The 144,179-nt window shown below is 41.3% G+C and overlaps 1 protein-coding gene across 7 annotated transcripts; it reads left to right on the forward strand.

The window, feature by feature from the left end:
- The first annotated feature begins 19,686 nt into the window (after positions 1-19,686).
- CDC42EP3 (CDC42 effector protein 3) lies at positions 19,687-115,131 on the forward strand. 7 transcript variants are annotated; one of them, XM_063713467.1, is made up of 9 exons: positions 19,705-19,835; positions 20,068-20,493; positions 40,564-40,671; positions 43,686-44,090; positions 76,308-76,368; positions 86,822-86,883; positions 87,394-92,388; positions 92,797-93,045; positions 113,144-115,131. In XM_063713467.1, exon 9 carries the CDS (start codon positions 113,379-113,381, stop codon positions 114,141-114,143), a length of 765 nt encoding a protein of 254 aa, XP_063569537.1. In that variant the 5' UTR covers positions 19,705-19,835; positions 20,068-20,493; positions 40,564-40,671; positions 43,686-44,090; positions 76,308-76,368; positions 86,822-86,883; positions 87,394-92,388; positions 92,797-93,045; positions 113,144-113,378; the 3' UTR covers positions 114,144-115,131. The 7 variants fall into 7 exon arrangements, with proteins under 7 accessions (XP_063569538.1, XP_063569539.1, XP_063569537.1 ...); XM_063713468.1 differs by lacking the exon at positions 20,068-20,493 and having other exon boundaries at positions 19,687-19,835; XM_063713469.1 differs by lacking the exon at positions 20,068-20,493 and having other exon boundaries at positions 19,687-19,748.
- The last annotated feature ends 29,048 nt before the right edge of the window (positions 115,132-144,179 follow it).

The following is a 144,179-nucleotide window of genomic DNA, read 5'->3' on the forward strand; positions in this document are numbered from 1 at the left end:
TCACCCAATACCTTTCATACTCTATTATGTTGTTCTGTTTTACTTTTTTTAATAGCACTATCAAAATTTATTCTTTACTTTTTACTATCCCCCATCCACCCTAGGTTGTAAGCTCCACGAAGGCAGAGATGTTGTCTTAGACACTGCCAAGTTCCCAGCATCTAGAAGCACTCCAGGTATGGAGGGGGTATTCACTAATTAGTCAAATGAATGAATGAATGAATGAATTACTAACAGTACTGTCTGTTTTAAGTTAGGTTTATTCCGATTTTGGTTGCTTGTAGTATGGCTTTTTTTTTTTTGACGGAGTCTTGCTCTGTCGCCAGGCTGGAGTGCAGTGGCACAATCTGGGCTCACTGTAACCTCTGCCTCCTGGGTTCAAGCAATTCACCTGCCTCAGCCTCTCGAAGTAGCTGGGACTACAGGCACATGCCAACACGCCCGGCTCATTTTTTGTATTTTTAGTAGAGATGGCATTTCACCATGTTGGTCAGGATGGTCTCGAAATCCAGACCTTGTGATCCACCTGCCTTGGCCTCCCAAAGTGCTGGGATTACAGGCATGAGTCACTGCACCTGGCTGTAGTATAGCTTTTTTTTTCTGTAATATTTTTTATTTACACTTACCTCCTATAATTTCTTTGAGATTATAGAGAACTCTCCCCAAACTCTTTGTTTTCTTAGATGATTTCTTTTTATCTTTGTCCTACATTCCTTTCTTCTTTATTTTCTCTCTCATTTCAAAGCATGTCTGTGGGATGCTTCTTTCAGATTGTCATTCATCTTGTATACTTGCTGAAAAATCGTCCGTGGAGGACGGGGAGTAGTGAGGGATGTTAGTAAACTTGAACACAGTATATTGCCTCCTATAGCCTCTCACCAAATCTATTCTTTTCCTTATTCTGGAACTGTATATCACACCTCAATTTTTGTCATTGGAAAGGTTGGTAATTTGGAAAATGAAATTTTCCTCCACTTTCTCTGCCTTGGTCATTCCCACAGCAAGGAGGATGAATACTGGATAAAAATCGGGTACCACTCTGGTTCCTCTGCTTTTCTGCCTGCCATGTTCTATGGTATCAAGTTGAGTCTAAAGGAAGAGTCCTCTTCTGCCATGACCCCGGTGCCCCTGGATCTTACCTCCCTTGAAGAATCACTGGATGGCATTTCAGGGTAATCTCACTTTCTTTTGGGGAAATGTCCCTCTTGCCCAAGGTCTGAGGATGTGTTGTTAGTTTTTAGTGTTCTTCCTCATTTTGATCCAGATTTCACAGCATTTGGCAGGTTTGCTACATAGTTTGTGGTTTAAGATTGCAGTCATATCCTTATTTCATTGGCAAGTAAAATATTTTTCTGTTTTTAGTACTTTTTGAGATTTTTGAAGAAGGGGAGGGTAAGAATTAATGCCTATACACCATGATCCTTAACCAGAAGTCATTTTGTGCTCTTTCAACTGCATTCTGCAAATTTGTATTCCACAATGTAGGAGAGATCGTAAGTGCCATTTACCCACCAGGTTTCAGAATTAGGTCTGAATTCTTATAAAGCTTATTTAAATTTTTGTTTCATAGCTTTACATCTATCACTTTTCTTCTCTGTTTTCTTTGACCTACCTCCAGTCTCTAGAATTTTGTGTTTGTTTTGTTTCGTTTTGCCTTTCAGTGTACCCGCAATATTTTGTTTCCCTCTTTGTGGCAAGAACTTTCTTAGTTCTTTGTCTCTTTAGCCTCTCTAAGTTAAGCTCCAAAATTGTCTGGCCTCAAACAAGTAGTGGGTTGATAAGAACCACCACCACCACAGTCACCACACTTATCCTCGCCTCTGTTAATCAAATATTTACTGTATGCCAGTAATGCCACTAAAGCTTGTCCATCTCCTGTCTCTATCTCCTTACCATGTTTTATTTTTCTGGAGAATAGTATTTACTACTACCAAATATAATATTATGCATTTATTTTTAGTTTAGCTCTTCTAGTAGGATGTAGCTTCACAAGGACAGGGATTTTGTCCATCTTATTCACTACTATATCCATGGTGCCCAGTACGGAGTTGTGTCATCCTTCCAATAACCCAAAAAAGCCAATATAATTGCCTGCAATTTAAATGCAAAGATGTGAAAAATACCTTTTCACTAAAACTGGCTCCAGAATTATGTTGAGGGCTGCCACTATATTTGTTCAAGAAAATACTTTGAAAGATATTTTGGGGGTGGTTGAGATTTTGTGATGTCAAAAGAGATGGGGGCAGGACAAAAGAGAAAAAATTGTTGTTTTGTTATCGGAAGGAAAAGGTGAGAGAAATAAAAGAAGAGGAGAGGGAGCCAGAAAGTTAGAGGTTAGCCCTGAGAAAGAGTCATAGAATTCCTAGCACTGCTGTATGGGAGCTGTCAGCCGTGTACCTCCTGTACAGGTTGGCTGTTTTCCCCTCAGGTCTCTCTTCAGCCCCAAATCTTCAGCTCATCTGCTATGCACACAAGTCCTAGGAGGGGGTTTCTGTGGTTCTTATAAAAGGGTCTGTGTTTTCCATTGCAGTCAAAGCCTCAAGAGACAAAACTCTATATATGGGATCGGGAACTGGGAAATCTTTGAGAGGCAGGGGTTTTGGACTTTTTTTTTTTTTTTTTTTTTTTTTTTTGAGACGGAGTCTCACCCTGTCACCAGGCTAGAGTGCAGTGGTGCGATCTCAGCTCACTGCAACCTTCACCTGCCTCCCGGGTTCAAACAATTGTCCCGCCTCAGCCTCCCGAGCAGCTGGGATTACAGGTGCACACCACCACACCCAGCTAATTTTTGTATTTTTAGTAGAAACAGGGCTTCACCACATTCACCAGGCTGGTCTCAAACCCCTGACTTCAAGTGATCTGCCCCCTTGGGCCTCTCAAAGTGCTGGGGTTACAGGCACGAGTCACCTCACCCAGCCAGACTTTTATTGGCTACAGGATTGTAGTGAGGGTGATGGTTGGGGAGATGCATTAGTGCAATATTTCCTCTAATTTGAGAGCGGAAGAGACCACAGTTGACGTCTGAGTTTTATGTAGGTAAGGAAAATGAGAGTCAGAGAAATTACACTACTTTCTTAAGGGAACTTAACATATAGAATGACTTCTTGCTATTTAATGAACACACCCAGTTCCTTTCCGCTCAGGAGATTTCCTCTTACTACGCCTGCAATCCAGAATATTTTCCCCCAGATCTCTGCATTGCCAGCTCCTTCTTACCTTTAAAATCATCTCCCCAGCGATACTTCCATTTCCTATAAAAACAGTCACCATGATACCTACCCCTGACACACACTCAATCTCTATCTCCTCACCACATTTTATTTTTCTGGAGAATAGTAATTACTACTATCAAATATAATATTATGCATTTATTTTTAGTCTAGCTCTTCTAGTAGGTTGTAGCTTCACAAGGACAGGGATTTTGTCTGTCTTATTCACTACTGTATCCATGGTACCCAGTACAGACTTTACAACATTTAGATGGTACTCAGTAAAGATTTGATAACTATCCTCAATAAAAATGTATCACCCTTTTATGGTACAGGATACAGTCTCTTGACTTTGTAATTTCAACGTTCAAATACAACCCAGTCCACTCATTTCTAAGCTAGTGATGTAAACCACCTATTTTCTTCAGAACTGAGACAATTATGCATTATACCTGTTCTCACCAACAGCTGTGTCTGCTTATTGGCTTACTTTGAAGACAAGTTCAAGGAGCTCTTGTTAAGAACGACTGCTACTTCAGTCAGATACTGGTTATCTCAGAAATGGTCTTTTCTCCTGTAGAGAGCTCAGAGCCACTAAGCAGGCCTTCTAAAGGTTCCTTCATCAGGGCTAAGAAAGCAGTGATCTGAGAACACAGCAGTGTAGGGAAGTGCTTGGAGGGTCTCTGCATCCAGCTGGGTCAAATCCCAGCCCCGTGACCTAGGCAGTCACAGGATCTTCCTCGAAGGTCAGTTGTGAAGAAAAACTTGTCAAGACCATGTGCAAACAGCATAGGAAGGGCAGAGGATCCAAGTAGAACACCTGGTGAGCTGACCAGCTGAGAAGGGACTCCTGACCGGAGTTTTAATGAAAAACCAAAGCATGCATTGAGGGAACAGATGGCAGTCTTGATGGACAAGGAAAGGAATTCAGAGTGGACACTGAAAGCCATGGTGGACTACAGAAAGCATTCATTCCACAGGCGGGTAACCTAGGCTGATCCAGGTCCCTGTCCACACTTGTTAGGTGGGTAAACTCAAGCCAGCTTCATCTTATCTGAGCCCATGTTCTCATCTGTTCATTGTGATGCTGGTAATCAAAACCTATAGATTCAAGGAAAGGCTAAACAATTACAAATAATGTTTGTGAAATGATTCTAAATTATAAAGAACTTTCCTAATGCATATTGCTGATGTCTGGGCCAGTAACCTGGTGGTGCAATAAAGAGCTCCAGGCCGGATTAGAAAGACCAGGGCTTGAATGCCTGCCCCGCCACCTATTAACTTTATGGCCTTGGGCTGATTATTCCCTCTGAGACTTGCTCTTTCACCTGTAAAAGGGAAATGGCTACTTGTGAGATTTGCTTATATCTAAAGAGACTAGTCAAGCACCTAGCACATCATCTCCACCACCACCACCATTGTCATCATGGCCAAGGTTAGTTTAAGCACTCACTGTCTGCTGCATTGTTCTAAGAGATTCAGGTGCATGTAGGTAGATATTGTTATTCTGAGGCCTAGGGAGGTTAAGTAATTTACCCGAAGTCACAGATAGGAGTGGTAGAGCTTGGATTAGGACCCAAACAGTTAAGCACAGCACATGGGGGTAGTTTTTGATAATAGTGTAAATCTGCTACCAACGTAAGCCAATTTTTAGAAAGTCCCTTTGTGAAATAACAGACTGTCAGAAGAATTCATGGTTTCTAAAGAATTTTATCATGGAAAAGAGAAATCCCTTAGAATGGTCCCTAGATCCTTATCACCTGCTATTTTTTAAAAAAGAGTTGATTCTGCTAGAGACTATGTAATTGATTCCACTTCCAGGAAGAAAGGATGTTGAATTAACAATGGAAACTGAAATCCCTACCTCTGAGCTCTTCTCCCCTATTTGTAAAATCCCTGAAAACAATCCTGGTCAGCTTTGGGGTTGTCTGCATCAGTGAAGGAATTCCTCTAAGCCCACCAAGGAGGCAATGGGATGGAGTGAAAACATGATTACACAATGGAGTAACCTCATTTGCATCCTTGAGAGGGTAAGTAGTTGCAGCCCACAGCAGAGGTTGCTGGTTCACCCAGTGGTGATCTGCTGTTGCATTTCTCCCATCCACATGTGAGGCCATAAATCCACAGGACAGGAAAAATTTAGCCCCATGGCTTAAGCTTTAAGCAACTTTCTCTGAGAAATCATATGCCTATTTCTACATTTTTAATCCTTGCTCTCTGGGTCACAGGTCAGTGCCATCAGTGGGTACAAGCTACCAGTCTGACCTTACAAAAGACTTCTCCATTCTTTGGCTAAAGTAGAAAGGCATCTAAAGGGAAAGAAGCACTCCACTTCATGCCAGGATTTTCCCCTTAGATATTTCTCACTTGTGTAAAATACCAGCAGTAACGTTAGATACACAGATCTAGCTACAGACCCTTTATGTATGAGCTCCATCCACATCATTTCTGGGGAGCTGCAATAGCAATGCTTGAGTCTTTGCCAACTTTGAGACCATGAGGTATTCCTTAAACTTTAATTTTATTATCTTATCAAGATCATCTCTCGGTCTGTGAAATGGGTCTTTAAATTAGCAAGATTTTGAAACACCATGTGCCCAGAGAATTCCTAGGAAGAATATGGTCATAAAAACAAAATTACACTATTTACCAAAAAAAGGCAACAACAACAGGAACAAAATCATAAATTAAGGCAATAAACTACATCTATTGGGAATGACTGGGGCAAGACAGAGGGTCCTTTCTACATGCCTAACTGAAATGTTCCATTAAGTTTTAAGCAATCCTGTTTACAGCAGATATAAATTAAAGTAACAGTGAGGCCATAAAATAGAGCAGCTGTTCTCCATCTCCACTGATGATAGAACAAGAGAAAAAGGCTGATCAGATGTAAGGAAGACTTCTTGGCAGAGACCCCTATAATGCTAATGGGGACAGTGAGAAAAGATGCAAGTGTTGAGAAGTCATCTCCTTTGAAACACATTTAAAGGGCACAGATTAAGTGAATTTTACATGCACTTTGAAGTCCTTCACACTTGACCAAGGTTCTATAACAGCCCTCGATTTCTCTGTACATTTAGCTATTCTACTCCAAATAAATGGAACTCCTTACCAAAAATGCCACAAGAATACAATTGCACATCTAAGACAATTGTGGAAACTAATTAGCAACTGGTAATCCAAAGTGAAAATGAGCAATGATTTCTGTGCTGAAGTAGCTGGGTTTAAGGCCAAAAATTGAGTGATTTAAGGGATTTCTGACCCCACAGCCTACAAGCCCGCGTGATTAACAGCTGAGTTAACCAGACACACATAATGCCTGGCTCGCGCTCGCCTCTTCTTGCTGGATTTACCTTCCCTAAAATGCTGCATTTTTAGGGTAATCCAGAGTATATGCCATGCCCACCAACTCTGCACTATCCCTAATAGCCCCTACCCCACAGGGATTTGGAGGCAGCAAATGGAAGTGCAGGTAATGGGGAAAAGAATGTAATATTTGAAATTATGACAGAAATTCAAAGATGTTCTATAAGCCATATTGAATCCTGCTTGTCTAATAAAGTTTGATTCATCAGAATGACCATTGATCATTTTTGGTCAATTCAGATGTACTGTATCTGACAACATTCCAAACTTAATAATTTCTTAAAATTACAAAAACATCTTCAGTTTACAAAGTTATCTGAGGGACTTTATTTTTCTTTTTTATTTGGTTAGTTTATTGCTAAATGCTTTTAATGCAGTGGTTTTTAGGGTGTGTGTATGTTTCTAGCAAATATAAAAAGAATTATATACCATGACCAAGTGGAATTTATCCCAGGAACTCAAGAGTGGTTCAACATATAAAAATCAACCTCTCTTATACACTAAGTCAGTAAAATGAGGCAAAAACCACATGACTATTTCAATAGATGTGGAAAGGGCATTTGACAAAATCCAGCACCCTTTCATTATAAAAACACTAAAAAAATTAGGAATAGGATGGAAATTCCTCAACCTGATGAAGAGAATTTGCAAAAAGAAACACAGCTAAATCATATGTAATGGTAAGAGATTAAAAGCTTTTCCTCTAAGATCAGGAACAAGACAGGCATGTCCACTCTTGCCACTTATATTTGACATTGTATGGGAAGTTCTGGTCAGGGCAATTAGGCAAGAAAAGAAAGAAAAGGCATGCAACGTAGGCAAAAGTTGATATTGCAGTTTTGAGTGTGAAAATTGTAGGGCAGGCAAGCAGGCAAAATACAGACAGAATTTCTGCATAACTGTCTTGAGGCAAAATTCCTTCTTCTCAGGGAAACCTCCATTTTTGCTCTGAAGGCCTTCACTGATTGGATGAGGATGACTCATATTATGCAGGGTTATCTCTTTTTCTCAAAGTCATCAACTGTAGATGTTAATCACATCTACAAAATACCTTCACAAATGACTGGGTTCCATGGCCTAGCCAAGTGACACGTAATATTTAACCATCATAACAAGGATACCAAGACAATTCAACGTGGAAAGAATAGTCTTCTCAACAAATGGGCTGGGACAACTAGTAATCCAGGTGCAAAAATGTTAAGTTGGGCACCTATCTCACCGCATATACAAAACTTAACTCAAAGTGAATCATAGACCTAAAAGTGGGAGCTAAAACTATAAAATTCTTAGGAGAAAATATAGGAGTAAGTTGTGACCTTGGATTAGGGAATAGTTGATCAGAAACACCTGTACTTTTTAAAAAATAAAAACAGGCATGAGCCACCGTGCCCAGCCTGTTTTATGAGTTTGCCTATTGTTGATATTTCATATAGATGGAATCATACAATATGTGGCCTATTGTATCTGGCTTCTTTCACATGGCATAATGTTTTCAATGTTCATCTATGTTGTAGCATGTATCAGTACTTCATTCTCTTATGGCTAATTTTCCATTGTAGGGATATATCACTTCTGTTTATCCATTTATCAATTGATGGATATTTGAGTTGCTTCCATCTTTTGGCAATTGCAATATAGATATTAGGAATATTCATGTATAAGGTTTTGTGTGAACACGTCTTCAATTCTCTTGGGTGTATATCTACAAGTGGAATTGCTGGATCATATGGCAATTCTGTGTTTAACTTACTAAGGAACGTCCAATCTGTTTTCCACAGTGGCTGCACCATTTTATATCTCCCCAGCAATGTATGAGAGTTCCAGTTTCTCCACATCCTCACCAACACTTGTTTTATTTTCTTTTATTATAGCCATCCTAATGTGTGTGAAGTAGTATCTCACTGTGGCTTTGATTTGCATTTCCCTGATGGCTAGTGATATTGAACATCTTTTCATGTGCTGAAACACTCAATGTTAGATTGTTTAAATACATACATACAAACACCCCCCGACACACACACATCACTAATGAGCATGTTACTGACAGCCATTTAACACAGAACCAGCAAATTTAGAATATTTGCTTTTTGTGTGTGCAAAAGAAAAATGCATACAACTCATCTTTAAATCTGATAACTTGAGAACATGTTATAAATGCAAGATCTCTAGCCCCTCCCCAGATCTACTAAATAAGACTCTGCATTTTTCAACAAGATCCCCAGGGGACTCATATGTACAATGAAGCTTGAGAAGCCCAAGTGTATAGGAATTTAAAAGCCAACTTAAAATTTGGGGGCTAATGACAGTACCTACTTCATAGAGTTGTTTTGAGGATCAAATGAACCCATGCATATGAAATTCTTAGAATTCTTAGAATGGCACCTAGCAGAGTAAGGACCATATAAGTGTTCACTATCAGCATTGATTTGTATTGACTATTGTATTGATTTTGGTTGATTATAGTTTTCTAAGTGCATTATTATATCTCTTCCTTCTCATAAGAGTTCAGTGAGATAGAAGAGAAATATATATTATTTTCCCAATTTTATGGTATAGGAAACTGAGACTCAGAGAGGGTAAATGATGTGCTTACCATCAAATATTACCTTTAATTACCTGTTTTTGCCCCAATTTCCATTACTTTTAACGCCAAAAACCACAATTACTTTTGCACCAACCCAATAGCTAATAAATGGCAAGATTCAAGCCCAGGAATTTCAATACACTGTCTATGCTTCACTTTCAAGAATATATTACAAAGAGTTATTCTGTTGCTGGAGAGAAGTCTTAAGCTTAGATTAGCATCTCTCAAAGGTGGAGAGTAAAACCTCAGAGTTTGGTGTTGGTGTTTCAGTGTGCCTATACCATTAAAGGTGGGTCTGAAGATCTATTTCCACTTTTACTTTTTAAATATTGGCAATATAACTTTTAAGGTACTCTTTTACTGGAATGCGTCAGAGTGTCTACACAGAGGTTGAGAATCCCTGGAGGGTGCAGGCTGGTGAGCATCGGGGAAGGATGGCTACGGCTTCACCTTCACCCGCACTCAGCTCAGCTCACCATCCACTTCCAGGGTGGTTCTGACCATCATACACAGTTTACAGTTGTGTTTATTCTTAGTGTCAGACAATTTAAGTAGACCTTAGTAAATTATTTGCTAAAACCAGGAAGTATACGGAACACTCACGTTAAAAACAAGCCGATAATGAGCATAAAAAAGACAAGCACCCTGCAAGTTTCCCTCACAATATGCCAGTTACCAGATTTGATGATGTTCATCTCTTCAAATTCTCATTAAAAAGTCTGCAGGATTTCAAAAACCAGTGTTGAAGAGAGAAACTCTACACATAATCTGGGGGAATGATATTAATAGTGTTAAGGGCTGAATTGTGTCCCCTAAAAAGTAATATGCTGAAGTCCTAACCCCTAGTACCTCACGATGTGACTGCATTTGAAGATAGGGTTTTTAAAGAGGTAATTAAACTAAAGTGAAGTTATTAGGTGGGTCCTAATCCAACAGGACTGGGGTCCTTATAAGAAGAAATGCAAGCTGGGCACAGTGACTCACACCTATAGTCCCAGCACTTTGGGAGGCCAAGGCAGGAGGATCATTTAAGCCCAGGAGTTCAAGACTAGCCAGGGCAACATGACAAAACTCGTCTCTACCAAAAAAAAAAAAAAAATAGCCAGGCATGGTGATGCATGCCTGCAGTCGCAACTACTTGAGAGGCTGAGGTGGGAGGATCACTTGAGCCTGGGAGGTAGAGGCTGCAGTGAGCCGTGATTGCGTCACTGCACTCCAGCCTGGGCAACAGAGTGAGACTGTGTCTCAAAAAAAAAAAAAAAAAAAAAAAAAAAGAGGAAATTTAGGCACAACAAGTACAGAGGGAAGGAAGGGAGGACCATGTGAGGACACAGGGAGCAGGCAGCTATCTACAAGCCAAGGAGAGAGGCCTCGGGAGAAACCAAGCCTGTCGCCACCTTGATCGAGTCCTTCTGGCCTTCAAACTGTGAGAAAATTAAATTCTGTTGTTCAAGCCTCCGGTCTGTTGTACTTCATTAAGGCAGCTCTAGGAAACTCATAATATCTAAAATTAGGCAGTGTTCGCTATATTCCAAGTACTTTAACACATGTTTACAATGCATTTTCTCATTGAAACATCACACAACTCTCCGATGGATGTTACTACTATCCCGATAGTACCGCTGAGAAAGTTAAGGCACAAATAAGGCACACAGTTCGTTCTATGTTACACAGATAGTAAATGACTATCAAAAACTGGATATGATATCCAGGTTTTCTTTTTTTTCTTTATTTTATTTTATTTTATTTTTGAGACAGAGTCTCGCTCTGTTGCCCAGGCTGGAGTGCAGTGGCGCAATCTCGGCTCACTGCAACCTCCGCCTCCCAGGTTCATGCCATTCTCCTACCTCAGCCTCTTGAGTAGCTAGGACTACAGGTGCCCACCACCATGCCCAGCTAATTTTTTGTATTTTTAATAGAGATGGGGTTTCACCGTGTTAGCCAGGATGGTCTTGATCTCCTGACCTTGTGATCCGCCCGTCTTGGCCTCCCGAAGTGCTGGGATTGCAGGCCTCAGCCACCATGCCCGGCCTGAATCCAGGTTTTCTAATTCCACAGACCATGCTGTTACCCAGGAATAAGTTTATTTACAACACCCATGTGTCATTTCCAAATAAGTAGTTCTTTGGAATTTCTATTCCAATCTGAAAAAGTCTTTCTGATCTTTCCATTTAGAAATAGAAATATTAACGGAATCTAGTTTTTGTAAGAATTATATGAAAAATAATATTTCATGGTCAGAAAGTATTTTATAAGAATATTAAGAAAAAAAGGATATTTCGAGGTCAGGAAAGTATTTTGATGCCATAAAGTTAAATTTCAAACTATGTTTTAATATGCATTCATGACTCAAATTATGTTTTCTGACATAAGCATCAATTGAAAAGTGAGAAAGTAAAAATAAATGAGCTTAAAAGTATATGTTATATATGATTTCTAAACAGTAGCTTAAAATAAACATTGTAATAGAAATTTCCATATTATACTTCTATCACGTGAAAAATTTCATATATTGCATCATATCATATCCAAATAAAATTCATTTGCCATTCATTTCACAAATATTTACTGAGCTCTAACTACGTCCCAGGCAGTAGGCTAGGCACTAGCAATAAAAAATAACAAAAAAGATGCGGGTCCTGTCTTAGTGGAGTCTGTTGTCTGGAACCAAATAAATACAGGTAAGCAAGCCAATTCAATCATTGCAAGTTGTAAAAGTGTTAAGAAGGGAGTGGGTCAGGATTCAGAGCAGCAGCAGGGTAATTTCCTCTAGACACGGTGGTCAGAAAAATTTTCATGATACTTAAGCTAAGACCTGAAGGATGAAACAGAGCTGAACTGAAGGCAAGAACATTTTGAGTGAGAATGAGTGGTTTTAAGCCACTGGAAGAAGAGGGAAGGATGGTGAGGAAGTTGGAGAGGTGGCCAGGAGCCAGGTCATGCAGTGAAGGGGTGGCCTGCCCCTCCACACCTGTGGGTATTCTCATCAGGTGGGACGAGCGACTGAGAAAAAAAATAAGACACAGAGACAAAGTATAGAGAAAGAACAGTGGGCCCAGGAGACCAGCGCTCAGCATACAGAGGACCTGCACTGGACCCAGTCCCTGAGTTCCCTCAGTTATTATTATTTTCACTATCTCAGCAACAGGAATGCAGCAGGAGAACAGGGTGATAGTGGGGAGAAGGTCAGCAAGAAAACATGTGAGCAAAGGAATCTGTGTCACAAATAAGTTCAAGGGAAGGTACTATGCCTGGATGTGCATGTAGGCCAGATTTATGTTTCTCTCCGCCCAAACATCTCAGTGGAGTAAAGAATAACAAAGCAGCATTGCTGCCAACATGTCTCGCCTCCCGCCATAGAATTGAACAAATGTACAATTTGTTCAATTGTACAACTCTCCTATCTCAGAATTGAACAAATGTACAATCGGGTTTTATATCGAGACATTCAGTTCCCAGGGGCAGGCAGGAGACAGTGGCCTTCCTCTATCTCAACTGCAAGAGACTTTCCTCTTTTACTAATCCACCTCAACACAGACCCTTCACGGGTGTCGGGCTGGGGAACGGTCAGGTCTCTCATCCCACGAGGCCATATATCAGACTATCACATGGGGAGAAACCTCGGACAATATCCGGCTTTCCTGGGCAGAGGTCCCTGTGGCTTTCTGCAGTGCATTGTGCCCCTGGTTAATCGAGAATGGAGAATGGCAATGACTTTTACAAAGCATACTGCCTGCAAACATACTGTTAACAAGGCACATCCTGCACAGCCCTAGATCCCTTAAACCTTGATTCCATACAACACATGTTTCTGTGAGCACAAGGCTGGGGCTAAAGTTACAGATTAACAGCATCTCAAGGCAAAACAATTGTTCAGGGTACAGATCAAAATGGAGTTTCTTATGTCTTCCTTTTCTACATAGACACAGTAACAGTCTGATCTCTCTTTCTTTTCCCTACAATGCAGGGCCTCAGGGCTATCATGAGGAACTCAATGCAGTGGAAAGCCAGAAGGGTGTTAAGTGGGGAGTGAGGAGTGATGCCATCAGGCCTGTTTTGGGAAAGCACTTCTGCTGCTGTGTAGAGGTAATTGCAGGAAGCCAAGCCCTTGTGGAAAGACTCAGTAAGAGACTCTTGCAACATTCCAGGTGTCAAAGAGTTCACTACAGAAGCAGCAGCAGTCATGAAAAGGAGATGAATTTTACATCTATTTTGCTGGTAGAATTGATAGAATTTGGTAATAGATGGAATATACAAGAGTAGAGGGGATGGTAAGAGAAAGGGGAAAATCAAGGATGACTCCTAAAGCTTTGGGGAAAATGATGGTTGCATTTCCTGAGGTGGAGAAGTGTGTATATATGTGTGGGGTGGGTGAGTGAGGGGACGGGTGGATGCAGAAGGAGGCAGTCTAGGTCTGCTGCTGGAGACCCATCAAGTCTCAGGCTCCTTCCATTTTTCTGCTCCCCATCTCAGTGCATGGCTGTCATCCTCATTGTCACAAAATGGCTGCTAAATTCTAGCCTCACAGTCACGTTTAAAACAGGAAGATAAAAAAGGGAGCAAGATGGTTTCAACCCTCACCTGAAAAAAGAAAACTTTACTGGAAATCCGCACAGACTTCTGCTTATACCTCCTTAGCTAAAACTGTACTCCAAAGCTAGTCCTTCTTGCATGGAATGCTGAAAAGTATAGCATGGAAACTGATACAATTAAGTCAATTACACCCACCCCTAACAAAATCAGGGTTCTCTCATCAAGATGATACAAGAAGGGATATTGGGTAGACAGCCCACAATGTCTGATAGACCGCCCTGTGATTGAGTTAGCCTGCGAATATCAGTAGGCTGAAGGACAAGATGATTTTAAGTTTACTTGGATCTCAATTCTTCATGAGTGAGCAACATGCACAATGAGCACTGGCAAATCTGGGGCTGTCCTCTTTCTGCTTAAAAACAACCTCCAATTTGACAAAAGAAAAGACCAGTCTTCCATCATTGACCTCCCCACTATCTCCCAACTGTATCCCCAGAACTTTTCTCGTCTCATAGGGATTGTGTCATGTGGAAGCATTGCCATTGGTCTTGGTGTTCTGCCACTAGTATGTTCACACCAATGTCCTGAGAGCATGGCATGGCCAAACTGAATGTCTGCTCTTTTTTGCTGCATATTACCTTTTGATCCTGGGAAGGTGAGTGCTACCTTAGCTCAGTGCAGCCTCCTCACCTTAGTCTCCAGGGCATTCTGGATGACTCTGGTTTATCAGCCAGTTCTCAGCACTTCTCTTTGGGATGCTACAGCCTTTAGTCTCTGTACATTATACCTGAACCTTCTCTTCCATGGCAGAAAGCAGGGGTCTGTCTAAACACTGTAGTCCATTATCCCTGTGCAAAGATAGACTGTACTCTGCTGGAATTTAATCTGGAAACGTTTAATACATTTGCAGCACAAGTGCCAGCTACTTTAAGAGGAGAGATAATCACTTTTCTTCTCTTAAAGAGAAACTTCTAACTGAATATAAATCAACTTCCTCAATATGCTCATCATATCCGATAATGAAAACAGTCCTCCTTGAGAGAAATCTGTGGTCTCCTGGGAAGAGCTTTGGCCAACAACAAAGAAAAGGGGAAAGAAAGAAGAGGAAAAAAAAGGGCGTGGGGAGAGGCTCTAACTGTATTGAATAAGAAGCCACTCTTTATCTGGAAGAAATTCAGCAAATGAGTGCCTTGTCAAGCTACTCTAGTGGAAACAAGGACAATTAAGACAGCGCAAACCATCCCCAAATGCTTGCATTTGGGACTTGCTGAACATCTCAAGCTATTTTCCAAATGCTTGGGGTTTGGCACAGTCCAGGCTCATGGTGGGAAACTTTCCTGAAGGTCTGTCTAAGTGCTCCTATTTTTATTCCATCTCCTTGCAGTTAATATCCGGTTAATTTGCTCCAAATTCTGCATTTGATATATGTTAGATATCTTCAGACCCTGGCTGTGCCCATTCTCCTTCATGTGGTTGCCAGAAATTTCAGAGTATTATCATCATGCCTGGTTTCCAGAGTAGACAGTCATTCCTTCCTCTTTGTCCACCATGCTTGGGGATTAGAAGGACTGTGATGAGAATGCAGAGGGGACCATGATGTGTGTGGTACTGCAGAAAGAGTTGGGAATGCCGGCTTTGAGAAGCAAAGCCTCAGGAAGAAGCGATAACTGTCTTCACAGTTTTGAAAGAATAGCGGATGGAGAGGGATTAAACCTATTCTGTATGGCTCCAGAGGGGTGGAGCTAGGACCAGAGGCCTACATGGGCTCTATACAAAAAAGACTTTCTCATTTCAGAGCAGCCAGAAAGAGAGACCTGCCTCTTCTTCACCAAAGGGATAGGTCTTTGTTGGAGGTTTTTAATGATGTACCATTAATTTTTGGAGACTGAAAAATGATTTAATAAAGCTATTCAAGTAGAGACTGAATAGTTGAATTCAAAGACCTTGAAGTGCCTTTCTTTAAGTGTCGGGCACTGCATACCAACACTTAGCACAGTGTCTGGCATATAAGAGGTGCTGAATAGTTATTTGTTGAATGTGCAAGTAGTTGATGGGATGAAAAGCTCACAGTGTTATTGGGAGTATCAAGCATTGATACACCCTTGAAAAATTGGGTCAATAGGAAGGAAGCCCTGGATGTACTAAATGTAGCCATCTTTTCTCTGAGCAGGGCCATTGTTTCCTGCCTTTTTAAAGTTTAAAGAAGACAACCTTCCTGACTCTACTTCCTTCTTCAGCATTTCACTGAGGCCCAGGTTGAAACTGCTCTTCTGTTGCCACCCACTATGGTCTCTAAACTTGCAGCTGAGGATGTAGGAAACAGTGACCTCTAAGTTGAATTAGGCTTAAATGACCCTCATATTCCTTGTTGGCCTTCAATGAAATATAAATAAAATCATCATGTTACAGAGCCCACTTGAGGGGGGGTCCTGGGTTATGAATTAACACTCAGGCCAACTCTGTCCTTTTATTCAATAACTATTTTTGAAGGTTGGCTAATCTCCAGCTGTGTGCACCTTGGGAAAAGGTGCCCCTGCACTGATAGGCTGGTGAGGCCGCCTATCAGGGGAAGGAAAAACTGCACATGTCTTCAGGCAAGGTGAGCAGAACATAGGGACCTCATCATTTCAGCAGTGAGCAACTATGTATTTGGCTTTTGGAGGCAATGAGAGGTATTCAAGAGCCAAGTCTGTGAAGTACAGGGAGAACCTGCATCAATTAAGCATCTCTGCTTATCAGTATTATTTCCCATGAAATCTCATTTAATAGTCATAAGAATACAATAGAATAGGAAGGTACAGCCCTATTTTACAAGTGAGGAAACAGGATTGGCACAGCAAAGTGAGTTGCCTGAGTTCGTTCTGCAAATACCAGCAGAGCCGGGGGCAAGCCAGGGTGTCGGCCCCCAGGGCTTGTGTTCTTGCCCTGACATCATGAACAAGAGATATCAACATACTTTCTTTTTCAAGGTTATTTGTCATTATTGTTTGTCTGGCAAATAACCTAACCCAGCCTTTGACCTGAAGCCTTTTTTTTTTTTTTTTTTTGAGATGGAGTCTCTGTCATCCAGGCTGGAGTGCAGTGGTGTGATCTTGGCTCACTGCAACTTCTGCCTCCCAGGTTCAAGCGATTCTCCTGCCTCAACCTCCCAAGTAGCTGGGATTACAGGCATGTGCCACCACACCTGGCTAATTTTTGTATTTTTAGTAGAGACAGGGTTTCATCATGTTGGCCAGGCTGGTCTTGAACTCCTGACCTCAAGTAATCTGCCCACCTGGGCCTCCCAAAGTGTTGAGATTACAGGAATGAGCCACTACACCACCTGAAATATCTTTTGCTGCCTAAGATTGTCATATACAGATTTTAAAAACTAAAGGAGGGAGACTGAGCCAGTCATTTCCCAGTATATCCCAGTAGGAACAGGAAAGGAAACCTCTTCAGGGGAGGAAGCATTACAGGTCTGAGTTTGTAAACAGCCACCTATTTGTGGAAGTCTGAGCCCATTTCCACCCCCTTCCAAAGGTGAGTTCCCACTGCATCCTCAAATTTCTGAGACTTTATTAACTTTGTATGTCTATAGACCAAGTACCAAATCACTGCAAATTATACTCCACTAATTAAGAATAATTATTCTTGGTTGAAAGATGAGCCCTATCCCAGACCCACCACTTAACAGCCACATGATCTCGGGCAGCCTACTTTGCTTTGGATGGTCAGTTTCCTCAAGTGTCAAATAGAAGTGGGAGTCCAGGTCCCAGTGACCTTAAAGAACTGTCATGGGACCAAGTAAAAAAACAAAGCATATGAAGACATTTTGCAACTACAAAAGGCTAATTATAAGAATGAAGTTAGTCATCATTGTTTGTTAATATTTTTCTATAGGAATTAAAACACCTTTGGTTTGAAGTTAGAAAAAAAAAGCCATAAGCTGAATAGATTGACTGTCTTTACATAAGTTCATTTAAAAACAGACAATTTTTTATAGTATGCTATGTGAAAATGGAAATTTCATACTGGGTCTCAAGACTTCTACTTGAGCTTGAAGGCAGTTTCCTAAAATAAGAACTGACTCCTTCATCAATTGGCTCCAACTAAAGTATGCATCTCAAAAGAATCAGCCTCGAGTTCCAGAAACTAGAAAAAGAAAAAAAAGTCTATAGCAGCTTCCAGTTTTCCTTGGGTCATTAGTAGGTGCGCTAGAGAATTTCAATATTTTTTTCTATGAGCACAGCTTCGGAATTACACAAAGTTTAACCCAATTACAGCTGCCACAACCCGGAAGGTAGGGAGGAGAGGGAAGAGGAAAATGAAAGCCAATGGTGAGGCCAGCCTCATATTTTCCTTTTTTTCCAATAAATAGTAAAGTATATGAGTGTTTCAATAAGAACCTGCAGAGCTTGGGGGAAATCTTAAAGGTTGGCAAGGTGGGGTATCTGAAAGGTGAGAGAGGTGGCCTGTGAACTTTATGGGGGGGCCTTAGGGGCGCTCCAAAACACTGATGGGAAGATGGTTTTCTATCTCATGATCATGCAACACAGATATGAGCTGAGAAGTTAATTTCATAGTCTTTTTTCTCTCTTTTTTTTAAATTTAATTGTGTTTTTCTTTCCTCATCCCTGTGATCACTGGGAGATAAGCCTTTTTTTAATTGACACATAATAATTACACATATTTATAGGGCATATGTAATATTTCAGTACATGCATATAATGTGTAATGATCAAATCAGGGTAATTTTCATATCTATCAGCTCAAACACTTATCATTTCATTGTATTGGGAACACTCCAAATCCTCTCTTCCAGCTATTTTGAAATACAAAACAAATTATTAATTATAGTCACCCTGCTATACTATGGGATACTAGAAGTTATTCCTCCTATCTAACTATATTTTTGTATTTGTTAATCAACCTCTCCCTGTCCCTCTTCCCCACTACCCTTCCCAGCCTCCTGTATTTTACTTTCTACTTCTATGAGATCAACTTCTTTAGCTCTCACATATGAATGAAACATGATATTTGTCTTTCTGTGCCTGGCTTATTTCACTAGAAAAAATACTCATCATGGCCGGGCGTGGTGGCTCATGCCTGTAATCCCAGCATCTTGGGAGGCTGAGGCGGGTAGATCACGAGGTCAGGAGTTCAAGACCAGCCTGATCAACATGGTGAAACCCTGTCTCTACTAAAAATACAAAAAAATTAGCCAGGCATGGTGGTGGGCACCTGTAATCCCAGCTACTCAGGAGGCTGAGGCAGGAGAATCACTTGAACTCAGAGACAGAGGTTGCAGTGAGCTGAGATCGCACCACTGCACTCCAGCCTGGGCGACAGAGGGAGACTCCATCTCAAAAAAAATAAAAAATAAAAATAAGATAAATAAAATAAAATAAAAAGAAAAGAAAAAATACTCACCATTAGTAATCATCAAGAAAATGCAAATTGTCAACTCTTGTTTGACAACAATTACCTGAAAGCATTTTGAGAATAACGTCAGCAAACTCAAGACCTTCTACCTGTTGATAAAGCAAACAGTAAATACAGTAAATATAAACTGCCTAATGTTTATACTAAATAACTTGTTTTAAAAATATGCAAGCCAGCATGCAAACATTAAATTAATAATAAATGTTGGTCATTCATTCCTTCTTAAAACACATGAATTTGCGCTACTGTCATAAAACTATCATTTATATTTAATTCATATTTGTTTAACATAAAGGATACATTTCGAGCACTCAGAAATGCTTAGATAGCATCTTTTACTTCAGAATCGCAAAGCATTTTTGGCCACAGTATTTTGTTTTCACAATTATAAATGAATATAGTGACATGCTTTAGGATCACTTAAGTTTGCTCTTTTGGGGACTCACGATGTTAACCACTTCAAACTTTCTTAATGAAATATCATTGACTGAATGAGTAACCAGGTTAGTGACCCTGTTATGAATATCCTTTTTGTCCACTGAGCTGTGACATCATAGGGGCCCAAGGAGAAGTTCCGATTTGGGGATTCCTTTCCTGCTTCTGAGAACTGACGGCAGAAAAGATTCCTAGAGGTAAGGTGGGGAGTGGAAGCAGAAGGGACAGAGATCAAGAATGGAAATCTCATCTCTACCTCCCACCAGCAGTGTCCAGAGAGATGAGTAAGAAAATTAACAGCTTCACAGCCCTCTAAAGACGCAGCAAAGGCCAGACCCCCAGACCCTGGACTTCCACCCTACCCCATACAGCCAGGGAGTTTGGGGGAGCCATAGAAGGAGGATTTATCTTCTGGGAGTTCAGGGGGAAGTTCTTCAGCTGCTCACCTTATGATCTGAAGACCCTCCCCTGTGGCCCCCTCACCTCACAGTCCCTCTAACTTTCTGCCCCCTGGAGTCTCCCAGCCTGATGGTCCTCCTCAGACTTCTCCTCTCATACCTTGAGCTTGACACTGCTCGGCCCTGCTAAACCTGCATGAAGAACCACAAAGAACTGTGCTCACTAGAGTTCCTGATAACGTGACTGTCACCACAGAAGGAAGAAGGGTCAGAAAGATTCGATTGGCTCAACCATAGCCTCTTCTGAGTCCCTCGTTGTACTTTAAATGGCACAAGACACATTGGGGATAAAAGGGCACTGAAGAGTAAGAGACAATGTCCACTATTCATGTTCATTACCAATGACGATAACGAGAAGCACAAATTTGAACTCTTTCTGGGATTTTTTAACTGCCTTCAGATACCCAGCCATCATCACCACTGTCACCGCCACTACCATCATCACTGTCTTCATTATCATCATTATGATCATCACAGTTCACATGTACTGAGTATTTATTATACAGTGGGCAATATTTTAAGCTCTTATATATTTAAATCTTCATAGTAACCCTATGAGGGAGGTACTGTCAACCCCATTTTACAGATGCGGATAGGAAAACACAGTAAGTTCAGGTCATTTGCCCAGCTAGCCAACAGGAGAGCGAGGATCTTAAATCCCAGCTAGTCTGATTCTAGACCTGGAATCAGGGTTCATAGATTCCACTGCTATATTATATTGTCACAAAATACAAATAGATTTTGAACGTTTGATATTATTTTTGCATTTAAAAAAACTTTTCCTTATTCACTATAATATCCAAAAGGGCTGACACTTTGTTTTTCATTATTATTATTGTTGTCATTACTTTAGAAATTTTAGATATAATGTAATTCACCTTTGGAGCAGATTTTCTATATTTGGGTGGAAAGGACCAAAAAGGGCACATTAATTTCACAAATATAAAACACGTGCTTTTATTCTTCTGGGAGAAAATTGAAGCTATTTTAAACCCGGATGTAGATGCTGCAGACCTTTTATTAAGTTCTGTTTTGTAATATAAATGGAATGTATTTTTAAGATGACTATATCCTTGCAGAATTAGAGCCATTTTTTTGCCCCTTAATATGGATGGGAGCTGTGTGGTTTGGATAGCACATGAGGTGCGATTTAAGACTGCATAAGCCAGCATTTGGAGGGCAGAGCTCACCATCTGGGTAGTGGCAGGAGTTTCCCAGGAAGAGATGGACGTTTGCACTGTGGGTCATTCTGTGATAGGAAGAAAGCTGGAGACCAGGCCAGTAGGGTGGAGAGAGGCCTGGAGAGGTTCAGTGGGGGCTGGGCTGGGCTTCTAGGGACAAGTCAGAGAGCTGGGGTAGGGGAGTGGGAGTTCAGAGGTCAGGAATTGGTCTGCAAGCCCTAAATGAAACCTCTGGTGGTATTAACTATGTTACTGTATTAGTCCATTCTCACACTGCTGTAAAGACATACCCGAGACTGGATAATTTAGAAAGAAAAGAGGTTTAATCCACGCACAGTTCTGCAGGCTATACTGGCTTCTGCTTCTGGGGAGGCTTCAGGAAACTTAGAATCATGGCAGAAGGCGAAGGGGAAGCAGGGACGTCTACATGATGGGAGTGGGGTGGTGGTGGGAAGGTGCCACACACTTAAACAACCAGATCTCATGAGAACCTATCACAGGACGGCACTAGGGGGATGGTGACAAACCATTAGAAACCACCCCCATGATCCAATCACCTCCCACCAGGCCCCTCCTCCAATACTGGGAATCACAACATGACATGAGATTTGGGTAGGGACGCAGAGCCAAAACATATCAGTTACTCTGTTGTTCTTGGACTATCCTTGTTTTTTCAGTTAAACTCCAGGGCCTTGTCTTAACTGTGCTTTGGACCCTTGAAAAACAGGCCAGTCCTCATAATGGGATCCACCAGTGCTCTGGGAACACCTGTGGCTGGGGGCAATAACTAACAAGGACATGCCAGCTCCAGGCATCCCAGAACTTACAACAGTCAGGTGCCCAGTAAAAGAAGGCATGCCTCATTTGAGAAAGGCTTGGACTTTGGTAGTCTGAATATTAAAGATTTAATTGACCAGCCTGGCCAACATAGCAAAAACCCATCTCTACTAAAAATACAAAAAGCATTGGCCAGGCGTGGTGGTGCACACCTGTAATCCCAGCTACTCGGGAGGCTGAGGCAGGAGAATCACTTGAAGCCAGGAGGCAGAGGTCACAGTGAGCTGAGAGCATGCTGCTGCACTCCAGCCTGGGTGACAGAGCAAGACTCTGTCACAAAAGAAAAAATAAAAGATTTAATTACAGGTTAAAGAAGTCTGGGGATAAATTTCAATTGTGTTGAAGTAATTTATGCTGTCAAACAATAGCAGAAATCTAGGTCAATATGTAGTGGAATATGTGGTGCTTCATTTTGCTAATCAAGGATTTCTCAAAATTAAGAAGCAAATAGACCTTTTATAAAAAGGAAAAATTCTTACAGATTCTCAATGCTATATTTTATTATAATATTACTGAAATGTATACAACTATAAATCTAGATATAAAGTCCTTTATTTCTTATACAACCATAGAACCAAAACAATTCAAAGTTAATACAGACTTACAAAAGCACACTATTTAATTAATAATAGCAATTTAATGGGACCGATGATGTTATTTTGATAAGCAAAATGACCAAAATGAGGTTTAGGGGTAGAAGTAGGAGGCTTGGCTCCAGTTCTACATTTAATTCTGTTCCTGAATTTTGACCTCAGAAAGCTACTGTAGTTAGTATTTATTAGAACAATTATACTACAAGAAATTGCAAAATTCAAAAGTTTTGTTTTCTAGTTCAGGATAAGCAGACCTCAAATTCAGTTTTAAAAAGTTCTGTCAGTAAACAGGCCTCAAATGCGAATTTTGTTGATTTGCCATTTGTTGACCTTATAAGGCTGCCTTATATATTCAAAGATGAAGCTACATTAGAGGAATTTTTGAAACCTGCACTTTATGGGAATCTAATGCAACTAACTGTGGTGTGAATCAGAAACAGAATATTTTCCATTGTGTATTTCCTCCTCACTGCAAGCTGGTCTGAACAACAAGGCGGTCTGGGTAATGTATCTGTTCACCACATACATGAACACACCACTCACAGCTCAGCGCTAGTTCAGCATGCCTCTATCATCACGGGCATTGACTAGCTCAATTCTCCCACTCCTTTTTCTACTGCAAAATCTACATTCAAGCAGTATGCTGTCTTTATCCTCTATTTGATACAAGCATAAACAGAAAACAGAATTATAAATGCGAGCACTGAATTATGTAGTGGTATTTCATGATGATGTGGTCATCCAGATAGTGAGTAGAGATCTAACTTTTTTAAAGATTATCATCAAAATGATAACCCCCAAATAAATTCCTGAGTGGAAAACAGCAATCCTCAAGGATATATCCTGGAGCTCTAGGTGGAGAACCAAGGAGGTGCTCAGGCTTCCCAGATGTGGATGTGAGAACAGGGTAATGATACCAGCTGTGGGACAGGCCTGCCCTGGCTTTGCCACCATCTGCTCTGGGTGAAGTCTACCTGCCCTTAGATTCTTTGAAAAGAATTCTGGGTGTCCCAGATGTCTCACCTGAACTCTGAGAACAAGTTCTCACAGTAGTGTCTTTTTTTTTCCTCCTGGCACTTCTCCCTGCACGCTGTCTCTCCTGCCACCATGTAAGACGTGATCTGCTTCCCCTTTGCCTTCTGCCATGATTGTAAGTTTCCTGAGGCCTTCCAAGCCATGCAGCACTGAGTCAATTAAACCTCTTTTGATTATAAATTATTCAGTCTCAGGTATTCTTTATAGCAGGGTGAAAATGGACTAATACACCTGGAAACTCTTTCAATGCAATTGCTAGAATAATTGCAAGGCTTACCTTGTTTCTCATTCCTCAGGGATCTCTGTCCTTCATTATTCGATGTTCCCTGTCTTGAAAAATAGTTTCATGTAATTTATCAGATTTTTCTTAGGTTGTTTCAGGAAGGTAATTTCAGTCCCTATTACTCCATCTTGGCCAGAACTGGAAGTGTCACAGTACTGGCCTTTTTTTCCCTCCTTTTGCTGTGGCAATGCCTCTGGTCATTGCTGAGGAAGAAAAGCATCAGTTCTGTCCCTTGGTGCCCATTAATGCCATCACCTCAGCTGTTCCTACTTAGCAAGGTCATCATTGATGTTGTCTGCTGTCATTGCAACGTCAGTGCGAAGCCCTGATGACATGCTGGTGGCTGAGCTGAGGTGATGGGACCTGCAAGTTCCTCTGCAGTGGCTGCCATCGGTGATGCTGATGCCTCAGCTTCTTTGTATCTTATGGGAGTTCATGGAGAAACAGCTTTCTCAGTTGCTGTAGGGCATAAGCTGGAGACTAGGCCAGATTTAAGCTGTATTTCCAGCTTTCCCAGTAGCTCTAAGGCCCAGGCTGGAGACTAGGCTGGATTCAAGCTTTATTTCAAATTACTGCTCCTTCTTATAGGCCCAGACTCTTCTTAAACAAGGTGGTAGACCACAGCTGTCTTTACTTTTCGACCTTTTTAATCTCAGGTGGTCCTTTCACTCTTCCATGTAAGCAGAACTCTGAGACGCTGCCTCTTGCAATCCACCAAATGCACCCAAACAGGCCTGAATCCACAGGTGACCTCACTGAGGCTCGTATTAGCGAAGTAACTATTTTTAACTGTATTTTCTTATTTTCTGTATTTGTGATGCTCTGACATTTGGGGTTCAACTGACCACGGAGAGACTGACCTCCCAGAGTTAACTAATTCCTAGAGATGGTAAACATTTGCCTTGGAGCAAGCCGACCAATCCTGAGTCTATACTCAAACCTGCCCCTTTACCTGGCTCTTACATTCCAAGAGGGCAATATTCCTCTGCCTTAAGTATCCCAGGGCCAGGGACGACACAACAAGGAGCCACTCAGATAGGCCAGAGCTTGCAGAGATTATTCAAATCCCCTAAGCCTGCTCAGCTGCGTACCTTGCTTCATTCATTCTTTCCATTCTTTAAAGTCTTGCTTTAAAGATTTGTTAGTCAGGGCCAGAGAAATGTAGTCTAGAGATAATTATACTCCCCACTGTGGAGGTAAGATTTCTGAATAATCTACCCAGGCCCTGCGAATTGTGAAGATTTCCAGTCTGGCTGGTTTTCTTTCCATAAAAACCACAAGCAAGGCTTTGCCTATGTTTTCTCCTGGCTCCTTCTGCCTCCTGATCAACCCTGGTGCTTCCCCATGTGGACCACTGTGACATGGCATGCCCTTCTTGGGAGCTGTAAGTTACAAACTATCTTTTTAATGGCCACTGTCTCCTGATATTTTGGTCTCACTATACCTGAATAATATCAAAATTCCAGGTACAGTTTAAAACAACTGGGAACCTGCTATGGTTGCAGAGAAGGATGGTGAGCTCCTAAGAACAGGGGCCTGGTTTCTGTTGTCTTTAAACCCAAAGACCCAAAATAGCATTTGGAGTTGTTGTAAGCCTAAATCGTGCTACCAGGGTCAACAAGATGGGCCCTAACATACTTGTACAATTACAACTGCTGAACAAGACAATCCAAAATAAAAAACCATGCTGGGTCCACAAATCTAACATGGAAATGAAGATTCCCCATTATTAGGGTAGAGGGACAGGGCTGCAAGATGTGTGGCTATCTCTGCAATCATCCACAAGAACAAAAATCACTTTCCTCCCTGACTAAAAGGAAAAACAAAGTTTAGAATCCATAGGAAAGAAATAATTGGGTTTTGGTATATAATCTGATGAATCACGTATCATATTAAGTTCTACCTTACTAGCAATGTTGTCACTGATGAGTTTCCAGTGGTTTTAAACATGTTCTCAAATTATTCAACACTCTTCACATCAAGAAGTGGTGTCTGTTTCTCCTTCTCTTGTATTTTCCTGCTTCTTTGTATGACTAGTATACTTTGATTGGATGCCAGACATTGTGAGTTTATCTTGTTTGGTGCTGGATATTTTTGTATTCCCCATAAATATTCTTGGGCTTTGTTCTGGGACACAGTTGACTTGTTTAAAAACAGTTTGATCCTTTCAAGTCTTGCTTTAAAGATCTGTTAGACAGGGCCAGAAAAATGTAGTCTAGAGATAATTATTTCCCACTGTGGAGGGAAGACCCTTCTGAATAATCTACTCAGTATCCTGTGAATTGTGAAGATTTCCAGTCTGGCTGGTAGAAACAGGCATTGCCATCAGCCTGGTGTGAGTGTGAGTACGTTCCTTCTAATCGTCTCAGATAGTTTTTTCCCCAGCTGGCTTTGAGTAGTCTCTCCACACACAGGTGCTGGTCAGTACTCTGTTGAGTTGAAAGGGCCCCTCTAGAGATCTCCATGGTTCTTCCCCTGTGCAGCTCTCTCCTCTCCAAGACCCTGCCCTATCAGCTCAAGTCTCCTCAGACTACCAACTCTATCTCCTCAATTCAGGTAGTCTGTTGGGCTCTTCCTGGGCTACCCCTCCCTGTGATGTTGCTTGGTGATAGAGTTTGACTGTGTCCCCAACCCAAATCTCATCTCGAATTGTAATTTGAATTGTAATCCCCACATTTTGAGGGAGGGACCTGGTGGGAGGTGATTGGATCATGAGGGTGGTTTCCCCCATGCTGTTCTCGTGATAGTGAGTGGGTTCTCAGGAGATCTGGTTGTTTGATAAGTATCTGGTACTTCTCCCTGCATGCTCTCTCTCCTGCTGCCATGTAAGTCGTGCCCTGCTTCCCCTTTGCCTTTTGCCATGATTGTAAGTTTCCTGAGGCCTTCCCAACCATGCAGAACTGAGTCAATTAAACCTCTTTGATTATAAATTATCCAGTCTCAAGTATTCTTTATAGTAGTGTGAAAATTGACTAATACACCTGGAAACTCTTTCAAGGCAACTGCTAGAATAATTGTAAGGCTCACCTTGTTTGTTTCTCAGCCCTCAGGGATCTCTGTCCTTCATTATGTGATGTTCCTTGTCTTGAAAAATATAATTTCATGTAATTTATCAGATTTTTCTTAGGTTGTTTCAGGCAGGTAATTTCAGTCCCTATTACTCCATCTAGGCCAGAATTGGAATTTCTCAAACTGTTTTTTTGAAACAAGCCCTTACTCTGTCACCTAGGTTGAAGTGCAGTGGCACAGCCAGAGCTCACTGCAACCTTAAACTCCTGGGCTCCAGTGATCCTGCTACCTCAGCCTCCTGAGTAGCAGGGACTACAGGTGTTCTTCATCACACCTGCCTAATTTTTCTTTTCTTTTTGTAGAGATAGGGTCTCACTATGTTTCCCAGGTTGTTCTCAAACTCCTGGGCTCAAGTGATCCTCCCACCTAGGCCTCCCAAAATACTGGGATTACAAGTGAGAGCCACTGCACCTGGCCCCAAACTGTTTAAAAAAGTAGGAGTTGCTGTATAGGAGTGGCTATTCCTCTACATCCTTACCAATTCTTGTTTTTTTCCAGACTTCCTAATTTTTTTTAAAAGGATTAACTAGTTCACACAAGGGATTTAATGTGCCTTTCCTCCCAGATTCAAATTAAAATTAATCCAGATTTAGATTAAAATTAAAAGAGAGAGGACAATATTTAAGCTAAAGGAATGAATCTTCAATCATGACATTTCAGGCAGGAGGGTACCAGATGGGAGGAATACACCAGGACCAGGGGAATTTAGTCCAATATCCTTTGCCATTGGAGTATTTCTATTTGTTTACTTTAAGTAAAGCAAAGTCCTTAACTCATTAAAACTAATGGGACTGTGAATGGAAGCAAAGTTTAATGCCTAGTATAAATCATAGAATCCTTCAAGCATTTAATTTCATGAATAGAAAGTACTCTAGAGAGTCTTGACTAAAATTTCCTACTCAAAGTCCAGAGAAAGACACAAAGATTAAGTGTCTGCACACACACAGGATATTCTGGGTCAGAGAAGCAGCATCAGCTGCCACTTGGGTCATGTTATGAAGCCCCCTTCCTCTCCAGGGACTGTGTTGCCACACTTAAAAGCATTTTAATTGTCTCTGAAAATGGCCATATTCTCCAGAGAAAAGTGAAACCTGCATTCAGCTCTCTGGAAGGAATCTAATTATCTTGAAATTATTGAATTCTCTAGGTGACGTCTTCGGATAAACAGGATCTTTATTTTTACTTTTTTTTTTTAGGAAAGATGGTTTGGTATTACTCGTAATAGACTGTTCTGTGCTCGCCTCTCACTTTGGTTCAATGAGAGAAGCAGTGGAATTCTTCAATGCCTCCTCTACACCTGGCCTTTCTCAAACTGTATAAACACCCAACACTGCATATAAGTATTTTTTTTTTTTTTAAGCAAAGCTTTGGCAGTGAGCATATTCATTAAACTGTAAAAATGTCTCTATAATCTTCTTTTTATTTAGCTCTTAGTATTTCTACATCCATAGTCTTCATTCTGAAATAACGTTTGTTTTGTGGTTGCTGGTAGATGTGATGAAATGATCTAAAATCTGCATTCCACAATGCTTTACAACATACCAAAATAGCATTCTTGTTCACGCTAGGATACCCCAGTGCTGGCGCTCACTCCAGCTAGCTAGAAAAGAGCTAGCAGTTAGTTCCTGAGTGAGAAAATAGAGTCTTTATGGCTTCAAATTTGCTCCTTCTAAGGAAGAAACAAAGCTGCTTCATGCTCCCCTTTTTCTTGGTCTAACTCAAAGGGTGCACTTCATGAGAAGTGGGAGACAAGAGTAGCCACACCCTTGTTTCTGGAAATCAAATGGTCTTACTCCCTCGCAAATATGAATTCCAAGAGTTCACCGACAAAAATTAAGTAATGTTTTCCATCAGAGGTCTTTATTTTGGAGGCTGTAAGACCCAAACTGCCAACACATCTTCCATGTAATAAGCTGTATTTTGAAGTTTTTCAGATTTTTTTTAAAGGATGGTAATTTATACTTTTTATGTACATCTCAAGAAACATTTGCAGCAAAAAAGGTAGTTCAAATTTGGTTGACAGTATTAGAGTTTTTGTCTCCCACTAATTACTGATTAAACATCAGGAATGAAACCGAGGGTCCAGGGATATATTTAAAACAACTGTTAGGTCTCATTCAGTATCAAACTTGACTCTGAGAAAACTTCCCAAATCCCAAAACAGGAAAGATCTTAAAAATGACTTCTCTAATCATGGCATATCCTTTCTTCATGAGAATTCAGCACATTTCAAACTTGGTTGCAGAGTCTTGTATTAGAAAGAAACTACTCAGAATCTAATAGCCACATTCTTGTTAAATGAATTTGGAAGCTACCATATCACTCACTGCTTTCCTCCCAGCATCTGGAAGAAAACTTGGGATCATCTCCAATGTACGCTTCCCTTCCCCCCAGTCAATTAACCAGCTTTAGAAACACCTCCTGCCCATGCCTATGGTGAGATGCTTTCTTCAGGCCCTAGCATCAGGCCCCAGTGGGTCTCCCTGTTTCCTGTCTGCCTTTGTTCCCAACTCCACAGTGCTGACAGGTTGACCTTTCAGAAACAAACACACAGCACTGGACCACTTCTATGCTTACAGTGCAGTCCCCATTTCCTTCTAGTTTGGCTTTCAGGTGGCCTTCTGTGGGGAGCCTGAGGGGCTTAGAAGATTGAATCCCAAGCTCCCTCTTTCATCTTCTAAGAATCTGCTCTGCATCCATCTCTTTTACACTTGAGGGCTTGAATTTTTCATTGAAAAGGAAGCATGTTGATCAAAACCAAACAATCAAACCTACAAACCACTGGCTTCAAGATAAAACCCTAATTCCTTATAATGGCATAGAAGGCCCTCCTCCATGGAAAGCCACATCTGCCATTTCTCCTGGCAACTTCTGCTCCAAGCTCTGAATCCCTTGATAAGCCTCTGATACACCAAGATTTCGGTACTCCTTAATGATACTACCTTTCTGATCCTCTCACCCTAAACAACTCCTACCCAATCTCGAGGACACAGCTCAATTGTTACTTCCTCACTGAACCTTCCTCAACTTCCATCTTCATGCTCCCCAGTACTAAAATCTTGCTTTTTTTTTTTTTTATTACAATCTTCTACAATCTTATGTGTCTTTTTTTCTGGGACCATATTCATCTTTGTATCACTGGCATCGAACACAGCTTTCTTGGCACGTAGCAAGCATTCTCATGCTAATTAACACTCTCATGTTGCATGCCATTAAATCTTTTCTCCATCACTTTTATTATTGTTTCTGTATGAGACCTTCCAAATGTAACCTTTAAAAACAGAAAATCAAACAAACAGAGAAACCCACTTAAAATACATGTACTAGAAAAATAAAAGAACCTTTGGAAAGCAGGAAGAATGTAGGAATGACTGAAGGAAACTAAGAACCATAGCTTATTCACTGAATCTAAACTAACAGTTTTGAATTTTGCGAAGGTCTGCTACTCGTGCACATGTGGAAACTTTCAGGGGCTTGAAAGCACCAGAGTGAACTGGATTTGCAGGCTAAGACTAAAACTTCTTCCCTTTATTTTATGTACAAGTAACCCTCACTAATTCAGACTAAGGGGTGGGACAACTGTTCAAATTAATGAAATTCTATATTATGGAATGCTGTAAATGTAATTGCTTTTTTGACACTTTAGACTTAGTTTACGTAAACACAGCGTCATTCAAACTGTGCACATTCATATGCAAGTTACCTTGTTGATCACTTAAGAGTTCAGTCTCAGGCCATTTGCTTGTATCATTAATTCCACTACAAACATAATTTTTCAAAGTTCAACTTCATGATATTTGTTCAGATGATCACAATTCTGATCTAGGGTCTTATGAATTAATAACATTTAAATTGTCATATTTCAGCAAATATGCATTAATCATAGTATTCCTGAGACTAGAATGAAAAACTGGGCTAGAAAGAGGCTGCTCTGTACTCTCTTCATGTTTCGAAATTATTTTCATGGTGAATTTAGCCAGTTTTCCATGGCTCATGAAACTCCAAGCTGGCTTGAGTTTCCTGCTTCCTTCTTTGGCAGGACTGTATCAAACCTGTTCAAGAGATGTGTTCTTACTTTAGAGGGAAAGGAAATATCAGATCCAAGCCATTCTACGTGCACCAGATGCCAAGCACCAAACAAAAGCAGCTCAGCTTTTCAAAGATTTGCTATCTTAACTGTAGCCACTTGAGTCAGACTTCGTCCCCATAATGGCCAAGTAAAATAAGGCAGAATTAGGGCTAAATTGATCTCCACATCTACTGTTCATAAATCTGCATGAAAAAGTTCTGAATCAAAGAAAATAAATGGAAAGTATGTAATGCTGGTTCACATCCAGCAGAGCTGTGTGTTTTGGAGAGGACACATGTGGCTTATTTTTGCAGTGAAAACTGTCTCTTCTCAGTGGAGGTTGAGTTTGGGGCTGCTTATGGTGATGGAGCCAAGACAATCCTGAAATTCTAGAAGACAGCCCCTCAGTAGATCACTCACTTGGAAGGCTTCTCTCTAAATGAAGAGGAAGAGGGAAAAAGTCTCATACAGATGCCTTGAAAGACATCAGAGTGGCTTTCAGGAAGGGAAACATGGATGATCCACTGCCTCTTCTATCACTAGATGCTCATCTCAGACACAAAGATACAGAACTGTAAAGGAGACAGGTCTTTTAGGTCTCACAGGTTGGCAGAATTTCAGGCCCTATGTAGAGGAAACATGGCTGCTAAGGTCTGTTAAGTGGGAGGGAGTTGTATGGAGGAAAGGGTTGACTTTCTAGCAACTACAATTAGTTAGATACAGTAAACGCCTTTTGGCTATAGCTGACAATAGTCCCCCTTACCTGAGAACTATCTCCAGACAACAGTAGGACCTCCCATTGCACAACTCCACTGGGTATCATGCACACACAACAAAATATGAGTAGTGCCCCTGGAGGTGTGCAATGAAGAATTCTTGCTCAATAGCCTACTCTGGAACAGAGGACCCTACCACCCCCGCTGCAGTTGGTTGAACCAGGGATAAACCCTTGAGCATACTGAGCCAATCAGGGCCATCAGATCATCTCTTTTAGGATTTGGAATTTGGATTGAAAACCTTCCAATTAATGCAGGCTGTTTCCTTATATGAAGATAAGGCAAACTTCAGTCATCTGGAGCAGGGTGTGTGTATGTGTTGGGTGGTGGTTGGAAAAGGGGGATCTTCTACTTGCAGTTGCATATTCTGTAGAGGGGAAATAATATAAGCAATAATCAGAGAGAAGTAGCAGTAAAAGATAGAGAGAAGGCCCCACAAAGGCTCCTGACAACTTTTCTCCTCCTAGCTGCAGACCTCTCCTGAGGTCCAGCTGCATTTCTGTTCTTGGGTTTCATAAAATGCCTCTGTCCTTAAAACCACTGTTGCTCAAACTCACTTAAGTTGGCTGTGGTTACTAGCAATCTAAGAGTCCTAAAAAGATACTGAACAAAATAGTCATGGCAAATTTGGCCCCTGTTTCTAGGAGAGTCTGTCCTTCTTTTTAATTGATGCTAGGCCCAGGTAGGTCTATATGCAAAAAATATCTATAAAGGCAGGCCATATATATTATTGATTTATTTTTAAGGACTCCTAAGAGCAGTCAGATTAACAGCATAATCCAGTCCTGTAGTTAATATTTCTCTTTATGGTAAAGTTATTCAAATTCAACCTGTGCACTCCTTGCTGCAATTTCAGCCTCCTTCATAATGGTTCTCATCTAGGTCAATCTGGAGAATAAATGACAACCAGCCACTCTGGATAATAACTTTAAGTGCTAGACATAGAAAAAGGCAGAAATTCTCACTTGGTTCAACCTTCTAATTTGATGAATGAGTAGGCTGAAGACCACAGAGACTTATGTGATTTACCTGAGGTCACATGTCTAACTGTGGCAAAGCAGGGAATAGAACCCAGATTACAAACTGCCTCAAAGCCAACTGTTATCCAAGAGAAATGCCAAAGGCAAAGCCAGTCATTTTTCTGGTCATTAATTTTAATTTCCCAGTTATTTGATCTGGATAGCTTCTAACGCTGAGACACTTTTACAGGTAAAAATCTTGGCAAATAATTAAATGGTTTCTCTGTTTAATTATTGACTCAGTGGTATGTAGTAAAATCATTGGGCTTTTAAGGTGATCTTGACAATGTTGTATATGTCAGAATAAAAGGAACCTTCTGAATTTTGAGTTTATAAATCTCATTAAAGGAGTATGTAGTCAAGGTGTAAGTCAAATTTTAGAAAAGTATATGTCACATGAAGTTAAAATTGTTCCAAACAAAAACAGAAAAAAAAAAGAAGGAAAAAGCATATATACTTAACTATGTGTTAACAGTGTGCTTGTGAGTCAAGACCAAGTCAATTTTCAGCATGAGTTATAGGTGGAAATGGTTCTTATTATTACCATTTAATATGATGTAGGTTTCAGGTACAGTACAGAAACACATATGTGAGGTGATTTAATCCTGCTAAGTCTATAATGTTTCTCTAACATTGCATTAGTCAAAGAAAATGACAAATCCTGGGCAGCTAAATGCATTATTCTTCATTTAAATAAATTGGTTGGGTCATTAGAACCCAGTGAAAATCCCCTTCCTTTCAAATCAATAGGGGTTATTATATTTAAAGCCCCTTTTACCAAAAGAAAATAAAAGAAGAGAAAAATATTAAATAATATTTAGAATACTGGGTTCAGTGGGAAATAGAACAGAGACGGGGCTGGTGGTGATGGTGGTGATGGTGGTGCTGGTGGTGCTGGTGGTGGTGGTGGTAGTGGTGGTGGTGTGTGTATTAGGCTGGGCCCTCAGCAGATAGTGCCTTGCCATAAGAGCCAGGTCTTTGGCTCAATTATGGCTCTACTCTGGTAGGAAAAATGATATCTTCTAGCATGAAAAAAAAAACCCAAAAATATTCTGGGTAACATCCAGCATAGTGGAAAAGGAAGAGCGGGGAAGCAAAGGAGGGAAGGCAACAGACTCAAATGAAAAACCTCGCCATTCCAGCCCTGCCAAGAATTTGCTGTATGACCTCTATCTAGCTGCTCACTTCTCCTCTCTGGTGCCATCTGTGAAGGTTGCACTAGAAGACCTAAAGTCCCTATCAATTCTAAAATTCTATGATTCTGGAATATGTATCCTGAAAACAAAAAATATATGGCTTAAGAAAATCCATAATACAAAGGTGTTACCCCAAAATAGAGTTCGGATACTGTGAACACCATAGTACAGTCTCAGGTATACCATATTCGACGATTATATGTATTATACACACTGGATTTTAGTCTTTGACCAGATCCTTGTCAACTTGATCCTGACTATCTTTCTTTATATGTGTGTATATATATATATTATACTTTAAATTCTAGGGTACATGTGCACAACGTGCAGGTTTGTTACATATGTATACATGTGCCATGTTGGTGTGCTGCACCCATTAACTCGTCATTTACATTAGGTATATTTCCTAATGCTATCCCTCCCCCTCCCCCATCCCACAACAGGCCCCGATGTGTGATGTTCCCCTTCCTGTGTCCAAGTGTTCTCATTGTTCTATTCCCACCTACGAGTGAGAACATGCGGTGTTTGTTTTTTTGTCCTTGCGATAGTTTGCTGAGAATGATGGTTTCCAGCTTCATCCATGTCCCTACAAAGGACATGAACTCATCCTTTTGTATGGCGCATAGTATTCCATGGTGTATGTGTGCCACATTTTCTTAATCCAGTCTATCATTGTTGGACATTTGGGTTGGTTCCAAGTCTTTGCTATTGTGAGTAGTGCCGCAACAAACATACGTGTGTATGTGTCTTTATAGCAACATGATTTATATTCTTTTGGGTATATACCCAGTAATGGGATGGCTGAGTCAAATGGTATTCCTAGTTCTAGATCCCTGAGGAATCACCACACTGTCTTCCACAATGGTTGAGCTAGTTCACAGTCCCACCAACAGTGTAAAACTGTTCCTATTTCTCCACATCCTCTCCAGCACCTGTTGTTTCCTGACTTTTTAATGATTGCCATTCTAACTGGTGTGAGATGATATCTCATTGTGGTTTTGATTTGCATTTCTCTGATTGCCAGTGATGATGAGCATTTTATCATGTGTCTGTTGGCTGCATAAATGTCTTCTTTTGAGAAATGTCTGTTCATATCCTTTGCCCACTTTTTGATAGGGTTGTTTGTTTTTTTCTTGTAAATTTGTTTGAGTTCTTTGTAGATTCTGGATATTAGCCCTTTGTCAGATGACTAGATTGAAAAAATTTTCTCCCATTCTGTAGGTTGCCTGTTCACTCTGATGGTAGTTTCTTTTGCTGTGCAGAAGCTCTTTAGTTTAATTAGATCCCATTTGTCAATTTTGGCTTTTGTTGCCATTGCTTTTGGTGTTTTAGACATGAAGTCCTTGCCCATGCCTAGGTCCTGAATGGTAATGCCTAGGTTTTCTTCTAGGGTTTTTATGGTTTTAGGTCTAACGTTTAAGTCTTTAATCCATCTTGAATTAATTTTTGTATAAGGTGTAAGGAAGGGATCCAGTTTCAGCTTTCTACATATGGCTAGCCAGTTTTCCCAGCACCGTTTGTTAAATAAGGAATCCTTTCCCCATTTCTTGTTTTTGTCAGGTTTGTCAAAGATCAGATAGCTGTAGATGTGTGGTATTATTTCTGAGGGCTCTGTTCTGTCCCATTGGTCTATATCTCTGTTTTGGTACCAGTACCACACTGTTTTGGTTACTATAGCCTTGTAGTATAGTTTGAAGTCAGGTAGCATGATGCCTCCAGCTTTGTTCTTTTGGCTTAGGATTGACTTGGCAATGAGGGCCATTTTTTGATTCCATATGAACTTTAAAGTAGTTCTTTCCAATTCTGTGAAGAAAGTCATTGGTAGCTTGATGGTGATGGCATTGAATATATAAATTACCTTGGGCAGTATGGCCATTTTCACGATATTGATTCTTCTTATCCGTGAGCATGGAATGTTCTTCCATTTGATTGTGTCCTCTTTTATTTCATTGAGCAGTGGTTTGTAGTTCTCCTTGAAGAGGTCCTTCACGTCCCTTGTAAGTTGGATTCCTAGGTATTTTATTCCTTTGAAGCAATTGTGAATGAGAGTTCAGTCATGATTTGGCTCTCTGTTTGTCTGTTATTGGTGTATAAGAATGCTTGTGATTTTTGCACATTGATTTTGTATCCTGAGACTTTGCTGAAGTTGCCTATCAGCTTAAGGAGATTTTGGACTGAGATGATGGGGTTTTCTAAATATACAATCATCTCATCTGCAAACAGGGACAATTTGGCTTCCTCTTTTCCTAATTGAATACCCTTTATTTCTTTCTCTTGCCTGATTGCCCTGGCCAGAACTTCCAACACTATGTTGAATAGGGGTGGTGAGAGAGGGCATCCCTGTCTTGTGCCAGTTTTCAAAGGGAATGCGTCCAGGTTTTGTCCATTCAGTATGTTATTGGCTGTGGGTTTGTCATAAATAGCTCTTATTATTTTGAGATTCATCCCGTCAATACCTAATTTATTGAGAGTTTGTAGCATAAAGGGCTGTTGAATTTTGTCAAAGGCCTTTTCTGCATCTATAGAGATCTTCATGTGGTTTTTACCTTTGGTTCTGTTTATATGCTGGATTACATTTATTGATCTGCGTATGTTGAACCAGCCTTGCATCCCAGGGATGAAGCCCACTTGATCATGGTGGATAAGCTTTTTGATGTGCTGCTGGATTCTGTTTGCCAGTATTTTATTGAGGATTTTTGCATCGATGTTCATCAGTGATATTGGCCTAAAATTCTCTTTTTTTTTGTTGTGTCTCTGCCAGGCTTTGGTATCAGGATGATGCTGGCCTCATAAAATGAGTTAGGGAGGATTCCCTCTTTTCTATTGATTGGAATAGTTTCAGAAGGAATGATACCAGCTCCTCCTTGTACCTCTGGTATAATTCAGCTGTGAATCCGTCCGGTCCTGGACTTCTTTTGGTTGTTAAGCTATTAATTATTGCCTCAATTTCAGAGCCTGTTATTGGTCTATTCAGAGATTCAACTTCTTCCTGGTTTAGTCTTGGGAGGGTGTATGTGTTGAGGAATTTATCCATTTCTTCTAGATTTTCAAGTTTATTTACGTAGAGGTGTTTATAGTATTCTCTGATGGTAGTTTGTATTTCTGTGGGATTGGTGGTGATATCCCCTTTATCATTTTTTATTGCGTCTATTTGATTCTTCTCTCTTTTCTTCTTTATTAGTCTTGCTAGCAGTCTATCAATTTTGTTGATCTTTTCAAAAAACCAGCTCCTGGATTCATTGATTTTTTTAACGTTTTTATGTCTCTATTTCCTTCAGTTCTGCTCTGATCTATTTCTTACCTTCTGGTAGCTTTTGAATGTGCTTGCTCTTGCTTCTCTAGTTCTTTTAATTGTGATGTTAGGGTGTCAATTTTAGATCTTTCCTGCTTTTTCTTGTGGGCATTTAGTGCTATAAATTTCCCTCTACACACTGCTTTAAATGTGTCCCAGAGATTCTGGTATGTTTTGTCTTTGTTCTCGTTGGTTTCAAAGAACATCTTTATTTCTGCCTTCATTTTGTTATGTACCAAGTAGTCATTCAGGAGCAGGTTGTTCAGTTTCCATGTAGTTGATCGGTTTTGAGTGAGTTTCTTAATCCTGAGTTCTAGTTTGATTGCACTGTGGTCTGAGAGACAGTTTGTTATAATTTCTGTTCTTTTACATTTGCTGAGGAGTGCTTTACTTTCAACTATGTGGTCAGTTTTGGAATAGGTATGGTGTGATGCTGAGAAGAATGTATATTCTGTTGATTTGGAGTGGAGAGTTCTGTAGATGTCTATTAGGTCTGCTTGATGCAGAGCTAAATCCAATTCCTGGATATCCTTGTTAACTCTCTGTCTCATTGATCTGTCTAATGTTGACAGTGGGGTGTTAAAGTCTCCCATTATTGTTGTGTGGGAGTCTAAGTCTCTTTGTAGGTCTCTAAGGACTTGCTTTATGAATCTGGATGCTCCTGTATTGGGTGCATATGTATTTAGGATAGTTAGCTCTTCTTGTTGAATTGATCCCTTTACCATTATGTAATGGCCTTCTTTGTCTCTTTTGATCTTTGTTGGTTTAAAGTCTGTTTTATCAGAGACTAGGATTGCAACCCCTGCCTTTTTTTGTTTTCCATTTGCTTGGTAGATCTTCCTCCATCCCTTTATTTTGAGCCTATGTGTGTCTCTGCATGTGAGATGGGTTTGATGAATACGGCACACTGATGGGTCTTGTCTCTTTATCTAATTTGCCAGTCTGCATCTTTTAATTGGAGCATTTAGCCCATTTACATTTAAGGTTAATATTGTTATGTGTGAATTTGATCCTGTCATTGTGATGTTAGCTGGTTATTTTGCTCGTTAGTTGATGCAGTTTCTTCCTAGCCTCGATGGTCTTTACAGTTTTGAAATGGCTGGTACTGGTTGTTCCTTTCCATGTTTAGTGCTTCCTTCAGGAGCTCTTTTAGGGCAGGCCTGGTGGTGACAAAATCTCTCAGCATTTGCTTGTCTGTAAAGGATTTTATTTCTCCTTCACTTATGAAGCTTAGTTTGGCTGGATATGAAATTCTGGGTTGAACATTCTTTTCTTTAAGAATGTTGAATATTGGCCCCCACTCTCTTCTGGCTTATAAAGTTTCTGCTGAGAGATCAGCTGTTAGTCTGATGGGCTTCCCTTTGTGGGTAACCCGACCTTTCTCTCTGGCTGCCCTTAACATTTTTTCCTTCATTTCAACTTCGGTGAATCTGACAATTATGTGCTTTGGAGTTGGTCTTCTCGAGGAGTATCTTTGTGGCGTTCTCTGTATTTCCTGAATTCGAAAGTTGGCCTGCCTTGCTAGGTTGGAGAAATTCTCCTGGAAAATATCCTGAAGAGTGTTTTCCAACTTGGTTCCATTCTCCCCGTCACTTTCAGGTACACCAATCAAATGTAGATTTGGTCTTTTCACATGGTCCTATATTTCTTGGAGGCTTTGTTCATTTCTTTTTATTCTTTTTTCTCTAAACGTCTCTTCTCGCTTCATTTCATTCATTTTATCTTCAATCACTGATACCCTTTCTTCCAGTTGATGGAATCGGCTACTGAAGCTTGTACATTTGTCACGTAGTTCTCATGCCATGGTTTTCAGCTCCATCAGGTCCTTTAAGTACTTCTCTGCATTGGTTATTCTAGTTAGCCATTCGTCTAATCTTTTTTCAAGGTTTTTAACTTCTTTGCCATGGGTTTGAACTTCCTCCTTTAGCTCAGAGAAGTTTGATAGTCTGAAGCCTTCTTCTCTCAACTCATCAAGGTCATTCTCCATCCAGCTTTGTTCCATTGCTGGTGAGGAGCTGCGTTCCTTTGGGGGAGGAGAGGTGCTCTGATTTTTAGAATTTTCAGTTTTTCTGTTCTGTTTTTTCCCCATCTTTGTGGTTTTATTTACCTTTGGTCTTTGATGATGGTGACGTACAGATGCAGTTTTTGGTGTAGATGTCCTTTCTGTTTGTTAGTTTTCCTTCTAACACTCAGGACCCTCAGCTGCAGGTCTGTTGGAGTTTGCTGGAGGTCCACTCCAGACCCTGTTTGCCTGGGTATCAGCAACAGAGGCTGCAGAACAGCGAATATTGCTGAACAGCAAATGTTGCTGTCTGATCGTTCCTCTAGAGGTTTCATCTCAGAGGGGTACCCAGCCGTGTGAGGTGTCTGTCTGCCCCTACTGGGGGGTGCCTCCCAGATAGGCTACTCGGGGGTCAGGGACCCACTTGAGGAGGCAGTCTGTCCGTTCTGAGATCTCAAACTCCTTGCTGGGAGAACCACTACTCTCTTCAAAGCTGTCAGACAGGGACATTTAAGTCTGCAGAGGTTCCTGCTGCCTTTTGTTCAGCTATGCCGTGCCCCCAGAGGTGGAGTCTATAGAGGCACTCAGGCAGGCCTCCTTGAGCTGCGGTGGGCTCCACGCAGTTCGAGCTTCCCACTTTGTTTACCTACTCAAGCCTCAGCAATGGCGGGCACCCCTCCCCCAGCCTCGCTGCCACCTTGCAGTTCGATCTCAGACTGCTGTGCTAGCAATGAGCGAGGCTCTGTGGGCATGGGACCCTCCAAGCCAGGCGTGGGATATAATCTCCTGGTGTGCTGTTTGCTAAGACCATTGGAAAAGTGCAGTATTAGGGTGGGAGTGACCTGATTTTCCAGGTGCTGTCTGTCACAGCTTTGCTTGGCTAGGAAAGGGAATTCCTTAACCCCTTGAGCTTCCCAGATGAGGCAATGCCTCACCCTGCTTCAGCTCATGCTCGGTGGGCTGCACCCACTGTCCTGCACCCACTGTCCAACAAGCCCCAGTGAGATGAACCTGGTACCTCAGTTGGAAATGCAGAAATCACCCCTCTTCTGCGTCACTCACACTGGGAGCTGTAGACTGGAGCTGTTCCTATTCAGCCATCTTGGAATTGCCCCCACAGATCCCTTTCAAAATGGGTAATAGGAAATGAATACAAGTCAAAATGACATGAAGCTTTCTTCTGAATAACTTTTATCTATAAGAAACTCCTGTGAAAGAAATTCTCAGTGATGCTACACCAGACAGGGGCCAGTGTCCAGTGAGAGCAACCTTGAATACGCTGCTGGATTCCAGCCTTCCTCTTTCTTCAGGTTGGTAGCCCTATGTAAGGTTGGCTTTTCTACCTGCTCCAGCCAAGCTACACTACTTATAGCTCAGAGGACAAGCCAGGCTCTCTCTTACCTCCATTCCTTCTGTCTGCCCTTCTTTCTACACTCTATAACCAGCCATCTCCAAACCTACACATGCACTTGTAGACCACTTAACCTTTAGGTCTTAGCTTAGTCATTACCATTTCTCAGGAGCCTCCTCAAGACCTTCAAGCCCGAATTTGAAGCCCCTCATAGATTTGCCTGCAGTAGTCCTAGTGTATTGTCAGCTCTTGCTGTACAAATAAACAATCATGAAATCTCAGTGTAATACAACTAGAAGCATTATTTATCATTCATCCATCTGCAGGTTGGCTGGAATAGCCCTTGCTCCACCGGCAGAGATGCATAAGCTCAAGGACTTGGTAGGGCACAGTGGCTCATACCTGTAATCTCAGTATTTTGGGAGGCTGAGGAGGGTGGATCACTTGAGGTCAGGAATTCTAGATCATCCTAGCCAACATGGTGAAACCCCATTCCTACTAAAAATACAAAAATTAGCTGCACATGGTGGTGCACATCTGTAATTCCAGCTACTCTGGAGGCCGAGGCACAAGAATTGTTTAAACCCTGGGGAGGCGGCGGTTGCAGTGAGCCAAAATCGCACCAATGCACTACAGCCTGGATGACAGAGTGAGACTCTGTCTCAAAAAAAAAAAAAAAAGAACTCAAGCCCAACCTAGCAAGCCCATTTCAAGCCTCTGCTTGTATCCCACTGATCAAGGCAAGCCACATGGCCAAAAAACTCCAGTGCCAAGGGCAGGGAAGTACATTCTACACTCTATGAGGCCATGGAAAGGGTGGATATGTAATAGTACTACTTACTATGCAATAATTCAATCTTTCCCACCTATACTAACAGTGCCTATCACAGTGTATTGTCACCATCTGTATAAAGCCCCCTTCAGGCTATTACCTTCTTAAAAACAGAGGCCATGTTTTTTCATCTTTGTATTTCCAATCTGGTATACAATAGGCACTTGAAGATATTTGAGTGAGTGAGTGAATGAATGAATTGGAAGCAGGTAGTATTCTACCAGGCCCTGTTCCTGATCCTTCATAATGCCCCGCCTATGTGCCTACTCAACGTTTTTACTATGGTTACCAAAATGAGAACAAAATTATTATGAATGAGCCTGGTTTATATAGGGGTAGAGAGCAAGGGAGAAGAGAACCACATCGTCAGTCACTTTACCTACTTTGGCTTTTGTCCTTGATTGCCATTGGTAGCCTCCCCAAAAAGATGTCTAACCTAAGTGGATCCCAGGCTACAGCGGTGGGATTCTAGAACACATTTTAAAAAGATATTTCAGAATCCTATCTGCTGTTCAGTAATTTGATTTTAGAGCAAACACAGGAAATGGAACACATTTCTAAGCAAATAGTTCCCTGATTACTTACACATGCAAATTCATGGGCTAAGTTTAGATGCATAATTAAACATCTAGTTATTTTCAGGCCCATACTCATAGGCCAAATCAGATTCCCAAAGGAGGCACGTGGTTGGTTTATTTCTGTGTATTTGCTTGCATCCTCAACTGCAGGCTTTCGCCTGGGGTGGGGTGGGGAAAGCATTGGCTCAGAGATCTCAGCAATCTGGTTGTGGTCCCAAAAAGCAAGGTGAATCAAGGACATGGCAAGTTTTGTGATTTTAAAGGATACATCTGATCTGAATGCTGCTTTTGTGGGCAGAGAAATGCATGATGATGACCTCCTCTTTGAGAGTGGGAAATAAGGGCAAGGTAGGCGCCATCCTTAGCACAGCTGTCACTCTTGTAATGAATAACAGTCCACTGGCCAAAGCCAACATCAACTTCCCATGTTGCAACTGCTTTTTATATACTTTCATCATCCATATGAAAACGTTAATGCCATGTGATTTTGTGCCAAATGACATGCTCAGATGCCAGTTTTACACATGCAAAACAGATGAGTGGTTTGGAAAGTTTGTATTCATTGTTACTTTACAAGCAAATGGCATCACCCCCTCACCTCCTGGTCACAGTGATCCACTGTTCAACCTGCTTTTCGCTTTTCCTAAAGGCATCATTTGCTTAAGAGTTTCTTCACAAGACATCCACTTAACAACACTTTCACTATGAGCAGGGATTTGTGACAGAGAGCAGTTGAATACCACGGTGAGACAAGGCCCCTCTGGGGGCACTGGTGGCCTACTTTGCCCCAACTTCCTGCATCATCGTTAAGGAGAAAGCCCTCCTCTGGCCAGCTGTGCTGGAGCACTCAGAGAATGCCTTGTGCTGTCTGCTCTTTTTCCTCTCCACCTCACCTCTCCCACACATTTCCCTTCCATAAGCCTCTCATGGAGGATGGCTTCAGAGTGTGTTCTCTGCTAATTGGGGAAAAAAAGGTCCTCTGTTTTTAAGGGATTATAGAGCCCATGATGTACGTATGAGCCACCTTGTTTTAATACCATTTGGTGAGAATGTACCACATGGCTAGGTACTACATTTAGAAACATTAATATGTTTGTACCTCAAGAACAGCTCTAACAGCTCTACAAGCTAGATGTTATTATCTCCATTTCACAGATGAACTGAAGAAACTTTTCCAAATCCCAAGTAAATGAAAAAGATGGGATTTAAACCCAAGCCTATCTGGTCACAAATCCCAGGCTCTCAACCAATTCATACAAGCCTCCTCCATAATCCTTGTGGATACCTACGGAAGACTCACAAGGCCCAAGTCTAGTTTTTAATTAAGATAACACTTGTTAATAATGCCCTGCTTTAAAGACGTTTGAGTTCTTCACTGCGAAATATCACTGCAAAAAGCAATGAACTCAGTTTGGCTAAGGTTTTATTTTCTAAATGTATACTTTTCCCTGAATATCCAAAACTAAGATTGCAAATCCCTCCTTGCTTCCACTTCCCTGCTAGGTATAAATAGTATGACCATATTGAAATCTTATGTTCTCTTATCCACTTCATTTTTAACAGGCAGAAACGAGTAATGTGAGAGCCTGCAATTGTAATCTTCATAAAGTATATCACATACAGTTCAAAAACATCAAGTGGCATGTTAAATAAGCTTTTGGAGAATAAATTGAGCATGACACCACAAGAAGAAAAACAGAATCCATGACTTCTCAAAACATGATCTTGCTTCAGATGAGAAAGCTGTGCTTAGTTTGCTGTGGGTACTTCTTTGTGTCCATCGTGGCCTCCTATCTAACATAAGGATTCCTTTCCTCAAGTGGTAGAACAGTGAGTAGGAGAGTCTGTCCATATCCCAAAGGTGTGCCAAAAGGATTTATCAAGAAGGGGATGATGGAAGTTGCTCTTCCAAAAGCATCCAGAGTCACTGAGACTTGACCTGTGTATTTTGTATCCTACCCCTCTCAGGTAAGGAATATATTATTTAAGTCCATCTTCTTGGGAGAGGGAGATGAGAGCTGGAGAGTTGGGGGCTAATGTCCAATCAAAATGGAAAAGAAAAAGTGTTTGTGGCTAAAGGAAGCATCCAGAAGACATAGCAAGGATCACTCTGTTCCCTTGTATCAGAGCTTTGCTTTCCGTTTGTCTCCAAAATTCAGGAGTTGGAAACAAGCCTGAATGTGTGATGTTCTTGGAACCTTTAGGAACAGCTTTAGCTCCAGACACCTTTTGCAGTTCCCACATTAACAATCCTTCTCTTCTTGCTGATGAGAAGTGGTTGAAACACTTCTTGGACAAGCAGTTGCATGGGGTATATTTACCTTTTCCAACAAACCCAAAGGCTGTACCTCTCCTACATAAATGTGTGAGCAGCACAAACATACGACACAGTGCTGTGTGCCGAAATCAGTTTAAAGAATTAGAGAATGGACCGTAGTCCAAATTGGCCATTATGCTGCTGCTGGGGTCTTTAAAAAAAATTGCCATTTTCCTTTGCTTTGTTACTTTAAGCTTATCTTTTAAGCACAGATGTTCTGTGCTTCTAAATTTCATGTGTCCAGAAAACTGGCGGATATAATGTAAATGAGATTATCCCAACCCCTCCATGACAGTGAAATTGGACAACGTCTCTGTTGCCATTGCTTAGACCCCAAATGCACAAAACCAGGAATTAGTCTCTTGGTTCTCTCCACTTTCTGTTCCCATAAAAACTGTTTGGTCTAGGACACTGTCCACTTCTTATCAACAGCATTTCCTTCTTGGGTATTACCAGTGATAACAGCTCAGGCTCGCGTTTTTCTCTGGCACTCACAGGAATTTCTGTTGACACCAGGGTGCTGGTGGAGAACATATCTCCAGAGAGCCCAAAGGGAAGGTTTGCAGAACCATTGTCATAGTTATTTCTTGATCATATATCTTTCTAATTAATTTCTAACTTTTTCATGAATACACATGAAAAGAAGGGCATTGGGGAGAAAGAGCCTGCTGTGGAATATTATTTCTCATTTATTTGTATTCCAAAAAATAAGATCCTGCATACCTTTCAAGGCCCAGCTTCAAGGTCACCTCCACCATGAAGTCATCATCCAAATTTAACTCAGTAGTTACCTCTTCTTCCCTTGAGTTTCCTTATCTTTTGGGGGTACCTCAGTCACAGCACTCAACACATCATGTTTGATCATTTAGTTTTTAATTACAAATCTACTTCTAGACTGTAAACTGCTGGTTGGCAATGACTAAGTTCTACTCAACTCTGTCTCTGTATTGAGCATCCTGCACAGTGCCTTGTACGTAATATCTTTTCAATAAATGTTTGCAGAAATGTCTGCATCTATGAAATAGTTTTTTGAAATATCACATTCCAGAGAGGTTAAGATGCACTATTTCAGTGGTTCTGAAACTTTATCATGCATCAGAATCACTCAGAGGGCTTCTTACACCAGACTGCTGGGTTCTACCTCCAGAACTTCTGATTCAGTAGGTCTGGGGTGGACAGGCTGGATAATTTGCATGGCTACTATCCATGATACTAGTGATGCTAGTCCAGAAACCACACTTGGTGGAGTGATAAACTATCTTTTATTCACTTTTTAATATCTCATATCCATCTAAATCTGAAACTTGTTGACATGTCAGTTTAGTTGACAACTTTTTGCTTTCATAGTAGTATATAAAATAATGGCTTTACAATCAACAGCATCTTAGATTAAATGAAATGTGGCAGGCTTCCTGTTACATATTTGAATCTGTATTATAAAACATCAATTACCTCATAAATGAATTAATGCCCTTATAAAAGGGCTCAAGGGAACTAACTAGCTCCTCTTTGCTCTTCTGCTTTTCCATCATGTGAGGACAGAGACATCTTAGAAGCAGAGACCAGACACTCTTCAGACACTGAACCTTGGTCTTACACTTTCCAGAGTGCATAACTATGAGCAATAACTTGATGCTGTCTATGAATTACCCAGTCTGAGCTATTTTGTTATGGCAGTAAAAAAGGGACTAAGACACTCACCAACAAATGCCAGCTCTTTACACCAAAGCTAACAACAACAAAACTAAGCAAGAGCAATAACACCAGGGAGCCCATTAAATTGAAAACATTCCAGCAAGTATCCCAAGGTTGCAGACCCAGATAGGTTTTGCTAGCCACTTTCCTGGAAGGAGTGGGCCACGTTTTCCATCCTCAGAAAATGCTGTTTACAAGGAAAGCAGTGAGAGCAGAGATAATCAATCTAGGCATATCACAGTCAAGTTGCTGAAGACCAAAGATGAAGACCAAATCTTAAAAGCACCCAGAGGGAAAAGACAGATTACATGTGGCGGAAAACAATACAGATGAAGGCTGACTTAGAGAAAAAAATGGAATTCAGAAGAATATGGAATAGCATTTTTTAAAGTATTGAAAGGAGAAAATTGTCAGCCTAGAATTCTATAAAAATATCCTTTAGAAATTCAAGTAAAATAAAAGGTATTTTCAGAAAGACAAAAGTTGAGAGGATTTATTTCTAGAAGACTTATTGTACAAGAAATAATTTTTTAAAAGAATGAAGAACAATAGGCAGGGTAAATACCTGGGTAAATGTAAAATAACCTTTTCTTTTTAAGTGATATGTATTTATATCAATAAATATATATAGGTATATATAGACTGTATATAGATACATACATATGTAATTCTTTAAAAGATTACTGAATGAAGCAAAAATAATGTATTGTGGAATTTATAGCACATGTAGAAGTAAAATATTTTTTAAAATAGCACAAAGGGTAGAAGGACAATTAATGAAATTATTCAATTGGAAGTATCTTCCATTGATTATGAAGTAGTATATTATTGAAGGTAGATTAAGATGATTTAAATATGCATAGTATAATATCTAAAATAACTCCAAAAAATCTCACAGAGGTATTACAAAAAGATAGAGCTTAAAGGTTGATACAGGAGATTAAATGGGATATTGAAAAATATGTGATTCACCTGAAAGAGAGCAGAAAAAGCAGGATAAATGAATGGAAAAAGATGAGAGAAAAAAATAGCTTTAAAATATACGAAGCAAAACCAAGTAGAATTAATAAGAGAGAAAGACAAATCTACAGTCATAGTTAAACACATTAACATCACTTTCTGAGTAACTGATTTAAAAAGTAGGGAGAAGAGTATAATTTAAAAATATTTGATCAACACTGTCAACCAATTTGACCTAATCAACATTTACAAAACACCACTCCTAACAACAGCAAAATATACATTGTTTTTAACTTTGCATGAACTATTAACCAAGACAGATCAAAAATGCGGAGCCAGAAAATAAGACTCATTAAAATTAAAAAGATTGAAACCATACAGAGTACATTTATGACCATAATGACAATATGGAAATCAATAACCATCAGATACCTGAAAAAACCCAAATATTTGAAAATTAAACATTATCTATCTAAATAACATATGGTCAAAGGAGAAATTACAAAGGAAATTTGAAATCATTTGAACTGAATGATAATGAACACACAACTTATCAAGATTTGTGAGATGTAGCTAAAGAAGTACTTAGAGAGAAATGTATAGCATCCAATTTTTTAAAAAAGGGAGGTATAGAATCAATTGTCTAAGCCTTCACACGAAGAAGCTAGAAAAATAACAACTAAAACCCAAAGTATAAGAAAGAAAAATGATGGTAAGAATGTCAATTAATAAAACAGAAAATTGACAAAAAGAGAACATCAACAATGTTAAAAGTGTGTTTTAAAAAAAAAGATTAATGAAACCCAGGGCAAGACTGGTAAGTGAAACAGAAAATCCCATTACCAGTGTTAGAAATGAAAAAAAAAAGGGTATTTCTACAGACCCTATAGTTATGAAAAAGATAGCAAGGAAATATTATGAACAACTTTAAGTCAATAAATTAAACAATTAAGGTGAAATGGAAAAATAATTTTAAAAACAACTTACCAAAATATATAACAGAAATAAAAAACATAAATATTCTTATGTCAATTCAAGTAATTGAATTTATTATCAAAATTTTTTTATGAAGAAAACTTGAGATCTAGGTGACTTCACCAATGAAATCTATTATCATTTAAGGATGAAATAATACCAACTCAACACAAGTTCTCTCAAAGATAGAGATGGAGAGAATAATTCCCATGAAGCCAGCATACTGCCAATGCCAAATACCGACAATGACATTATAAGAAAAGAAAATCACAAACCAATATTCCTTATGAGCACAGCTGAAAAATCCTTAACAAAAGATTAGCAAAACTAATCCAATCATATATTTCCAAAATACACATCATGACCAAGTGAAGGTTTTTAAAGAAATGTAAGATTGGTTTCACATCTGAAAATTAGTCAGTGAAAGAATAGAGGGAAACTATACAATGATCTCAGTAGATGCATAAAAAAACATTTGACCAAAGTCAACCTCCATTCATGATAAAAACTCTTGAGCAAATTAGAAATAGACAAGAACTTCTTCAAACTGCTAAAAAGGATCTCTTAAAACCTACAGCTAATATAATACTTACTGATTTTTCCTTTTAGGATAAAGAACAAGGCAAGGACTTTCACTTTCATCATTTCTACTTAATATTTAACTGGCAGTTCTAGCCAACACAATAAGAGGAGAAAAAGAAATAGAAGGCATATAGATAAAGGAAAGAAAGAAGTAAATTCGTATAAAGAGAAAAGTAAAACTGTCATTATTTGCAGATGACAAAATTGTTTGTATAGAAAACTATGGATACAAAATAACTATAAGAACTAAGTAATGAATTTACCTAGGTCAATATATAAAAATCAATTCTATTTCTATATACCAGCAGTAAACAATTGGAAAACAACATGTAAAAAATACCATATGCAATAGTATCAAAAAATATCAAATAGGAAAAAGCTAAGAGAGGTGTACAATTTCTCTACAGTAAAAAACTGTAAAACACTGATGTGAGAAATTAAAGAAACCCAGACAAAAGGGAGAGACATTCAATGTTTATGAAGTAGAAGACTCAATGTTGTTAAGATATTTATTTTCCTCAGATTTATTTGTGAATTTAACACAGTCATCAAAATTGCAGTAGGACTTTTTAGAGAAATTTACAAGCTGAGCCTAAAACTGATATGAAAATGCCAAAGCAATCTTGAAAAAATTAAAGTTGGAAGATTTATAATACCCGGTTCTAAAACTGAATATGTTAGACTAATCAATGCATTGTAGTACTGACATGAAGATAGACAAATACATCAAGAGAACAGAATCCAGAAATAGACTCACATTTATAGAGTTAATCAATTTTTTAAAATGCTTTACTAGAGTAGTTTTAGGTTCACATCAAGATTAGAATCAACTGATTTTTAACTGAATGTGACAAGGTGATTTCATGAAGAAAAGAAGACTTGCTAACAAGTGGTGCTGGAACAACTGGATGGCCATATAAAAAACAAACAAAAAACTTGACTCCTGTCACACTCCATACAATAAGATAGTTTGAGATAAACATAGAACAAAATATAACCTAGAATAATAAAGTTTCTAGTAGAAAGCATAAAAGAGTAACTTTTCAACCTTGGAGTAGGCAAATTTTTTTAGACAACACAAAAAGCACTAACTATGAAAAATGATAGCTGGTTTTCATTAAAATAAAAATTTCTGCATACCAAAAGATACCATTAAGAAAATGAATCTACAATGAACTCAAACAAATTTACAAGAAAAAAACAACCCCATCAAAAAGTGGGCAAAGGATATGAACAGACACTTCTCAAAAGAAGACATTTATGCAGCCAAAACACACATGAAAAAATGATCATCATCACTGGTCATCAGAGAAATGCAAATCAAAACCACAATGGGATACCATCTCACACCAGTTAGAATGGCAATCATTAAAAAGTCAGGAAACAACAGGTGCTGGAGAGGATGTGGAGAAATAGGAACACTTTTACACTGTTGGTGGGACTGTAAACTAGTTCAACCATTGTGGAAGTCAATGTGGCAATTCCTCAGGGATCTAGAACTAGAAATACCATTTGACCCAGCCATCCAATTACTGGGTATATACCCAAAGGACTATAAGTCATGCTGCTATAAAGACACATGCACACATATGTTTATTGCGGCACTATTCACAATAGCAAAGACTTGGAACCAACCCAAATGTCCAACAATGATAGACTGGATTAAGAAAATGTGGCACATATACACCATGGAATACTATGCAGCCATAAAAAATGATGAGTTCATGTCCTTTGTAGGGACATGGATGAAATTGGAAATCATCATTCTCAGTAGACTACCGCAAAGACAAAAAACCAAACACCGCATGTTCTCACTCATAGGTGGGAATTGAACAATGAGAACACATGGACACAGGAAGTGGAACATCACACTCTGGGGACTGTTGTGGGGTGGGGGGAAGGGGGAGGGATAGCATTAGGAGATATACCTAATGCTAAATGACGAGTTAATGGGTGCAGCACACCAGCATGGCACATGTATACATATGTAACTGACCTGCACATTGTGCACATGTACCCTAAAACTTAAAGTATAATAATAATAAAAAAAAAGAAAATGAATATGCAGATCAGTACATACATCTGACAAAGGGCGTGTATCCATTGTATATAAAGAACTCCTTCAAATCAATAATAAGACAATTTAATTTTTTTAATGGGAAAAAGATTGAAGCTGTCATTTCACAAAAGAAGATACAGACAGTAGTCCCTCCCTTTATCCTTGGTTTCACTTTCCAGTTTCAGTCACCTACAGTAAACCACAGTCAGAAAATACTAAATGGAAAATGTCAGAAATAAACAATTCATGGTTTAAAATCGTCCACTATTCTGAGTAGCATGATGAAATCTTGAGCCATCCTGCTCTGTTCCACCAGGGTCCTGAATCATCCCTTTGTCCAGCATATCCACAGCCTATGCTACCCACCCCTTAGTAGCTGCCTTAGTTATCAGACTTTTAAAAAATAGTACATACAGAGTTCAGTAACATCCTTGGTTTCAGGCAGCCACTGGGGTTCTTAGAATGAATCCCCCAGGGATAAGTGGGTACAACTGTATAAGAAGAAGGAATAAGCACATGAAAGTGTTTTCCACATCATTAATCATCACTGATATGCAAATTAAAACACCATGAGATGTCATTTTGCACCTATCAAAATGGCTCAGATGTAAAGGTAAGACAATACCAAAAGTTGATGTGGATGTGGAGAAATGGAACTCTCAAACACTGTTGGTAGGAATGCAAATAGTACAACCACTTAGGAAAATAGTTTGTCAGATTTTTATAAAGTTAACTTCTTCATCTATCCTACAACCAGCAATTCCATCCTCAATATCTCTCAAAATAAATGAAAATATATGTCCACAAAAAGAACTGTACAAGAATACTCAAAGGAGCTTTTCCATAACAGCCCAAACTGGAAACAACCCAAATGTTCATCAGTATGAAGGTGGATGAACATACTCTGGCATATTCATAAATTGAATATTAGTCAAAAGGAAACAGATATGTATTAGTCAATAGATATATACTAGTCAAAAAGAAAAAAAAAATTACTGGCCGGGCACAGTGGCTTACGCCTGTAATCCCAGCATTTTGGGAGGCCAAGGCGGGCAGATCACCTGAGGTCGGGAGTTCAAGACCAGCCTGACCAACATGGTGAAACCCCATCTTTACTAAAAATACAAAATTAGCCAGGCGTGGTGGTGCATGCCTGTAATCCCAGCTACTTGGGAGGCTGAGGCAGGAGAATCACTTGAACGCGGGAGGCAGAGGTTGTGGTGAGCCGAGATTGCACCACTCCACTCCAGCCTGGGCAACAAGAGTGAAACTCCATCTCAAAAAAAAAAGGAAAAAGAAAAAAATTATTGATGATGTAACAGTATGAATAAAACTTGAGACTTCCAGTTATGCTAAGTGAAAGAAGCTGCACAAAAACTGTATAATATATAAATCAATTCTATAAAGTCTAAAACTAGGCAAAATTAATCTCTGGTTAAAAAAAAAGACATGAACAGTGGTTGCCTCTTGTTTGGCATAGTCAATTGTCATGATATATTCAACTCTCAAAATAATTGAACTGAATACTTAACACTTTCTGGTAGATTGTATGTAAATTATACCTCAGTTTTTAGAAAAGCAACTACATCGAGTGGATCCAGCTACACAAATTACTACAGAGGTAAAGTTTGTTCATCTAAGAAACATTTATTAATAATTTACGTGACAAGCACCATGTTAATCTCTGGGAATACCAAGCTCTGTAAGATGTGATCCCAGCACTGAAGAATGCATGGATTCTAAGGGATGGAGAAAGCACAATTTCAAAATGTTGAAACAAGTGCTTTAATGCAGCTATAGACTATGACTGTATATGGGAGCACTAAGGAGTGAGCAAGATGTTACAGACCAGGATGATGACCACTTGTCTGACCATAGTGGCTGAATCATTGCTTGGGGTAGAAAGTTGCCTTTTATTTTTTGGCCTTTGGGACTTGGGGAGGTATCTTAGCAGGTGTAAGGACTCTAAATAACAGTTCCCCAAAATTTTAGGACAAAGTCTTTTTCACAGTGGGAAACTGGAGATATGTTTTCACCAGAATAAGCAGAAAAAGGCCAAACACTTCCTGAGTAATAGATTTAGAGAGCAGCAGGTCTCTTAAGCCAGGGTCCCTATGCCACGCTGCAGAGCAGCCCACAAAACACCCTGAGGATGTGGCTTGCTGGCCACACCCCTTAAGTCATGATAGCCCTGCCAAAGAATGTAGGGCCCCAACAAAGAATGTCCTGAAAGCCATTTAAGAGCCTTCCAGGAAAACCACAGCCAGCAATCCACCACTTGCAATGTGTGTGGCTGGGCTCCTGCCTCTCTTTGCCTTCCTTGGCTCCCTGAGCTCCCATCAAATCCCAAGTCATCTCAAAAGGAGGTGCAGGGCCAGTTGCAGTTTACTTGCTGGTGATAGAGAGGACAAGGCACCTGCCTGCAAGTCTCCAAAGACAGTACTGGGGAGCCTCCCTCTGGGTGTCTTCAGGGTCTCCCTGCAAAGCTCCAGCTCCTGTAAAATTGCGATTGTGACTCTCAACAGATGAACCCCCAGAGAGAAGTCATTGTGGGGGAAGCTCCAACAGGTTCATGGCCCCCTCCTCCATCTTCAGAGCCAGCATCCTCAAATCTCTTTCTCTCTGTCCCTCTCTTCTGTCATCACACCTCCTCCTGTCTGACTCTGACTCCTGCATCCTGCTTATGAGGACCCTTGTGTTTGCATTGAATCTACTCAGATTATTCAGTATAATCTCCCCGTCTCAAGATCTTCAACTTGATCACATCTGCAGAGCCTCTTTTGTCATATATGGCAAGATTCACAGGTTCCAAGCTTTAGGATGCGAACATCTTTGGGGGATCATTACTCAGCCTACCACTACAACTCTAAGCCAATCTTACCTTGAGACAATAATAATAACCAACGCATCTAGCCATTGAGTGCTGACTATGTGATATAAATATAGATATGGAGATAAATACTGCTATCTGTATATAGAGAGATTTTTATAGAGATATTTATACACTTACATTGATAGACTATCTTCCCACACATATGTATTTTCTCACCATAGCCCTGCAAAGTCATTTCATTTTACGAATGAGGAAACGGAAGCCCGAGGAATTTTGAAGGACAAAACACTGCTTATAACTGGTAGTCAACGCGGGTTTGGATGACTCCAGAGCCAATGCTCTCTACCTGGTTGTCTCCCATTTCTGTTCCATGTTTTGGTGGGAAACCCAGAGTATGAATTTTGTGTGTATATCTTCAACCTAATTTTTTTCCTCCAAGTTAGGACTGGAAAAACCCACATCTGTGGCTTGGAAGACAAGGAAGGTGTTATTCCCAGTTGGCCACATCTCTAGAAAACAGAAAATTCTGCATTTCCCCAGGAAACAAAATTGTTCATTGCTTATCTGTAGCGTATTGTTTCTTTTCTTGCTTTTCCTCCCTCATTGTTTTTACTTTTCCTCGTCGGCCTCCAACCTCAGTAGAAGATGTATTTCCAAGCAGAACCATTTGCCAATCTAAAATTTTTCCTTGTTTTTGAAATCTATTTCTTCATAGAATCCATCATAAATTATTCAACCATTCTGGAAAGAAAAGCCGAGAAATACTACGGTAAAGGAAACACAATTGGAGGCTGAAAAATATATATACATTAAACCATGGTTAAAAAACTAAATAAAATAATTTTTATTTCACTATCCTGTGAAACAAAAATTAGTGAAGATTTGTTTTAACTCTGTTACCTGGACAGCACAATTCTTAGTTTTCTTCAGCAGAATTTATCTTAAAATATTTTAATGCATTGATTGAATCAGAATTATTTCTCAAAAACAACACTTAACTGGCAATTGTTGATTCTTGTTTGCAAGAGCTCATTCATCTCCATTATAGTTAATATTGCTGTTAAACCTTTAGTTGAAGACAAGAATGAAATACACTCCTGATTTCCATATGCCTCTTTCACTGCAAAATTGTGTGCTCTGGGAATTCTCGGTCATATTGCATAGACTTTTAAAAAAATTGTTGCCTCCTCAAAAAAATGGCTCAAGCGTATTTATTGAAAGTATGACCATGTTAAAATCTGTATCATGAATAAATTATTTCAAATAAAATTGGAGAAATCTAGGGCAGTTGGGGCAGGAAGGTAATGAATTAAGTTTTGAGGCTCCTGCCCTAAGCTGTGGTAAGCACACCAAGGTAAGGCCACCCTGACGGCCTCCAGGTGCTCAGAGAGGGACCTCCTGCCCCTAGCACCCTGCCTTGCCTCACTGGAACCCTCCCCATCCGCCTTCCCTGGCAAGGACATACCATGGCAAGACCCCCCACCCAGAGGTTTATATTGAAAATAGTAGGCAATGTTTGGGTTGTAATATGAACGACCATAAATTGAGCAATAGGTTCTTCACATTTTTATCTTAAAATACTTAAGTGCTTGAAAAGGATTTAAGTATCACAGCATGAGTCGATAAGTGGGTAGTTTTGAGGATTTTAAAGGACATATCTGGGTAGTTTTAAGATCACCAGAGGCCGTTAACCCTCATAATTTACTGCCTATGTTTACTTGAATCTTTTCAAATTGGTCTCCCTGCATCCACATTTGCACTTCTCCAACTTGATTTCCACACTATCAGAATTATTGTTTTAAAATGCAAATCTGATCAGCTCTCTGTCTCACACACATACACACACACATGCACAGATGCACGCACACTGACATGCAGGCACACACACTCCTGTTTAAAATCTTTTGATGCCTTTTCATTCTCACATTTGAAGGCTAAAACCCTTAACACAGCTGACCTATGTTTCACAATCTGTGATACATGACCCTGCCTATCTCCTCAACCTAATTTCTCACTGTCATCCCCACTGCTCCCTATGGTCAGATCACAATGTCCTTTTGATTCTCTGCAAGTCCTAGGTTTCTCCCCACTGCAGGACCACTGGGTATGCTCAGCCTCTGTCTGGAATGTTCCCCCATCTCTATTCCCTACACACACACACACACACACACACTCACACACACAAACACACACACAAGCACTATTCATCTAATTACTTCCTCCTCCTTATCTTCCTCCCTAGATCTCAGTTCAAGTCCACGTTTTCTCAGAGAATGTTTCCATGACCCCCTAAACTGGGCCAGGCCCCTTGACATGTTCTCGCATAACCCAGTGATCCATGATGCCTGGCACACAGTAGGTATTCCAGATGTATTGATAGCATGAGTAAATTAGCAAACAGGCGTTTTATTAATACAGATTTATTACTAACAGAAGTCAAAGGGGGCCATGTTTTTTAGCCAAGTGAGTGAGTTGGGGAGGGGCTGAAAAGCAAAGGTTTCCCTGAGGTAACTAAACAAGAATATTAGAGGAATTCAAAAGTGGATTTGGACGTGTGTATGAGAAAGGGGTTATCTGAGGTAAAAGCCACTCTGCGAACTGTGAATGACCCAGAAAAATATTAGAGGCAGAGGAAGGGAAAAGTTGCTTGTTGTTGTCAGCTTGAAAGTTTTGCTTAGAAAACGCAAAGTAATCAAGGGAAGAGAAGGGGAGACAGAAGCCACTGACACGTGATAAGTTTATGTGTGTGTTTCAATTCTTGTTCTGAAAGGTTTTAAAGAATCTTTACAAAGATGCATTCCATATAGTAAAATAAAACATATTCCAAATAAGTAATAAGAGGAAAACAATCTATATGCATGAGATTAGCAAGCAGTATCTGCAGTTAAGGTATGAAGCCTTTAGCCAATACTTTAATTTGGCAAATTCTTTGCAAAATATTTCATTGACTTCTGAAAAAATTATCTACAAATTTTATGCAAATCCATATTAATACATACCATTTATGTAAAAATTGTGTTTCTGTGCTTGTACGTATTCTAAAAGTATGGAACTGGGCTGGGCACCCTGGCTCATGCCTGTTAACACTTTGGGAGACTGAGGCAGGAGCATCACCTGAGCCCTAGAGTTCGAGACCAGCCTAAGCAACATAATAAGACCCCCTCTGCAAAAAATAATTTAAAAAATTAATTGGGTGTGGTGGTGCAGCCTGTAATCCTAGCTACTCAGGAGGCTGAGGTAGGAGGATTGCTTGAGTCCAGGAGGTCAAAACTGCAGTGAGCTGTGATTACGCCACTGCACTCCAGCCTGAGCAACAGAGCAAGACACTATCTCTTAAACAACAACAATAAGAAAAAGTTTAGAACTGATCTGGAAGAATATGCAAATGTACATCAAGTGCAACTGTGGTTACCTCTGAGAAGGGAGGGGGATGGGGACAGTTGAGATGTAGAAAAGGTTTTATTTCTTGCCTTATATATATGTGAACTTTATTTAATTAGCTTAATTCATGTGTAACTTTGTAATTTAAAACAATAAAAACAAAGCCTCTACAAAGATACCAGCAATATTCACAGATACTGACAAATCTTAGATATTGACAGATATTTTATTAGCATATGTACCTAGTCATTTTCTGAGATCACATAGTAACAACAACAACATCCACTTGAAGTGTTCAAAATGTTTACACCTACTATGGTGTAGCAGCCCCTCAGTAACCCTCCCAAGCAGGCAGGGCCAGGTGAGGCAGATCCCACTTTACCATCCCTACTTGAAAAAGGAAGGAACAGAGGCAGGAGCAGCTGGGTGACCAGCCCTGGCCTGGAGCTAATGAACAGCAGAGTCTGCAAAGGAGCTCAGGCCTTCTGATTCTTTCCCCTGCATACTCTGTTCTTTTTTGTCCTTTGTTCACAAACGTGGCTGGGAAGTCTTAGCATTTTGAAACTGAAAGAAGGAAAAATCTTTTGACTGCTGTGTTTGATTGCTCATAAAAATGCTTCATTGTAAACTGTCCTATAACTTCTGAATTATGCTGCATGAGTGATTTGAGGGTTTCTCATTATTGCAGACAAGGAAAATTTAGTGCTTTCATTTAAAGCCCTAGCTCTCTCTAAAGAAAAGTTGCAGTAGCCGAGTATCTTTATTATACTCTTACCCTCAGAGCTAATATCTTGAAAAGCCCTGTTGGGGGCACACATTAGTGTTCAGGGTAAGGCATTTCTTAATTCAGAAACATAAGGTGATAAAGCATATTTGCTTCCTTAATAGTCTTAGACAGTTACATTTCTCTTAAAGACAGATGGTGTCTGCATTACATGTATCCACTGGGGCCTTAGTCAAGGCACTACATACAACCTTTTCCTCCCTTGTAGCAGTTTGTCAGAAACATGGCTGCAACAGTTCCTCCATTTCTGTGCATGCACGCCACTCCTTCCATCAGGAAGTAGAGTCTATCCACCCCTTGGCTGGGCTGGCTTTTTGACTTGTTTTGGTCAATAGAATGTTACAGAAGTGATGCCTTACTGGTTCTGGGCCTATGCCTTAAGAGAGCTGACAGCTCTACTGTTGCCCTCTAGGTTCCAGCCCCCATTTAAGAAACTCAGGCTCGAGTATGGAATGGTATGAAGCTGTGCCCAGAGAGGCCCTGGAGGAGAAGGCCATCTTAGATGGAGCTGCCAGGTGTGCAGCCTTGTGAGTGACGACAGCCAATATAGTACGTAGCAAAAGGACCACTCAGCTGAGCCCAACAGACCCACGGAATAGTGAAACTATTATTGCTCTGAGCTCCTAAGTTTGGTGGTATTAGGTTGGCGCAAAAGTAATGCGGTTTTCCCATTAAAAGTAATGTTTATACACAGCAATAGATAACTAAAACATGAAACATCCCCTTTCTTTACTCTCCGACCTCCCCCTCACCAACTCAGTATGTCCCTGGTCATCTCTTATGCTCCTTTTCTGTGCCATCATCTCTGCCTGAGGAAAAGGGAATGTTCTTTCGACATTTCCTCTCTGCTCAACACACACTTCTCAAGTCCTTACTCTGAGCTGGTACTGTGTGAGGCTTTGGGAATATGAGAATGAATAGAACACAGCCTCTACAGACATTGACCAGGGGAAGAGACACACCTGAAAAGGGAACCTCACTCATAACTCCCCACCAGCCTGTAGCCCCACAATTTTTAGCACAGATTGACCCTAAAGTCCATACTGAGTCATACAGGTAGACAGTGGAGAGAGTAGCCAATATAGGCTATCTTTGTTTAATCTCATTCAAAAATGATACATTTTACCTCTGTCAGATATGGGGGTATCTTGTCATTAGGCACCTATATATGAAAATTAAATCTTAATAGACAGAAAAATGAAGGGACAATTATCCAGTATGCAAACTTAGATCTTTCATTTACCTATAAGTTCCTTTTAAGTTACCTAATTATAAGATACTGGGTGGTCTCAAGGAAGCATTTTGAACCAGAAATTAAGAAAACAAATCATAAATACTAACTCTATTGCCAAGTAACTATCATGTAAGTGAGTCACTTGAATTTTCTATCTCTTTACTTAAAATACCAGGAAGTTTGACTCAATGATTACTAAGGTTCTTTTCAGTTCTGAATCCCATGATTACACACGGATTTAAAGAAATGGATGTGAGAGAGGCAGAAAATATCAAATATTACCATGAAGTATTAGACTCCATGGTCAAATTGAAGGCAAGTTGCAATGCAAAATATCCCTGGGATAAAACTGTGAATCCAGGGGAAAGCAGGGCTATATCTTTTTGGGTCATTGTCCCTATGAATCACACCCTGTAAAGACAGACAGAAAATGAGGATTTAAAGAATGGGCCTAAGATTGGGAGAGGATATTCTTGGCTCCAAGGGGCACAGAAACTGGGGATATCCTGGATTGCCTGCCAATAGCATATCATCATAATTGGCCATTAAAGAAAATGTGACCATCTTAGCCCCCAAGTTAGTGAGACCTGAACACAATGGACACACCAAGTTAAGGAGTTTGGAGTTTCTTCATAGACAGTAGAAGTCATGGAAGGTATGTTGAGTAGGAAATAGACCTAAGATATGAGATGGACAGTAACACAATAATAGCGGAGGACTTCAATACTCCACTGATAGCACTAGACAGGTCATCAAGACAGAAAGTCAACAAAGAAACAATAGATTTAAACTATACCCTGCAACAAATGGACTTAACAGATTTATACAGAGCATTCCATCCAGCAACTGCAGAATACACATTCTATTCAACAGTTCGTGGAACTTTCTCCAAGACTGACCATATGATAGGCCACAAAATGAGCCTCAATAAATTTAAGAAAATTGAAATTATATCAAGCACTCTCTCAGACCACAGTGGAATAAAACTGGAAATCAACTCCAAAAGGAACCTTCAAAATCATGCAAATGCAATGGAAATTAAATAACCTGCTCCTAAATGAGCATTGGGTCAAAAATGAAATCAAGATGAAAATTAAAAAATTATTCAAACTTAACGACAATAGTAACACAACCTATCAAATCCTCTGGAATACAGCAAAGGCAGTGCTAAGTGGAAAGTTCATAGCCCCAAATGCCTGCATTAAAAAGTCTGGAAGAGCACAAACAGACAATCTGAGGTCATACATCAAGGAACTAGAGAAACAAGAACAAACCAAACCCAAACCCAGCAGAAGAAAGGAAATAATCAAGATCAGAGCAGAAATAAATGAAATTGAAACAACAACCACAACAACAAAAATACAAAAGATAAATGAAACAAAAAGCTGGTTCTTTGAAAAGATAAATAAAATTGATAGATTATTTGTAAGATTAACCAAGAAAAGAAGAGAGAAAATCCACATAAGCTCAATTAGAAATGAAACAGGAGGTATTACAACTGACACCACAGAAATACAAAAAATCATTCAAGGCTGCTGTGAACATCTTTAGGCCCATAAACTAGAAAACCTAGAAGAGATTGATAAATTCCTGGAAAAATCCAACCCCCCTAGCTTAAATCAGGAAGGATTAGATACCCTGAACAGACCAATAACAAGCAGCGAGATTGAAATGGTAATTTAAAAATTACCACAAAAAAACCTCCAGGACCAGACAGATACACAGCAGAATTCAACTGCACATTCAAAGAAAAATTGCTACCAATCCATTTGGCACTATTCCACAACCTAGAGAAAGAAGGAACCCTCCCTAATTCATTCTATGAAGCCAACATCACCCTAATACCAAAACCAGTAAAGGACATAACCAAAAAAGAAAACTACAGGCCAATATCCTGGATGAGCATAGATGCTAAAATCCTTAACAAAATACTTGCTAACCGAATCCAACAACATATCAAAAAGATAATCCACCATCGTCAAGTGTGTTTTATACCAGGGATGCAGGGATGGATTAACATACACAAGTCAATAAATGTGATACACCACATAAACAGAATTAAAAATGAAAATCACGTGATCATTTCAATAGATGCAGAAAAAGCATTCGACAAAATCGAGCATCCCTTTATGATTAAAACTCTCAGTAAAATCGGCATACAACAGACATATCTTATTGTCCATCTATGACAAACCCACAGCCAACATAATACTGAATGGGGAAAAGTTGAAAGCATTCCCTTTGATAACTGGAACAAGACAAGGATGCCCACTCTCACCACTCCTCTTCAACATAGTACTGGAAGTCCTAGCCAGAACAATCAGCCAAGAGAAAGAAATACATGGCAACCAAATCAGTAAAGAGGGAGTCAAACTGTCACTGTTTTCTGACACTATGATTTTTTACCTTGAAAACCCTAAGGACTCCTCCAGAAAGCTTCTAGAACCGATAAAAGAATTCAGCAAAGTTTCCGGATTCAAGATTAATGTACACAAATCAGTCGCTCTTCTATACATCAGCAGTGACCAAATGGAGAAGCAAATCAAGAACTCAACCTGTTTACAATAGCTGCAAACAAACAAACAAACAAGCAAAAACCTTAGGAATATACTTAACCAAGGAGTCAAAAGACCTCTACATGGAAAATTACAAAACACTGCTGAAATAAATCACAGGTGACACGAACAAATGGAAACATATCCCATGCCCATGGATGGGTAGAATCAATATTGTGAAAATGACCATACTGCCAAAAGCAATCTACAAATTCAATGCAATGCCCATCAAAATACCACCATCATTCTTCACAGAATTAGAAAAAACAATTCTAAAATTCATATGGAACATAAAAAGAGCCCGCATAGCCAAAGCAAGACTAAGCAAAAGGAACAAATCTGGAGGCATCACAATACCTGATTTCAAACTATAGTATAAGGCCATAGTCACCAAAACAGAATGGTACTGGTACAAAAATAGGCATATAGACCAGTGGAACAGAATAGAGAACCCAGAAATAAACCCAAATACTTACAGCCAACTGATCTTCAACAAAGCAAACAAAAATATAAAGTGGGGAAATGACACCCTTTTCAGCAAATGATGCTGGAATAATTGGCTAGCCACATGTAGGAGAATGAAACTGGATCCTCATCTCTCACCTCATACAAAAATCAACTCAAGATGGATCAAGGACTTAATCCTAAGACCAGAAACTGTAAAAATTCTAGAAGATAGTATTGGAAAAATCCTTCTAGACATTGGCTTAGGCAAGGATTTCATGACCAAGAACCCAAAAGCAAATGCAATAAAAACAAAGATAAAAGCTGGGACCTAATTAAACTAAAGAGCTTTTGCACGGCAAAAGGAACAGTCAGCAGAGTAAGCAGACAACCCACAGAGTGGGAGAAAATCTTCACAATCTATAAATCTGACAAAGGACTAATATCCAGAATCTACAACAAACTCAAATCAGTAAGAAAAAACAAACAATCCCATCAAAAAGTGGGCTAAGGACATGAATAGACAATTCTCAAAAGAAGATGTACAAATGGCCAACAAATATATGAAAAAGTGCTCAACATCACGAATGATCAAGGAAATGCAAATCAAAACCATAGTGTGATACCACCTCACTCCGGCAAGAAAGGCCATAATAAAAAAATCAAAAAACAGTAGATGCTGGTGTGGATACGGTCGACAGGGAACACTTCTACACTGCTGGTGGGAATGTAAACTAGTACAGCTGCTATAGAAAACAATGTGGAGATTCCTTAAAGAACTAAAAGTAGAACTACCACTTAATCCAGCAATTCCACTACTGGGCATCTACCCGGAGGAAAAGAAGTCATTATTCGAAAAAGATACTTGCACATGCATGTTTATAGCAGCACAATTCACAATTGCCAAATCGTGGAACCAACCCAAATGCCCATCAATCAACAGTGGATAAAGAAACTGTGGTATATATACACATGATGGAATACTACGCAGCCATAAAAAGGAGTGAATTAACAGCATTTGCAGTGACCTGGATGAAATTGGAGACTATTATTCTAAGTGAAGTAACTCAGGAATGGAAAACCAAACATCATATATTCTCACTCATATGTGAGAGCTAAGCTATGATGCCACAAGGCATAAGAATGATGCAATGGACTTTGGGAATTGGGGGAAGAGTGGGAAGGGGGTGAGGGATAAAAGACTACAAATATGGTGTAGCGTATAATGCTCAGGCAATAGGTGCACCAAAATCTCATAAATCACTACTAAAGAACTTACTCATATAACCAAATACCACCTGTACCCCAATAACTTATGGAAATAATTAATTAATCAAATGGCACAGTATTTGCATATAACCTATGCACATCTTCCTGTATACTTTAAATCATCTCTAGATTACTTATAATATTCAATACAGTGTAAATGCTATGTAAATATTTGTTACACTGTATTGTTTAGGGAATAATGATGAATAAAAAGCACATACTTGTTCAGTAAAATAAAATAAAATGGCTATTTTAGGGCATTTATCTGTTGTTGAACTTCTTAATTAGTCACATGCTCAGCTACAATACCCGTATTGGTAGCATTCAGTAAAAATAATCAGATTTCAGAGGGTTTTAGAAGTTGGATTGTATAAGGAAAAAGCATCTATTCTGGAAATTCATTTACTTCTGCAAATGACTTCAAAATTATTTCTGAGTAACAAAGCAGGAGTTAATTTATGTGGTTCTCAGCATTTATTTGTTTTCTTGACCTCTATTTTTCCTTACTTTGTCTCCATTACCAGTGTAGAAGAAAATTTGAAATATTCTGATTAATTAAATGTGAACCTTCTGGTTAACTTTCTGATTGATGTATATTTTTAGATAAAATCGTATAGATGGCTATCTTGGAGCCAGTCTGGTTTCCACTCACCACACAGCTTATAGAGTTCATGGGGACTGCTGCCTGGAGACCACATCACAGACTCCAAAGTCACTACCAATATTAACCGCCCTTGATTGGAGCCACCCAAAGACAAACTCAGACTCTGTCCTGCCTAAAGTCCTAAATTCCATGGAAGATCCTTAAGGCCAGCTGACCCTACCAAGACAAAAGCCATGTCTTCTTCACTTACCAGACCAAGGTGACTGCTTGAAGATGATGTTGCTGATGCTCCCTGACTGTCTCATACACTGATTTCATGGGACTCTAAGCCTCCTGTCTCTGTCCAATCACTCTTCCCCCGCCCCTGCCTCCTAGCTATCAACTGTGTCCTCTGGAACTTTCTTTCTGTGACAGCCCAACCGTCCTACATCTTCAATCTCTTTGCAGACACTCCCTTCACTTCCTGACCTTAACTGAAACCTGGTTCGCCCTTAAGAACATGGCATTCCCAAATAGCCTTCCCCAGTTGAAGGTATTCCTCCATTCACTTGAATATCCTCATAGGGACCTCCTACTCAATAAGTACAAAATTGTACTTGTAATCTTCACAACATCATCCATTCTCTTCCCCCACCTCCATGATACAATGACGCAAAAGTTACCCAGTCTCCCAAAGCAGGAATCTGGCGGTCAACCTAGACTCATCTTTCTTTTTCATCTTCCATATTCTATCACCACCAAGTCTGACAATTTTTCCTGCTAAATAGTCCTCTAATCCATTCCTTCTCTGTGTTTCTGTTATCACAGCCCAGTTCAAGGCCTCAATTATCTCCTGCCTAGATTATCACACTCTTTTCCTGCTTTTAATTTACTCAGGAAATCCATCTCCACCTGGCTGCCAAAGGAATTGCTCTAACACAGAGTTGACCTTTTCTCCTTTTCTCCTCTGCCTGTGGTAATCCAATGACTCTTCCAAGCCTGGCTGAGCCCCTTCTTGGGAAAAACAGGTCCTCCATTATCTGTCTCTACCTACCTCTCCAGTCCTAACTCTCCCAAATTGCTACTACCCACTTTATACTTTAATAATACTAAACAACTTGTCCTTCACTGCAATAATCATGCTAAAAATTCTCCTGTGCCTTCCTTTGGCCTGAAATGCCCTTTCCCACTCTAGCTCATTCTTTCTTTGACTGGTTGACTCTTACACACTAAGCTTTGATTGGCGTCATCCTACCCAGGAATCATTTCCAGAGCTATCCTGCCAAGCTCTGCAATCTCCCTGAGTGCTCCCAGCATCCTGCTTTTGGCTTGTATTATCCATGTGAGTATGTGTATATTTCACCCTGTGTCTATTTTCCTGGGAGCCACAGACTGAATTTTTAAAATTTTTTACATTTGCATCTGTGGGTCTAGCAAAGTGACAGGAGGAACATATTAGGTACTCAATAAATATTTGATGCACCAAAATAATTTCCACTGAAAATGGATTTGCCAAGCCCCAGTGGTCTTCATGTATGCAGGCATTCATTTACTCTTACTCATTCAGCAATAGAATACCTACTAAATATTTATATCTTATTCATCTAGCATTCTTGACCTCTGCTGTTTAGATATGCTATAACTTTTTGAAATGCCTCAAATTCAGTTTCACTCAGAAGCACTCTCGCATGTGAACTACAGTGTCTGGCTTGTGGAAAATAACTGATATAGGTGATGTAAGAAGAGGCAAAACTAGGACTGCCTGTGTCCCAGTGGAATTTACAATCTGAGCTGACTATGCACATGTGCAGTGTTTGGCAATACGTAGTTTTTGAAAACCTTTCAGCAAATGTAAATTACTAAAACACAAACCAAATACCTAAATTTCTAGAGAACCTGGAGAAAAAAAGAATGGTCAGAACTGGGTCAATTTAATCAGAAGCAGCTAGATAAGGTGAGGTTTGTTTTTAATGTAAAGACTTTGTGAACATGAATCACTTAACAGGAAGGAAAATAGCATTTCAGTTTCAAGAAATGAAATGGACAAAACCAAACAAACAAAAAAGAAGATAAAAGCTCTATTGAAAAAAATCAGCAAGCCCATTTACTAGACTGAATGACAAATCTGAAACAGAGCAGAACAGGTTGTCAGTATGCAGGACCTGCATAAAATACATCTATGAAGCTGAAATTAGTCTTTAGGGCCAAGTGTGATAGGGAGTCTCCAAATCCATGCTTTCCTCCCTTCTTCCCCTGGAAGGGCATATTTGTTTGAACACTTCTGAGACATTGTAATAATTATATTTTATTGGTAAAAATAAAGTTCAGGCCGGGTCCAGTGGCTCACACCTGTAATCCCAGCACTTTGGGAGGCCGACGTGGGTGGATCACGAGGTCAGGAGATCGAGACCATCCTGGCTAACATGGTGAAACCCCATCTCTACTAAAAAAATGCAAAAAAAAATTAGCCGGGCATGGTGGCAGGCGCCTGTAGTCCCAGCTACTCTGGAGGCTGAGGCAGGAGAATGGCATGAACCCGGGAGGTGGAGCTTGCAGTGAGCCGAGATCGCGCCATTGCACTCCAGCCTGGGCGACAGAATGAGACTCCATCTCAAAAAAAAAAAAAAAAAAATTCACTAGAAAGCAATACAAATAGTGAAGCTTTAAGGACAATGACAGACAGATGGAGGAAATACTTAGCAACCAAGAAACTTGCCTCTGTTTCAGCTAATATACCATGAAATATTAGGTTAGATATGGGAGAAATGTAGAGCCTTCCAAACTAAGTTCTTGAAGGGCAGGTTTCAGGTTTACTGTGTGGGTATTTCTGCCATAATGCAACACAGACACAGCTGAAAACCCTGAGGTTTGCAAAAATTATGCACAAAGATGTAATGGGAATTATGGAGCTAGCTAAGGACACTGAGACCCAAGGAATGACAAGTGATAAGCCCCCTGGGTTTTCTTTTTACTTCGTATATGTCAGACTGAAGAAGCCAGCAATCCTAGAAATGTTGACGGCTACAGACAGAAAAGCCCCCCCAAAATGCCTGCTCCTTTTAGCCAAAGAACCAAGAAAGAGAAAGTCTAGAAACACAGAAATTGAAAATACAATACCACTTACAATTGCTCAAAAACTGGAATACTTTGGTATAAATATGACAAAATGTGTAAAGCACATGTATGCTGGAAACTACAAAATGCTAATAAAAGAAATCAAAGAAAATCTAAATAAATGGAGAGATATACTGTGTTCATAGATTGGAAGACGCAATGTAGTAAAGAGGTCAATTCTCCCCAAGTTAATAAATAGGTTTAACACAATTTCTATCAAAATCTCAGCAAGTTTTTGTTTTAGATGTAGACACGATTACTCTAAAATTATATGGAAAAGCAAAGTAACTAAAATAGCTGAAACAATTTTGAAAAAGAAGAATAAAATGGGATGAATCGGTCTCCCCAATTTCAAGGTATGTAATCACGACTGTGTGGTATTTACAGAGGAATAGACACATAGATCAATGGAACAGTGTAGAGAGCCCAGAAATAGACTCACATAAATACACCCAACTGGTTTTTGACAAAGGTGCAAAAACAAGTCAATGAAGGAAGGCTAGCCTTTTCAACAAATGGTACTGGAGCAATTGGACATCTAAGGACAAAAAATTAATACTTGACATAAACTCATACCGTATACAAAAATTAACTCAAAATGGATCACAGACTTAAATGTCAAATATAAAACTATAAAACTTTTGCTTAAAAAAATAGAAAATCTGTGGGATCTAGGGCTAGGAAAAGAGTTCTCAGACTTGACTCCAAATACACAATTCATTTAAAAAATGATTAATTAGACTTCACAAAAATTTAAAATGTTTGCTTTCCAAAAGACTGCTGAGAGGATGAAAAGACAAAGTATAGGAAGGGATAAAATATTTGCAAACCACATACATGACAGAAGTGCTAGAATCTAGAACATATAAAGGACTCTCAAAACCCAATGTTTAAAAAAAATTCAATTAGAAAATGGGTAAAAGACGTGAAAAGCCATTGTAAAGTGTTCAATCCCATTACTTAGTGGCACAAAATGTTAACATATGAGAAACATAGAAACCAACGTTACTTTTGCATTATTCTGATCTCATTCTTCTATTTACCACTCATATGTAAGCTAACTTCCATTACAGAAATGTACTGATACAAGATGTTGTGTTTCTTTATTTCCAAGTGACTATGCTGGCATAAAGTGGTAAGCAATTAATGTTGAAAACAAAAGCTCAATGAATGAATTAACCGAAGTCAGAGATGGGGTATGTGGATGAAACTGGAAAATGATATTTGAAGAAGATTCAGTTAACTGCTGACAATAGAATGTAACACATAAAGTTAAGACAAAACATAAAAATTATCTAGTTTTTACTTCTGCTTCATGGTGAAGACAGAATCAGAGGCCATGGATACTGACAGTTGATGTGTCTGTTTTTTCTGTCTTTTTCCATTACTGTATCTACTATCTCAGCTTGATTTATAAGCAAAACCTGGAAAACGTACAAAAATAAGTGTTTTGTAGTTTATCTAGAAATAATATGGAAAATATTGCTGTTATTTTCGGTGAAGAAAATCAATTTTGCATAGTTTTATTTCAATCTAAATAAAATGTAAATTTTGTTTAAAAAATAAAATTGTAATTAGGGGTAATGAAGACCTGAGTTAGGTTAATCTGTAGAACGTTATGTAGTAGAAGAATTAGCAAAATCGCAATACAATTAAGGCCAAATTCCCAATGTTTCCCCTCACCAAATCTCCAGCCTAATTCTACGATATGGTTGGAAGCATTGGCAAAGCTTTGTTTTAATTTCGCAGCAACAACACTATCTCAGGCTATTTCCTTTTTGCACATCCCAAACTGCTAACTCGCACTTCAGTAGCCATATCATCTCAAAAATAAATCCTCTGAGACCTCCACAGCTACTAAAAAATTCCTCATCTAAGTGTAACACTGCTATAGCAAACCTGTCCACGAGTTCCCTAGATACTTAGTTTCATAAAATATTGCTTTTGCTGGAATATTCTGCCAGCAGCCCCAACTTGCCTAGTAATATCTGAAATAAAGATCAGGTATTTCTCTTGCCAACACTCTCACTACAAGATTATTTTAATAGAAGTTTAATTAACAGGAAGCAACACATAATAAATAGTATCAGTAAATGGGGAATGGAAAAAGCAATTCCTAATCCTGCCAAAATCCTACATCTTTATATATGCATTTTTCCACCCCACTATAGTGACTGATGAGGTAGAATGACTTTCTGGCTTGGCTTCCCCACTGGCTTCTGATGGGTCCCTCCTGGCTCTCACCTTCTCCATGCATCTCCAGCCCTTCTAGAATCCATGCATAGAGTTCTGAGACAGCCTCAAACAAACATGTACTCAGCTATGTGGGATCCTGAGAAATCTGCCTTTCCAACATATTAATGGAAGAGTAGGCAGAAAAGTCTCCACTGTTTCATTTGTGCATTCCAATTCATGTGCTTTTGAAGTAGTCTAGCATTATAGCTTGCTTCTCCCAGCTCTGCCTTGAGCCTCTGGCTCCTCATTGCTAGTTCACCCCCTGGACCCCCAGGGTACTGTCCCCTCCATAGAACTCTGCTGCTGTCACACTGACCTCAGCAAAAGGTGACACCTCCCTCTATTGTCACATTCCTTCATTCACCCCAGTCTGTCAATAACACAAGGCTGTTGGACTTAACTAAGGGTTTGGAGATACATGTAATTATAATTTTTAATATTAAAATTTTAATATTCATTTAACCTTAATCATCACTAATGACCCTAAAAATGACTGTGTTCCCAGGATCTATGAAAAAATCAACTAGCAAGTTAGATCCTTTGCATAGATGCTCTCAAGAGTTCCCCCCTCTCCTAGCCTTGCTCTCCTGCCCTTCTTCAGAAATATAAAAAGAACTTTTTTTTTTTTTTTTAGTGTCTCACTCTGTCACCTAGGCTGAAGTGCCGTGGCACAGTCTCAGCTTATTGCAGCCTCAACCTCCCAGGCTAAGCAATCCTCCCACCTCAGCCTCCCAAGTAGCTGGGACTATAGGTTTGCACCACCACACCCAGATACTTTTTGTATTGTCTGTAGAGATTGGTTTTCTCCATGTTGCCCAGGCTGAGAAAGAATTTTTTTTTTTTTTTTTTTTTTTTTTAGACCGAGTCTCACTCTGTTGCCCAGGCTAGAGTGCAGTGGCACAGTCTCGGCTCACTGCAACCTCCGCCTCCCGGGTTCAAGCAATTCTCCTGCCTCAGCCTCTCGAGTAGCTGGGATTACAGGAATCTGCCACCACGCCCAGCTAATTTTTTGTATTTTTAAGAAGAGACAGGGTTTCACCATGTTGGCCAGGCTGGTCTCGAACTCTTGACCTCGTAATCTGCCCGCCTAGGCCTCCCAAAGCACTGGGATTACAGGCATGAGCCACCGTGCCCAGCCGAGACAGAATATTCTTAAATCCATCATGTTGCAAGCTTCTACCTTCCTCTAGAAAACTTTATTCCCCTACTTAAGGGGGTTGGTTCTGTCCTAAAACACAATCGCCCAGTCCCTGCTAGGACAGCCATGAGACATAGCTCATTACAGTGTCTCCCCAAAGACTGAGTTGTTCAATCTGGGACAACACTATGGACCTTCAGCCAAACAATACATACTCACCTCTCCAGAACAAGTGTAGTAAAAAATCCGTCTACAAATACAAAAGAGAGAAACATTGACCTAAAGGAGTATTATCTGCAGAACTTGCCTGAGGTCACAATGAAAATAGCATTTTAAAATTACTGGCACAGAGACTTCGATTCCTTTTTCCTATTCTTCTGTTTCCAGACCTTGTCCAGGCTTTTCCTTATGTAAACCAACCAACAAAGAAGCCCCTTACAGTATCTTTGAAAACATCAGTGCCATTCGCTTGATTGCCATTCTTAGCTTTTCTTTCCTTTAGACCAAATCCTATTCTATTCAAGACTTCTTCCCATCCTAGTCCTGTAAGAGGGCAAAGACAGACATAAGGGTACATATTTCACCAAATCTATCTGTTCATTCTCTGCAGGATTGTCATTTTTCTATTTTGCTGGGCATGGAGGAATACTTATCTTCCCTGCAAGTCTATCTCTCCGATGGGTCCTCAGGTCTTATGCTCTTCCTGGGTTGCACCCTGTCCCCCATCAGTGAGAATCCCTGGTTAATCTGGCAGCTCATTACCCCTAATTAAAATTCTATAAACTTTACTAGTATAGCATTTTATTTAAAACATCTCTCTAAAACTGATCTTTCTCTATTCAAAGTCATCCAAGATCATCTTCTGCCAAAATCATCTTTTATCTCTTGCGTTTTAAATTCCTAATCTTCTAACTCCACATTGTCTAAGTCCCTTTATTAGTTCCCAGTTCCTTGTCAGAGTTTACTTCTCATCCTCAGCTGGCTGTGACCCTACCAATTTTTTCTCTCTCCTTTCCTCCAACTCCTCCGTTTACACCATTTTCCCCCCAGTATTCCTCTTCCCTTGCCCTCTTTCTACTCCTCATCTACACTTTTTTTTTCCCCAAAAACTCTTGACTTCTCTTTAGAGTAACTTCTGACTTCCTACCTAACAAACTAGCTCTCTGGGCTATGAAACTTCAGGAAAATTTCCCAGCAACCCGTAAGCACTCTGGAGCCAACAGTGGTGAAATCACTACTGCTGTCAGGAGACAGTTCTACAGAGACCAGGACTCCAAATACACATTCCTTAATTAATCAGAGCCTTGATTATTATGTTGCAAGAGCATAACATATACATTACTTCAGCTATATTATGAATTAGAAATGTACTCCAGCTGCATTATTAAACTGCTTTTGTGGGCTAGCCCAAGAATCTAACCACCATTTATAACATTATCTGTTTAGAAATGAGGCTCCCATTCTAAATAACCACAAATGAAGTTTTAGACTTGTTCACACTGGCACCTGTAGACATTGTCGTAATTTCCCACCCACGTGCAAACTTCATCTAAGAATGAAGCAGAAGCTTTTTTGTTTCAAAGACCTGGTTAGCAACAGAAGAAATGCATTGCTACATACTGGAGAAAGCCCACTTGCTGCTCATAATAACAATAAAACCTTTATATCCTGTATATTTTTACCTCTGTAAAGCATCTCATTTTCAAAACTACTCATAAGACTTTTCAGAGCAAACAGCATGGACTTGGGCAAAGAGCAAACTATTAGAGACAGGGGTCTGCTATTTATTTATTATTTTTTAATTTTTTTAATTATACTTTAAGTTTTAGGGTACATGTGCACAATGTGCAGGTTAGTTACATATGTATACATGTGCCATGTTGGTGTGCTGAACCCAGTAACTCGTCACTTAACATTAGGTATATCTCCAAATGCTATCCCTCCCCCGTCCCCCCACCCCACAACAACAGGCCCTGGTGTGTGATGTTCCCCTTCCTGTGTCCATGTGTTCTCATTGTTCAATTCCCATCTATGAGTGAGAACATGCAGTGTTTGGTTTTTTGTCCTTGTGATAGTTTGCTGAGAATGATGGTTTCCAGCTTCATCCATGTCCCTACAAAAGACATGAACTCATCATTTTTTATGGCTACATAGTATTTCATGGTGTATATGTGCCACATTTTCTTAATCCAGTCTATCATTGTTGGACATTTGGGTTGGTTCCAAGTCTTTGCTATTGTTAAAAGTGCCGCAATAAACATCCGTGTGCATGTGTCTTTATAGCAGCATGATTTATAATCCTTTGGGTATATACCTAGTAATGGGATGGCTGGGTCAAATGGTATTTCTAGTTCTAGATCCCTGAGGAATCACCACACGACTTCGACAACATTTGAACTAGTTTACAGTCCCACCAACAGTGTAAAACTGTTCCTATTTCTCCACATCTTCTCCAGCACCTGTTGTTTCCTGTCTTTTTAATGATCGCCATTCTAACTGGTGTAGATGACATCTCATTGTGGTTTTGATTTGCATTTCTCTGATGGCCAGTGATGATGAGCATTTTTTCATGTGTCTGTTGGCTGCATAAATGTCTTCTTTTGAGAAGTGTCTGTTCATATCCTTTGCCCCTTGTTGATGGGGTTGTTTTTTTTTTTTTTTTTTTGTAAATTTGTTTGAGTTCATTGTAGATTCTGGATATTAGCCCTTTGTCAGATGAGTATATTGCAAAACTTTTCTCTCATTCTGTAGGTTGCCTGTTCACTCTGATGGTAGTTTCTTTTGCTGTGCAGAAGCTCTTTAGTTTAATTAGATCCCTTTTGTCAATTTTGGCTTTTGTTGCCATTGCTTTTGGTGTTTTAGACATGAAGTCCTTGCCCATGCCTATGTCCTGAATGGTGTTGCCTAGGTTTTCTTCTAGGGTTTTTATGGTTTTAGGTCTAACATGTAAGTCTTTAATCCATCTTGAATTAATTTTTGTATAAGGTGTAAGGAAGGGATCCAGTTTCAGCTTTCTACATATGGCTAGCCAGTTTTCCCAGCACCATTTATTAAATAGGGAATTGTTTCCCCATTTCTTGTTTTTGTCAGGTTTGTCAAAGATCAGATGGTTGTAGATATGCGGCATTATTTCTGAGGGCTCTGTTCTGTTCCATTGGTCTATATCTCTATTTTGGTACCAGTACCATGTTGTTTTGGTTACTGTAGCCTTGTAGTATAGTTTGAAGTCAGGTAGTGTGATGCCTCCAGCTTTGTTCTTTTGGCTTAGGATTGACTTTGCAATGTGCGCTCTTTTTTGGTTCCATATGAACTTTAAAGTAGTTTTTTCCAATTCTGTGAAGAAAGTCATTGGTAGCTTGATGGGGATGGCATTGAATCTATAAATTACCTTTGGCAGTATTCTGCTATTTATTAGACATGTAATTGGCCAAGTCACTTAATCCTCTGAGCCTCAGTTTTCTAAACAGTAAGGCAATAGTAGTAATAATAATGCCACCACTATCTTCCCTATCAAATTTCAAGATTTTTCAGTAAGGCATTGACATCAAAACAAATGGGGGTGGGAGTGGGTTTGATGCTGCAGGGACAGGCAGGGACTGGAGTAACAACAGAAATTCAGACAAGCAGGTGGGGCATAGCAACCAAGACAATTGAGCAATGTCCAGATACAATGCAGGCAAACACCAGGTTAGAAGGCAGAAGTAGCAGAATGGTTCGTTCATGGTCAGAGCTGGGTGAACAAAATTGAGTGGGTGCCATCTGAAATCCCAGTACTTCCTGGAGATCTATACCAAAGCCAGGCTCCATTCCCTGGGGAGAGAACCCAGCAATTAGAATTGCAGGGAAATAGACTAGGTACCCAGAATGAGAACTCAAGGGAAGCCCAGTTCTATAAAATGAGGTGGACATAGGACCCTTGGAAACAAGTGGCAAACTGTAGAGCATCTAATGATGGTTTAGAGCATGTAGTGAAGGATTCTGATGATCATCCCGAGACCACATGTCCCAGCAGCAAAACCTTGGACCATGACATTGAAGGTCACACATTACCAGGGCAAGATACAGGTTATAGGAATGTACATTGATTCAGCAGAGAGTGGTTTGATGAAAAGTATTTTAGAGCAGAATTAAGGTTGACTTATCAGTTAGCTCAGTTGGCTGGGCTCTGTGTGAGTGGCGGGGTGCTGACTCCCAGAGCAGGTGACTCCATCTCACTGCCTCATGGCCACAGGCCTCTTCTTTTCTCCTGCCAGTTACCCTATAAATGCTGGATGCCAGCCATGGGCATGAGGTGAATCTGTACTATAGCAGGTGCTCAGCAAGTGTCAGATGAATGCAGGGACAGAGGACTGAATAAATGAATGCAGCAGCTTTTACTACAAAGAAAAGTTATGGAACAATAAGAACAGAATGACATCCTTTGTAATTAAGCCTGCAGACATCCTTAGTGCTCTGTTCTCTGCACTTTGGAAGATAGAATTCAGTCCTCTGAAAGCATTTTAAGAGCCGTGTAGGAAAAGACAAAAAAGCTTAGAAGAATTCAGTGAAAGATGAGAAGCCAATTGTCAACAAATTTGAAATTCCTATTCAAGGCCAGTAGAAACCAGTAAACAAAAAACTGTTTTAGTCAGAGAGAGTTAATCACTTCATTAATACTTTAATACCTATTTGAAATTGACTGACTTATCAGTCCTGGCATATCTCCTTTGCAATGCATTTAAAAAGGAGCGTAACATAGGATGGAATCTAAGGTGTCACATTCTCAGCTTACTGGTGATTATACAAGGAATGTGGACTAGACCAGTAAAGTCTGTCCTTGAGCCCTGCAGGATCCAAACCTGTGTGTGAAACCCGGTGAATCCCTGTGTCGGGAAGGCACGTGGACCTCTGCTGCCCCAGCACTCATCCCTAGCAAAGGGCCCTTCACATTTCCTAATTAGGTTATATTCAGTGTTCACAGGGCTGGTAATGGATGAGATACTGAAGTGTAATCACAACCGATATTATTCACGTCCCAGGAATGTGCAGCCGAGGCTGCTCTGCTAGCTCCAACAGAAAACAATGGCGTGGTTGACAAGTAGCCTTTTTACATTTCAGATTCTGATCCAGATTTAGTCCTTCTGTTTGGTCATGATTGCAGAATACATATCTAGAGAGAAGAAATAAACATGCTGTACATTCAATTTATTGGGTGTTTGAGGCTCTATAAGTCCTATACAGACTGACATAGCCTGCCTGTTAGAATGTTCAGAAATGAGGCTAACTGGGGCAGTCTGTGTCTGGTTTGTGATATCTGGTTGATTAGAGGCCCAAGTAACCACAGAAAAGGTAATTAATTTGATCAACAGGTGTTGTGCCAGGCATTGTCCTAAAACAAAAGATGAAGATAAGTGCCTATTCTAAAATTGTTTGTGATCAGGTGAAAATGCCAGACAAAGCATGCTAGCAACCATCCCAAGTCAGATGCAACTCAGTACTATAATGGAGGAATAAACAAAGTACTAATTACTGGCTAGAGCAGAGGATAATTAACTCTGACTAAGGAAAGGGGGCTGACAAGGGGGAATCTTAAAGGATGAGTAAGAATATATGAAGGAAGGGGCTGGGGTGTACGTCCCAAGAGATATGAAATGGAACAGATACATGGCCAAGGAGGGAAAATCACCCAGTAAAAAGGATCCCAGAGCACTTCACAGAGGAAGTGATGCTTCTATTGAGACTTGGAGGATATGGAGGTAGCAGATAGTCAGATGGAGAGCAGGGGAAGGGCATTCTAGAAAGAGGAGGCAGCACTGCACAGAGTGAGGTGAAAGAACATGGCAGTGTGGGATGCCATGTGATATGGTTTGGCTGTCCCCGTCCAAATCTCATCTTGTAGTTCCCATAATCCCCGTGTATCATGGGAGGGGACCCAGTGGGAAGTAATCGAATCATGGGGGTGGTTAACCTCATGCTGTTCTCATGATAGTGAGTGAGTTCTCACGAGATCTGATGGCTTTATAACGGGCTTTTCCCCCTTTTGCTCAGCACTTCTCCTTGCTGCCACCGTGTGAAGAAGGACGTGTTTGCTTCCTCTTCCACCATGATTGTAAGTTTCCTGAGGCCTCCCCAGCCATGCTAAACTGTGAGTCAGTTAAACCTCTTTCCTTTATAAATTACCTGGTCTCAGGTTTGTCTTTATTAACAGCATGAAAATGGAGTAAGACACTGGGGATGGTAGAAGATGAGGTTAGAGAGGTAGGCACAGCCAGGGAATGACAGAATATTTTTGTAGTCAGCTAAGTACTTTGCATTTTATCCTGATGGCTATGAGAAGCCACATGCGGTGCTCCAATCTATTTGACTTGGTGACTAATGGGATCTGGGGAGAAGGTGTAAAGGAACTAGGTGAGACATGATGAGAGCCTCAACCAAAGATATAATTGACAAATAAATGGCCTCATGTGATTCCATAGGTTTCACTAGGCAGGAGAAGAAAATAGAATAATTCTCCTATCAGTAATATTATTCTCCAATGACTACTCGGTACCTTTTTTCATTATTTATGTAAATTTTATTGCCCCTATTCAATCATCAAGTCCTGGAAGGAAGATCAGAGAGACCTGTGTCTAATTCATGTTTGTGTTGCCCACACTTTCTAGCACAGATCTTGCACATATCAACGATGCTATAAATATATATTGAATAAATATTAACACAGAATTTGTGTTGGGGGAGGTGGTGCCAGAGTCAGTATTTAAACCAAGAGAAAGCCCTTCAACTCCCTCCTTTGCAGAGAGATTACTCATTCTGCCATACTGCACATCCACAGGACATTTACAGCCTACCAGAGACCTTTAAAGAAGGTATCATAACATCCCTGCTGACCATCTTTTTGGAGATGGTGGGTACCAGAGTCTATATAATTTCTAGAAGATTCTAAAGTAGACTGCCAGACATTAGAAAATGATCTGAATTTATGAGTCAGTCACCCACAAGAGCTACATGTTTGTCAGTGGTAGGGCCAAAATCAATAGGACCTTCTTGCCAAAGTTTCAAGATACCCACTCACCTATTTATCGATATCTAAGCGTTCAGGGTCACCAGGATTCTCTGAAGTCATCCATTTGCAAACTTATGTTCCAAGACCAGCAGTATTTTGTATATGAAAGCTATCTTGCAATATACACTAGCTGAATGAAACGTCTGTCTTTGTCATGAACTTTCGTGTTTTCATTTCAGTAATGCAAACCACAACAGTGCTATGATCAACTTTTATCATCAGTATAGAAGAAGTTATCTAGTCCTAACCCATGTTCTTACTGGTTTAATCATTTATTTCCAGCTTTCTGCTCTTTGTTTATTATTTATGTAAGATGTTTTAGCTCTTTATGCTGAGTTAAAATGTAATCATTTTATTAATATTTTTTAAAAAGTTAAATTTCTAACCATAAATTATAGAATGACTAAAGACAGAAATCAGTTTTAAGCAAAATAACTAAGGGCATATCCTCTTCCCAGCATTTTTTTAAAAAGAAATATTTTATTTTAAAATATTTCTAGACCTAACAGAAAAATTGCAAAGATAATAGAGAGTTCCCATATACCCTATACCCATTCTCACTTATTAACATCTTACATTAATATTGTCCATTTGTGATAAATAATGAACCAATATTGATATATAGTTTTTAATTAAAGTCTATCATGTATTAAGATTTCCTTAGTTTTTAGCTAATATTCTTTTTCTGTTCCAGGATCCCATCCAACATAACTCATTAAATTTAGTTGTCGGATCTCTTTAGGCCCTTGTTTGCCATGACTGTTAAGACTTCCCTTGCTTTTTATGACCTTGACAGTTTTGAGGAGTTCTCCTGTCATTTCTCCTCACACGTTTTGTAGAATGTCCCCTAATTGGGAATTATATGATGGCTTTCTCGTGATTAGGCTGGAGTTATGGATTTATGAGATGAAGACCACAGAGGTAAAATGTCATTCTCATCATATATCAAGGCTGCATACTATCAACAAGATTTATGACTGCTGATATTGGCCTTAATCACCTGCTTGGGGTGGTGTTTGTTAGTTTTCTCCACTGTAAAGTTACTCCTCTCATCTTTTATTTGTATTTTATATTATTATTATTATTTATTTGTTTATTTGTTATTATTTTAGAGACAGAGTCTCACTCTGTCACCCAGGCTAGAGGGCAGTGGTGTGATCATAGCTTACTGCAACCTTGAACTCCTAGGTTCAAGTGATCCTCCCACCTCGACTTCCACAAGCGCTAGGATTACAGTCCTTCTCCCCCACTGCACCTCCCCACATTTTTATATTATACTCTGGAAGGAAGCCACAATGCATAGCATACAATTAAGAAGCAGCGATTTATATTCCACTCTTTGATGGCAAAATATCTACAGAAATTGTTTGAAATTCTTCTGCCCAGGAGATTTGTCTATTGTCCCCCATTGATTTATTTATTCAATCATTTATTTGTATCATTATGGTCTCATGGATATCTATTTTGCACTTTCAATACTATTTTATTTTGTTGCTCAAGTTGTTCCAGCCCTGGCCATGGAGAATACATTCGGTTGGCTCCTGTGTCCCTGTAACATAGCCCTGTCATTATTGGATTTGGTTGAGCACTTTCTTACTTTCAGGAGCTACAAAATGCTCTAGGTTCGTCTTGTATATTTCCTGCTCCATCCTAGAGTACATGTCTCCAAGGAGCTTGGTTCTTTTATTGGAGAATGGTATTAGAAACCAAGACCTGGACATGCTTCTTGTTGCAGAGGTGTTATTGCTTCTAGGCTCAGCTGACAGAGAAATAACATATATGTGTGTAAATTAACCCATGTCTATACACATATATCTATAAATCCTTCTCTTTGTAACTATCTGTATCTATATTAAGCTAAATATGAGTTGATACTGATGTCTCCAATCCCAACTCAGTAGCACGTAGATAATTCTAACCTTCTCCCCCTTGCTTGTTTCCTCTCCCTCCTACAATGAAGAATCTGGCTTCTGCCATCAGCCATTCATTTATTTCATTGTTCAATTCCAGTCTCCTGTATAGTACTTCCATAATTGTTAAGCCATACCCACATAGAAATAACTTTATAAGTTTGAGTGCTTATATAGAGCTCTTTTTGCCTTTAATCTTACAGATTCGATTCATTTCCAAACTTACTTACGTAAGCATTTTCTCTCACATCCCCTTCGGTAAGCTTATTTCATGCATTTGTAATACAGTTAGATTATTTTGCCATATTTTACATTTCATCCTGGAATCCTCCAACCTTCTAAATATTTTTTAAATTTTGTATAATTTAAGTTTCTCTCTTTATGCCATAAAGTTCTATGGGTTTTGACAAGTGCATAATGTCATGCATCTAGTATTATCACAATATCATAAAAAGATAGTTTTACTACCCTTTAAAAAATCCCTAGTGGTTGACCTATTCAATTCCTTTCACCAAGAGTTTCTGAAACCACTGGTCTATTTGCCATCTCCATAAGAGTTTTGCCTTTTCCAGGATATCACTTAAATGGAACTATACATTATGTAGCCTTTTAAGACTGACTTTTTTCACTTAGCAACATGCATTTAAGATTCATCTATGTCTTCCTGTGGTTTGACAGCTCATTCCATTGTATGGATGTGCCACAGTTTATTTAGCCATTCACCTACTAAAGTTTACTTCTAGTTTTTGGTAGTTATAAATAAAACTGCTATAAAATTCTCATGCTGATTTTTGTGTAGACATAAGTTCTCAACTCAGTTAAGTAAATACTTATGAACATGATTGCTGGGTCCTATGATGAGGCTATGTTTAACTCTAAGAAACTGCCAAACTGTCTTCCAAAGTGGCTGTAACCATTTTAAATTCACACCGGCAATGAATGAGACTCCTGTTGTTCCACAAAGTTCTGTTGATCCTTGCCAGCAAATGGTATTGTCAGTTATTTTTGGATTTTAGCCATTCTTATAGGTGTATAATAGTACCTCATTGTTGTTTGACCGCTTTTAAAAATATTAAGTTTGTCAGGAGTGGGGAGTAAAACTTAAAAACTAAACAAGAAATCTGAGTCACCAGCATGAGCCACAGAGAACATTGTTGAGATAGCTCAGGCTATAGAAGAGGTGTTCCTCTTCCGGGTCCTATAAGAAGCGGGATGTAGAAACCACCAACTTGTTTCCTCCACTTGACTTTAGCTCTTATGTTCTCCATTATCAAATAAGAGAGCAAACAAAGTTGTGGGAGCTAATAATGCTTTACATAAAATAAATGAGAAGGAGAGGAAAGAAGTGCAAAAAGTAACTTCTCAGAACACAGAAGAAATTATCCTTTCCAAACCAAAATGAAAAACATGCCCAGAAAGAGAAGAGAGGGCTGTCATCTGGATAGAGGAGATGATCCTAGAAACCCTGATGGCTCCTTTTTATTAATATAAGAGTACCTGGGATTTGTTTTAATCAGGTATGGTAAGACATGCAGAAAAGACAGTCATGAAGGAATACGTTTTTATACTTACAGATATCTAATAACAGGAGGCACAGCACCCTAGGTAGGGCCACATGGAGAAGGGTGAGTCAAGAGAAAGAAGGAGTGAGGGGGGATCGTGGACAAGAGCCTTTATTGAGAAGGGAAAGGCAGAGTAAGCAGGTTTAGGATTGGCTAGTGTGAATAATTTCAGCAGGATCTGGGGCATAGGGGCTGTCTCTAGTCATCTGGTTATCCTGTCCTGGCCTAGGGTGATTAGGACAGTGGGATAGTGGGTCTGCACATAAGAGCCAGATAAAGGAGGTGGTAGAGGTGTGGGCTTTGGATTGGCTGGTTTGCATATGAAAGATAGGCTCCCAGGCAAGTTGCTATCTCTAGGAATTTCATAACCCTGGGAGGGGCAGTTCCTTTCAATGTCAGCTAGACTCCAAGATGTTGAAGAATCAGAATAAAAAGACATACTTAATACACTTCTTACATCATTTTTATTGTTGGGTCTGTTTTTGCTGAAGCTGCCTGCGACTGTCCTCGGTCTCTTCCCCCTTGACCTCCCTGGTTCCTGAGATCTGAGCAGTATAAGCTTCTCCAGATGCTTGAGGCAACATTGTCTTGAAATTTTAGTAAGTCGTGTTTGCTTCTGGTATTGATGGCTCCTATACACCTGTTTTACACTTCATGTTTGCAAAGCATGTCAAGTACACCTGTTGTCTGACCCCCCGTGACCATCCCCGGAGGTGGAGAATTCATCTTTTACTTTCATTGCTCTTTAACACTTCTCACATCTTTCCACTTGCCTGAGAATCTAAATATTTACAGATCTCCCTTATCCATATATCATCTTGTATTCTGCTTCCTTTTTCGTTCCCAGTGTCATGTGCTAGCCTTCCCTCTAGGCCACTCCTGGTGCTTCAGTCATCTAACACATATTTGTTGCACACAGACTGGAACAGGAATTGTGCTAGGGCCCAGGGACAGAGAGAAATATGGTATCCTTGTGTGGTGGGAAGAATAGATAAGAGCATATGTTTTGAGGCCTGATAATGTGTCAGTCACATCGGTAAGAATCGTTTCAGTTTCACTTAATCTTCACATCACACTCAAGGTGGGTTCTGTGATAACTTGCCCATACTACCACCATTCTTACAAATAAGAACTCAGGTTTAGTGAGCTTAAGTAATGACCCAAGATCACAGGGCTAGCTGATAGAGAGCAGGGGTCTGAATCCTGGTGCCTGACACCAGAGCACATACTTTTCATTTGGATTCCATGAGCCTCCTGCAGACATAACTCAGAGCACTTTCCCATCCTAACCCTTGCAAGGATGAACCTCCTTTTTTATATAGAAACAAAATTATTTAGCAAAACAACCTGTCTACACTAGGAGCCTCTACTGCTAACTAATGATCAGATGATCTTCAGAAAATCACTAATTTTCTTTAGTCTCTGTTTCCTCTGCTGTAAAATGAGAAGGCAGGACTAGATGACCTCTAAGATCTCATTAAGCACTGACATTCTTTTAATTGATCAAAGGCATCTGCACCTCTATTTTAAATAACCATTTTGCTTTGAGGTTCAGGAATACAGGAGAAGGAAAGCCAAGGATGGCAAGGAGCTCACTTGGCGCGAGAAACATCTTGAAATATTTTTAGCTGGTTTCTCTGACAAAATATGTCCTTTAGTGTTGCAAACTTACTGTACTAAAACCATTGTATACTGACACCAGGAATAAAACAGAAGCGAGCCAAGGCATTTTAAAGACTGACTTTCATTGACTTGAAAACATGCAAAATACAAATATCTCCTGTTACCAAGCCACCACTTCCAAGGCTGACTGAACTCACAAGGGCAATCCTAGGGGTCATTCCATCCCAGCACCCTCATGGACTCCCCTCTGCCGGCCTCCCCAAGGCCAACAACAGCCTGGTGAAATAGCCCCGAACTACCAGCCAACCCAGGCTCCATCTTGAACACAGGCATGTGTTCCAGCCTCTGAACATTCTTCATGCCCTTCTCACTGTTGCATCACTCTCCTCGTCTTCACAGTTTTATTCATTTGCTAGGGCTGCCCTAAGAAAATATCACTATTTGCTATGAGTCTACAAGTAGGAAAAAGAAAAAATGAAATACCACTAGCTATTTTGCTAGGTTGCCTAAACAGCAGCAATTTCTTTCCTCATAGTTCTGGAGGCTGGAAGTCCAAGATCAAAATGCCAGCAGCACTGGCTTCTCCTGGGTCTTCTCTCCTTGGCTTGCAGACAACCATCTTCTCACTGTGCGCCTCACACATACCCCTGGAGTCTGTGTGTGTGTATCCAAATCTCCTCTTCTTGTAAGGACACCAGTCACATTGGATCAGGGTCCACCTATCTGACCTCATTTAACCTTGAACCTCTTTAAAGGCCATATCTCCAAATACAGTCATTTTAAGGTACTGGTAGTTAGGACTTCAAGGTATGAATTTGCTGGGGGAGACACAGCCCATGCAGTGTTGGAATCCTACCCATCCAAATCCCTCCTCAGATGCATTTCCCTTCAGGAAGCATGAAACTCAGCCAGCTGGAATCTCTCCTTCCTTGAGACCCCATTTCTCCACTCCACCACTTAACAAAGGCCCAAAGGAGTATAAGTTCCTTGAATGACAGAACAATGCCTTGTTTTATAAATAGTGTCTTATATTATTATGTCTCCCAATGGCATATAGTTTAATACCTCATTCAGAGTAAGAACTTAACAAATATTCAATACTTGAACAAATAAAAAACTGTGGTACCTCCATACAATGAAATATTATTCAATGCTAAAAAGAAATGGGTTATCAAACCATGAAAAGATAGGGAGGAACCTTAAGTGCATATTGTTAAGTAAAAGAAACCAATCTGAAAAGGCTACATACTGTATGATTCCAACTATATGACATACTGGAAAAGTCAAAACTATGGAGACAGTAAAAAAATGAGTGATTGCCAGGGCCACTGGAGTGGAACTGGGGAAGGAAGGGAGGAATGAATAAATGGAGTACAGAGGATTTTCGGGGCAATAGAATTGTTCTGATACTACAATGGTGGATACATATCATTTTACATTTGACAAAATGCATAGAATGCACAACATAATGAATGAAACCTAATGGAAATGATGGACTTTGGGGGATAATGATGTGTTAATGTAGATTCATCAGTTGTAACAAAGGTACCACCCTGTTGTAGGACTTTATAGCGGGGAGAGTGTGCATATGTGGGAGTGGGAAGATTATGGAAACTCTCTGTTCTTTCTGCTTAATTTTGCCGTGACTCTAAAACTGCTCTAAAAAAAATAAAGTTTACTTAAAAGGAAACCCCTCAAAAATAGTTTTTAATCGAATTTTCTGCACAGCCCTCATATTTTTGAAAATATGGGTATGGCTTCCATCTTTGGGGTTTCCATAAGCCCTGCTTTCCTTTATAGTGAGCTAGGTCATTGACAAGGAATAATAAATCAATTAAAAAAGAATGGTGTCTAAGACTTCATCATGCTTCCATCATAATCCCAACATTTGGAGATTTCAGGACAGCACGAACCTCAAAGTATGCAGCCTCCCTCCCAAGCAATGTGTGAAGCTTGTTAACTCTGCTCCAAGATGGTATAAAACTTTGATTAGCCAGAATGCTACACTAAAGGACTAGGGTTCTAGTTTATTGGTCTATGGCTCTGGAGTTCATGCCTCCCAAGCCAGCCCTCTTTGGAAGCAAACCCAGCGTTCCATCCTTGGGGATGGCACTATTCATCCAACATTGCAGTGCCCAGGGTGTGTGCTTCTGGGATCCATTGCTAAAGGAAGAAATGTTAGGCTCCACTATGAGTACTGCTGCTGGCAAAAGACAAATATCCAGAGGAGCCAGGGCTTTGGGCTGAGAAACAGATGGCGGGAAGGCATCTATAGTGGAGAGAAGAAAGAGGAGGACTCAGGAAGAGGAAGGCACAGGAGGCTGGAAATGAGCCTCGGATCCTTCACCACTTTACCTGAAAACCACATAGGCCGTGAAACTCACCAGTCAAGTCCTGGATCCTCACTGACATCCTCTGTGGAGGCCATTTACCTGAGTCATAAAGACCTGTACCACAAACAGGTGCACTCAGACCACATGCCCCAGCCCTATACAATGGAAAGCCCAATAATCACCCCATGTTAATCAGGCCATCCTGGTTACTCTAACCAGAAGTATTCTATTTACTGATCATCTCTCTGTGGTTTCAGCTGTTTCTTGGAGTCTTAGTTTGTTTAAGCTAGTTCAACAAAAACACCATAAACTGGGTGGCTTAAAGAACAAATATTTATCTCACAGTTCTGGAGGCTGGGAAGTCCAGGATCAAGGCCAAGATTGGTGTCAGATGAGGGTCTGCTTCCTAGTTCCTACGTAACCCTTCTTGCTATGTCCTCACCTGGCAGAAACAGCGAGGGAACTCTCTAGGGTCTCTTTTATAAGGGCACCAATCCTGTTCATGAGTGCTCCAACCTAATCACCTGCTGAAGGCCTCTCCTCCTAATACCATCACCTCAGGGGTTAGGATTTCAACATAGGAACTTTAGGGAAATACAAATATTCAGCCCATAAGAGAGCCAATGAGAATCAAGAAGGAGTTTCAAGAACCCCTTGGTGAGAGAATGGGGGTGGGGGACGAAGAGAGAAGGACTTCTCACTCATTATAGCTCAACCAGAGCAGCTGCACATTCACCTGTAATAAGCATTGAGGTCTTGCTTACAATTCCATTCAAAAGGGAGAAAACTTCAAAACCACCAGTGTATAGTGAAATATCAGCATTAGTGGGCCACACATCCCAGATAATCCCAATTGCAATACATACTGTCCCATTGTCAGATAACATATCAGAATATTCATCCCTATTTGGCATTTGGAAAACATGGAATTGATAACATTTATTATTTATTATATATTACCTGGTATTATAGTGACTTGTGTGCTCATTTTATCATCTGTACAAGTTTAACCCACTTAGGTGTAGGAAGCATATTCATCTTTGTACCTTTTAGAGTACCTGTCACAATACCTTACACTCTGGCGTTCAATAAATATAAGTTGAATGACAATAAGAGTGCTAGGTCATATTCACTAGCAAACAGAGCTATGCAACAGGTTCTAAGGGCTATAATATAATGGAATAAAAGTGCAAATTCTTACCTTTGTTTTCTAGGCAAATCCATAATTAGAAACAATTTAAAGATAAGACTTTGCAAACCAAAAAGGAAGTCCTAGACCACTCTTAGGCACAAAGATTTTAATATAGTGCCACAGAGGAGACGACTACCTTGGAAGAAGCAGCTCAGCATTCATTGCTCACTTGTGTCAGTCTAATAGCATTTCCAGACAAAGGTGCAAAGCACGGGATTACCAAGCGTTGACTCTTGTATGTGTGCCTGTCCTGATGCTCAGACAAGTGATCTGATTACAGTCAGGGGCATCTAGGTGTCTCTGCAATGTTCAGATGGAGGCTTTCGACAACATAGTTTCCACATCTAGTCCACTGGTTTGAAAAATAAGAGGAATATAGGTCAGCCCAAGGACAGTGCCAGCACTGTTGGCCCAATTCCTTGGCACAAAGTAGACACCCAATAAATACGTGTTAAATGTGTAAAATGGCTCCCCTCCCCTCTGGCTCCAACCTGTTCAGTCAGTAGCCAGGGAGTTCCAAGTACTCTCAAGGCCCCACATCTATCTGTTATCTTTGTTGAGGAAGACACCACAACCACTGCTTCTGCAGAGTTGACGACCAGGTGAACATTTCTGAAAATCAGGCATGGCCAAGAAGGGGCCTTCAGAGCATATACAGGACCAGGTTGAAGAGGCATGCTCAAGAGCCCAGCACATCAGAAACATGAGCCACAGGGAAGGATGCTGGCCCTAAGTGCAAGCCACCTTGGGGCCCTAAAAGGAGGAAGAAACAATTGTCTGATGCGGTTTACAAATATCCTTATGGGTTGTTGTTTGTGAAGCAAATGCAAGAACAATCCTGGGTGTCCTCTACTGCACATTTTCTGGTTCTCTTTATAGGAGTCCAAATGAAGTGATCTGTAATTAACCCTCAGAAGATGATCTGTCCTTGGTGCACACTGGTAGGTGTAGGTGTGTGTTTTGGGGGATGGTATAGGAGTATGTGTTCTTCTATCCATGTGCATGAATGCATGCAGGGAAGCAGAAGTGGGGGGCGGTACCATTGCAGACCTCTCTCTCTTCTTTTTTTTTTTTTTTTGAGATGGAGGCTCACTCTGTCGCCAAGGGTGGAGTGCAGTGGCACAATCTTGGCTCACTGCAACCTCTGCCTCCTGGGTTCAAGCAATTCTCTGCCTCAGCCTCCCGAGTAGCTGTGATTACAGGTGTCTGCCACTGCACCCGCCTAATTTTTTTGTATTTTTGGTAGGGACAGGGTTGCACCATCTTGGCCTTCTGATCTATCTGCCTCTGCCTCCCAAAGTGCTGGGATTACAGGCGTGAGCCACCGCGCCCAGCCGACCTCTCTCTTTTTTATTGTTTCTCACTAACCCAGAGCATTAACTGAAATAGTCATTTTTTCTTGCTCATCCTGTAATCACTATCAAAGCTCTATAATGTTCAATTTTTGTCAGGTGCCAAAAAGGATGAACAAAGACATTTTGACACTACAACAGACTGGATTTGCTACCAGGTACACAAATGAAGAAGGCTTGAAGAAAGAATTAGCAGGGATTCGCATCTAGATAAAGCAAGTTATCACTGTCTGCATAACCTTGAATGAATCACAGACCTTTCTCTAGCTCATTCATTAAAGCTTTGTTTAATTCAACAAATATTTATCACATGCCAGTGCCTGCCCTAAGCACTGGGGCTTCATTCATTTATTCATTCAACAAATATTTATTAAATCTCTACTATGTGCCAAGCACTGATTGGGGGTTGGGATACAGCCATGAATAAAATAGGCAATATTTCTGCCCCTCATGGAGTTTATATTCTAGTGATATGGGGAGCGGGGAGGCAATAAACAAATAAATATACAATCAACATGTCAGGTGTTAAGTGCTATGCAGAAGAATAAAGGGGGTACTGGGATAAAGAAGGCTATGGGTGATACTTTATCTAGGATGTCTGGGAAGGCAGGCCTCTGGGAGTTCAGATTTAAGCAGACATGGGAAGAAAGCTAAGGAGGGAGACATACAGGTATGTGGGGAAAGAGCACATAACAAAGAGTACAATAGGCATGACTCAATCAATTATACCTCAGTAAAGCTGGAAAAAAAAAGGAATGACTCATTCTATACAAAAGCCTTCTACGTTGCCTCAAATCCCTTCTGGAAAGAAGAAATGTGTAAATCAACCATAAATGCCTTACCTACCCAGCAAGAACAAAATGACCTAAAATGAAGATGAAATGAAAAAGTGTTTTTAGAAGTATAGAAGGCTATATAAATATACAGTAATGCTCTTTATTAGTCACTGGTTTGCACTAACAGGATCAAGTATGCATCTATAGTTGAAGGTCTTATGCACAAATTAAATTGGTGCTGGCCCAAGTTCAAGAGCTAATACAAATGACAAAAACGTATTTGGTGGTTATGGTGAGTGACTGTGTAACCTGCTTAGAACTGTACCCTAGGCCTGTAGTCCCCATGCAAACATAGCCTCTCATAGTATATCTCATAGTATACCATTTCCTGCTGCATTTGATTAGGCAAAGCTGAAATCTCCCAACCAAGATGTGACCTAAATTTCTTTATTTACAAGGAAATCACTGGTTAGAAAATTCCTTAGCCTTGGCAATTAGTCAATCAAGTTCATTAGCACAGGTTGACATATTTCCAGGACTGGTGAAATTTTAATTGGGTAGCAAGGAGGAGAATACTCAAGCTTTAAGGAAATTCTCATTCAAAATGTTCTAACCTTCCAGCTTCTCCTACATTTTCCTTAAATCTAACTTAGGGGGATAATCCAGACCATACACACATGAATTCAGCCTGGATGTGGCATTTTGGAGGAAAACCCCAGCTGAGTACACACGAATGTGTTTCAGCTTTGCCAGAAGAAAAATAGTTATGCATTATACATGGACTGTACAGACATTTTTTGTAAGTCTTACTTTAAAATGTTTGAATTTTTAAACTTAAAATGTTCCATGTGTTTAGTATTTCTTGTTTCATTAGACTAAAGAGAAGTGGTTGAAAATTCAGTCTCAGCAAATATGCGGTATATTCCAAGAATGTTTCATATATTATGATTTCGTAGCTATAGAGTTTGTAAACATGGCTTTTACACTCATTACTGGTTGTAGTTAAAAGATCATTTATTCAATAAAGATTTATTGAGTACCTACTGCCCTATTCTAGGCACAGGAGATACAGCAGCAAATAAAGTTCATACATTTAAGGAAACAGGCCATAAATGAATTTATAAATAAATATAACGCAAGTAGTGAAGCAATTGTTCTTCCTGTTTTATTTAGGGAAAGGGAATGTGGGAGGGGCTGCTATTTTAGAAAGAAAGCCTCTCCCTTGAAGTCTCATTTGAATAAAGATCTTAACGAGCCTTTTGCTGATTTGGGGAAGAATCCCTACGCAGACAGAGTGGGCCAGGCTCTGTTGTTGAGAGTGCCTGGAACAGCCTGAAGGCCCATGTGGCTGGGGCAGAGTGAGAGGCGAGCAAAGTAGTAAGAAATGAGATCTTATGTGAAACCCCCATGTCATAGGGTTCTTGCATACCCAAAGTGGAATGACTACTGAGTCCACAGTCTGGCTTCATTTTCTGGATGTTCAAGTGATGATAAGGAATTGCAAGGAAAGCCTGCTATCAAACAACAATCTCCTCATTAAGTTTCACATGAACACATACAAAAAAGGACATTCTCTGTTTTCCCTCTCAGGACCATTTACCTTTGCATTTCAACAACTTGAAATGCTCTTCTTTACTCCTCTTCCTATCAAATTCCCCAAGTTTAATTTAAGCTCTGCCCCCTGTGAGAATCTTCTCTTAACTCCTCCAGCTGACACTGAGTCAATCTTCTTTGTGACTTCTTTGTGACTAGGGGGTCTTAACCTAGGACTTCCCTGGCATCAATAGATTATTTACAGGAACTCTGAAACTGCATATGAAAAATTTTGTGTATCGATCAATATGCTTTTCCAAGGGTGCTCATAAATCCCATGAGATTTTCAAATGAGTTTGTAGCTTTGAAAGGTGGAGAACCACCAAGCACTCATGGACGGTGCTTCTCAAACATTAAATCTGCACGCAAACTATCCACATTTCATTAGACTGAAGATTCCAACTTGGTAGCCCTGGAGTGAGGCTTGGTGCTGCTGGTCCTGGGACCATACTTGGTAGCAAGAGACTAGAATGTGGTCAGCATTTGCTTGTGTACACTGGCAAGGTGCTCTCTGCACTTAGGTAGATCACAGGTTTCTGGACAGCAAGGGCACTGACAATACTACTTGGCTTTTCTCCCAAGTAGGGACTAATAGAAAAACAGCCCACTGTTGGGCCTGACAGGTGTTCTACAGATACCAGGCTTCTAAGGTTACCATCAAATGTTTAAGGCTAAACCTTTCCAAAATTCACAGCAGAATCTCAAAACCCCTAAAATCCTCCTGAAGCAAAGCTTTTTCCTCTCTTCCGGTAGTAGAGTCCCATAACATATTGAAACCTAAATCCATCAACTCTACAAGCTATCATAGTTAGCACAGGAAATGCACTCATTTGGAAGAATAATTCACTATATGAGGGATCAGTTACTCACTGAAGATGTTCAATACAAAGAAATAACGTGAGGCACAGGGCATGGTGGCTCATGCCTGTAATCTCAGCACTTTCGGAGGCTGAGGCAGAAGGATCACTTGAGGCCAGGAGTTTGAGACCCTAGGGGGGAAAAAAAAAAGAAAGGAAAGGAAGGGGAGGGGAGGGGTGGGGAGGGGAGGCCAAAGGAACCAAGATAAGTCAAACCACCAGGTCCTTGAATGAGCAGGTCCTGGATAAAACTGTTTAGAGTCCAGCAGTGAAGTCTCATTTAAAAACGGGAGAGGGAGAGAAAGCCTCTAAAAGGCAAGGGATAATGTAGAAAAGTAAAAATAGGTTTTAGAATAAAACTGCCACTTCAGACAACCTGCCACTCTGTATTTGCACAAACTGTAAAAGAAGTTATTTATTTGGCCATGTGGAAATAAAGTGCTTTTAACAGCAGCTAACAATAGATCACGTGAAAAAAATTACATACAAGACATGTGTGTCAGGAATGTCTTTACGTGTTCAAAAAGAATTTCTCATGTGGTATTTTATATATATACACATATTATTTGGACTTATAAAATACCATATGTAATGAAAACTATGCATAAATATTTATAAAAATACCTTTTTCTAAGTAGGCCAGGAACATTTAATATTTTTCAATAAATTAATATATAAAATATATACATTAGTGCCAAATGGAACATATATTTTGAAATATGAAACCCAAGTAAAATGCTCAGGAATCTGGAGTAGAATCCAGGTATCTGCCAAAGGAAACTTTGGACGAGTTGTCTTTTGAAGAAGGGAAACAATGCTGGGTCTCTTATCTTCACGGACTGTTGCTTGTCAAACTTCTAACATCACTTCAGCCGAGTTTCGTATTTGACTTCCAACCTCATGGCCATTTGACCTGCCAACTATTATTTTTCTTTGAGGCTTTTAACACCCCACCCAAGTATTTTGCTTTCCAGATTGTGTCCGTTTCCTTTTCACTTCACCTTAAAGTCAGCCTGGGTTTACAACATCGGCTTAAGGTGCACCCTCTAAGGTTTCAGACAGACCCAGGGCACCGCGGTGATGACCTGAAGCTGGTATCTCTCGGCAAAGCCAAGGTGCTCGGGAGGTTCTCCGCGTTGTGCCAGGATTTCCATCCAACCCGAGAGTCTCAGGGCAGAGGCCAGGCCCCCAGCGTCCGACTCCCAGGGGTCCCAGCCCCCTCCCCTGGCTGACCCTGCGGGCTGGGACCTCCCAGCCGGAAAACACCGCCCTTTCCTGTCGCCTACTCCTTCCCCAGGCCGACGACTCGCGGGGGAGGAAGAGACGGAGGCCGATTAAGAAAATTAGCATTCATTAACCCGGTTCACGCTTGGGCCCCGGCGGAGGGGAGGGGCGCGCCGGGCGGCGGCGCTGGCGGTGGCCGGGTGACCGGCGGGCGCAGGTGCCACCGCGGGCGGAATTTTACGCTCCCGGGCCGGCAGCTGCGCCACTTGCGCCTCGTCGCGCGTCTAGGGCAGCCGCCACCGGCTTGCCCCAGCTTTAGGCAAATCCTTTTGAAACACTCTGAGGGAGAAGAAACGCCTCCCTCTGGGTAGGAGAACCTGTAGCGTCTGCCGTTCGTCGCGTGTCCAGTTGCTCAGCCGGGAACTCCGGCATCTTCAGGGCGCTAAGTCCACTCTCCGGGTTTTGGCTGCAGCTCCGAGGGGAGCGAGCTAGAAACTGACATAACGCGACCCTCCCCCTCCGCGCCCACCGGAGCCAGGGCTGAGAGGGACCTGGGGAGCTGCGGCCTGGCCGGGGCGGCACACTCAGGTGGCCTCGCTTCCCTGAGGGTCACCGCCCGCCACGCCGGAACCTCGCACAGCTAGGTTGGCCTGTTGGGATCGGGAGAGGTGGGCGCACGAGATTTAGTGCGGGAGTCCGGGGTGCGGGCGGAGTCCTACTGTCCCCGTGCACCCGGAAGGCAGCACCTCCGGGTCCCTCTTTAAACCGAGCGTCCGGCGACCTTTCTTTGTGCTTAGGGAGTCGAAAGCGGCATCTTCTCCGAGAGAAGTCGCCTACTGGGGGGTGGCGCTGGGGAGGTAACAGTGGGCGCCCATTGTCCTCCGAGGGTCCAACGGTGAACCCCCTGCGCGCGCGCACTGCCGCCGGTTGGCCCCGGGCCAGGGCACAGGTACCGCGGCCGGGAGGGTCGGCCCCGCTGCCCGCGCCCTCCGCCCCGCCCCAGTCAGTCCCCGCGCCGCCGGCCCCGCCCCACGCCGCCCCGCCCTCCGCAGGTTCAGTCCTCGCGTCTGGCTGCCCCGCGCTCAGTCGCGCGCACCTTCTCTCGCAGCCGAGGGGCCGCAGCGCGGGGCTAGCCCGGAGACCCGGCTACCGGCCTGGGGCGCCTTCACGCCGTCTCGGAGCGGATAATGCGGTGAGCAGGCACCGCGCCGGCAGACTCGGCTGGATCTGCGCACAGCGGCAGGGATTGCGTGCGTCCGCGGGAGGCTCGGGGCAGCGGCTGGGATCCTCAGCGGCGGCCGGTGAGTCGGGGCAGCCCAGGGCTCCTTCCTCTGTACCTGTCTGTGAGTCTGTCCCGCCCGTGGCCGTGGCCGCTTCCGGCGTGCGTTGGTGTTAGGCTGGGAAACCAGCAGGGAGTCGGGATACCCAGGGCATCGCTTTCCCATCTAGTGTCCAACGGAACGAAGGGGACATAAAGCAAGCCAGGAGGGGGTCGGGCGGCACGACCAGGACTCAGAGTTCCACCATTTGTGCCCACCACTTTTCAGGGTGGGGCTGCGCGGCCACATTGCACCCTCCGAGCTATTGACAGGGCCATTCTGGGCGCGTATAGCATTTTTCCATCTGAGAACAAGCCGCACTTGGCTACCGCACCCCTTGCATCATGGATTGATACCAGGGCCGCACATGGGTGCATCGCACAGCTCTGCCGTGGTATCGCCTGCCCGGTGCCCTCCTCTTTCTTAATGGAGGACATTGTTAGTGGGGCGCCAACCTGCAGATCTGGATATTGACTTTTTTGTTTTTTGACGGTGAACAGCTGAGACGTTTACAAGGTTTTTTGTTTTTTGTTTTCCTCCTTTTCTCCTTGAAACTAAGTAGCTTGACACAGACAAGTATCAGACATGTGAGGACGAATGGATCTGGCCATTTTTTCGTTATGAATTATTATACTCTATCCCCCTCTCAACTTTGGGAGGCATGTGTTTCATCTTATAAATAGAAAGTAGCATATTTTTTGGCAGGATCTCCTTTATACTGTGCAGTCTAGGAGAGGTCAGTTTAAAAATAAATATGCACTTGAATGTTACATTACTGAGAGCCAGGCTGTGGCTGGGACAAGCTGCGTGGACAGCAGCATCAAAGCCGGGAGCGCAGCTGTGTTGAAAGGAGTAAAAGCCCCAGAGTGCAGCCCAGGCTGACAGTCAAGTAATTACATTTTGTTTAAAAAAAAAAAAAAAAAAAGTGAGCGAATTAAAATGAGGAATGTCAGGAGGGTATTTCAACATGAATCTTTCCAGCCCTGGCGTATTTAGAGGAGTGGGCTGCTGCTGTGTGCTGAGGGTGTAGGAGGGCTCTAGGGAGGGAACTGATGAATGTGTTAGGGAGACAAAGATTCCATCCCCATCTCCCAGATCTTAGTTCTCACAATATCCAAGAGTTTCTTGGGAGTACTGCCTTTTAAAAAGAACAAAAATTAGGAGAGCAGCAGATGTCTGTATTTTAACAGCAAAGCCAGTTTTAGGGACTTCCTCTTAACATCACAGGGAGAAAAAAGACTCGCCAGGAACCAGCGATGATGCCCCAAAGGTATCCCTGAGACAATTTAAAAGGCTCCTGTAATGTTCTAATTTACACAAGATCTTTCATCTTAAAACCAGGAAATGTACCTTCTCTTATTTTCTGGACAGTTCCAGAAGTCTATTCTTTCATACCCCCTGCAAATTGTGTGAGCTCTTATTGGTAGTTGATAAGCTACACAGGTATGTGTGTGATGCATACCCTTTTCAGAATAGATTTAGACACTCAGAAATAAGTTGGAGTAGTTGTGAAATATTTAGCATTTTCATGTGTGAAATAAATGATAAAGGCCCTTTATATAGTCAAGGAATGGTTGAAATTCTTCATAAAGTCTCCCAAAGAATGCGGGTTTCCCAGTGGGCCTCACCCATTTGAATAAAACAGCACCAGCCTCTGGGCTCACAGATAAGAACTTTAGAGGAGAAATTTGGAAGCGTTTCTGGATCCATGGCAGTTTCTGTTTTCCAATGGGATCATCTGCTAGAGATTTACATGATGAATTCTATGATTAGAACATGGTGCTGAGGCTGTGGCAGCAGCTACAGACTTGAAATAAGATGAGCTCGTCTTTCCCTCAATCTGAGCAGTGAAATTGTTTCGCATATCTCTATGGAACAAGTAAAAGCAGCTAGAGTAATAAGTGTTGCACACTTTTTGCTTTTTATTGCACATTTAAGTGTGGTGCAAGATGAATAAATACAAAGCCGTAACAATGATTGCAGAAGGGCTCACATGAGTTCATTTGCCCTGTCTGCGCTCCAGCCTTTCTTTTAATGTGGTGTTTTATGTCCAACATGCTCACAAAAGCTGTGCTTTTTCATGTATAAAGTTCCTGGTATTCAACAGTGTTGGGGATAAAATTGCTTTAACCTGTATCACCCAAAGATTTTTTTTTTTTTTTAGCCAGGCCATAGATTTTTCACAAATTCTTTGCCCATTAACTGTAACATTTATCCAGTGGGTGGAATATAATTCATAACCTAAAAACCTCCAAGAAGACTGCTCTGATTGTATTATTATTATTATTATTCAGATTCTTGCTTTCAGTCTGATTTTATCTAGGCCCAGTCTCATTTCTTACTAACCAGAATCCTGTGAACCTGTTTTTCTTTTCATTGATTGAATGAGAAGTCTCTTTTTAAATGCAGTGTTTGCCAGAGAACAAGGATAGCCATTTGAAAATACTGGATTCAGCCAGCCACAAAATCTTGTGCGCCTCACCAAGCCATAGAAGACCAAGAATTTTCCTAATATATTGCATTGTTCATTACTTTGGATGTTAAAAGCACTTCCTAAGTGAAGCCTGTCCTATGTGTCAAGCACTCTTCTCAGCCTTTTGTCTTGATTATCTTACTTGTTTCTAGCAGTCATCTTATGAAAGAACCGTTTGTATCCCCATTTTGCTGGTGTAGAGACTGAGGATAGACCAGTTATGTAACTTACCCAAAGTTGTGCAGTAAGCAAAACCTAAACATGCATGTACAGTTTAACAACACAATATGTGCAGGCATGAGTGGCTAATCCTATGTGAAAGTCAGCAGCTCTTTGGGTTAAGGGGATGGGAAAAAAACAAAACTGAACTTCTGAAGCCTCCGAGTCAGGCTGCCTGGGCACATGTCCTAGTTTTGGCACTTAACACCTGTGTGACTTTGGGCAAGTTACCTCACCTTTACCTCAGTTTTTCCTTTGTAAAATGGGGATATTATTTCCCTGAGGATTAAAGGACTTAAAAAAGATTATGTACTCAGAACAGTGCCTTGCCCAGAGTAGCCACAATAAAAGGTTGAGGTTTTCAATGTTGCTTTTGTTTTTTTCCTAGGTACTTAATAGTGGTTCTGTCATGTAGTATTCATAACTATTCTTTGAGAGAGATAGTACAGTGGTCCCCACTTACCCGTGGTTTTCCTTTCCAGGGTTTCAGTTACCCATAGTCAACCATGGTCTGAAAATAGGTGAATATGGGGCATTTTAAGAGAGAAGAGAGAAAGACACCATATTCATATAATTTTTATTATATTGTTATAATTATTCTATTGTTAATCTCTTACTGTGCCTACTTTACAAATTAAACTTTATAACAGGTATGTATGTATAAAAAAAAAGTATATATGGGGTTCAGTACTGTCCAAGGTTCAGGCACCCACTGGGGGTCTTGGAACATATCCTTTGAGGATAAGGCAGACTATTATATTGCTCTTCTTTTCCAGATGAGAACACAGGCTCAGAAAGGTTTAGTAACATGGCCAAGGTCACACAGCTAAATAGCAGAAGCAGGGTTTGAACTCAGGTCTTTTTGACCTTATACTAAATACCACACCCCCACCAACAGGGAGGAGGGGCAGAGAAGTTGTTAAATCTGATTTTTGTTATGACTTTTGGCGTCTGGCAAGGTGATAATTTCATATCACCCCGTATCTCACAGTTGAAGATGACAGTAATTGCCAGCCTTGAGGAGCACTGTGTAAATTATTTTATTATTAAAGATGATTCAATCCCACATACATGGTATGAAAGTGGATCTAGCATGAACACTGCTAGGGTTAACATAAGCAGTTTAATTTATGCCATAAATGAAGAGATTTACTAGGTGAAAATGTGGGACTCTATGGTGAGAAAGCAAGCCAAGCCACAGCCAGGGACAAGGACTTCTGGTGGCTGGGGATGAAGTGAAGCTCTAGCGTAGACCGTGTGCTCGCTTCAAAATTCTGGGGAGCCACGGGTTGCAGAGTCCAGTAACCACCTCTGGACAATCCCCTCCTTGAAGGCAGGAACCACACTACCTGGGCCTTCAGTCCTGGCCCTCAGTGGGTGTTTTAGTCCATGTTTGTTGGTGATGTTGCTGCAAGAACTCAGCAGAAGAGGAGCTATAGGTAAGGTGAACAGAAAGGCACTGGGCTCTGTCCATGGCAGAAGTCAAGCCCTGTTACAGTTTGGCATATCCCCTGGGCCCTGCCAGATAAGAAACACAGAACAAGGAAACCTTTGAAACCTAGTCCTTACTGCTTGCCGCGGAAAACCCACAGGGCCTGCCTTGGCCTCCACTGGGTTTGATGCTCTGGGTTTGTGATTAGCTATGGGGATCAGCTCCAGAGACTTCTCAGACGGAAACAGGGTTCTGGAAAGGACAGTCCGAAGTAACTCAGGTAGCCTTAAAGCCAGTGTGTAAGTTACAGTCTTGGAGCTGTCCAATTCCACTTGAAATCTCCTGTCCCCACCCGTTAAAGGCTACAAAACAAAACAATACCCCACAAACCAGAATAAGTAGCCATGTAGTTCTAAAGCAATAGTCAGGTACGTTTCTTTCCTTAAAAAAAAAAAAAAAAAAAAAAAAAAAAAAGCCTTCGCCTTGATATACTTCAGTGCCAAGTTTCATCAGAGTCACATGATGATGGACTGAATTTGACAATACCTCTGGTAGAAAAGCAGTTTTCAAATTTTAACCACACAGTTTTATAATACAAAGCATGATGTTGAGATTTAAAAGATTACTATTTCTAAATAGCCAAGTAAACTGTGTGAAAGCTGTTGAGTTCCAAACTAGTGTTTGCTTAGTCCTTACTGCTTGCCTAAGTCATGAATTCTAGAATCCCAAATTTAAAACTTTTTAAAAAGGATTTTCAGTGAATTGGGTTTTATTTCCATATTGGATAAAGTTATTATTAGCCTTCTAGCCTCTGGCCCTTTGTTAAACCATGTTGCAGAGATCACACACCTGCAATTAGGTAACAGGGTACCGCCTAAAGTGTACCTCGAGCCATGAATGGCATAAAAGTATTCTGTGGGACCCCAGTTTGATGAAGGTCCCTTTCTACAGGACTTTTCAGAACATTTAAAAAGCCAGTGTATACAGTGAATCTCCACAGGGAGGTAGTGTCCAGAGTTTCTCAAATAACTTTGCCCACTGAGCAGCTGCAGGACCAGCCTGGCAGGAAACACACTCTGGGAAACGCAGAACAGAAGCTACATAACCGCAGTATGTCCTACAGGGCTGAAGCAACCCGGTGACATTTTAGAGAACCACAGGCGTTACAGGAAGAGAGCCGTGAGGATGTACCGGGAGATCCTGGCAAACGCTGATAAACCTAATGGAGAATTAAGTGAGGGCAATCAAAAGGGGTGTCTGTGTGTGTCTGTGTGTAAGAACAGAGATAAAAAAAGAATACCAGTTCTGGTCTTAGCTCTGACCCAAATTGTATAACCTTGACCTCTTGGGGTTTTCTTGTTCTCATCCCTAAAACGTGGCATTTGGCGGGAGATGATCTCAGATAATCTCTGGCTCCAGAATCAGTGAGCCAGGATCAGTGGCACCTATTAGCATAGCTATCTCACTACTAATAATGTAAGACTCTGGGCTGAAAAACAGACCCGTGCAGATCTCTGGCAGAGCAGCCTGAGCAAGCATGGAAGGCAGGGAACTTCAAAGTCAGGCCTCTGTTTAGACAGCTTCCACATTTGGGAATCCGTCATGTTCTGGTGACAACCCGAAGGTCCTATTTGTAGACACATCATGCCAATGATAGATCGTTGTCATGAGTTTAGTTGAAAAAGAGCTTTTCTGTCCAAATACATCATAATCATTTAGGCTACATACATTTTTTAAAACAAGCAGAGGCATTTTTGGTGAAATGTGGCTTTGCCATTCAGAATGTTTTTGATTTCTCAACCTTTTTATTTATTTTTTAAACTTTTGTTTTGCCAAGGGTCAGTTCAGACTTAAAACATTGATTTTAACACAGCGGGAGATGAGGCTCTAAGCCTTTGGCTGACCGGCTAGTCAGAAAACAAATCCTTCTCCTTCTCTGGGCAGGCTCCGTCTCATCACCTGTGAAAAAAATGGCAGAGTGGGAGGGTGGGGATGGGAAGGGAGGCCAGAGAAGTGTGTGGATGTTCTCCAGGCCCTCTCCTGGCCCTAAACTGTGATTCTGTTCCTTTTTTTATATCAGAGGCATTTCCATAGTGTCTTGTATCTTCTCCTATTGTAACACTTACTACATTTAAATTATCTTTATATATATATATATATATAAAGGGGAGTTTATTAAGGAGTGTTGACTCAAATGATCTTAAGGTGAAATCCAATAATAGGCCTAACTTTTAGGTTCGGGGCTACGTGTGCAGGTTTGTTATGTAGGTAAACTCATGTCACGGGTTTTGATGTACAGATTATTTCATCACCCAGGTACTAAGCATAGTACCTGATCATTATTCTTTCTGATCCTCTCCCTCCTCCCGCCCTTCCCCGTCAAGTAGGCCCCAGTGCCTGTTGTTCCCCTCTTTGTGTCCATTTGTTCTCATTTAGCTCCCACTTATAAGTGAGCACATGCGGTATTTGGTTTTCTGCTCCTGCGTCAGTTTGCTAAGGATAATGGCCTCCAACTCCATCTATGTTCCTGATTGACGCAAGCGGCTGCCTAATTAGAGTACTGGCTCCTCAAGGGTAGGGACTGAATCTCATTTATCTTGTCATTCATCTTTGCTGCAATAGGACTTAATGACAAGGTGGGCAGTATAGTACTTGCTATACTATCTGATTCTTTCTGTAGCGTATCTCCTCAGTTGTTGTCAGGTCAGAAATCTTTGTCACTTACTTGCTGTATTAGTCAGGGTTCTCTAGAGGGACAGGACTAATAGGATAGATGTATATACAAAGGGGAGTTTATTAAGGAGTGTTGACTCACGTGATCATAAGGTGAAATCCCATAATAGGCCGTCTGCAAGCTGAGGAGCAAGGAAGTTAGTCCGAGTCCCAAAACCTCAAAAGTAGGGAAGCCAACAGTGCAGCCTTCAGTCTGTGACCAAAGGCCTGAGAGCCTTCTGGCAAACCACTGGTGTTAAGTCCAGGTCCAAAAACTGAAGAACTTGGTGTGTGAGGGCAGGAAGCATCCAGCATGGGAGAAAGATGAAGGCCAGAAGACTCAGAAAGTCTAGTCCTTCCACGTTCCTCTGCCTGCTTAGAACTTAACTAAGTTCTCCCTTAACATCTCCTTTTGAAAAGAGAAAAGACCAAGTTCATTGTTTCTCCAGGGCCTCATTCTTTAAGTTTAAGTAGAATCACTGAGTTTGAATTCAGAGGACTGTATTGTCAAGTTTTCTTTGAGTCTTACCTAAGACACTATTTGCACATTGCATTCAGGGATAGGAGTCGTATCTCTTTCAAACAGCATGTCCACAAATATTTGCCTTAAGATCTATATTTTTTATCTGTATATTTGCCAAAGATCTGTATGGTCCTGTAGAATTACTCTGGCTTGCATTGATACACTGTTAAATTATTACCCTGCATGGATAGAGGAAGGTTAAAATGGCTTACAGATGGAAAAATGAAAGATAGCCTTTGCCACGAGAAAAGAGGAGACAGCTTCTTGTTACATGTTTGTTTTCTTCTGTAAGAATCATAGATTCCATCTTGTATTTTCAATAGAGCAGGCAGGGTTGAAGAGGAAGAGGCACAGTAATGTCTTTCAAGCTTTCTCATTTGTTTATCCATTCAACATTTTTTTCAATACGTGCTATGAATAAGATCTCCGTTCTCTCTCTCCCAGATTATAGCCTGATTGGGGAAGAGTTAAATAAGTAGTGATAACAATCCAGTGTGATAGTTACTAGGTTTGAGGTGTACACAGGATGCTATGGGAGCTTAGGATGCCATGGGGAACTGGCAAGAGATTCAGCTGCAAGTGTGGCAGGCCCCCCAGATCGCTGAAGTGGGCTTCACAAGCTATTTTATCTTATCTCCAAGGTGTAGCCTTAAAACCCTTGAAGGGTTTTAAAGCAGAGAGTGATAAGGTTACGTGAGGATTCTAGGTACCTCACTCTGGTGTAGACTGGAAGATGAGGTGGAGGGACCGGGGAGGCAGGGAGGTAGGTGAAAGGCAAATGTCCTTGTGCAGGAGAAAGATCATGGGGGCCAGGAGTAAGGCTGATGGAGCAGGGATGAATGAGGAGAGACAGTCCAGAGACTGATAGGACTATAGGACTTGATGTAGAGATGGAGGCGGGGAGAAGGGTTGGGATGATAGCTAGGTTTTGGAATTGAGTGACGTCTGCCATTTACGAAGAAAGCATAGGTTGGAAGGCAGATGCCTAAGGCAGGCAGGGGGAAGAAAGATAGCAAATCCCATCTGGGACAAGGTTTATGAGTATTATATGGGACAAGGGAAGCAAAGTAGAGAAGTCTGGAATATAAGAGAAGGGAAAGGCCAATCAATGCTTTTCAAACTCTCTGGGAAAGGCCAATCAGTGCTTTTCAGACTCTCTGGGAAAGGCCATTGTCTTTTTGTTTGTTTCCATTTCCAATCCATTATACAATACTGCTGTGCACAAGGAATATGGAGCTTGGGCCACACACAACCCCCATGCAAGCTCAACAGCATACAGCTCCCAAACTTGTCAATAGCCTGTTCAGTAGGAAAAAAATCTGTTGGTCACATGCTTGATGTTATGGCAATGTCAACATAGATCTTGCTTTCAACTTCTGTTCTTATCTCATCATGGACTGTATGAACCCACTTTGAGTAGCACTGGTCTGGACTTAAGTAGATGCATGTGGGTTGAAGGTACTGACTTGGAAGTTATCCCTAGAGGTGGTATGTGATTGCTGGGGGAATTGTTGAGGAGCGGGGGATGGGCAGCAGCCATCCAACCCTATGAAAATGCCAACATTTAAGACAGGGGTTCAGACTTCTTCTGTAAGGACTCAGTTAATACTTTGGGCTTTGAGAGCCACATACAGTCTCTGTCACAGGCTACTCAACTCTGACCTCATAGAGTAAAAGCACCTTTACTGGGATTTCTCAACTTCAGCACTACTGAGATTTGAGGCCAGATAATTCTTTGCTTTGGGGAGTTGTCCTGTGCACTGTAGGATGTTTAGCAGCACTCCTGGCTTCTACCCACTAGATGCCAGGAGCATACCACCCCCAGTCATGAAAATCAACAATATTCCCAGACATTGCCAAATATCGTGTAGGGAACAAATATCACCCTCAGTTGAGAACCCTACTGAGCTGTAGACAATACATAAATGAATAGGCATAGGTGTGTTCTAATAAAACTTTATCTATAAAAACAGGCAGGGGGCTGGATTTGGCCCGCCTGTAGCTTGTAGATCCCTTAAGGGATGGTCAGAAAGAAAACTAGAAGAGCTTATTCAGTAAGATTTGAGGGCCTTCTGTGTCCCCAGCTCAAGAGGAGGCTCTGTAAGTGATTCAGCATAAAAAGAGTTTTCTCAACAGTAACACTCATTTATAGTCCTTTTGCTTACCTTATTCTTTTTGAGCTCACCAGCCACCTGGAAATATCAGGCATTAAAACCACAAAACAGGAAAACAACAAATCACATAATACAAGCCCTCCACAACCCCCAAGAAAACCCCCAAGCAAAGCAGTAGCAAGGCTGGATTACGTGAGGTGCATTGGAGTAGACTTCCTCCAGGAAGGAAGTGAGTCTGGAGCAGGTCTCAGAGGATGTTGTGAATAGAGGTTGATGGTAAGAAGGTAGGAGAGCTTTCCATGTAGGGAACACAAGGTTCTTAGTTTCAGGTTAGGAGGGAAATGAAGTGTCAGTTAGGAAGCTAGGGAGCTATTGTCCCCAGTGAAAGCCTGTGATTGTTCACTGTCGCATGCAATGGGCTTCCTCTGGGAAAAGAATGAACAGCACTTAACACGATTTTCTAAGAACAGGATGTTTGTTTTTCTCCTCAAGGATCAGGGGGCCTTTGTTACTTTACAATTCAAATCTTTTGACGTTTACCACGAAGTCAAATCTCTTTTGAGATTCTTTTTGACAATAGCAAAAATACTGAAAAGTCCTAGTGAGTTAGAGATGAAGGGACCAGTGTCTAGGACCCTTTCTACTCATTTTTGGCTTCTGACAAGGTCAGGTTAGCATCTCCACCTCTCATCAGTGTTGTGCTCTTGGTGTGTCATTTCCTCTTGGTGCTGTCAGACTTCAAGATACATAGTCTTCAGGTTGGCAGTCCTTGAGTTATGAAATCGGCAGTGGCTACAGAATGCAGCTATGGCTGGAATCCTAGCTCCTCCACATTTTGGGTGATTGACTGGAGAGACAGGCTTCATCTAAGACTGCTTCCTAAGAGGTACGCTCTGAGCATTACATGCCTGCCTGGCCCACAGAAGGCACTCATGCTAGCTATTACTCATCACAGGTGTAAATTCTTTAGAGAACAAAGCATTTCAGATTTGTCACTTTCCAGAGAGCCTCTGTAGACTTGCTCTAGGGTTTGGCCCCTGGGAGCAAGTCAGCCTGGCTCTCATGATGGAAAGTCTAGCAGGGGTTATGGATTTAACACTTGTGAATTTGAAGTTCACTGTGGGCCATGTGTTGTGGGAGGCAAAAGATGAATAAGCTCATGCTCACGGAAGAGCTTTCAGCCTAGTTAGGGGGAAATCATTCAACAAATATATTTGTACTAACACATATACAAATAACGCAAGGATGTCGGCAGTGGAAGTAGATTGAGAGTAGAATGACGACTACCAGATTCCACATATAGCCAGTGCTGGTATCATACAGAAAAGCCATGTTTCAGCCCATCCAAGGAACATGGATTATTGTAGACAGCCCTAGCAGGGTGGCAGAATAGCATGGAAGTCCTGTATTTGTCCCTTTACCCCATCACAGAACTTGAGAATGTGGCATAAAGTCAAATGGCTAGGAACTTTGCCCTCCAAGGTAGTGTGGGTCAAATGACCATAATCTGAATTTCTGGACAGTGTCAGCTTATTATTTGGGATCATTTGAAATTACCATTACCAGAACTGGAGTACTGCATAGAATAATTGCTGACTTAAATATTAATATTTTGTGAGCAACTGAGAGCAAGTTCCTTGCTTTTGAGCAGAGATTAGAATGAATATCCTGGCTGAATATTGCTGAAAACTTCAGAGTCAAGTTCTCTTCCTGTATTGATATTGTCCTTGCAGCATCACAGACCAAGTCAGATCCATTAGTTATGGAAACACATGAGCAGTTCACAGCAATGGCCTTATCAGAGATTCACATTCATGAAACTACAGTGCCTGCCTGGGTGTTTCTGACCAGCCCTGGTGCCATGTAAAACGCATCCTGATAAATGAACCAGGCATGAGAGGACTTGCCCTCCTCCTGCCTTGTTGTAACTGCCAGAGATCTATGTCCACATTGAGTCTTCCCCAGTAACTCATTTTTATAGGAAAAAAAGGCCCTAATGGCCTCTGTTCAAAAGTGCAGACTTGGTACTATGTGAGGTGGACCTTCTGTCTTCCAATTTTGCTTCTAAAAGATCTTTCAAATTAGATCCCATAAAAATGAGACCTGTACACAAATTAGCACTGAGTCTCACATATGGTATTTGTGGGTCTGTATATAATCAGGGTTGTAAAAGAACAATAAATTCAAGCTGTAGCTGAATCACAAATGAAAGTCCTTTTAAAATAATGGAAGGTGAGATGTATCAGACTTTGAATGGGTCTGTAAAATACCGCCTGCTCATTCTGGCTCAGTTCATTTGCATAACAGAGCTCAGCAGCTGAGGAGCCAGCTAATAGAGTTTCATAGTCTTGAAGCTTAGAGCTATGTCCTCAGTTTAGATGATATGGGGAGAGGGTAAGAATCTAAAAATAGAAAAGGCATCTTCTTATCTTCTCAAATGGGTGGAGTTAAACAGACTGAAAATATGAAAAGCATCCCCTTCGGGTTACTGGGTGCTTCTGGTTACACTGATTTCCACCTTAGAAATTCAGCATTGAACTTAAATGAAAATCTAACACTATGGGGGTTTTTTTCCCCTTCAATTTTAAAATTATTTGGAGAAGCACTCCTACAGAGGTTTGTAAAAGGATTGACATGAACGCCCACGTTGTAATAATATTTTAGTGTTTCTGATCCCAAAGATTGGCTGGTCATTTCTATATTAGTAAGACTGCCGTGTTCAAACAGAAAGCCTCTTCAAGGGAAAGTCTGTGTGTGTTTTTCTATGGGAAAGTGACATGGGACCGTAAGGAAATTGGCAGTGATCGTGTTCCCATACAGGAAACTCAGAATAAATGGGAACGTGAACACCTCCCTTCACGCACTGTCAGGGAGGCGCAGGGTATCCGCCCTCCCCTCTGTGAGAGCCTCATCCCATGGCCATACTTGCTGTCCTCTCCCCACCCCAGCCCATTCCATCTTTTGGGAAACCTGAGTTGTTACTTGGAGGAGCCAGAATCTTTCCTTGTGTAGTTTCTGCTTGGTAGCTCTAGGGCCTCCCGGAACAAGTTAATTCCTTTCTCATTACAATTAAATGAATCCTTCAGATCCCTTTCTGATTAGTTTTCTCTTTCTATGAGTTATCTTTAAGCTGCTCTATTCCTTCAGCCTCTTCTCACATGTACTGACCGAGCTCCTTCACTTCCTCCCATTTGCCTCCCTCTAAACATGCGGGGACATGTTCCAGGTAGCCTTTATCCCTTCTAAATGTGGAGCCCAGGATCATGTTCTGGGCGCTTGGCACAGTGGAATTATTATCTTCTGGTTGGCAGCAGAGGGACATAGCCCACAGATGGTTGGGGGTAGGGAGGTGGCGGAGGGTACTTGGCCGAGTCATCATCCTTCCCTAGGACTGTTGGTTCCAACATGCAGGAGGAGTCACTGGATACTCTGGCATGGGGCTCAGATGGTGCAGTAGTGCAGTGGTGCCGTGACTGGCTGCATCGTGCGACTGTGCTGAGGCAAAGCGAAAAGTGATCAGAAGCTGGAATGTCCCTGAAGGATGTGACAACCGAGCCAGAAAGGGGAAGTCGGATGCAGGCCCAGTTCCTGCAAGGAGGAGAAAAGAACAGAGCCGCAGGTCCCTGGGGACAGTAGCACCCCTCAACCCACCTGCCTGTTTTTATACACGTGTGTTTTAAATTAACACTGCAACCTGTTTTGCAGGATGCAAATTTTTTTTTTTTTTTTTTTTTTTTTTTTTTTTTACTTTTTCTCTCCGCTAAGAATTAATCTAAAAACAATTAGTAGGCAAACCAAACATTCCTTTAAAATAAATGGAATTTTAAAAATATCCCAACCCCTTGGTTCTTTTCAGAGTCCTGTAAGTTGCCAATGCATCAACTGTAAGTAACTTAGGAGCTGATTTTTCTGTCTGCCATTTTTCAAAACCCCTTGATTTTCCCTTCCTCCTGTCTGCTGCCTGTTTGGGTATTTTCAGCATCATTCTGTTTGCCAAAAAGATGGTAAGAAATGAAGCAAAGCACCGCTTCAGTTTTTTTCTTAACCGAATTATTTATTACTGCTGTGATTATTTCTATTATTATCACTGTCATTTACGCTTCAGTCAGTCACAAGAAACTAGAATTGTCTGGCCTAGTGCAACCCAGCTCTCTTCCTTCCTTATAAAAAACCATGGCCGTAGCTTCCTCTCAGGTCCTTTTGTGTATTGAAACTCTTGGATTTCTCACACAACCTGTAAGGGAGCATGTCCGTTCTCAGCAGCACTATGCCCACCTGTCTGCCTGCCACATGTTCTCTCTGACCTGCCACATGACTGACTGGCAAGCTGGACCCTTTTGTTGGCAGATCTTTTCTCTCTAGTGCCCCAGGAACTAGAGCATTTGTTTTTAAAGGAATCTAACTTCTGAGATGAATATTATATCTCCAGTGTCATCTATGAAGGGAAAGAGGAACAAACCATGATCCCAGAACTAGGAGAAAGTTTGTGGAACTAGAAAGAAACCAGGAATAATTGTGGAAAGTTCAAATTTCAGGGTCAAGGTTTTTGAGAAAGGGCTAACTATAAGAACCTTTGTCTGTCTTTTAAGATTTAGGTAAGATAGTGGGAGTAGAGAAATGCAAGAAAACTAGAGAGCCAGGCATGGTGAGGCTCATCTGTAAGCCTAGCTGCTCGGGAGGCTGAGGCAGGAGGATCACTTGAGGCCAGGAGTTCAAGACCAGCCTGGGCAACATGGCAAGACCCCTTGTTCTAAAAAAAAATTTGTTTTTAATTAGCTGGGAATGGTGTTGTGCACCTGTAGTCTCAGCTACTCAGGATGCTGGGGCAGGAGGATGGCTTGAGCCCAGGGGTTCGACGCTGCAGTGAGCTGTGATCATGCCGCTGCAGTGAGCTGTGATCATGCCACTGCACTCCAGCCTGGGTGACCACATGACTTGACCCTTGGTTGCAGGAAAGGGGTTCAAGACGAGGAAAGGACAGACGAGTCAGTGTGCTCAGCACCCTCGGATGGCTCAGTGCCCACAGGTTAATGCTGGCGTTAAGAGTTTTGACTGAGACAGAAAGCTAAAATTCTCTCATCTGGGTTGTGGAACACCCAGGAGGGCCCGCTCCCTAGTTGTAGTCTGGTAATTCGCTTCCGGCCTGTAAGCCCTTCCTGTTTAGCTCCTCCTTTTCTCTTTTCCCAGCATCCCTTCCTCCAAGCAGATCCTTCTTCTTCTGGGCAGAACGCAAAGCCCTGGGGTTCCCCTGACTCATGCTGACTGTTCTGATGTGTTGGTCATCCACCAGCGGTCTCCTGGAACCCAGGCGTCTTCTATTTTTTTTTTTTTTTTTTTTTTTTTTTTTTTTTTTTTTGAGACGGAGTCTTGCTCTGTCGCCCAGGCTAGAGTACAGTGGCACGATCTTGGCTCACTGCAAGCTCCACCTCCTGGGTTCACGCCATTCTCCTGCCTCAGCCTCCCGAGGAGCTGGGACTACAGGCGCCTGCCACCAGGCCCGGCTAATTTTTTGTATTTTTAGTAGAGATGGGGTTTCACCGCGTTAGCCAGGATGGTCTTGATCTCCTGACCTTGTGATCCGCCCGCCTCGGGCTCCCAAGCTTGAGCCACCGCGCCCGGCCCCAGGTGTCTTCTTAAAATGATGAGGAGGGATGGGATTTCAAGTCATAGCATATAGGCCCATTCCATCATCAAAGGTTATCTGTGTGTGTCACTAGTCACCCTTGCACAAGGAGCTGTCCTCACGGGCCCAGGCGATTCCACCTGCCTGCACTTTCCTCCTCGCTCATGCCCTGGCCAGCAGCTCCTCCTGCATCCTCTCCCACCTGTTGAATTTTCTCACTTTCTTTTCCGACTACAAATGTTTCTCTTCTGAGATCTCTTCCCTTTTACAAAGTACAGATCCATGCTGCCTCTTTGGTGAAGGCCTGATCGCAGAAGCAAAAAGTGATCTGTCCCATAGCCAAGGTCAGGGGAGATGTGGCTCAGGCCTTTTTTGAAGTCTTCATATACCCACACACTGCCATTGCAGATGCTGCTTTTGGACATATTTTCCTGATGTTTGTGTTATGATCAGTAACTCATAGTAGGCTTTTCAGGACCTAACAGCCATGTATAAAATTGGCTCTCCAAGAAAGCCTAATCTGAACCCTGCATACACATTTGTGATTTAAAAAAAAAACAGCCAATTCATTAACATGATTTGAAAATCCAAAATCATAAAAGGATAGTGAAATTTCTTTGCCACCCTGTTCCCCTTCCATCTACTTCCCCTCTCTGTGGACAGTCACTATTATTACTTGTGTGTTTCCAGAAATACTTTATAGATAAGCCAGTATAAATATAAATACATACATTTGCACCCCTTTTTTTTCCTTTGATGATGTACATCTTTGGGCTCTTCTCGGATGAGCATATTAAGCGCTTCTTCATCCTTTGTTAGATCTGAACAGTATTCATTTGTAAGGATGCGCTTAATTGAACCAGTCCTCCATAGGTGGACAATTAGGTTGTTTCCAACTCTTGACTGTTATAAACTATGCTGGTTTGAACAGCCTTGTTATTTCCGTGGGAGTTGGGTAAATCCCTATAAGTGCAATCTGAGGTCAGAGAGCATATGATTTGCAGTTTTGATAGATATTACCCCACTGCCTCTACTGAGTTTGGACCTGTTCGTACTTCAGCTGTCAGTGTATGCAGGGCCTATTTCCCATCCTCATCAGCCCAGCACATTGCCACACATTTGTGTTTTAAACAGGCTTTGGAATGCACCCCTTTCATAATTAGGGAGCAGACAGAATTTCCAGGGAGGGTGCTCATTAAATATCATGTCAAGACCTCAAAGCTCAGAGCCCAGCCATGTGGCTTCGTACTTGGTAGCAGTGCAGCCTTGGCAGAGTGACTGGACATCAGTTCATCAGTAGTGATCCATTTGTAAAATGAGGATAGTCACAGGAACAGCCTCATGGCTTCCTCCGCTAGTCCATGTCAAGGGTTGGAACAATGCTTGGTACATAGAGAAGCCCTCAACAAATATTGACTTGTATCAAGTACTGCTGGTATCTCATACCCTCTCTAGGAGCAGCCACTTCTTGCTAGGGAAGAAACTATCCCATTAGGTTTCTGCATAAGTAATTGGCAAAGATTTTGAAAGAGCAGTGAGCCCAGGAAGCAGAAGGGGAAACTGATCAAGCTGCATGGACTTAGCCCAGAATGTTCAGAAAGGAGAGGAGGAAGTGGTCAGTTCAAGAAATTATGGGCATTGGATTATCAGCGTTGGATTGACTCTCCTGGGATCAATCATTGTTGCCTCTGAGCTGGGGAGGAAAGAGAACAGATGCAATAGAAGGACTAGATCAGAGCTGCCAGATACTTTCCCAGCAGCACAAACGTCAACTTATCTAGAGTTGTAAAACTGACATTTTGCCCAAAATTCTTTAACTTTCAAAGTATTTGGGAGCTGTTAGAATTGGCAATTCAGATTCAATTCAAATTTTTTTTTCTACAGTCCTAGAAGCCTATGCCCCATCATGCAGTAAATATGATGTAAATATTTGTAGAAAGAAAGCAAAATGCCTCTGAAGGTATCTTCTCTAGTATCTCCCACTCACCAGAATCTCACTACAGCTTAGGTAGCCTCCCCACCAACCCTTTTCTTACCTTTTTTTTGCTGCTTCCCTCCAACCTTTGCCTCCATGCCACCGACATGAAGCCCAACTTCAAGCAGGACAAGTGAGCCTCTGGTTGGAGGCCCCCGGTACTGGTGCCTGTGGCTGGGCAAGGACTGACCAAAGGCTGGGGCTTGATCAGCATCTTGCTCCCTGGTGGGTGCCCAGCCAGGAAGCCTACGGACTGGGCCCTCCCTCCCCTGCACCCTCAGCAGCACGCACTTTCTCCCCCTTTGCTCTTCCTCCTCATTGTCCCAAATCCTTGTTTAATTCAAGGGTGTATGTGAATGATCCAGTCAGAGTGGCAGGGAACTGCTCTCCGGCTACATTTTCATGGGATTTTTTTTTTTTCTTTTTTTTTTTTTGAGACAGGGCCTTGCTAGGCTGTAGTGCAGTGGTACAATCATAGCTGTCCACAGCCTTGAATTCCTGGGCTCAACCAGTCCTCCCACCTCAGCCTCCCAAGTAGCTAAGACTACAGGTGTGTGCTACCATTCTCAGCTAATTTTTTAAGAAAGTTTTTGTAGAGATGAGGTCCCATTATGTTGCCCAGGCTGGTTTCAAACTCCTGGACTCAGGCAATTCTCCTGCTTCAGCCTCCTGAGTAGCTGGGACTACTGGCGGGCGCCCCCATGCCCAGCTAATTTTTTTTTCATAGAGACAGGGTCTTGCTATGTTGCCCAGGCTGACCTCAAACTCCAGGCCTTAAGTGATCGATTTTTTTTTTAATAATTGGAACACCCTGCCCTGGGACCTGGCCTTGCATAACCCTGCCTCCATCAGCTGACCCCAGGCAGCCCTGGCATGCCCTTGAGTTGTGGTGGACACACTGTATCTTTCCATGGCAGCTGCCTTTCTGGCCATGTGTGCTGAGGACAGCACTCCTGTGGGCAGCTGTTCCTCAGGCCACCCAGCTGCTCCTGCAGACAGTCAGCCACACTGTGCCCAAAGGGCAGGAAGGCCGCCTCTGAACAGCAGGGGGCCCTAGGCCAGGACTAGGCATTGTACACTCATACGGGAAGGAAGTTCTGATGTTTTAACAGGAAGAACATGGGCTTCAACTTTTGTTACCACAACAAGACCCAAATTAGAGCTAAAACTATGAGAACGAGTGTCAGGACCCATGATCATGTCGTCGCTGGCAGCCCCATGGTCAGCCCACTCTGCATGAGTGCAAACCTCCTCGTACTTTCTCTGCCTCCTCCCCACACCCAAAGCCAGAGTGGGGCTGGCTCTCTCCAGTGCATTGTTCTCAGCCTTCTCAGGCCTGGGTTGCTGGCCAGCATGCTGACATGCTGAGCTAGCTGCTTCCCAAATTGGGTTAGCTGTTACTGAGCCAGTGGGTGGTGGAGCACAGTTCTTGTCACCTGCCACTGGTAAATGAATTTAAAACTCTTGCTGAAAGGAAAGAAATATGGGGCAGATGCAGACAGCCTCCAGCTGCTACAAGCAAATGTGGCTCCCTTCAAAACACCAGCTAACCCACCCAGCCCTTGGAGTATTTCTTTGCAGGCTCTGCAGCCAGTGGGAGGGGCTCCTGAGGGAAGAGGTCATGGCAGAGCCATTTGGGGAGTTCCTGCAGTGGTGAAGGGTTTAGCTTCTCTGTGTCAGCATCAGAGGTGGAGGATTATTTTCAAAAGATAAGAGCATCTCTTTGGCAAAAGAGGACATTACATCCCCAATGCCTTCTTATAGCTCATCCCTCCTAATCTTATCATATAATATGTGCAGGGAGGATGTGTTGCTTTCTACACTGGTAACGAACGACCACAAACTTGAGGGCTTACAACATTTACCATCTCACAGGTTCTGTGGGTCAGGAATCTGGGCAGGGCTGAGTTCCAGCATCTCACTGAGTTGTGATTCAGTGTGGGTCAGGGTGGTGGTCTCATCAGAGGCTCAACTGGGGAAAAGATCTACTTCCAAGCTCCCTAACATTGTTGGCAGATTTCATCTCCATAGGCCCTTGCACAGTGTAACTGCTCACCTCTCCACAGCCAGCAAAGGGAGTCAGGGAGTCTTCTCCCTTGTCAGCTCAGATGAAATCTCCTATAATGTAACCTAATCAGGGACCTATTGCCTTTGCCATATTCCCTTGGTTAGAAGCCAGTCACAGGTTCTACTCACAAAGGCATTAACACCAGGAGGCAGATCATGGGGGCTCCCTTCGAATTCTGCCTACTGCAGGGAGGATATAACCTTATCAGTAATGTTTCAGAAGTGTTCCCAAGTGAAGGCCCAGCCTGTAATAGAGATTCACAATGTTTTCTCTTTGAAGTGAAGCAATTTTGTTCATTTCCTCCCATCTCAGAATGCCTTCAAATCCTGACATCCTCTACAGCCCAGTACAACTCTAGCTCTCTTGTTTATTGGCTATATGTTATTGAGAAAAGGTAACTTTCTGGGGGAAGGGCTTATCCTGAATCTCTGTTTTCTTATCTGTTAGAATGTATTCCACTAATATTTTGTAGGACAGTAGCATATGATAGTTATTGTCACTTATTAAATAATTCCAGCACTGTTCCTTTAGGACTATTCATTTCATTGCATTAACTTATGTACATATGGAACTCAACAATGAAATATTAGTCTTGCCAGTATGCACATCAAAGCAAAAGGAAAATGTATTTGAAAACAAATCCAGTTGTATTTAAAGAGCTGAAATCACTGATCCTATGTTTACAGCAATTCTTAGAGGAAAATGACTAAAACCACAGACATGTCCAGAAGATGTGTCCATGGCTATGTCTAAAAAGTACTGGTGTCATAGATTTGGGGTTTTTAGGTCTCTTTCCTGTTTTCTCTAAGATGAAAATTTTTATCCAGTTCGGCATTAGTTGGAACTGGCCCCGCCATTATTTACAGGCTCTTGTGAAAAGGGAGGCCCTAGGACACCCAAAAGGGTCTTTAGATTATAACCTGCTTTGGTTTCTTTTGCAGGTTTCTCCTGGTTGTGGTCAAGACTGGATGATGTAACTGGCTCTCTAGGAAGCCTCACTTGGCCGTAACCTCAGGAAGGTTCTCTTTGACCCCATCTCATTTCGAAGCCACTTCTGAAGCCACTTGACAAAAATGATGTGACAGTTCCTATCAAAAAGGATTCAGAAACATATACCATCTGTGAAGAAAGTGGCCCTTTCTCCCACTTGCAAAATAGACATTCTCAAATTCCAAAATGCCAGCCAAGACCCCAATTTACCTGAAAGCAGCCAATAACAAGAAAGGAAAGAAATTTAAACTGAGGGACATTCTGTCTCCTGATATGATCAGTCCCCCGCTTGGAGACTTTCGCCACACCATCCACATTGGCAAAGAGGGCCAGCATGATGTCTTTGGAGATATTTCCTTTCTTCAAGGGAACTATGAGCTTTTACCTGGAAACCAGGAGAAAGCACACCTGGGCCAGTTCCCTGGGCATAATGAGTTCTTCCGGGCCAACAGCACCTCGGACTCTGTGTTCACAGAAACACCCTCCCCGGTGCTCAAAAATGCCATCTCCCTCCCGACCATTGGAGGATCCCAAGCTCTCATGTTGCCCTTATTGTCACCGGTGACATTTAATTCCAAACAGGAGTCCTTTGGGCCAGCAAAGCTGCCCAGGCTTAGCTGCGAGCCCGTCATGGAGGAAAAAGCTCAGGAGAAAAGCAGTCTGTTGGAGAACGGGACAGTCCACCCGGGAGACACCTCGTGGGGCTCCAGCGGTTCTGCATCTCAGTCCAGCCAAGGCAGGGACAGCCACTCCTCCAGCCTGTCCGAACAGTACCCCGACTGGCCAGCCGAGGACATGTTTGACCATCCCACCCCATGTGAGCTCATCAAGGGAAAGACTAAGTCAGAGGAGTCCCTCTCTGACCTTACAGGTTCCCTCCTCTCCCTGCAGCTTGATCTTGGGCCCTCACTTTTGGATGAGGTGCTGAATGTAATGGATAAAAATAAGTAACAAGATGCCAACTTCTTTCCTTTGGGGTAAAAGGTACAAAAACAAACTAACCACAGTTGAAGAGAAGGGCTTCCGGAGCTGTATTTGCAGTTTTGTGATGGGTTTTCTAAAATAATATTCTTACAAAGTATTTTTTTACCTGTTATGCCCTGTTGGCAAAAACAATTTAGAAAAAAACAACAAAGCAAAACCTATCTTGGCAAAAAGAGGAAGTGAGTCAGAGCCCATTTTCAGCAGGCATTGGTGATGTTCGGCTCACATATTATTTGCAGACACACAAGAAATCTGGCTTGGCCAGGATTGGCACTAGCTATGAAGGGCTGAGCGAGTCACATTAAGGAACTTTATGGAACTTTATAGCACTCCGACATTTTCTGAGCAAGAGGAAGTCAAAATTTATTTAACACCTAAGCCTTTTTGTAGACTCTTTTCTATATATTGCTTGGGCTCACCATAGCGAATTCTCCAGTGTTAAAACTTTTCTGTTTTCACATTTGAACTTTATGGGTTTTGGGGATTTTCTTGTAGTTCTTATATATCCCTATATATTATATCTATATTGCAAAATTTTGACTGTCAGCTACATGTTGGTAAGACACAGGCAAAGTATTACTGTAACTAAGTTATTTTTAAAGTTAAAATATATTTTTACGTGCCTTTGGCTTTTTATTGCAGAGTCTACATTTTATAGATTCTACATCAGATGTCACTTGTTTCCATTGGGATTCCATTGTAAGCTATGTATGTGTGTGTTTGGAAAAGTGTATTCATACTTAGTTTTTTTTTTTTCTTCATCTGTTATCATACTTTTAACAGCGACCAATAACAGATTGTAAAGTGTAAAGGCACAGGTTACTCATGATGCTTCTGCAGAGACTGTGGGCTACACCACATATGTTATTTGGAATTATAGGTATTTTAGTACAGTACATACTTGCATTACATAGGTACTTCAAACAACACAATAAAGAGTAAATGATAAAGTGAACTTGCTTGTTTATAGTAATAAACAAGACCGTAAGAGAGTAAGTGTAGCTAGAGAAATTGCTTCTCTGAAATGTACATGAGCCCTTAAGGTAAGAGATGATTTCCATCCACTCTCATTTTGATTACTTCCTTATGGTTTGAGAGGCTAGAAACTGAGCCTCTCTACTTTAGGAAAAATGAACATGTGAGGTCAGAATTTTTTTTTTTTTTTTTTTTTTTTTTTTTTTTTTTAAGTCAACACTGATGCCACCCTCTCAGTGCTCATTTCTGAGCATCTTCCTGACTTGAACACCTTCTACAGCAAACTCTTGCAAGTCCAGTTTCATCCCTGTAAGGCAAATGTCTGTTCACGCAGAAAGTGCCATATAGACAAGATTAAGGCAGCTAAAGCGAGGGCAGTAGAGAGCACTTACCCGACCCCAAGGTGCCAGAGAGAGATGCCCTGAGGATGGTGGTTAAGAAAACAGGAGCAGGAAATGTACACACAGATTCCTGTCCCTTTGCCAACCACTCCTTCCCCATCAAAGAAAAACACTTGCACACAGTAACTACCAGCTCCTTCTCTCAAACTTGTATTTCTCCTGGAAATGTATCTCAGAAATGACCTCCTCAACGATTCTTTCTTTGGGTTTGGGGTTCTTGCAATTCTATCATCTAAAATAGCCTTTGGACTGCAGGTGAAATGCAATTAGGACAACTAACCAAGTAGACGAAACAAGTTCCCCTATGCAGGGATGTCCAATATTTTAGCTTCCCTGGACCGCATTGGAAGAATTTTCTTGGGCTACATGTAAAATACACTAACACTAACCATAGTTGATGAGCTTAAAAAAATAAAAATAGAAAATTGCAAAAAAACAAAAAAAATCTCAGACTGTTTTAAGAAAGTTTAAAAATTTCTGTTGGGCTTCATGCGGGCCACAGGTTGGGCAAGCTTGCCCTAGGGCATTGCGTGCTTTCCTTAACTTCTCAGTTGTATTTCATTATCCATGACTCTCCAGTGTTTGTTTTTTCTGTTGGACCACACCCGTCACAGTTCACAGTTGCAAATAGAAATTTCCCAGCCTATTCTAAATCTTGTTAATGACGAAGAGTCCTATGTATCTCATTATTTGTAGCCAATTTTAGACTCTTTCAATACCTCCCCCCCATTTTAATTAGTATTGATCATATTCAGTCTTTCATTTTACTCTTCATCTGTAGCGTGACCTCAAGGTAAGGATGAAACTATTTCATGAAAGTGGGCGGAATATGGCTGTGCATTAGCTCTGCTCCCTCTCTGGTAAGTACTGGGGAGAGAACAGCCCCGCCAGTACTGGGTTTGATAGAGTCTACATATTAATCACACATCCTGCCTACAGTTAGCCAATTTAGTTTCTGGGAGTCCTTTCATGTACATTTTCTTCCATTAATTGAATTAGGTGTAATTGAGATAGCAATAAATATGCCTGTGTTAGAAAGAGGAAACAAAGCTACATCCGGCTTATGATTTTGTTGAGTCACTTCTCCCAAGGCAGCCTTTCCAATGCCTAGTCCCTTCGCCGGAGAGCAGGTGGACAGCTGGTGGTGGCTTTCTTTCCTGCAGAGAGGCACTTTATACCCACACCTGCTGTGAGCTGAATTGATGTTCTCATCCTGTGAACCTTCTCCCACTTTAACCTAATTTATCTTTACTTGTTTAAAGATAAGGAAACCCAAGATGTACTTTATTTGGAAACTCAAAGCAAATGGTGAGCCACCTGTGACCCAATAACCAGAAAAGAAACCCTGCCATTTGTATAAGTAGAGACCCTTCTTGTTGAGGTAGGCAAGGCTCTTGTGAGCGATTTTTTTCCCCTAGTGAGACCTAACAAAGACAAGCTATATTATTTCTGCCTGAAATTATCTGCTTGAAAAGATCAAAATATCAGGATACTTAGCTCTTCACAAATATGAAGTCATTATCACATTTCACTGAGCCAGAAATCACTGTTAACAGCACACAAAAGACTACACTGGTTGAACAGCAAACAGAAACCTGGGTCTCCAGAATCACAATTTAGTCCTTCTATATATATTACTGCAAGTGACCTGTTTTTTCTGAAGACTCCCCGCAAATGAAGTCCTGGAATGGAAAAAATCCATAAGTCCATAAATTAACTTGATAAATATTTTAGAACAGACAAAAGAAAATACTGAGTGATGTAGTTCTAATCCTCCTTCTAATATGGAACCTGGCAAGACTGAATCATTTTACTGTGAAATACATAAACACAATAGAATGAGCCAACATGATGGTTTCTCTCCAGTAAGAGTTTTTCTTTTGGAAATGAGGTTAACCTAGTCCCAAATCTAGCAATTCTCATAAAATCCGATTTTAGAATTAGCCTCCCAGATTAATCTGAATATGATTGACTTATTTTTTCTTAGGCAAGTCAGTAAGCCACCCACTAGAGAGCCATATCCAGCAAAATAAGAGAAGTTTCCAGATGCCAAATGATAAGCCACCATCAACCCAGTGGGGAAGGCTTCTGGTTGATTTGGCTGTATGAGATTCAGGAAGGCCAGAATACCCAAAATTATTCACATGACGTTAACTTATTGGTACTGGCTAAGCAATACATGTATTTCCTAAAGGAGGAGATGGTCTTTTGGTAGATTTATGGACACACTTGTTTCATCTGACTGTAAATATATTGCATGCTTTATTCTGATGGTGCACTATTTCATCCAGCAAGCTTTTCATCTGAGAATGTTTAATGTTGACCTTATTCTTAGAGCAAGTAGATCTAAATATTTTTCAGCTGAGTTATTAGGGAGTCATTATTCTGTGGTACAATGCTGCAAAAAGCATCATGTGGAAGAATGGGAACTATGCTTACTTTATGAAGTGATGTATAACACAATGAAATCTGTTTTACAACTACTGTGCTGCATTTAATTATCTTCCATTTTTGCTGTTAAAAAAAAAAAAAATCCGTTAATGATGTCACTCCCATTGGCTCCCGGGAGGTCAGTAATCCATCCTCTGAAGGTCAGCCAAATTTCCCTCATGGAAAGCAGATCGACATGGGTGATAGATAAAAACATCTGCCCAAAGCAAAGCCATCGTGCAGAATAGAGTTAATATTCCAGAGACTCATCACGCAGACAGAGATGTCTGCCATACATCAAAATGAGCAAAGCTGAGTCAGTGAAGTGGGTATTATGCTCACCATAAAGTGATTATTGGAGTATGTCACAAAGTATGCACGTGATTCATTGCCAAAAGGATCACTGGGGGAAAAAAGAGCTCTGAGTTCTCAGCAGGGAGAGACCTGGGGCAGTTTTGTGGAAGAGAAGGACCCAAAAGGTACCTTGAGGGTCTGCTGAGATCATTTTAGGGAGAGGGGGCATTCTTGGAAGGGAAAGAATATTATGAGCTAACCAAAGGATACACTCACATCCTAGTAGTGCTTCTATTCAAAACAGTCCAGAAACAGGGATTGGAGTAAAAAATGCCCACTTCTAGGTCTTCAAGATTGGGATCCACTCCTGAGAAGACTCCAGTAGAAGAAGATTCTAGAATCAGACTGCTAAACAGGTGGTTCCCAGGATAGATATTTGTATAAAATTAGCCAGCATTTTGTGAAAGCTCATGCCCAGTATATAGTGCTCATTCAGAGACCTGAAGGCCAGAGTAGGGACACCTCAATAGTGAGGCTGATGTGAGGTGCTCAGGAAAAGTCAGTTAGGAAGGTGAAGGAAGTGAGAGGGGCTAAGTGTCTCCTGAAACAACTCCAGATGAAGCAAGCTGGTATTACAGTCCCTGGGCTGAACGCACTGGGCAGTTGTCCCACCAGCTATATCCCCAGGAACTTTTTCTTTGAGACAGAGTCTCACTGTCACCCAAGCTGGAGTGCAGTAGCGCAATCTCGGCTCACTGCCGAGAAACCGCCTCCTGGTTTCATCCGATTCTCCTGCCTCAGCTTCCCAGGTAGCTGGGACTACAGGTGCTCACCACCATGCCTGGCTAATTTTTGTGTTTAGTAGAGGCAGGGTTTCACCATGTTGGCCAGGCTGGTCTCAAACTCCTGACCTCAAATGATCCACTCACCTTGGCCTCCCAAAGTGCTGGGATTACAGGCGTGAGCCACTGTGCCCAGCCCCAGGAACTTTTTTTTTTTTTTTTTTTTTTTGGAGACAGAATCTCGCTCTGTCACCCAGGCTGGAGTGCAGTGGTGCCATCTGGATTCACTGCAAGCTCCGCCTCCCAGGTTCATGCTATTCTTCTGCCTCAGCCTCCCTAGCAGCTGGGACTACAGGTGCCCATCACCATGCCCAGCTAATTTTTTTTGTATTTTTAGTAGAGACAGGGTTTCACCTTGTTAGCCAGGATGGTCTTGATCTGCTGAACTCATGATCCTCCCGCCTCGGAGCTTCTTTCAATCCATCTTTTCCCAGGCTGGCTTACACTTTGAGTATCCCCAGGATTAGGGAAGAAAGCTCCCCAGGAAACAGAATCCAAATGTCATTGGAGAGTCTCCTGGGTCATTAGAACCCAAGAGAGCCAGGAGTTCTGGCTTACAAAGTAGGAAAAACAATTCAATTGAGTAGAAACAAACAGCCCTGGAAGTTCTCTCAAACTCCTTGAAGTCCAGACTCATAAAACTGAGGCTCAGAGAGGAGCAGAAGCCCCAGACTTCCGAGGACCTGCCTCTTCCCAGAAGTGATGTGTGGACAGTCCACCCCTCAGGGAAACTCACACTCTCTCCCAGGGTGAGTCCTTACCCTACAAGGCACATCAGCAAGATGGTCATTATCAGCATAACACATGGTCCCCCAATGTTTGCACCACAAATACCCACAAAAGTACAGATGGTTCCCAACTTAGGATGGCTCTTAATTGAAAACACATTTTCTACTTACATTTTTTAACTTACAATGGGCTTATCAGGACATAACCCCCATCATAAGTCAGGGATCATCTGTAGTGAAAAGATTCTTTCATTATATTTGGGTCTTGAAAATTCCAGCAAAGAAACACTTTGAGGTACTGTGTCCATAGAAAATTCCCATCTTTAAGTCCCAGGAAATGTACATTAAAACTCCAAAGGATGTCATCCTTATACCCATGGGCAGCATCGTTACAAGTGAAATAGGCAGAACTTGTGTGACCCTAGAAAAACAGTATAGCTCAAAACAATCTTTTCTACACTCAGCTGCCCCAGGGCTAGAAAAATCTACCCTTGGAGATGGGTTCCTTTTTGGGTGAGGCTTTCTATTAGGCATGGAGTCCCCTTAGAATAATTCCAGGAGTAACAACATCTGCAAGCCACCAACAATGAAAAGTGAACTCACTTATCAGATGCCCACTGTGGGAGCACAAGTCTCTAGCAACTGGCCTGGGACAAGGTAGCAGGAGAGACCAGGAAAAGCATGAAGAGTGAGTTCATGTAATGCATAATTTTGCCTGGGACCAAAGAAAAATGGGCAGTGATGAGCTTTTCTAAGAGATTTACCTGAGAGCTAATGTGGCCTTCACCAGAAGAGATAATGAAGGTTATTGTTGGCTGGTCTCCCTAGTGCCAGAAGAGTACTTGTAATTACACCTAATTTTGAATCAACCAAATTAGATGGTACAGGAGATTAATATAAAACTCTCCATAACTGACATGTTTCTGTACACCCTACAGGCCAGAAGGCTTCAAGACAGTAATGCCTTCGATGCCAAATGCTCAGGTTTCTAAGTCACTGTCTGGTCTTTCCTCTGCCTCATCCCCCACTCTTAACAATAGCATCTTAATGACATGATTGCATTGAGGAGATTATTATTTTCTCCTGACATCTCCTTTATAAGTTCTTTCTGCATTCTAAGGTAAACCATTAGCAATGCCCCAGAAACAGATGACACTTCAAAAGGCTTGAAACGACATTAAAAATTACATATTGAGTTTTTCAGAATAAGCAGTAATGTTCAGACACAACTTTGTACAGTAAGCAGGGGCATTGTTAAAAGTAGGAAAAAGAAAAGGAAACCTGACTCCCATTGCATGAAAATGAAATTGGGATGGGACTAGAAACAAGAAACAAAACACTTGTGGTGCTCTGGAAGATTTTTCACCATAAATGGCAAGAAGGAAGAACAGACAAACAAATCTTAGATTAGCAGCCAATAAAGTCCTCCCATCCTAGTACCAGATCATGGCTCCTATGACTAAATAAAGCACTGTTTGTGAAGCTTCAGTAATCACCCTCTTTTTAAAAAAATATATAAAAATAAAGCGGTAGGTTCACCGTTGATTAAAATGGCTCATTTTCAATACATCTGGCACTCTGGACTTCATAAACATGTTGAATATTCATCAGGTACCTTAGGTAATTGAGAGGAAAAATTGTAAAAGTGTCACGATAGCAAAATACAAGAAGCAGACCTGGCTGTATAAGACCAGGGAAAATGGGACCTTCTTACCAGAGCCCACACTCCTGGAGACTCTTCTAACCAGAAGTAAACAAAGTATTCAAAGTGAAATGGCTTCTGGGAGTGGGATGCCCACCCCTCTAACCAGCCATGAGATAAAAATGCATGGGAGAAACTTCTTCCAACCCCCGGATCATCTGAAACCTCATCTCCCCAGGGAGACTCCTTGGCCCCGCTCATCCCCAGCCCCTCCCCTCAGGCGAAGGTCATGTGGGAGGACAGAGCCAAGGATCTAGATGATGGTATGAAGGATGTGATCTTGTCTGAACACACCCAGCAAGAACATCTTTGTGTCTCCTGCCCTTGCAACAAGGGCTCTTCTTGTAGGTCAGCTGTTAAACATCAAATGATACATCATTTGTTAAAACATCAAATGATATATTATGAACAATACTCCTGTGGCTGGTGGAATAATGGCCCCCAAGATAGGAGATTCTAATGTCTGGAACTTATAAAGGTCACCTTATTTGGTAAAAGGGACCTTACAGGTATGATTAAGTTAAGGATCTTGAGATGGGGCATTATTCTGGATTATCTGGGTGGACCCTAAATGCAATCACAATTGTCCCTATAAGAGAGAGGCAAAGGGAAATTTGACCAGAAGAGGAGTAGACAATGTGACCACAGAGGATGGATTGATGCATCCAGAAATCAAGGAATGCTGCCAGCCACCAAAAAGTGAAAAAGGCAAGGGACAGATTTCCCCCTAGAGCCTCTGGAGGGAGTGCAGCCTTGCTGACAGCTTGATTTCAACCCAGTGACACCGATTTCAGACTTCTGGCCTCTAGAACTGTGGGACAATAAATTTCTGTTGTTTATAGCCACCAAGTTTTTAGTAATTTGCTAAAGCAATTATAGGAAACTGATGCAATACCCAAGCACTGGAGAGAATACAGAAAAATGGAGAACGTTAAGGATAATGAGGTGGACTGAAGTGTGTTCCCTTAAAATTCATATGTTGAAGCCCTAACCCTCAGTGTGACTATATTTGGAGCTAAAGCCTTTGAAGAAGTAATTAAGGCTGAATGAGCTCATAAGGGTGGGACCCTAATTTGATAGGACTCATGTCCTCATAAAAAGAGGAAGAGACATTAGGGATGCACACACACAGATGAAAGGCCGTGGGAGGACACAGCAAGAAGGTGGCCATCTGCAAGCCAAAGAAAGAGGTCTCAGGAGAAACCAAACCTGCTGGCACCTTGATCTTGAGCTCCAAAACTGTGAGAAAATTAGTTTCTGTTGTTTAAGTCACCCAGTTCATTGTATTGGCAATTGCAGCCCTAGCCAACTAATACAGAGGGTTAACAGGGAAGACTCCCTTGAAGAGTTAGGTTCTTTAAGGAGATAAGGCCAGGATGACCCCACTTCCCAGGACTTTAGTCTTCCCTTAAGGAGTTTACACTGATTTAGTGGTGCTCTGGCTGGTGACAAGGAAGAGGAGAACATTCCAGGCAAAGGATCAGCAGGAGAAAAGTCTAGCCCTGCATTAACATTACAAGAAAGCATCTCCACTACGAGAGCACAAGAGAAAGCTGCTTTCATGTGGCACATGTTCAAAGCAGGGTAACAGTGTCTAATCAGACACAGGTGTGTTGCCTGAGCCCAGAGGCTAAGTAGACTACCTTTAGGAGGGTCACTGTCACTCACAATTGATCGCTGGGGGATAACTTTAATCAAGCATATGCATGGTGGGCAGATTTAGGGGAGATGGGGGGAAATAAAATATTTAAAACATGTTTTGAGGCTTGTTTCCAGCCCCAGACAGCATTTGATATGGGCAGAGGCCAGATTCAATCCCTGTCATCCAGATAACAAAAGAGAAGCAGAAAAGACTGTAGAGAGGATGCTTCGTTGTTGCTAGGGAGATTGTCTTCCAGGAGCTCTTTGCCTAAGAAGTGCTTCTTCCACACAGATGCCAGGCAAAGTTAAATAGGCTTTCCCAGTAAGCAGAGGGCAAATTGAAGAAGAGGCCAGAGAGTTTGCTGAGACCCAACAGTGATATGGGGGGGCATTTAAATACCATTCAGGAAGCCAAGTGACAGAGAGACAGCCAATGTGCTGGAGGTGGGGCCCCATCAGGCAGTGCTTCCCACATCATGACAAAGAAAATTATGACATTGGGACAGCACCATGGGGAAATGAAAGGGCTGTTGTGGCTGGTCTGGGCCCCACCTACCTGCCACAGGTGCTGAGGGTACAATGCCTCAGTGTCCTCATAGCACATTTGACACCTAAGTTTTGTATTGTGGGAAGCCTGTCCTCAGAGTACATCATCTCACTGGCCCCTGGCTATTTACAGGGCTACCCTGCAGCTCTCCTGAGGGCTCTGAGTCCTCTCTGAAGGCACAAGCGGGTGAAGGAGTGGGGATACCAAATGTCACACCATGTGAGACATGACTGCCCTGGTGGCAGTGGGGGTGGCAGTAACAGGGGCACAGCAAATCCTCCACCTCTAACAGGGGCGATGTGGTTTGGCTACATCCCCAGCCAAATCTCATCTTGAATTGTAGTTCCCGTAATCCCCACGTGTCATGGGAGGGACCCAGCAGGAGGTAACTGAATCATGGGGGCAGTTACCCTCATGTTGTTCTCATGATAGTGAGTTCTCACAAGATCTGATGGTTTTGTAAGGGGTTTTCCCCCTTTGCACTTCTCTCTCCTGCTGCCATGTGAAGGACATGTTTGCTGCCCCTTCTGCCATGACCGTAAGTTTCCTGAGGCCACCCCAGTCCTGCAGAACTATGAGTCAATTCAACCTCTTTCCTTTATAAATTACCCAGTCTCGGGTATTGCTTCATAGCAGCATGAGAACAGACTGCCGCAAGAGGTGAATAAACCAAGAGCAAACCCAGAAAGGCCCGGGAGCCCCAGGAGCCAACCGGTGATTTAAGAAAGAGCAAAAGTATTCAGTGTGACAGAGAGAAGAGAAGGAGTAGAACTGAGACTCTGCCTCTGACTACACGACAACAGTCTTTACCAGTCTCACTGACTGACGGGGCTTCTGCAGAGAATATGCTCAAGTCCCTACCTCTGAAAAACAAACACAGCTCTGCCTCAAAAACGTGAGCCGTTTCCACAACCTCGAGAGGGGAGTTTACACCAATGTCTCCATTTGCTCACCTCACATTCACTGAGTCACTTTCCTCCAGATCTACTGCCACCGTTCACTGAAGCTGCTCTCAGCAGTCACCAATGAACCACTTTCCTAAAGTCACAGATGTTCCCCACCCTACCTCCCTTTCTCCTCTGCAGCACTTGACTGTCCAGGGCACTGCTGCTCCTCTCACTCCCTTCTCTCTGGTTTTCCTTCTCTCCCACCAACTACACCCACTGTGATTCCTTCCCGGTTCTTCTTCGGCTACTGACCCCATTGCTACCACGCACCCTAGGGTCATTCTCATTCTTCTGTTTGGTGATGTCCTGTTTCAGAGCTTCAACTGCCATCTATTTTCTGATGACTCCCACATCTCTGTCTCCTGCCCAAATACACCTCCTAGGCTTCAGACCTGAATATCCAGATGAGCCCTGGACATCTCTGCTTGTTTGGCCTGCCAGAACCCCCAATTTACCATATTTCAAATCAAGTTCACCACCAACAGAAATATGCTTCTGTCCTCCTTCTCCTGTGCTTGTGAGTGACAATACCATCCAGCCAGCTTCTCAGGACAAAACCCAGGAAGTGACTCCTTTCTCCATACAACCCTCTTCTTTTGCCTCCTAAATATTTCTCATGTCCAATCTCTTTTCTCCAGTCCCACTGCCACTGACTTCATTCAGGCCCTCATCATACCTTGCTTCTATTATATAGCAACAGCTTCCTAGCTACTTAACTTTTAGAATGACCCCTGCCAATGTTTTTCTTTTTTGAGTGATGGGCTCTAAAAATATTTTTTAGATACTTTATTTTAAAAAATATTTTAAGCTTCTCTAACTGAACGTCTAAACCCATAAAGTCCCAAATTAACAACCTTCAGAAACTCTCCTTTACCATACAAAGCCCAAACTCCTAAACAGGTATACAAGGCCCTCCAGGAACTGTTTGTGTTAGTGGCACGACCAGGATGTAAAATCCAATGAATAAATGAAAGTCAAATACTCACTCTGCCCAACACCCTAATACGAATTAGGAATTCAATTCCACAGAGAAGGTGGAATTGAATCTATGCTGCTAAGGGTAAAGTGGGCTAGCTGTATTAGTCTGTTCTCACGCTGCTAATAAAGACATAACAGAGACTAGATAGTTTATTAAATATACAGGAAAGAGCTTTAATTGACTCACACTTCTGCAGGGCTGGGGAGGCCTCAGGAAGCAGAATCACGGCAGAAATGGAAGCAAACACATCCTTCTTCACATGGTGGCAGCAAGGAGAAGTGCAGAGAGAAGGAGGGGAAGAGCCCCTTATAAAACCATCAGATCTTGTGAGAACTTACTATCAGGAGAACAGCATGCAGGTAAACACCACCATGATTCGATTACCTCCCACTGGGTCCCTCCCATGACACATGGGGATTATGGGAACTACAATTCAAGGTAAGATTTGGGTAGGGACACAGCCAAACCCTATCAGAGGAGGAAAGAAGATACGCATCCTTGCTCCTGATTGGGGTACTTCATTCAGAACTTCTTCCTTTAAAGTTCAACTTTCTTAGAACGGAGATCACTTCTCTCTTTTCCCTTCCTAGCAGCTGATAGGATAAGATTGGTTGGAGGCCTCATTATGGTTGGAAAGCAGCATCCTCTTTTTTCCCTCTGTTAGAAAACCAAGCAGGAACCAGGTAGAGTCCAGGAGAGAATATCCAAAGATGGACGTCATCTCAATTGCTTCCGAGTTCAGAGGAGGCAAAGGGTTCTTACATCTTGCCCGCAGATTGACCCAGGTTCATGACCTGGAATAGGCACTTTTGTGAGGTGTCAAGGACAAAGCCCTAGCTGGTAATAAATAGCATGTTCTTATCCTGGAGTATTCCTCAGGAAATTACTGTGGTAGCAGGAAACCAGACAGCATTTGGGTTTTTAAGATCTTGCCTATCTTATCTTTGTAGATGTGACTAACCAGTAGGTCTTCAAACTGCCCCCAAGTAGGCATTAACCCTTGGGTCACCCAACATTATACTGGCTCTCCTAAAAAAAACATGTTATGTAGCCCTAATAACCTAGAGCTCCATGGGGACTGATCTCAGTGCAGTTACAGTGAAAAAAACAAACAAATCAAGATGTAGGAACAAAGAAGAACTAAAGCATTTAGAATATTTATATTCTTCTCTTAACTCCAAAGAAAATCCAACTCATAATCCATAGCTCTGCTAGAATTTTCCTGGGGGGTATGGGGAAGGAGAGGAAGAGGGGCTATGAAGACTTATGCATTAATGTTTTTTATCTATTGTATTGCATAATAAATTTGTCTATAATCACAAAGAAGGTCTTTGCCTTAAGTCCTTATTCCCTCTCACAGTTATTGTAAGAGCCTCTGATTCCAATAGTGCCCACTCTTAAGTCACCACCCTGACTAAAGGTCCTTATGAGGTCTCCATAGCTAGGAGACAAAGTCCAAACAAAGTCTTGAAAATGGCACTCAAGTCCCTTCACCTTCTGGCCTCAATCTACACATCCCACCTTACTTATGCCACCAGCCACACACATTTATCTTCTCCCTCATTTACCATTGCAGAACTCCCCAAATACCAGTCTTTTCAGCCTTTCTGTCTTTGCCATGAACTCCTCTTTTCCTAACCCGTTAAAACCTCTGTCACCTTCTCTGTGAAGCCTGTGTTAGAATCAGTTGTTCTCTCCTCTTGGGCTGCACTGCACTTTGCAGAGGTCCCTCTATTCAGTGGGTCCCCCACAGTGATACAATCAAGTCCATCCTCCTGGTGAGAGGGCACATTCCTCCAACCTGACTTCCAGCCCAGCACAGAAGCTGTTGTTGAATGAAGGATGAAAGAATGAATAAACAGATAAAAAGCAGAGACTAAAATTAATGCTTACCAAACACGAATTTTTTTTATTAGTCCACAAGAAATGGCTTATCAGTAGTCTTTACTGGTACGAGAAATGCCATAAATTCTGAAAAAGAGTTTTGAGAAAAGAATAAAGTACTATACATTTTGCCAGTGTATTAAAATGATAGAGACTAATAGGACTGAAACATTTTTAAGAAATACATACTTACAAATATGTCTATGGATCTGGATTGTTTTTCCATATTTACAAGTTTTAGTTATTTACCTTATAAAAGAAAATAGCCCTATAGAAAGTTACTATCGTTTGCTTCAATAAGGTACAGCCATTACAGGCTTTTAAAATGTTGTTTGCTTAAAGGACGAGAATGTGATTTGGATCCTGCAAGCACTTAAGAGTTCTGAACAAGCCTAAACAAACATTTTTAATCAGTGTTAGTGCTTTAAGAAATTTTTAATCTGCCACTTAAGAGACACTAATGTACAAATTGGCAAAAAACAAAATAAAAACCTGTCACCTTTCCCACACATTATCTAAATGTGCTAAAGCAAATGCATTTCAGATACCCTGCCCTGCTGTGCATGAACACATAATAGGATAGGACGTCATCAGCGACTGAGCATATATCCTAATTGGTGTCATCAGCTATTTCTAGGACAGCCAAATAGTGTCAGAGATAAAGAAATATAAATTATCTGTGAAAACAAAGAGGTACGACATGTAAAAATTGGCTGTAGTGCCTCCTGATCCAAAACAAAAAATGGATCTTAGGCTACCCAAATATTTTTAAATGATATAAAATGTTATTTTAGGTCAATAGCTTTCTATAGTCAGAATGTGGACATACGGGGATGAATTATGCCTAGCATCCCCAGTTATCTCATCCAATGCTGCAGCTGTCACAAACCACAGGACACTTGATCCATAGGCCAGTAAAGAATCAAGTTCTAACCACAGACACTCAAGAGCGCACAACAAGGCATCTAAAAGAATTTCCAGTTGTGCCATCCTGGGCATCTTGGTGTCCTTAGCATACTGTAACCTGATTCTCCAGACAAGATTGAGAATGAAAGCAAATAATCCTGGACTGACTCTCCTGTATCAGATATGTAGCCCTCTATTTGGTGAGTATAGTTACTAAAGCCAAGGACAAATTCTGTGTAAACATGCTGCTTGTACATTAAAACAAAATGTTTATCAGTTGTGTGTATACGTGATATGTGCATAGTGTATATGTATAGAGTGTGTGTGTGCACGTGCGTGTGTGTATTAGAGTGTGAGAATGTCTGAAAGGCTAAGACAGGCAGATGTCCAAAGAGACAGAGAGAAAGGCAAAATTACCTGCTTGGAAAGAAGTTGAGGGCTACAAATATTACAAAGCATAAAGTGATTTTTGAAAAGAAGGAAAGAACACCCTAAACGAGGAAAAAAAAAAAAAAAAAAAACATGGGAAAGCACCAATGTGAAGAAAGACAGGAGAAACTGCAAATGAAAGCAAGAGTGACTTCACAGAAAAAAAATGAGGTAACACCAAGCAGGGCATCTTTATGGTATGTGTCCCTGGAAAATATTTTCTGCCAAGTCCCTGTCTGTATAAAGAATTTGATTTAATGTTTTACAAAATTCGTAGGCCTATCTGAGTAATGATTTATCAATGAAGATTTAGAATAATGGGTAAAGAATAAGTATTTTTGTATTTGCTTATTGTTCAATCAGTGCAAGGGAAGATTTTTTCGTAGTGTCTAGGCACCATCACTTTCTGTGCAGATGCCAGAATCCTCTTTGTGTTTTTTATTGTTAGATGTGCTAATTCCACATTTCTCTCTGGGAGAAAAGGGTAGCAATGCTGTTATTACAACACTGGCTCTTCAGCATTTGTTTTTATTGAAATAACAGATTTTCTAGCCTCTGGATTTCCTTAATATCATTTATTTAATGCTGGTTATATCATCAATCATGATGTTGTGTCATCCCTGCTGCCACCCATGAATCCTGGCTTCCAATGATGCTCTCAAGGGAGGGCGGTTACTGTGTTTTGGAGATGATGAACACAAAGTCAAGTCTTGCCCAGAATATGCAGGAAGATGTGAATGTTAATTCATTTTCTGAGAATGTTAAATTCACTATTTGAAATTTTATAGCATAAATATAGAAGAGCACATTTTCTGACCATGTCTTCTCTTGAACTCCCTACGGTAATTCCTGCATTCCTAGAATGTGATTTCTTTCAATGTTGACAGCACCTTTGCCTTCCACACACTATCGCCATGGGGAGGTGGGCGGAACCTATGGGTAGAAAAAGAAGAGTGGTCCTATTTGTGCAAGAAATGTCCACCTCTCCCCAACATGGCTTAAGCACAGAGGGTTCATGTCAACACATTGACACAGGCAACACATTAATTGGAGGGCCTCAAGCAGAAGGGTCTGCTAGCATTGCAGAACAAGTGTCAAATGTTCTTTGGGGACAGACAATGCTCTGGAAGAATGCTCAGGGATGGGGTTTGACTTTCCTGGTGCTAGTGATGGGAGGGGTACAGGGGAGAGGGTAAGTGATACCACCTTCACTGCCTTGGGGTGCTATAGAATGGAAGCCGCTATTTATTTGGACATGGAGCGGTGAGACCTGACACATGGACCCCACATATGGCTCTAGTCAAGGGCTGGCAGTGGGCCATGAGAACCTCAGATCCCTGAACTTATGGGTTTTATGTAAGTGAGAGTCATCAAAATCAACATGTCTGCACTTGCCTGGTGACTCAACAAGAAAAACTGGGCTATTCTAGGGAGCAGCGGCTCATCTGGTCACCCACCCGGAATCAGGGCCAGGTCAAGGATCCCAAAATAAACCCACAGATATAAGTCCTGGAGCTCCTTGGGGCATCAGGTCAGCCCCACATGAGGGTTGGGAAGTAGAGATCAAAGAGCAATCCAAAGGGCAGAAATGGGGACCAGGATACCTACTGGTCCCAGCTCAGGGCACCCTGCCCAGATGGCACTGCTACTCCAGCTGTTCCCAGAGGAAATTTGAGAATGTTGAAGGAGGCACTCCAAAGCATGGGAGGCCCTGAGATGCAGGGCCTGGGACAGACAGCCAAGGTCCAAGGCCTGTACTGACATGAAGGATGACCAGCCACATCTATTACCAATGGGAAGAGTTATGGAGGAATCCAAGGTACAGGGCAGTTAAGCAAATTGTCCAATACGCAGTTACTAAATGGTAGAATCTGATCTGAACCCAAACAGTCTGACTCTAGGGCCTGTGCTCTGTGCTATAAATCTACCTAAAAAGATGATAGACTTTATAGTCAGACAGTTCAGGATTTGAATCACTACCCTGACAATTACCATTCTGTGACCTTGGGGTAAAGCAGAAATAACAGTACCTACTCCATTGGATTGTTTTGCAGGGATCAACTAACTTCTTCCGTAAAGGGCCAGATGGCAAATTCTTCAGGCTCTGTAGTCCACACAGTCTCTACCACTACAGTTCAGTTCTGTAGCATAAAAGTAGCCATAGACAATGCATAATTGAATGAGTGTTGCTGTGTTCCAATAACACTCTGTACGAAAATAGAAGGTGGGCCAAGTTTGGCCCACAGGCCTTAGTTTGCCAACTATTTGTTTTGAGAACTAATTCAGATCATGCCAATAAAGGTTTTATAGTAGTTACCTGCACTTGGTAGACATTCAATATATATTAGTGCTATTATTATACTAACAAAATGACTACACTTTAAATTGGTTGGTTTAAGGTTCTGGTGTGCCTGCCATTTTTTAATCTAATTATTTTATAGTTATATTGTACATACTTGAAGGAAAATGAGTGAATAAATGTTTCATTACTCAAATTCTTCCTTATTACTGTTATTTTCAGAACTTTTTAGCATTATTTTCCACTGAAAACCGTCATTGTTTTTGAAATATGTGAGTCAAAGGAGCTAATGTCTTAGTGTAACTTTATGTTTTTAAAATAAAATGTTTCCATTCCTTCATATTTCTATTTCAGTAACATAAAATAATGAAATTTTATATGCCACAAATTAATTTTTTCATATCTAAACGTTTATGTAATGCATAATCAGCTTTATCATCACTTATTAGTGATTCCTAGAGTCATTTACAGATAATATTGTTTACTGGGAATCTACACAGCACCTTTCTTTCGTAAGCAGCATTTCTTGTCTTTGGAAGATGATTTTTCCTCCATTTTATTCCTGTGGTTTAAAACAGCTACTATCAGTGTCAGCTGGTCCTGGCGCTGAGCACTGGGCCCAAGCTGTGAACAATGAGGGTTGGTTGCTTCTGCTGGTCTTGTTTTCAGCTGTCAGGAGGATGTCTGTCAGACAGAATGGAATCAACAAGTACAGAAAAGCAGAGGCCAGGGATGGGGAGACAAAGGCTTAGGATCATTGACTCCTCCCTCATCCAGATTATTCCTAAGGTCCAGCCACAACCCTATGCTCCCATGGTTTGGTTATGAGAGACAAGAATTCCTTTTCTGCCTAAGTCAAGTTTCCTTTTCTGACTATGGCATCACCCTTGAGTGATGTGAATCACCTCCACTTGGGTTATCCCAAGGGAAACTTCCTCATCTGCTTCTCACCAGATGTGTGGGTTTGGCATCATAGAAAGTAACTTCTGGAGAACAAAGCTCACTCCAGGGCAGAACTCAGCTCAGTGTCTTCCACTTCTTTCATCCAAGAAGACCAGATGGAACCAACTGGTTCAAGAAGAAGATGACTTTAAATGACCAGGCATGGTTTTTGCAATTATCTTTTATAACTAATGTAATTGGGAACATTGTATTCAATTAGGAAAAAAAAAGGAAAACTCTAAGTTGTTATAACTGGGCTAAGAGATATCATGGATCATCTCGTAGCATGTGGTCTATACTCAGGGTTTTGTAGTAAAACATAATTTTACGGAAACCTAGTAAAAAAGAAGTCACAGAACTCTGATTTTTTTTTTAATTTGTAGTTCTCCCATGGTTTTCAGAGATTCGTCACATGGTCATTTGGTAAGCAGATAAATATGACTACACGTTTGGGACAATGGTCCTAGTTCTCCCTGTATCCCCTGAGCAGATTGCCGATTTTTAGAGATTAACTTACTAGGTTTCCTTAAAGGTGAGAAGAATCCAAATATATTTCTATCTGCTGTTAGGCAACAGGTGTGAGGGAATTATCAAGACCTCTTGGGGCCAGAGATGTGGGTTCAATCTCTGCCTAGACTATTTAAGTAGGCTACTCAAAATGTTCTGAGCCTCAGTTTCCTTTTCTGTACATTGAGATGGTGAGATTATCTGCTTCACAAGGATGAACGAGATAATATATGCAAAAGGAAGGATATGGAGTATTCATAACCACTTGGCTTTAAACAATCTTCTACAGTGGACAACTACCTTGATTTTCCAACCATCCAAGGGCAACAATCATTCACATATTAGTATGAGTTCACCAACTTGTACGCTCCTTCTGGGATTAGCCCTGAGGAAATAAATGGACACTCTGACGAGGTGGGGGTTGGGATTATTTTTGGAGGTGGGGTACAGAAAAATTGAGGAAGAATTTGATGGCATTCCAAAGGAAGATAAAATTGGACATTTAGAGAGTAGGAAAGAGGCATCTATCAACAGCAAGAATGAGGGGGTTATAGAGGAAAGAGCCCCGAACGAATATAGGAGAAAAAGAAGTTGGAGTTCAAAGAACAGCTTCATAGTTTTCTAAGAATGAACTCTGGGGACTCTGCTCCTGGCACTCCAAAAAGCCCATTGCACTCTCTACGTTTCCCTCACGCCCCAAAGGCAGGCAAGAATTCTTGTCATACCCTCCAATCATCAGTGCATCTATGGCAGGAGAAAGAGAACAGAGATTAGGGGGTCTTACCTGGCTGAGATCCATCTCACCATAGCCACACCTGACCCAGAAAATTAGTAGGCCATGCTCAGGGCCAGCTGCGGTCTGCCAAGCTGCAGAACAGATGCTGTGGGCACACGGTTTCCTGCAAAGCACCATTGTACCTCTCTGCCAGGAAGTGCCTTTGAAAGGCAAAGAAACAGACCAGATACCTAAGTTCATAACTAACAAGTGTCTAATCCTCGCAGTGGCTTGCTTGTACAGCTGGAGCGGGTGCATGTGACATCTCCCCCACCCACATGCTTGCCAACCGTAATACTCAAGGAGAACTGTTTCATGAGGGACGCAGAAGGGAGCCAAACACCACCAGGGACTTTTTACAAAAACGATTTGAGCGTGCCCTTCCTCTCGGGAGTGCTTGGTCCAAATACATTTATCTTGCTAATATTCCTCTGTCAGACTAAATTTCAGATGACAGAACTCCACTTTCCAGAATCTTCCACATTGTAACTGCCTATTAATTACCTCTGCTTTGTCAGCTGGCCTCACACACAGGGCCTAAATGTTTAGTCTGCAGTTTGTATAATCATTCTTCTGCTTCATAATTACTCTCCAGAATTACTTAGCTCTCAGGGCACCACCACAAAGTCTGTGCTTTTCATTTTCTCATAATGGCTCATTATCAGGTCTGCATCCATAACGCCTTGCTCAGGGTTTGAAATGAATCTTTATATAGTACTGGTCCTTTGGGCAAGCTGCCAATTTTACAACTGCTTCTCAGGCCCTTCGGCCAGCAGCCAGGAGAGTGGGTTCTGGAGGTAATAAAGGATCAGAGATGCCCTCTCTGTTTCTACTGTATACATGGAAGGAGCTTCCACACATCCTGAGGCAAGAGGATGTCACCACTCCATTTTCCAAACAGACCCTGACCAAGCTGGAGTAATGATGAGCTTGGAGGAGTCTGCACCATGGCCCTGCACACTCACTTGCCAAGCCTCATCTTGCACTGGATTTCAGGAAGGATGGGCCTGCCCATTGGGAATGGACTCCTGGCTTCAAGGGAAAAGAAGAGAGGGAAACCTAAGATGACTCAGTGGGAAAGGGAGATGCAGAGATTTTTACCGTGTCAGAGCAGGTCTTTCATGGTGCATGGAGAAGCTCCTGTCCCACCAATTAAGACCCTCTGGAGTCCAATGCACTAGCTATTTCCAGCACAGTCTCCAATTATTCACCATCCCAAAACCTCACATCAGCCAGCCTGGCTTACTCATCTCACTCTCATGGATCTTTCACCACCTCTGTGATTCCACTCATGCCTTCTGCCTGCCTAGAATGCTCCTTTCAATACACAAACCTACCTCCTCCAGGGAGACTGTTTCCAGGAAGACTGAGAGGCAAATAATTTCTTGCCTCTCTGAAACAACTTCATACATTCCATGTACAAATTAACCATGCTCAGCTTTCTCCTTCCCTTCTACTGTTAAAGTGTCGTTCATAATTTTATGATTACTTGACTTTGCATTGTTGATATATTTTCTTCACAAATGTAAGTTCCTTGAAGGCAAGGTTTTTGTCTTATTTTTCTCATCTCTCCTGGCATCAACAATACTCAAAAAACATCTCTGATTTAGTTCATTTGCTGCATTATACCCCGAATTTACAGGTTCGTTGCCCCTCTAGCAAAAACCAGAGTAAGAAACAGTGGATCTGCGGTTCAGTCACTTTAGCAACATTTAGATGTTTAGTTCATTTGTTAATCTGTACTATAATTTTAAGAGTCACATCTGTTTTCTTACTCCTGTATTCTAACATATGCCTACTACCAGAAGTATAAGAAAACTTTTTTTTTCTGGCTAGATCAACAGCCAACTTGCTCTTCACCCTGTGAAAAGGGGAATTAGTCATGCTTACCGAAAAAAGGAGAACATATTCAAAGTAAATATCGGTGCATGAGATTGCTTTTCACTCAGAATCTGAACACCCACGGGAGCCTGAATTTGTAAATATTTACTGTCACTTATGTCAAAAAAATATTGACTTCCTAAGCTATATTGCTACCAAAATATTTCTTTCTCGCATGCCTACCCAGAGTTTTGGCCTATAGCTGGCAACACACGCTCTGCCTTAGGTTAACCTCATAGGAAGGGTAAAGCTTTAAGCGTACTTATGTGGTGAGAGAGAGAGAGAGAAACTTGAAAAAATAAAAGTGGCAACATAGCTAATGATAAAAGCACTATTTCCAATAATGTCTGAAGTCTACTATATGAGTTAAAAGTGAAACATCAGCCAAACGAATGCAAAAGCTTTATAGAGTCTGAGCAAGGATGACTAATCTCCAAAGCTGACAGTTTCACAGCTTACACAGGCTTCATTCTGCTCAAGTGTGGGGAACACCCACCATCCCCACCATAGTCCAGGACATTATGGCGTTGTACACTCATTCTCAGAACTTCACAGGGAAGATTACGGCAAAATTGGAATTCTCACTGAGGACACACCACTCTGAGCCCAGCTGCCCACTGTCCCGCCTTCCATCCCCCCACCCCTGTCTTCTGGCTCCTTCAGCCTGCACCAACAATGTTTACTTTCATGTTGAATCAACCTGGGTTCAGAACTTTGAGCTCCACAAAGAAATCCACTAACAAAACCATAAGAAACAATATCTTCACTGCAGATGCTATGGAAGAGTGGGGAAGAGTGAGGTAGGTTACACTGCCTATCTCATGACCACTATTTATCCCGTCAAGTGCTTTTGGTCTCCCTGAAGGCACCTCCTAGGCCACTTGACCACTGTGAGTTATTCTCAGAGCCTAGCCTCTATGTATTACCCAGTTCCAAAGCTGCTTCCACATTTTCAGGTATTTCTTACTAGCAATAGCCCCTCTCCTCAGTATCAATTTTCTGTCTTAGTTCATGTTCTGTTGCTATAACAAAATACCATGACTAATTTATAAAGAAAAGACATTGATTTCTCACCATCACATGGTGAGAGGGCAAGAGCATGCCAGCTCAGGTCTCTCTTCCTCTTCCTATTAAGCTACCAGTCCCATCATGGGGACTCCAACCATGATGACCTTATCTAATCCTAATTACTTCCAAAAGGCCCCACCTCCAATCAACATATGAATTTGGAGATTAAGTTTCCAACACATGAAATCCGGGGACATTATCAAAACCATAGCAGCTCCCCCTTACTGTGACCTAACTAAAACTTTTTATTTTCTGAAAAGCTAATTCTTCTTCCTTGTTCCAGTGGAATAAAAAGAGCCAAGACTTTCTAAGTAACAGGAGAAGCCCTTCTGGTTGGATTGGAGGCAGGGGCTCCTGAGATGACTAAGAGGATTCGGTCTTGCTCCCTGCCTCTCTACCTGGTCCTTCTATTTCTACCTCCCAGCCCAGCCTGAATCCTTGCAAAAGCAGTTGGATATGGCCATATAATTTGTAGGGCTCAGTGTAAAGGGGAAATGTGGGGTGGATCCCCTTGTCAAAAATTATGAACTATTTCAAGACAGCAGCCACAGCCCATTAAACCAAACATGGGGCCCTCTTGAGCAAGGGGACCCTGTGGGACTAGATAGGTCACATGCTCATGAAGCTAGCCCTAATAGGAAAAGTCACAGAAATTGCAGCCATTTACATGAAATGTATGCCATTTGTGACTAATTACTGTGCAGCAGTCACAGTTGTGCATTTCATAATTATGTAAGTGAAAATATGTAATCATTATATAAACACTGCTTTGTAATAATACAATGCAAGGTATTGTTTTTACTAACTATGGGGTTCATTTTGTTGAATGGCATATTGACTACAAAACCAAACCCTGTTCATATGCAGACAGCCTTCGGACCTGTGTCAGTGCATCTACTCACAAATTTTAATTTGAAGAGGCCATGAATGATGTGACTCAAAAAGGAATTGCCTTAAAAAACCACACCAACCATGACCACCAGTAATGAATTCAGGAATTGAAAATAAATCTTCCATTTAATTCAGGGCAAATTAGCTAACTGAAATTATACTATGGGTCATGTTAAAAGAGGTGGTTCTTCAAATTTTGGATTTTATAGACCAATAAAATCTCTAAGAAATTTAGAAAATGAGCATGAAGTTGACACATTTTAATTTTGCCATGTAAAGACATCAAAAGCCATCAATTCATTTAAAAACGAACAATTATGTCAGAAAAATAGCATTTTGAAATATAGTTCTGTAAGTTAAATGAATTTAGTATTATGAACAACTCACATTGTCACAGTGTTTAGGTGAAAGCTTTTCCTCCATCAGCATGCTGGGTAGACTGACATTTTTAAACTATGGGTCTAGGGGGCAGTGGCTACAGGAATGTTTATATAGAGGATTGAAGTATTATTTTGCTTTAACTTGGATGATTCCTTAAGACCCATGGCCAATTCTCTGCTTTGGAGATGCAACTCATTTCGATATTATCATCCAGTTATCAGCTTCCCCTTTTCTTTGCTCCTCAGCTCCAATCCTGAGAGATTTGGTTAAACCTGGCCCAAACCCCAAATCTATGTCTTTGAACCCTGAGAAGGCCATCTCATGTTCTCTGAATAGCTGTGCCTTGGTTCCCTCTTTGTCTCCGTGTTCCTATATTCACATGGAATGGATAATTTGAGTCCATTCATTGTTTCCATTTAAAAAAAATCCATTCAGTTCAAGCACTTCAGGATTTAGTCAATGTCATTGAGATTTGCTGGGTGTGTGGTCTTCAGCCATCATCTTCAATCCACCTCCATTCTCCCTTTCCTCATCCTTATCTCTTAGAACAATAGCTAAATGCTCTTCCTCCTATGGTACAGTTTTGCCCCTAAGCAGATGCCTTGAGTATTTAGCATCTACCACAGTGTGCCTTCCAAATTAACAGGATTTTCTCCCTGAAGGAATTCTGGTGGGTTTAATGATTTCCCCATTCATCACTTATCATTAAGCAATTCCACATACAGAAACTTTCCCTGATTCCTTTAGCTTTCAAAGGTCTCCTATTCCTCTGAATTTATGCAATGCTAAGGATTTGCACCTACATCAGAGAATCTTTTTTCCTGTTTATTTTGCTAGTGTTTCATGTCTATTTGTCATGATCCTCAATTAGGTTGTAATGTATATGAGGGTCAGGACAGTAATTCTTACACCTCTAGTCATGCATTCATTGAGCAAGCCTTTGGATGTCCACTATATACCAGGCACACTTAATACAGATGGCAGCTGTCTCCTTGAGAAGCTTATAGCTTAGGAAGGAGCAGACGCATATATATAAACAGATGAATTATAACACACTGTAGGAAATGCTATAAGAGTTGTGTACAAAATGCATAGGCACCTAGAAGAGGAAAAACTACCCAATAGAGTTGAAAAGAGCCTCTGAAAGATGCATAAGAGATCATAGGAGAGGGGTATTATGCACAAGCACAGAGATATGAGACAGCAAATCGTGTAAGGACAAATTAAAAAGTTCAGTGTGACTAGGGCTTGGAGCTTCTTGAGCAGATGGAAAATAATTAAAGAGGTTGTCAGGCAGGCTATAAAAAAGCCTTCTGAATTTCTCCTAGCTCCTAGTCTGTTGTTGTGCCTAATAAATAATCACTTGTGCCTAAGAAATAGCATATCATGGTAGAGCACTGTACCATCTTCAGAGAACTTTTACACTTATGATTTTTGGTCTTAACTCTATAAATAAATGATATCTCCTTCAAATTTACACATAATAAAATTGAGGTTCAGAGAATTTTAGTGATGTGCTTCAAGTCACCCAGCTAAGTAATATCAGGTGAGACTCAAATCTAATCCAATTACCTCTTCTAATTCTAAATCCAAAACTCTTCACCACCCAGATCATGAGTGAGCAGGTCCATGACTGTCATCATTACACAGCCTTATACAGTGAGATGCTGTATAACTTAATGAAAAGAGAATAAGCTTTAGAGACATAATTTCCAAGTTCAAGTCACTTACAACCTGTGTGACCTTTAGAAAGTGACAGAATCTGAGCCTCTGTTCTGTCACTATCAACATTACATGTCAAAGCTTCTTTATAGAACCATTGATGAGATCAAAGCATACAATCCCTCCATAAATTCACAATATGAATATTACAAACCTATTTTAAGTGACTATTCCACAGAGGAAATTTTAATTACATATTACCTTTCAAAAAAATAAATATACTTATTTTAAGTCTACCAAATATTTTAATTTTGGCCTAAGTAGTCTGGTGTGCCCTTAAAGCCACTCATTCTTTCTTATTTTTCCTGGAATGTCATTTACAGGCTCAGCTTTATTTCTAAAATGAATTATAAACCCATCTACATATGAATCATTTGCTGTCCTCATTTCACACCACAAGTTCTATTTTGGGTGGTGGAGTGGGAGAATGGACAGCCATTACAAGCTCCTGTAAGAATTTGCTGTTTGCTCAGATAAAATGGCTCCTTCCTCCATGGCTTCCCTTTGAAAGAAACTGGTTGAGAAACACTCTTTTCCAGGATCTTTGTATCATTAAATCACTACCACTAGGGTGATTAAGGGTGGCAGGGGTGGGGGGACACAGGGAAATACCATGCAAATGTCAGATCTGTCAACACCCACCCCAGCACTTCTGCAGGCCCTCCAAATCAGCCTTTTCTCCGAGTGTTGACTTCCAGAAAAATCATGCAATCAGCTTAAAATTAAAAATTACCTCAAAGACCAAAACAATGGTGGAGTAAACAGTGAAAATAAAATAGGGACCCCATGATGCACCAAAAATCACATGATCAAATGTTATATTCCTCCAAAACCCCCTCCCCAAACAACTGAGCTCTTCAATTAGTGCCATCTAGCATGGAAAAGGCAAGAAGAAAAAAAAAAAAAAATCACAGCTTACAGCCGATATTTTCCACTGAGCCAGCCACCCTCCCCTTTTTTTCTTCCCTGAAGTTAATAGTGAAAGCTCTGTTTGTTTCACAATGCGTTAATTCTTGCTGCTTGCAAGAAATTATTTTTGGAGGTATCATATTTTAATATAAGTTTCCATGAATCTTTCCACATGATTCCCTTGCATTGAAGTACTGCCCTCCCAGCCAAGCTCACCCAACAATGCCCACACTTCATACACCCTTAGGCCTGGGACAGGCCAAACACTGTGTTCACCGCCTGGACCACAGCCCTGGGTGCTGGTGGGGAACGAGAGAACGTTTGCAACTGATCTCAAGTGTCATGGTGGTTTTCAGCTGGCAAAAGCATCTGAACATAGTTGTTGTATTTTTCATGCTCATGAAGGGATTTTCCAAAAATCTAAGCTATGTTTTGAAATCTGCATCATTATAGGGTATAGATCCTTCCCCTTCGTTCTTTCTCCAGCTCACTGCTTCCCAAATGGTTTGGAGCAGAACTTTTTGAAAACACAGCCAGAGGAAAGACCAGCTCATTTTGCCAAAGATTAAAACAAGAGGCTGATTAAAAGAAAAGTTACACTATATTATTTCACATTTTGATTAGCCTAATTATACCCAATTCTGTTTACTAACTGTTCTCCATTCAAAATACCAGAATTAGAAAGGCTGGCTGCAAATACAAGAGAATCAGTCTTGAGGCAGGAAGGCCCCTAAACATGCTATCTACTCAGCATGAAAGTCATTGACTAGTACCTTTATTTTTTTCCTTATGAATTCCAAGGGCTATCATTACACGAAAAAAAAAATTTTTTCATTTTCTGTATACCATATTTCTATCTCTTGGATCAGGAACTTAGAATGATCAGTGTTTGAATTCACTCTTGTCATTTTATCAGGTTAGTCTGAGCTTCAGTTTCCTCTCCTGTAACATGGGAATAAAACCAAGCTGATAGGTTGGGTTACTATGATGATTAAAATAATTTTGTGAAGCCCATAACACACTGACTAGCACATGGTAAGTGCTCAATATATGAAAGATATCATTACTATTATTACTAATGAGATAGACTGTTCTATTGTGGCTTCACCAATGAATGACACTTCCTGATATTTACCCCCTGGTAAAGTTCTCTCCTGCATTGAATCTGGGCTTGATCATGTGACTTGATTTGGCCAATGAGACTTTAGCAAGCGAGGCTTAATATAAGCAATTGGAAAAGGGGTTTATTTTCTTGGTTAAGCTCCCTCTTGGATCCCAGCTGCTATGCTGTGAGGAAGACTAGGCTGTTCTGCTGGAGAGAAGCCACGTGGAGATGCCCTGGAGGATGAGACACCACTCACAGAGGACACCTGGAGGAGAACTCAGGTGCCCCAGCTAAGCTCCCACTGATGCAGTCAACACCACAGAGAGCACAGAACAGCCCATGGAATTGTGAAAATCATTGTGATAACAAACACCTGGGAAGGGAAAAAAAAAACACCAACGCCTGCCACCAACACACACACAAACTTAGAAGTTACCTTCTACTCAACTGATGAAGACAGGCAGGCAATACTAAGTAAGAGCATGGACTTTGGAGTCACAACAGCCATGGGTTGACTCAATTACAAACTATATGACTGTGGGCAGATTGTCTCTAAGCCTCTGTTTTATCATCTATTCATGAAAATAGCAGCTACTTCAAAGGGTTATTGTGAGGAGTTTAATCAAGATAATCCATATAAATATTTAGTTCTGTGCTGGATGCATGGCTAGTGATTAAGAAGTGATATCATTGTTTTCATTAAGGTAGAAGCATAGCAATGTTGTTCAAAATATTAGGATATCTCGTTAAAAACAAGCTGGCAGAGGCCACTGCCCAACTTTTCGACCCGAAGGACGTGCTGAGCAGCTGAAGCCAATCATTGATATTCAGGTCATTTCTGCTATGGTAGCTAACAACCATGATTGTGTACACTCCTTTCCTTTAAAGAAAATATTGACTTTGAGTTTTCACAGGTGCTTTGATTTAATCACTGGGGCCTTTATGCAACCACCTGTCCTTGTTTTTCTTTTCCATGGCGAAGAAGTAATGTTAACTCCTGCAAACCTGACTTTAGCTCCAGAAATCCAACCCAGGAGAGAAAGGACATGAATTGCCCTTCGATGCACATATTACTCCGTTCTCACACTGCTATAAAGAACTGCCCGAGACTGGGAAATTTTATAAAGGAAAGAGGTTTAATTGACTCACCGTTCAGCATGGCTGGGGAGGCTTCAGGAAACTTACAATCATGGTAGAAAGCGAAGGGAAAGCAAGAAGCCTTCTTCACAAGGTGGCAAGAAGGAGAAGTGCCTAGCAAAGGAGGAAGAGTCCCTTATAAAACCATCAGATCTCGTGAGAACTCACTCACCAGCACGAGAACCGCATGGGGAAAACCACCCCCGTGATTCAGTTACCTTCACCTGGTCACTCCCTTGACAAATGGGGCTTATGGGGATTACAATTCAAGATAAGATTTGGGTGGGGACACAAAGCCTAACCATATCAACCCATAATGAGAAAAGTTCATCAGAGCAAACACATCGAAACCTAAGTTGGGAGATATTTAATTTGCCATGTACCATTAGGGCAGTAGGCACAGTTTCAGCCCTAATCAAAGGCCAGGATTTTACTAAAATCCAAGCATTCCTGGAACCACATAGTCAAAAGGAAGGGGAATTAAGAGACTGTGTTAAGACAGAGCCTCCAGCAAATGCAGTCAGTGCATATTAGAAGGCACCTGAAAGATACTACTTGTTTAAGAAATCAGGCTTAAGCAGAGGTAGTCATAAACCTCAAACATCTGTTCCATGGCTCATAATCTTGCACATCTTTAGGGGAAAGCACAGTGTTACCACTGCTGGCGGCATAAGCCTGCTGATAAGGAATGACTGGATGTTTTTCAGGCAAATATACTATTCTCTGAGTGATTTGGAAACTTTTTGTAGGGAATTCGTAAAATGGGTTTTCCCAAAATCCTAGAACAGGAAGGATTATTGAGTCGATATTCACAGCCCTTATTGTTTTGCTTGGAATGTTTAAATGCTTTAGAACTTACTCCCTCTGTGTAATTCTTGTCTATCACAATTGGGCCATTTGCTGAACCCTGTGGACTCCTGGCAGGCAGATCCTGTGTTTCTCTAAGGCAGCTCCTCCCTTCTCCCATCTTCTTGGTAGCTTCTGTCCTGCCCTGGCTCCTTCTGCCCAGCAGACCCCTTCTTATGTCTGCATGTCAGCTCACATGAACTTCCTGAAGTCCCAATCAATATCCCTGGGTACACAGATTGCCAAGGCAACCTCTGCTCAATTCAAAGTCACCCAGAATACTCTCAGTCTAGCAAGTGAAGGGGGAAGATGTGGCTGGATTAGAACAAAAATAACAGAAAGGCTGGAACCACCAAGAAGCCAAAAATCCTACAAAAAAAGGAAAAGATGACGTGGATGTTGTGACTGCAAAGAAGAAGGCAAGGCCTGAGAGATGCAAAGGAAAAGTAGACAGCCAACAGCAAGGAACAGGAGCAGGAAAGAGAGAGGCTGTCACAAGCTGAGAGAGGGCAAGGCCCACATTTCCACCCACTTCCTCCTCCAAAACCCCGGCAGCATCTCACCAGCAAACCCTCTGCCAGCTCCACACTCTAGCAGCCAGCCACACCCAGGCCACCAACCCTTTGCCACTAGTTGCAAGAGGATGTTAGCTGAAGCCTCCTCTGATTTAAATGCCAGGCCACTGGCATGTGACTCCAAGATGTGTGACTCATAGTAGGACTGTCAACTTGGGTCATTTAAAAGGTGACCCCCACTCAGGAGTACCTTCTGGAATAGTATAGTGACCTCAGCCGAAAAGGCTAGAAGCTGTAGTTAGTGGGACCCAGCAAAAGAA

This window comes from Pongo abelii, chromosome 12 (assembly GCF_028885655.2).
Source record: "Pongo abelii isolate AG06213 chromosome 12, NHGRI_mPonAbe1-v2.0_pri, whole genome shotgun sequence".
In the NCBI taxonomy this organism is placed as follows: Eukaryota; Metazoa; Chordata; class Mammalia; order Primates; family Hominidae; genus Pongo; species Pongo abelii.

Bases quoted from the DNA above. Each gene is read 5' to 3' on its own strand.
- CDC42EP3 (XM_063713468.1), top strand. From the start codon at position 113,379: ATGCCAGCCAAGACCCCAATTTACCTGAAAGCAGCCAATAACAAGAAA.